General features: G+C 46.8%; 3 protein-coding genes across 7 annotated transcripts; all 3 read left to right on the forward strand.

The window, feature by feature from the left end:
• Positions 1-14,246: 14,246 nt before the first annotated feature.
• On the forward strand, positions 14,247-78,482 carry NACC2 (NACC family member 2). Of its 5 annotated transcripts, none has more exons than XM_083722327.1 (6): positions 14,247-15,415; positions 64,715-65,606; positions 67,713-67,880; positions 68,894-68,999; positions 70,427-70,524; positions 72,123-78,482. In XM_083722327.1, exons 2-6 carry the CDS (start codon positions 64,769-64,771, stop codon positions 72,635-72,637), a joined length of 1,725 nt encoding a protein of 574 aa, XP_083578453.1. In that variant the 5' UTR covers positions 14,247-15,415; positions 64,715-64,768; the 3' UTR covers positions 72,638-78,482. The 5 variants fall into 5 exon arrangements, with proteins under 5 accessions (XP_083578453.1, XP_083578450.1, XP_083578452.1 ...); XM_083722324.1 differs by having other exon boundaries at positions 15,290-15,439; XM_083722326.1 differs by lacking the exon at positions 14,247-15,415 and adding an exon at positions 32,624-32,731.
• TMEM250 (transmembrane protein 250) lies at positions 15,293-19,230 on the forward strand. The gene is made up of 3 exons (XM_083722645.1): positions 15,293-15,439; positions 17,223-17,280; positions 18,620-19,230. Exon 3 carries the CDS (start codon positions 18,761-18,763, stop codon positions 19,178-19,180), a length of 420 nt encoding a protein of 139 aa, XP_083578771.1. The 5' UTR covers positions 15,293-15,439; positions 17,223-17,280; positions 18,620-18,760; the 3' UTR covers positions 19,181-19,230.
• Positions 78,483-92,016: 13,534 nt separating the features above from the next.
• Positions 92,017-107,367, forward strand: UBAC1 (UBA domain containing 1). Its single transcript, XM_083722407.1, has 10 exons — positions 92,017-94,295; positions 94,931-95,051; positions 95,623-95,696; positions 97,112-97,219; positions 101,414-101,516; positions 101,792-101,900; positions 103,514-103,751; positions 104,362-104,448; positions 105,687-105,825; positions 106,516-107,367. The coding sequence occupies exons 1-10, from the start codon at positions 94,158-94,160 to the stop codon at positions 106,629-106,631; spliced, it is 1,233 nt and encodes a 410-aa protein (XP_083578533.1). The 5' UTR covers positions 92,017-94,157; the 3' UTR covers positions 106,632-107,367.
• The last annotated feature ends 15,289 nt before the right edge of the window (positions 107,368-122,656 follow it).

Consider the following 122,656-nt stretch of genomic DNA (forward strand, 5'->3'; position numbering starts at 1 on the left):
AAGTGAACTGTGGTACCCACCAGACTTTGAGGGAGAGGTGTGTGTCCCGTCCCCCCGTCCCTCTCTTTTCTCCTGCCCTCCTCTTCTGGGCACTCCAGCTCATGTTACCTCCTCCACCAGGCCATCTGCTCCGCAGGGCCAGGACTTGTGCATAATTCACTAGTGTTGAGCAGTGAAGTCCTCGTGAGCCATTGTAAGCCAGCTATTCATGAGGAAGTTGCCTCTGAGGCCCAGATCTGGTGACAAGAAATCAGACACCCTCCATGGCTGACTCCTGATCTCTTGTCCTTTTGCCCTCCTGTGCACATTATGCAAGGGAGAGGCTGAAAGGGAAGGAGGTCGATTGGGCATTGGAGAGGGGGAGAGAGAGGTGGGGTGTCTTCTCCATGCAGGAATCAAACACCTGTGCTAAAATCCAGACACGGAGAAGTACTGGTTTTCGTGACAACTGAGTTAGTGTCGCTGCAACTGCGTGGCCATGATGGGTGCAGTTCAGCCTTAGGACAAACTGTGTCATCTCTTTCCAAAACTTTTTGATAGGAATATCCTTCTGAGGGGCCTGCCCTAATGTTAGATGGGGTGAGGAAGCAGCCTCAGGCAGCAGAGGCTGGTATGCAGGGAGGATGTTGAAGTGTCAGAGGCTGAACGTGGTATTCCAGCATTGTGGAGGATGCAGGCCCCTTGCCAGCCTGGAAGGAAGACACTGAACCCAACCCAGCCATACTCTGTGGGTTAAGTCCAGCATTGCCCTAAGGAACATGTTAGTGCAAGCATGCATTGGTGGGTCCTGGGATCATCAGAAGACACCCCCACCCACCCACCCACCCACCCACACTTTGTCTTGCAGGCATTTTTCTCTTTATGTCACTAAAATGCACTCTTGGGGAGCTGTTGGGTGTGTGTTTGTCTGATGCCTCCCAGAGGCTGACACAGCCATGTGGCCCCAGGTAACTTGAGGATCTGCCTTCTTTCTCAGTTTCCGCCAGCATTCATTTTTAAAAGATATCCCAGCATGAATATTTAACAGGCAGTATTAACAAAAGATCTGTAGCTAACATTTGGCAGGCATCATTTTGGACACAATGGGCAGGGGCAAAAGCTGGGCTTCTGGGGGCGGGAAACAAGGCTGAAATGGAAAAGTGACTACTATAAGGCTGCCGGCCCATTAAATAATATTAGCTAATTAATCTCTGAATGGAATAAAACCAACTTATTACCGAAACCTCGGCAAGGGTGTGTTTTTGTGGTATAGGTACCTTATAATTCAATAAAACAGAACGTTTTCACATCCTTTTTTTCATCCCCGGTAAAAGCAACACTCAAGAGTCCAAATAAGCAGTCAATGATCAATTATCAAAAACTTTATTGTTGCCTTTTTTTATGGGGAGGCTTGTGCTGTATGTAAGTGTGTGTGTGTGTGTGTGTGTGTGTGCAGGTGGTGCTTGGAAGCTGGTCCCCAGCTCTGCATCCTCTCCAAAGACACTAAATAAGTAAGATGGGGGAGGCCTTGGAATTTGCACCTTCTTCTTGGTTGAGGGACCAGGGTTCCTATGTTCTCCTTCCATTGTCAGAGGCAGTGATGTTTCTGAATGCCAGTTGCTGGGAACTGCAGGAGGGGAGGGTGCTCTTGTGCTCAGGTCCTGCTTGGGGGCTTCCAGTAATTGGCATCTGGTTGGCCATCGTGAGTACAGAATGCTGCACTTGGTGGGCCATTGACCTGATCCAGTAGGTTCTTCTTATGTTCTTATGCAACCTCCATATCCAGAGGCAGTCTATACTGATTCCTAGGTTTATAGGGGCATTTGGCTATGGTAAGAAGAGGATGCCAGGCAGGATGGGCCCTTTTTGGCCTGATCCTGCAGGTTCTTCTCATGCTCTCATGTTTCAGCACTTAAAATGTCCCAGCAAAAACATTAGAGCTGACCGAACTTAACCCACCCCTGTCCTTTTGCCCCTGTAGTAGAAATGAAAGGACTGAGTGTGAACAGTTCAGATGTTGGCACATTTTCAAGACTGATGCAGTCTAGAAGCAGGTGATCACTTTGCATATTTTCTATCATGACCTTTAAAATAATTAACTTGTAATCATTACAGCGGAAAAAGGGTAAAAAAAAAAAGCAAAGCAGCATTTCCCGCTTTGTCCAACCTTGACCCCAGGAACTCGTTACCAAAACAGTGGCTGGCAGGATTACCCAGTGGAATCGGATTCCCTGACTGAATTGAAACCAGTAGCTCCTTTCCTGCCAAAACTATGTGTGCTAACAAACCCTTAATTGCTCTGCAATCCTACATACAATAGATGGGATTTGGAGGACGGGAAAATTGAAAATTGGAAGGGGGTTAATTTTCAGAACACCTGCAGGACAAGAAGGCAAATTTCCCATTGCTGAAATCTGCTCAAGCTCTCAAATCCAACATCTGCATATTCCATGTTGATTGTGCAGCCATCTCCCATCTGTGCAATTAGGACAGGCAGCCATGACATGGTCAGAAGGCAGGAACAGTCACATCAAAGATCCACTTCTCTGCGGTTTCCACCACCCACCCCTGTTGCAGCTAATATCACCTTGCATAGCCCAGGTTCATAAAGAGGCCACTGCTGGATCAAGCCAAAGGGAGCCCAGCAGTGCCCAACCAGGTGCCCACAAAGGGAAACTCATGAGCAAGCAGAACATGAGTGGAGCAGCTTTATTTCTCATTTATGATCCACAGCAACTGATATTCAGAGGTAGACTGCTTCTGATCCTTCAGGCAGTACATAGCCATCGTGGCTAGTTGCCACAGATAGCCTTCTCTCCATGAATTTGTCCAGTCCTCTTTTAAAGCTGTCTAGGTTGGTGACCAGCACTGCCTTTTGTGGGAGGGAGTTCCACAGTTTAACAATGAATTGGGTGAAGAAGTCCTTCATTATTATTATTTTCTGTCCAGCATTTCTGTCTGACATTCAGCTTCATTGGACAACCTGGTTGTATATTAGTGTTATGAAAGAGGGGGGGAAACTACCTCTCCCCACACCACACTCTATCTTCTTCCCTTCCATCATTATTTTGTCCCTTCCCAGACTACCAGGGAAGAGCAGCCCAATTCCTTGTGGAGCAAAAGGCCTTATAATGGAGCCTCCCAATTGGCTATAATTGTGTAGCCTGAATTTGCTGGATGTGACTGACTCTCTCCAGCAATAGTAAGAGTCTGGAAGCCCACCCCACCTACTCCCTCACCCCCGTGGATGGTGCCCAGCCTTTGGAGACCTTTTGCAAGGAAGGGGTCTTGGGGAAGGCTGTTCTGAGGAGCATCCCATCATCATCATCACCACCACCACCTGTGCCCATTAATCTGAGATAGCTAGCCAGATTAATGCACACAGTAGTTACAAAATCTCATTCCACTGCCTCTTCTGGGTGAGAAGGATTAATGGCAGGGCTGTCATATCTACATATTTACATAATTACAAAGAGGTGGAGAGAGAGGAGCAGCTCCCAAAGGCTCATTCACAGGCCCTTTTTCTGACCCTGTGACATGGGGAAAGTGTCAAATCACTTTTGTTGGCATGCAGGGGGCGGGGCAGAGGGTTGCCTTCAATGATTCTCTATCTGGTTTGCTGCAGGAAGATTCCCTCAAATACCTCCTTTTACTACTGGAAGATCTGTGGGCTGACATCAAGTAGCCACAGGCAGGGGTAGGTGAGACACCCAGAGCTTCGCCTGAGACAGATTTCATGGATGCAACAATAGAGAGCACTCTGGTTGACAGTAAGAGCTGTTCAGTGGTGGAACAGACTCCCTTGGGAGGTTGCAGATGCTCCTTCAGTGTAGGTTTTTGAACAGAGGTTATGAATGCCTTAGTTGAGATTCCTGCATTGCAGGGGGTTGGACTAGATGTCACTTGGGTTCACTGCCAACTCTACAATTCTATGATTCTATGACTCATTTCTACCCTTTCATAGTTTGTTTAACAAATCTGAAGCTAACCACAAGAAAACCATGACTATGTTCCTTAAAATGCGGAATTTCTATCAGTAGCTGTGCTTTTAGATTTATGTCCAGTCAAAACAATTGTCAGCTGAAGGTCCCTTTGTTGCTGCAACACACATGAGCTAACTTTGCCCCAGTGTGAATTCAGGCAGAGATTTACAAGGAGGCTTTTAACAGATGATCTGTGTTGTGCAAGGTGGATCGATTATTGGCAGCTTTCACTCATTTGGGTGTCAAAATCTAGATTTACCTTTGTTTGGTCACTGGGATTGTGTGCTGTTTGTTGCATGTGTGAGAGGGCCTCTGCATAAATATGGTGGCGTGATCTGAATCTGAGCCCCTCCAAAAGTAGTGCTAAGACCAAGTCTCAAAGGTTTCCCTCTTAAGGTGCTGCAACATTCATTTGGCCCTACTTTCTGGGGAGCCCAGATTGTGAGCCAAGGTTATTCATCTCCCTCCCTCTCTGCCTTTATTTGGCTGGTAAGATTGACACCCCCTCCTTTGACATAACCACAACCACATCCTCTTTTCATTCCTAGGCATGACCATAAGGCCCCACGAGCTGGCACCATGATGACCCCTAATGGCACCTTTGAAAAGGTCCCAGCAAAGATTCCCCCCAAACTCCATAATGCAGAGAAAACTGTTTGCTCTTCCTGCTCAGTTCCACTTCACATTGGCTTGCCCATTTAATGGTCCTTAATATAGATGAGGTTTCCTTAGTTCCTGACCCCCACCCCAATCTTAGTGTAAAGCAGGTTGTGGCTTCTCCTCCTACTTGCCCATGAAGCACATGGCCCAGTGCGTCATCCACTCCCCTGCCCTCTACAGGGCTGTGGCAAATTCAGTGCCTCCCTCCACCCCACATAAATCCCACATTCTCCCCATGCCCTGGTGACCCTTCTCCTGCTTTCTGCTCCAGAGCCAAAGGATTCCCATTTCACTGGGCTTTGTGTGGCGCCTCCTCTTGCTCCCATATAATTCCCTTGAAGAATCTGTGGTGTTCTTAGTAGATTCCATAATCACAAAAGGTAATTAAAACTGCCAGAGTCTAATTAAACCACTTAATTAAACACCCCTTTGGCAGCAGCTTGTGACTGCAGAGCCAAATAATCACAACTGCTTGGGTCTCTCCTGCAGAGCCTCCTCCCTCAATTCTTGGGGCAGGAATAGGCCGTAAATCAGAATAAAAGGAATCAATACTCACTCTTTGGGAAAAGATAATCAAGGCCAAGCAATCTGATCACTAAGCATTGCAAGGACCAGCCTTAAACCAGAGTTGGGCAGCCTGCAGCGTGGCTCCATTCCTACCTATACTAGCCCTAGGGGAAGCTGGCATGACTGTGGGATCATGGCTATGGATCATGTGCAGAGTACCTACAGCAGGCCTCTGGTGCTGAGGCAGATGCAGACATGCAGGATGGCCGACCAACATTATTCTGGTGTGAGATGAATGAGGGTGTGGGGCTTGTCAATAAACTCATAAAGACCCACAGCCCCATAATGGCCATTCAGAAGGGAAAGGCCATCTAGGAAGCAAACAATTGTGACCCTCATTGATATTTGCATTGGCTCCCAAAGCTATTGGCACCTCAAATCAGCTGGGCAAGGCAGGGCCCACTGGGAGCAATGACTGAAGGAGCCAGCAGGATCCTTCCAGAGGGAGGATGGAAGCTTGCCCGCTCCTCACACAGGGCCATTTTGCCAAATGAAAATTGACATTTTGGACTGAACTTTGTGACCTCCCATCATTACGCTAATGGCCTCCTCTGAAGCAGAATCTCTGAGGTTGGGCTTGGGAGTCTATATGGATTCTTTGGGTGGGGAAACAGGCAGCAGCGGGCAACAGAGGCTGTCTACACACACAGCTTAATCCAGGCAGGAGGAGGTTGGAGAGAGAAAGGTGCTTCCTCTCATTCTCACATAGGGTGGCCATTGTTGAAAAATAAAGGGCAGAGATCTGCATAAAATTTGTACGGATGCAAAACACCACCACCACTACTGACCTGTGTTTTGGGGTGGATGAATGAGGGGACTCAAACATCCTCGGTTTTTTTAAAAAAAATCACCTTGTGCAAATAACACTACACACACACATATATATTGAGATGCATATAGCTAAATGCACCCCTGCATATACATCACACACATTGTGACACAGTGTTTTGGCTGCAATGTGTAGGTGTGTTGTGCGAGCACTCCCCACGTTCCTCCCAGGACTGGAAAGAGGTTAGTTTAACTTCCAGTTTGCTAGCAAAACTGAATTACTGTGTTGCAAAATGATACGTGTCTAAAAAGTGTGTCACCAACATGGAAAGTCTGGAAAGCTCTAGTCTATAGTGTAGACCAGTGATTCCCAATAGGGGGCCTGGGGACCCCTGGGGTTCCACAGAACATACCCAGGGGGTCCATGACCCCTTTCCTTGCATCCCCTCCAACTATTTTTTTGTCATTTTTGCATGGTAATATCACAGATTTTATTGTCTGATTTAGTGCTGTGTGATTTTTCAATATATTTTGCCAAAATCCGTTTTGAAATCACACTGAGTTGATGATTTTGACCTGGCAATATGCAGCAATACATGGCTCCTGACGCAAAGGATAGCAGGGCAGCCAATTTCAAGGCACCATATCTCACGATGATCTCAGCTGATAACAACACTGATCTACCTTCCCCTCATGCTGAGGGGAAACAGGGCAGCTGATTGCCCTCACTGCAAGGCACCATAGCACTACCTTCCCCTGGCACTGAGGCGGAGCATCTTTTCTCAGTCAGCAGGAAAGCAACAGCAGCCACAGTGGACATGCATCTTTGCTGGCTGCCATCACTGATAGTGGGTTGATTCACCCAACCCCCACTTCCATTATATTTGCCTGATGTTCTGTGATGATTTGGGTGGTAATTCTGCCAGGAGGCCCTCACAAAAGCAAAAGTATAAAATGTCAAACATGCTTTTGTTTAGCTTTCTCTGCTGATTACTCTGTAAGGACCAAGTTACAAATGTAATAAATGGATCAAAGTCTACTGGCTGCTATTGCTTTGGTATTCTTGGTTGTATTGCCTCTGTCTTTTCTCTGACCATCTAGCAATCTCTTTAACAGGCTCCTGCGTCTTCTGTGGTGTGTGGGGATCCCTCAAAGCTCCCTGCCTCATATATATTTTTTCAAAAATCTGGCAACCATGAAGGGGCGACAGCTTCCCCGTTTTGCGAAGTCCACTGGGGTCTGACAGTTTAACCGGCACCAGGCCAATTTGCCGAATCGGGTTCAGACCCAAAGGGAAGTTCTGGGCTCTATCTCTGTCCTGTGTCTGCCCAGTCACACCAGTACTGACTGGGGCTCCTCAGATTGGGCATCCAAAGCAAGGGGGCAGGCTCTGTTTCCATCCTCTATACTATCTCCAGTATAGCCACACCTGTTGCCTGCAATCGATTGTTATGAAGTGACAGGGATGCTTCAGGAAGCAAGGGGACCATTCTTTTCCCTGCACTATCATCGGATTGGCCGCACTGACATTGCTAAGGGAGCAAGCATTCATAGAAGGTGGCCCTTGTTTCCTTAGTTTGTAAGAGGCAGAAGGATTGCCAGGGAAACACTCTTCAGTGAGGACAGTGGGAAGAGAGGGACCGGGACACAAACCACCCTAGAAGGCTATAGGTGCAAATAGGAGGGATGGAATCCAGATGGCATCAGGTGGGAGAGCTGTCATGACAAAGGCCATGGTCCCAAAATGTGCCCACATTCTACCACAACTCACTGGGGAGAGATGAAACTTGCTGAAAGTATAAAGAGCTTCTTCTGGGATTTGACATTTCCCAAGGAAGTTCCCAGCTCCTGCCAGCAGGTCAGGAACATGATGGAGGGTTAAAGATGGGTCAAACACCATTGCCTGAGCCATCACAGTTCACCCTGTGTACAATATTGTGACTTTTGGTTGTTGAGTTACATTCATAAATACACTATTTCATCCATAATTTTGACATTTACATTCATAAAACACAGAGCAAGGTTTGTATATTAATTATTTCTGGAAGGCATGCACTTTTAATTATCAACAGATATGATCAGTTTAGGGCAATGGTTTCCAATCTTTTTGAGTCCACAGCTCCCTTGACCAACCACATCCTTTCTGTGGTTCCTTTGTGGAAACCGCTTACGCTGGGGTTCTGTTACAGTACGAGCTAAGTGGAGATTCCCCCATTCTGCCTTGCCCCTTCTCAGCACGATTTTTGGTGCTCGTGTAAGTGGGAGTGCATGTGTTGATGGGAACCCAAGCAGGGCTGAGCTGACACACTCCACATGGCAGCCCCAGCCTACCTTCCCCAAAATTAATGTGCACATGGTGGGGCAGGGATGGAGAGGGCAAAACAAGATGAAGAACAGAAGCAGGAAATATTTTGTTACTGCAGTGAAGGAAAGCAAGAAACACACAGCAATGGACACACAGGCAGAGATGGTACTTTCCTGCAACACCCTCCTTGTCCCCCTAAAGCTGGGTGACTGTTAAGAGCGAGTTGGGTTGCCTGTGGGGAGAGGAAGAGAAGAAGAGGGATGGGTGGAGTGTTGAGGATAGAAGGAGAGAGAAACACACATGACACACCTCACTTTCAGGGTTATTTGTAAATCCCTCCTTATAGAGCACACACACACAGCAAGGCACACATCATCAAGCTACTTTGCTATTTTCTTGCATTTCTCAAGCCCTCTTTGTAACAATAAGGAACTGTTAGTTACTGGAGCTGGGGAGGATTTTTGTTTGGGGGAGGGAGAGATTTTAAGAAAATAAACAGTCATGGAAAAAGTGTTTCCCCACTTTTTGCCGCTGTTTTATTTTGGGAAGATATTGGCTGTAAGTTAAGGAAAGGACAGTGCCTGCCCGCCCCCCTGAATGCCCCTCAAGTCATCCCAGGGTGCTATGGCCTACTGGCTGAAAACCAATGTGGCTGGCCCATTTGACAGCTAGCACACTGACTTAAAGGCCACTTTTTTGTTTGTGAACTCATGTGTGGGTTTCTGTGTTTGTGGATGGGTATTAATGCACTTATGTACATGCACTTATTTCATGTACATATTTCTTATATCACTCTGATGGAGGCAATGTGTTTTGAGCATTTCTGCAGGATATTAATAAGCAAACCTTTAAAGATCATTCCATCTTATTCTAACCCTATGACTCTATTACTTTATGATCTCACCTTTTTCTCTGAGAAGCACAAGGTGGCATACATGGTTCTATCTCTCTCCTCATTTAATTCCTATGACAACCCTGTGAAGTAGGTTAGGCTGAGAAGCAGTGAGCTTCGTGGCAGAGTGTGTATGTGGGGATTCGAACCTTGGTTTCTTCTAGGTCTTTGTACAATGCTCTAACCATTACTAGCTACCTATATCCCCAAAATACATTTGGATCTTCTAGGTTGGATGTTGTTGTTGTTTTTAAATGTCTCACTTAGAAGGTTAATATTTGCCATTCTTTCCTGCCACTCTCTGGACATATATGTGGTCCCCAAGCCCATACAGATGTTTCTGAAGCCTGTAATCCTGACAAAGGACTTAACTTAGTGTTAAGGAAAAATGGGTTACATAAAGACGCCTGATCTTCTTAAGAAAGCGAGGGTGGCCCCCCCACCCTGCCCTGCGGGCATATTGTACGCCAAACAAGACTAAAAGAGGGGCACGGAGGCACCAAGGCCACTTGGCAGATGTCTCTTCTTGGAAATCCAGTTTTATTTTTTCTGATTTCTTAATGTCTGTTGGAGAAACACCTGCAATATGGACAGGGACTGATTCTCAGAATCACAGCCTTCCTTTTATTTGGAGAGGTCCTTTCCCTTTAAAATGGGAGCCCACATCAGGACTGAGCTCAGATATGTGCCTCTGTCTGTAAAGCCTGAAAAACACACTTCCTGGAGGCTTCCTGTACTAGTGCAGAAAAGGACCCTTCAAGCGCCTGGCACAACCCTTTTCCTTCTCCCATCGTTAAGTGTAGCTGCACATACACTTTGGAACCCCCTGCCAAAGCAGGTGCCTTTGCTGTACTCTTTTTGTCATCTGCTAAAAACATTCCTGTTTAGATAAGCCTATCCAGATACTTGGAAAGCTGGTGCGAGTTTTAACCTGTTTTCTAGTGTTATAACTCCTTTAACTGAGCTGGCCTGTGTAAATTACCCCAAAGAGTCCCACAGTCCCCTGGGGAAGGTGAGGGGTTTGGTTGCTGAAGCAGTCACTCTTGTAGTTTTAATGAAAAGCTTTGATTAAAAACATTGGGAGCATTATTATAGCTGGTAATTGGTCTTACTTTCTGAAGAAATTATATTAAAAGATAATTATTATTTCTCATTTTGAGCTGGGCAACTGCTGGGGTAAGGGTGTGTGTATGTTATGGCACTGGTGCCTCCCTTGCCTTATCGTGGCATCTTCACAGTCCTTAGTGCTCTCAGGAGCAAAGCAGAAAGCACAAGAATAGTTGTGCAAAGACTACAAAAGTGTCTCACAAATCCATCACCATGTCTGAAGCTTTTGTGGACTCCATCTCATCAGGCAAATGTGGAAAGAGAGAGAAATAAACAATAGCAATTTCCTCAGGGTCCCTGGCCACACTGGTGCCACCTAACAGAGAGGAAGGACACTGTGTACCAACAAGGCCACACAGGGAAGGTTCCAATCACCACATGGCACAACCACCAGGAAGAAGTCTTCTGCCAACCAAGTCACACATAAGAACATAATAAGAGCCCCGCAGGATCAGGCAAATAGCTCATTTAGCTGAATATCCACTTCTCACAATGGCTACTCATATGCCCTCAGCTGGAAACCCACCAGCAGGACCTGAGCACAAGGGCACCCCTCAATGGCTTCCAGCAACTGATATTCAGAAAGAATACAGAATCCAACTGTGGAGGCAGATCATAGCCATGGTCATTAGTAGCCATTGCCAGCTCTTTTTCCTCTGTGAATTTGTCTAATCCTCTTTTAAAGCCATCCAGGTTCATGGTCATCACTTCCTCCGGTGGGAGCGAGTTCCACAGTTTAACTATGTGCTGCGTGAATGACTTCGCCCCCTCTGTCCTAAATTTTCCAACATCAAGCTTCATTGGATGTCCATAGATTTTCAGTGTTATGAGAGGAGAAAAACTTCTCTGTCCTTATCATTCATACACTTCTATCTTGTCCCCACTTAAGGATATTTTTTTCTAAATTAAAAAGACCCATTAGGGTATTGCTCCCTAGCTTCTTGATCATTTTTGTTTCCTCTTTCTCTGCACTTTGAGGTGTTCATCGCTTGAGTAATTACAAGTTGGTAAGAATGACCTCACACCATTTAAAAACAATGCGAGGGTAGATCCCCACCTTTGAGGAGCAAATTTAATTATTTCCCTTTTAGCAACCCTATTGGAAGGAGCTATCTTCTTGCTAAGGGCTCCTCCTAATGGCCAAACATCAGAAGCACGCACAACAAAGAATTCCTCCGAGAGAGCTCCAGGGAAGGTTTTATGGGGTTGGCACAATGAATGCACCTTACTGTAAACAGGGGAAGATATACTACGGAACTAATGAAGCTCAAGCTTCTGGGCCCTAATCCTGGAAGGGCCCCAGAAGTGACCTTAGTCTACATTGCTTAAAAAAATTAAGTCTAGTAGACCCAATTTGAATCACATGCCTAAAAAACAATAAGACATAAGAATTTGTTATTTACATTGGTGACTTTGACATGTGACATAATCCGGTAAATTACAGCAATTTTTTTTTTAATGGACATATAGTACTTTTTTAAAAAGTGATCTGTCATGGAACAACCCCACTGAAGAAGATAACAGTGGTTACCCAGACCTTGTTACTGGTTGCAAAGGGCCCCAAAAATGTAGGTCTGTCACTGACTTTTTGAAAATAGTTCTGCTTTGTTCCATAAGGGAGCATAGGCAAATAAAACCTGAGGTCCCAAGTCATATGCTACTCAGGAATAAAGGGCTCCTCAACAGTAAGGGCTCTCAGAATACCAGCAGCTGTGAGCAGGTGTGGGTGTGGAAGGTTATTAGTCCTTATTTTGAGCAGGTGTGGGTGTGGAAAGTTATATTAGTCCTTATTTTCAGCACCCAAGTTGCTAGAACACCATTAGTTTCTAGCTCCCTGTAGGTGGAAGAGGCCTTTTGTTAGACCTTGCTCAGAACAGATCCTCTCTGTGTCTGGACTGCTGTCTTCTGCTGCTGCTCCAGGATCATATTTCGGACTGAGATCGCTTGTGCCTGATTCTGTTTTGCCTCTGACTTTACAGGTTAGACAGTTGTTTTGTAATTTGGTTTGGTACCTCCCCCCACATTGTACCAACTGGAGTAGGACTGACCGTCTCCTGGCCTAACCTACTTCACAGGGCTGTTGTGAGAATAAAGGGAGTGGGAAACCAATTAAACATCATTGAGACTGATGGTAGTCCCTGGGGATTCTTCCTCTCTAACCTCCCCCTCCCCACACATCCAAGTGGCAAATAGGTGTGCATGAGATGTTTGCCTTTTCCTAAGGCCCATGGCAGTGAGGGAAGGGTTAAAAGCTCCCTTCTCAAGTACTACTCTCCCGATTAAATTTAGAGCTCCTGTTTTGAAGATGTAGAGTTGGCATAACTGGTGACAAAATCCTGAGTTATCAGAGGTTCACTTTCTCCTCTCCCACCTCACCCTAGCTTGGGCTCAGGTGTCCAGAAGCCCCTTTCCTGCTATTCTGTGGTTGCTTTGCTAAGCAATGCTGCTCTTATGAATATTCCAGCTGGGTGGATTTTGTTGCTGCTAAGCTGCCACCTTTTGGAAAGGTTTGCTCATGCTGTCCAGCATTTCTCACTGCAAGTTGTTCCCACCTGCTCTTTCCCTTCTGCCTCTTAGTGTTGAACCCTCTTGTAATTCATCACTCCTGTTGATCGAGTTTATTCTTACTGTTGATTAAATTAGTAAATGCAATCACAATCTGAAGTGATTTAATTGAGAGGATTTATTTGAACATGACAGTTTAATGCATGTTTGATAAACTATTATAAGGTTTAATTTTGATTTTGCATAATTTAACTTTTAAATCTGCACAGGAGGGTCCCCCATCAACTATTAATGACCAAAATAAACTCTTTTAAGATGCATATATTTATAATTTATTTTGAAGACCAGGTTTTTGCCTCCTCAGTGTTGTTCTAGTGACAAAGTGACAAATATATTGAAAATAATATTTGGAGCTCTTCAGCGGTGCTATAAATCTTTAGGAATGCATACGATTTATTAAAAGTTTGGAAAAGAAGTACAAGTTAGCATTTATATGGCAACAAGTGACAAACAAATGTGTGTGTTTGTCTTCCCTGGTGACCATCAAACACCCTGTCCCTTGCCAGCGACCCCTGGGGGCACGGCAGCTCCCTTGTCACAGGTAGCAAAAAGCACAGCACTTCTGCTTATATAAATTCAGCATTAACTTCAGTAAAGGTAATTCCATATATAATCCACAATTATTATTTTTTGCAGTGTGGTGGATACTGCTTGAAGAGGTTCCTTGAACATACGAAAGCAATTTCAGGTAACTATTTGGGCTAATTACAGCCTTCATTTCATTTTTTACACACATGAATGCAGGCCAAAACCTCCCTGGTGATGACTTCATGCCACGAGAATGCAGCAGTTGGTGTGTGTGTGTTATCCATTCATGGCAGGGAAAGAAAATTTCATTGATACAGATGATTGGCTCCAGAAGTGGGTGTTTGCCCACCATGACAATTTATTACTAGATGGCCAGGGGCCAGCCCTGGTCTCAATTATTTCATTATGTACATATGTACGGCATATGTACATATGTATTAAACTCAATAATAAACTAACTTCTCTAGCAGGGGTGGGGAATATCAGGCCTGGGGCCAAACAATCTAACCCTTGGCACGCTTGCCAGGACACACATGCCTAGGCCAGAGCACCCCCTATCTCCTGAGTGCCCTGCTCTGCACCTTCCTCAAGTGCTTTTGCCAGGCTTAGGGTGGTTCCCAGGAAATTTGCAGGACAAGCAAAATATCCCGGGCAGTGTGGGAAGCCACATATTACCAGCAACTGAATTTATGTGGTTACAGGTAGGTAGCCATGTTGGTCTGCCATAGTCGAAACAAAATAAAAAAATTCCTTCCAGTAGCACCTTAGAGACCAACTAAGTTTATTATTGGTATGAGCTTTCATGTGCATACCAATAACAAACTTTGTGCATGCACACAAAAACTCATACCAATAACAAACTTAAAGGTAAAGGGACCCCTGACCATTAGGTCTAGTCATGGCTGACTCTGGGGCTGCAGCACTCATCTCTTTATTGGCCGAGGGAGCCGGCGTACAGCTTCCAGGACATGTGGCCAGCATGACTAAGCCGCTTCTGGTGAACCGTAGCAGCACACAGAAACGCAGTTTACCTTCTCGCCAGAGCGGTACCTATTTATCTGCTTGCACTTTGATATGCTTTTGAACTGCTAGGTTGGCAGGAAATAACTTAGTTGGTCTCTAATGTGCTACTGGAAGGATTTTTTTTTTATTTTGAATTTATGTGGGAGATGGAAATAAAAATCCAGTGCCACAGATAACAGCATAACAAAATAATGGTTGATTTCCCAATCCTATAGAAAAGGGCTTCTTTTAAACAATCAACAGGGCAGTGAATTTCCCCAATGTGGGAGTTGTTATCGATGGGATTAGTTGCAAAAATCGAGGAAAAAGTGAAAAAAGGAGAGCTTACAAGGGTGTGGAGATCTGTGCCACTCCAGATGTTGTTTACCCCAGCATAACGGCTGGAAGGCTAGAGACCCCATCCTGCCTTTCATTTTTCCAACTTTTCTTTTCCAGGCAGGAGAAAGTAAATCAATTGTATGTTCACACTATGCACCAAAAGCGCTGAAAGAGCACTTTAAAGAGCCCTGGCTCCCCCCTCCCCGCCCCCGCTCCATGAATCCTGGGATCTGTGAGCTGCAGTTTGCAGAGTGGTTTGGCAATCAATCCCTTTTCGCAAGGAACTCCGGGAATTGTAACTGTAGAGCCTCGTATCCATCTCCAGTACTGTACCTTACACAAACTACATTTCCCAGTATTCTTTTCTTATGGGGGGGGAGGTGCAGAGCCAAGACTGGCTTAAAGCAATATGAAGCCACTTTAATGCATGTCATTGAATGTAGCCCAAGGCCACAGCAAGGCCTTGGACTTTCCTCTCCGTTGCTAGGTAACCGCTTCCCGGTTCGCACTTCCGCCTTGGAGGCCGCGGCGGATTGGCGCCCTGCGATGACGCCATCGGCCCGCGCGGCTCTTTCCTCGCCGCTGCCCCAAAGGAAGGAAGGCAGAAAAGCTGAGGGGACGAGAGAGACAGATCAGTCGTGGTGCCGCCGCTGTCCGTCCGTCCCTTCCTCCCGTCCCTCCCTAGCCATGAATAGTCTCCGCCGCCTCCGCTGTTCCCCGGTGAGTCCACGGAATGCCCCGCGGGTGAGAGTGAGGCGGGAGAGCCCCGATAATGCCTGGAAGGGTTGGGAGTGGCAAAGGGCTTCTGGAAGTCCCGACGGCGATGGGGTTCAGCCCCTTGAGGGAGTTCAGGGCGCTGCATGTGGACCCGGTGCCCTCCTCCCCGTAGTGATTATCCTCACAACAGCCCTGCGGAGTAGGCTGGGCGGATTCGTTGGGGCTCGCCCGGCTTCTGCCTGCCGCGCCCCATTCTCCCCCCCTCACCCCCACGCAGCCAAACAAACGGGTGAATGGATGACTGGCCCTTTGGGCAGCCTGGAAGAATTGAGGCCGCCTGCCTTTTGCACGGCAAAAAATGCCCCTGCCTGGCGACTGCTGATGACTGAGCTGCTCTGTGGGACAGCTTCCCAGCGTACCGTCCATGGGGTCACCAGAGCACCAGCCATGCTCCTGCTGTTGCTGAGTTTCCCTCCTTTGCCTTGTTCGCCCGTGTGAATGTCGGGCTTAAGGAAGGCCCTGCAGAGGGTGGCAGGAAGCATCTCTGGTTTGGTTAGTGGTAGAGCGTGGTCTGCAGGTAGCATCTCCTCCAGGTAGGGCTGGAATCTTGCCTGAAGCCCTGGAGAACTGCTGCCAGTCCATGCGGGTGGGCAAGACGGATCAATGGTCTGACCCTGTATTGGTCACCTTCCTATGTGTGATAGTTGACAGGGAAGCAAGAGACATCTTTTATGTTATACTGTACCGGTAAATTCAGATGGAAGACCTTTGTAGAAATTTGTTGTTGTTGTTTAGTAGTGTCCAACTCTTCGTGACCCCATGGACCAGAGCACGCCAGGCACTCCTGTCTTCCACTGCCTCCCGCAGTTTGGTCAAATATGTAGAAATAGACGGTGCTTTTTTTCCCCTGGGGATACGCAAAGGTATGCAGCACCAGCACTTTTTTTCCTAGAAGAAAAGCATTGGTTAAAAGTGTGGCATTTACTGTAAAAACTTCATGGTGAGTACCAGCACTTTTTTCTCTAGGTGAAAAGCGCTGTTTATCAATAAACCCACACCTGACTGAAAGAAATTGCTACATCATAGCAGAAAAGTTGCCTAGTGAGAAATAAGATGCAGACAAGATTCACTCATTTGTGCATTAATTGTTTATATTCAGACATGCCACTTGAGTAGAGGTCATATTTGCTTCCTGGGATTTACTTGTGTGGAATAAATCACAGCTTGCATGAGTGGGAAATCTGAGCTGGATTCTTGATCTGAAGCTGTAGTGCGCAAGTGGCAAAAGAGGGTTAGTGACCTTCATGAGAGGTCATCGAGCATGATGATAATAAGCTCCCCAAATCCACATCTTGTTCATCTCCACATATAAGGTATAAGCAGAGATTTTAAATTGATGACTGTGTTTCATATTGTAAGTGGCAGGTAGGGACTATGCTGTGGAGACAAAGTAGTTTAAGAAATTGTTGTGCTCAGCTGTGGTATCTGGAAGACAGGATACCCTATGCTTTAAGAACAAAGATGCTATTTCAGTGATTTTTAATAAACTAAGAAGGTTCCCTTGGCTCAGCAGAGGAATAATTCCTTTTCCCTTTATTGGGTCAAGAGTCAAATGCAGATACTTTACAGTGTCCTTGGAGGCAAGGATACTTTTGTAGGAGAGAAGTGCAGTCATAATCTACCACTAACTGGGCTCTTATCTTGTATTTGTATTTGTTGCGTCAGAATGTTTAGGAACATTGTGTGTTTGTCTGGGCAAATTTGTCTCATAGTTAACGTTTTTCAGTTACTTTCCTTTCACTATTGTCAGATTGGAGCTGTGCATGGCAAGTAGGCAGTGGTCTGGACTCATTGCTGCAGTGTGGATAGTGAGTATTAAACTTGTCTTCTGTGATGAATCCTCTGTGCTCTCATCAGCTATCTGGAGATCTAGTGGGTGGGATTCGTTGCAGGGGTGTTAGGCAGGATTGATTGATCACAAAATCAAGCCCTCAAACATCCCCTGGTGTAGCAGTGAAGCCATGGGCTTAAAAAAAACCCTCTCATAAAAAGCCTCATAGCTTGAAGTACTACTGTGTGTTTAAAACATGACAGATGCAGGGAAAATGTTACAGTTAGCCTCTCTGAAAGGGTCCTTCCAGATGCAAATGAATGTACATTTTACATACGTGATGGTGTATTGTATGTGGGCTTTTCCCTGTGCCTGTGACAACATGTCATATGTAAAATGGCCTTTTAGAATTCTCCTATTACAGAAGGAACCATCCAGGTTCTTGACCATCCTGTCTGTCCACCTTCCCTTTTTTATCACCCGGATAGAGCTCTTTCTGGTCATACACTCCCTGGCTTTCCATCATCCAAACCAACCTACTTCCTTACCAAAGCTAAACTGTTTTTTGGCATTTTATTGATGACATTCTAGTCTAGTTGCTGAATTATTATTTTTTTGACTTTGCAGCAACTCAGCCAATGGTTTGGGATTCACCATCCATCAGTTTTTAACCTACTTATATGGTGTGAGAATTTTGCGTAAGCTGTTCATCTGTGATTCTCTTCCTAATGTATTAAGATCTCCATAGACTTCCCACCAATAGTTGTTCTCTTGCACTTGTTCCATTAGTAATTTTCCAGGCTTGGCGATTGGCTAGAAAAATCTTAGAGTGAGTTGATCAGTTAAAATCTGGAAATGTTTTGGAGCATTCATGGGCCAGGCCAGGTTGACTTTACATATAAGAGCGGCCTGCACAATCAGACTAAAGGTGGTCCATCTAATCCAGCATCATACTCTCATAGTGGCCAACCAGATGCCCCAAAGAGAAACCTGCAAGCAGAACTTGAGTGCAACAGCGTTCTCCCCACTTGCAATTCCTAGCAACTGGTACTCAGAGGCATACTGCCTCTGACAGCAGAGGGAGAACATTGCCCTTGTGACCAGTAGCCATTGATAGCCTTGTCCTCCTTCATGACTTTGTCTTGTCTTTATAATTCATCCAGGTTGGCCTCCTGTGGGAGCAAGCTATAGTTTGCACTGTGTGACAGGTGGCTCTGGGTGACTCTGCTTTTGGCTACTGTCTGGGAAGCAGCCTTTTGGCCAGCATGGGTGCAGATGGGCCCTGGTTTGGAGCCAGTCTTCCAGCCCTCCCCATGGTCCTCCTTGCCCTCTCAGGTTTTTTCTCAACCTGACTTTCCTTCTGTTCCTTCCTGCAGGCAGCCTCCATCCCGGCAAGTGCTTGTGCTCCTGGGTCGCCGGTCTTCCCCTCCATCTCCACCTTCACCTTCATGGATGCTGCCTGGGTCCTCCCAAGCAATCCCTGCTCTCTGGCTCTGTAGAAGGTGGGGTGGTGCCTGATGCCTGTCATCCCCATCCCGCGGCGGGTCCGCTCTTTCCATGGCCCCCACACAACATGCCTGCACTCTGCATGTGGGCCGGTCAGGACCACCCACTTGGTGCGCACCAAGTACAACAACTTTGACATCTACCTGAAGTCCCGGTGGATGTATGGCTTCATCCGTTTCTTGCTGTACTTCAGCTGCAGCCTGTTTACCTCCATCCTGTGGGTGGTGCTGTCAGTCTTGTTTTGCCTCCAGTACCTCAGCATCCGGGTCTTTCTCCGTTTCCAGTACAAACTCACCATCTTCCTGCTGTTGCTGGGAAGGAGGCGTGTGGACTTTAGCCTCTTCAACGAACTGCTCATCTATGGCATCCATGTCACCATGCTGCTGGTGGGGGGGCTGGGCTGGTGCTTCATGGTCTTTGTGGATATGTGAATAAATAAAAACCCAGTGCATGTCGGTCAAGGAGGCATGTTGGACTCTAACTTGGGTTAGGTCTTGTATGTGTGAATGCATCCTCTTCTCCCTCACTTTGACCTGCTGCTGAGGTTTATAAATTAATGGGTACTCGCTTAGAAGTAAGGATTGGAAGTTGACTTGGAAATTCATTTCTAATTCTTCATTGCCCTTGGTTGGTAATATGTGGAAAACAAAACGTATTTTTATCTGCTTCATTTTTTACCATAAGCGCCTGCCATATGTGGCCAATGGCCCATCTAGTCCAGTGTCCTGTCCTCACAGTGACCAGCCAGATGCCTCATTGGGAAGCCCACAAGCATTCAAGCACAAGAGCCCTCTCCCCTCCTGTGGTTTCCAGAAAATGGTATTTGGAAGCATTGCTGCCCCCAACTGTGGAGGCAGAGTATAGCCATCATGGTTAGTAGCCTTGTCCTTCATGAATTTGTCTAATCTCTTTTAGATCCATCCATCTCTTTTGGAATCTAATGGTATTTAAGTGGGCCCTGCAACAAATTGTTGCAGTCCATTCCTGCCTCTTAACAGGGACCAGCCAGGATAACCTCCAGGGTACTCCGTTCCATCCTCCCCTTGTTTTCTTTTCCAACTAGTACTAAAAATTAGGTGGCCACTAAGCATGCTGACTCCTCATTCTTTCTTAAAAAGTATTTGATGTACTTCTGCGAACTTTCGGGGGCTCTTTCCTCCTGTTGCTCAGTGGCTGTTCTTCAGTCTTTCCTGAGTTTGCTCTTGGAGGCAGGGATGTGTTGTGTGCTTGCTGCCCCCAATGCCATTCTCAGGGCAGCCCCTCAGGATCTCAACGGCCTGTTGCCATTCCACTGCAGAGTTCTTTTGCTCAGACTATTGAAAAAACATATCCTGTATACGGACAGTTGTGCACTTCCATCCCTGTATCTTGGCTGAGGGATGTAAAATACAGAACTCTGAGGAACTGTTTGTTTCAGCACTATCATTTATCTATTTTATTTCAGAATTTATAAACTCCACTGGTGTACAAAAATACAATATAAAACATAATACAAATCTCAAAACAATGAAAAATGTGAAGCCAACAAGAATTAAAAGGCACAAAAATATAAGTGACCAATTTGGGAAAGCTTGGTGGGAAAAACATTTTTGACAAACATTGGAAACTGAACGGTGTTGGGTCCTGCTTCCCTTCCAGAGGAAGAGAATTCCACAAAGCTAAGAGCATGTGGATTGATGCATTCTTGTCCCTCGTTCTGAGATTTCCTCTCACATTAGCCATCCCCAGTTCCTTTCAGGGTTACAATGATTTCCAGATTAAAGCTGAAGATGGACAGGGCTAGTGTAGCCAAGGTAGGCAAATGGTGGAGATACCAACAAGGGTATCCCAGGTTCAGCTCTTGTCTCTGCCATGGGTTGCCAAGCAGCCTTAGGCTAGCCTCGGCCCCCTACAACACTGGTGTAGTACTTGCCTACCTCACAGGGTTCTTGGTATAAAGTATGGGAAGCACTCTGAAGTGTGTGTTTTTGCCAGTGTTGGGCTGTGTGTGCCTCCATTCTGCAGCAGGAACCAGTTTTGCATTTGCAGAGTGATCCACTGACTCAGAGTCCTGGAGAAGACTAGAAGAAACTTCTGCAGCTCCAGAGAGGGAGAGGGAGGAGGAAGAGAGAGCTTTTCTTTGGTATTCCATTTAAGCAGCAGATAGACTATATGGGACTGGCAGAAATGACTGGCAGAATCCGAGACCAGGGGAGAGAGACAGCGGAAGAAGATTGGAAGAAATTTAAGGACTATCTCAAGAAATACTGTAAAATTAATGTTAGAATGACGTTGGTTCAGAAATTGTGTGGTTTCCAGCCGGATTGGATAAGTAGTAAGAAAGGAAGGGTTAAAAGTTAAACGAAATTAAGGGGAAGGATTTGCTGAATTAATATAACAGAAATTGAAATACAGAGAGGGGAGGTATGGGGAAGTCGGGAAAGTAAGGTAGAAGAAAAAAAGGGAATGAAATTACACTTCTTTTTTTGTCTTGTTTTTCTTTTGTATGTTTTTTTTCTTCATTATTGTTTTGTCTTGTTTTTATATAACTATTGAAAAACTTAATAAAATTCACAATTCATTTAAGCAGCAGAAAGGTGGTGGAAGAGCCTCTGGGAACATGGACTTCTCTTGGAGGAGAGAGTTGTGGAAGGAATCTCTGCCTTGTGAGTTGTTTTTTTGGGGCTTCATCTCCTGTTCGGCTTCCTGCTGCCCATGCATTGGACTTTGGTCATATTTTGGCCTAGCCTTTGCTTCCAGTCATAGTTTCAAATGGACGGGCTTTCCCCAGTGGTGGGTCTGCCAGTGTTGCTGTCTGAAAGTCATTTATGTGCAGCAGGATGCCAGGTAGGGATGGCAGATTCCAAATGCTGGTTTGCCAGCTCCCTGGGGCATCTGGGTGGGCCAAGAACATGAAACCCATTTTATTTTGAAAAGGGAAAGTGAGAGAGACATGTTCCACCTCCTGGGATGTGATTTGTCACTGGGTTTCAGTTCCGGAATCCTGGGCCTTTGCCATCTCTTTCAGCATCTGCCTGTGGTGGCTGTCACTGCCTCCTGTGGGAGTGAGTTCCAGAGTTTAACTATATGTGCCATGTGAAGAAGTCCTTCCTTTTGTCTGTTCTGAAGTGTTTTGCTTCTGTCTTTTGCTTGGTCAAAGAGTTTCTGTAGTTCTTGGACAGGGTGTGAGTGGGAAGGAGAATAAAGATCTCCTTCATTTCTTCGTGTGCCAACCCTGTGACTTTGCTTTCTCTCTCTCTTTCTCTCGCACCAAAGCAAAAGATTCTGCACAGAAAACGACTTACGGACAAAATTATTGCCACAAATTGTATTGCTTTGAATTAATTTCTCTTTGTTTTCTTCCGTGTCTGGGGTCTACCTTGATATATAGTTACATGGCAGTTTTAATCCAGGGTACAAATAAGGATAGGGACGCAGGTGGCGCTGTGGGTTAAAGCCTCAGCGCCTAGGACTTGCCGATCGAAAGGTCGGCGGTTCGAATCCCTGCGGCGGGGTGCGCTCCCGCTGCTCGGTCCCAGCGCCTGCCAACCTAGCAGTTCGAAAGCACCTCCGGGTGCAAGTAGATAAATAGGGACCGCTTACCAGCGGGAAGGTAAACGGCGTTTCCGTGTGCGGCTCTGGCTCGCCAGATGCAGCTTTGTCACGCTGGCCACGTGACCCGGAAGTGTCTCCGGACAGCGCTGGCCCCTGGCCTCAAGTGAGATGGGCGCACAACCCCAGAGTCTGTCAAGACTGGCCCGTACGGGCAGGGGTACCTTTACCTTACCTTTACAAATAAGGATTATTTTCTTTTTTAGAAGGAGGAAGGTGTTGTTTGTATCAGTAGATCTTGCAGGCCCAGGACCATTGTAACCAGAGAGAGGAAGCTTTTCTGTGGTGTGGGATGCCTGATATAGGGCATATAGCTGCTGGGGGTCTTGAGGTCATGGTTGAGGGGCCAAGAGGAGTGGAGAGTAAACTTTTGCACTTTGGATGCCGGTTGCCCTCCAGCTCAGTTTTCTGGAATCTCTTTTATTGAGAGGTTATTTCTGTTGTTGTGAATCAGAACACATTGTAATAAGGAGCGGCTCATTAAAGTGTCCAACACAGAGACTGGATTGAAGCCATCTCCTGAAGCCTTTCCTTGGCCCCAGTCCCTGTCCTGTGACACATCCATGCCCTTCACCCCCACCCTGCTGCTTTGCCCTTTCTATGCTGTCGCTGCAGCACCATAATTCAAGTTATGCAAATGCCATACTGTGCTGCGATGTCCAAGAAGAAACAAATTAAGGCCAGGTGGGGTCAGAAAGAAACTGAGCACTGATTTTCTGTTCCTAGAAATGTGTTCCCTGAAATCTTGAGAGAGGCCAGATAAAAGGGGCCACATGGATGAGTGTTTGGTTTTGGGTTTTTGTGTGTCCGCACAAATTCCTAACCAATTGATTTACTTTAAACAAGAAAGACCCTGTTAATAGCTGGGAGGGCAATCTGGATTACGCTCTAGGAGACATTATCTTACACTTCTCCCTGCCTGTTTCCTGCTGAGCTGGAGAAGGGGCAGGACTCTCAAAGCCCCTGGATTCCAACTCCCATCCTCATCATCTCTGACCATTGGCAGCCCAGCAGACTCCTGGGAGTTGGAGTCCAGCAACACCTGCAGGGTTACAGATGTTCCCCAGCTCTCCTGTACCCCCACTTTCGCTCCCTTGTTCAACTTAGGCTGCCTCCTCAGGAATTTGCCTTATTAATGGCTTAGCCATATTCTTTCCAACCTGTGATTAGTTCTCCCTCAACTTCTGCAGTAGCCAGATTAGCTACACAGATGCAAAGGCTCTGTGTGTGCGTATGCGTGGCTTGCCGTCCCAAATGTCTCAGCTGATATACATATATATATTTAGAGTATATTTTTAGGCTACCCAACCCCAAAACAGTCTCTGGGCAGCTGGCAGTAAATATTAAACACATCAAATATACAAAATGAGTCTTGAAGCATTAAGAATATACTCAGCGCTAGAGAGCAAAATTTGTGCTATAAACTCAGCCTTCTTAGAAGGGTGTGGCCAGAGGATCCCCACATTGTTATAGCCTAAGGAAAATGCCAGTGGGGGTCTCTGGGGACCATTTGGGGTCGGTTCTTCTTACTCACAGCATTGGTTGGCTGCTGAACTTGGATCTGAGAAGGAGGTATTCTCCCCCCTCCCCCCCATGCCAAGCAGGAGTTGCCCAAAGGAGGCATACAAGGCACCATCCAGCCACCTTAGGGACTCCACTTCAGATTTGTGTAGGGTTTACTCCATCCTGGCTAATAAAAGCAAGCCGGGAAGGGCTGGGCAATGGGCTCTGTGGGGCAGTGAATGCTTCCCTCTGTGAGGGAGCCTTCCCAGACCTGCTGAAAGAGGTGGTCATTAAACTGCTTCTTAAAAAAACATATTTAGACTCGGCCAATATGGCCAACTATCGCCCAGTCTCAAATCTTCCATTCTTGGGCAAGGTGATTGAGCGGGTGGTTGCTGAACAACTCCAAGCATGCCTGGAGGATGCGGACCATTTGGATCCCTTCCAGTCAGGATTCAGACCTCATCGTGGGACTGAAACTGCCTTGGTTGCACTGGCTGATGATCTCCAGTGGGCTAGGGACAAAGGTGAAAGCTGTTTCCTAGTTGTGCTGGATCTGTCAGCAGCCTTTGATACCATTGACCATAACATCTAGGGGAGCTGGGGGCACTGTTATACAGTGGTTCCGCTTCTTCCTCCTGGACCATGTCCAGAAAGTGGTGGTGGAGGATGAATGTTCAGGCCCCTGGGCTCTCACTTGTGGGGTGTCTCAGGGTTCCGTCCTTTCCCCCATGTTTTTCAACATCTATATGAAGCCGCTGGGGAGATCATCGGGGTTTGGGCTGGGTGTTAATCCGTATGCGGATGATACCCAGCTCTACATCTCCTGCAAATCAGAACCACTGAAGGTCCTGTGTGAGTGTCTGGAGGTGGTTGGAGGTTAACAGATTGAGGTTGAATCCTGACAAGACAGAAGGACTGTTTTGGGGGGACAGGAGGTGGGCAGGTGTGGAGGACTCCCTGGTCCTGAATGGGGCAACTGTGCCCCTGAAGGAGCAGATGCGCAGCCTGGGAGTCATTTTGGACTCACAGCTGTCTATGGAGGCGCAGGTCAATTCTGTGTCCAGGGCAGCTGTCTTCCAGCTCCATCTGGTAAGCAGGCTGAGACCCTACCTGCCCACAGACTGTCTCACTAGAGTAGTGCATGCTCTAGTTATCTCCTGCTTAGACTACCGCAATGTGCTCTATGTGGGGCTACCCTTGAAAGTGACTCGGAAACTACAATTAATCCAGAAGAAGAAGAAGAGTTTGGATTTGATATCCCCGCCTTTCACTCCCTTTTTAAGGAGTCTCAAAGCGGCTAACATTCTCCTTTCCCTTCCTCCCCCACAACAAACACTCTGTGAGGTGAGTGGGGCTGAGAGACTTCAAGGAAGTGTGACTGGCCCAAGGTCACCCAGCAGCTGCATGTGGAGGAGCGGAGCCGCGAACCCGGTTACCCAGGATTACGAAACTACCGCTCTTAACCACTACACCACACTGGCTCTCCAGAAAGCAGCAGCTAGACTGGTGACTTGGAGTGGCAGCCGAGACCATATAACACCGGTCCTGAGAGATCTGCATTGGCTCTCAGTACGTTTCCGAGCACAATTCAAAGTGTTGGTGCTGACCTTTAAAGCCCTAAGCGGCCTCGGTCCAGTATACCTGAGGGAGCATCTCCACCCCCATCGTCGAACCCGGACACTGAGGTCCATTGCCAAGGGCCTTCTGACGGTTCCCTCACTGCAAGAAGTGAAGTTACAGGGAACCAGGCGGAGGGCCTTCTTGGTAGTGGTGCCCGCCCTGTGGAATGCCCTCCCATCAGATGTCAAAGAGATAAACAACTATATGACATTTAGAAGACATGTGAAGGCAGCCCTGTTTAGGGAAGTTTTTAATGACTGATGTTTTAATGTATTTTTAACCTTCTGTTGGAAGCCGCCTAGAGCGGCTGGGGAAGAAATAAATTATTATTATTATTATTATTATTATTATTATCCTTTTCCCAAAGATGTTCCACAATGCAGCGCGTATAAGGTGGCATATAAATAATAAATTATGATAATTTTTCATTGCACAGAGTTGATAGGTCTATGGGAAGAGACTCTTCTGGGCTTTGTCCCAGAGGCCAGCAGGCAGAAAGATGATTTGCTTTATTCATTGCATCTATTTATATCCTGCTTTCCAAGGCGGCTTCTAAGTTTCCTGGTGCTGTATTTTGGGCCCTTTTCCACTTTGGGTTGATGTTTTGATGACCTTGAGGCTCTCCTGTTCTGCTGGCAGCACATGATCTGTGGGGGCAAGGAGGGGGCTGGCACCAGCTCAGAATGTTTGTACAGCATTTGCTGCAGTGAGGCTGGAGATGCAGCAGTAGGAGCAGACTCTGTTGGCGGTGGAGGCGGCTGTTGTTCAGCTCTCCTGGAGCAGCGCCAGGCTCTGTGCTGGGTGGCTGGGGCTGCTCTTTGCCCAGTTTAGAGTGCCTCTTTGTTCCTGGCTCCCTTATTGCTGTTGTTTGGCCTCAGGACCTGTGGGTCATGCCCAGCCAAACATTTTGCCCGCCCTCTCCTGGGCATTGGAGCCCTCTCTTTCCCTCTACCCAGGGAGAGAATGGCTTTAAGCAGCTGGGTGGAGTTAGGTGGTATGCTTACTAGGGAAGACTGATATGCCCTGACAGTAAAAGTCCAGGCTGAGAGACTGTACTCCCTTCACTCTGACTGTATTGGCTTAATCCACAACCCAGTGTCCTCTGATAATTTTAGACTACAACTCCCATCAGCCCTAACCCACCTCAAAGTAGACCTATCTTACATGGATTTTGCCATTAGTTGTAGGTTTGGGTTTCGGGTCGGGAACCTCCATGTTGTGGCATAGTCTACCTTTGAGTACCAGACCTTGGATGAAGGCTACACCGGAAGGACCACTGCTGCTTTTGCTCCAAGGCCAGATAATAGAAAGACAGCATCAATTATTTGAAAGATTTTGAGATGTTCTCGTCTAATGGCAGGAGCTGTTTGATAGTGAAAAAAGTGACATTGGAAGGTGGTAGACTGTTCTTAGTCGAAAGTTTCTTTAGCAGAGGTTACATGGCCACCCATCAGGGATGCCAAGGGGGTGGGTGGGGTGGACTAGATTTGCTTGGGGGGGCATTCCAACATCATCCTTGGAAACACACTTCTTTCAGCAGGATGAAAGACCATTATCAAACTTTGGGGCAAGAGCTGGAAAACCCAGATACTTAAAATGGCTTGTTGGAGTTGGGCATCATACTTTGGGTGCAAGTTAATGAGGTGGAGGGAGGGGAAGGAATTGCTCATTCAGTATTAGTACCAATAGCTATACCTGAGCCAATAAGGAATGCAAAAGCTTTGGCTCCCCCCCCCCCCAAATTAGATTTCCGCCTTTTCCTTTTCTTTCTTCCTTAATTTTGTTTGTTCTTTTTGTGACATAGACTACCTGCCTACCTCTGCTTCCCCTCTTTTGTTTGTAATAATAGCATCAGACTTGAAATATGGATGCCTTCTGAAATATTTCCTGTCATGCCATCAATCAGATATATATTTACAGTCATTCATTAAACTAGAGTGTACATTTCATCTCTTCCTCCTTGGAATATTAATGCTGCTTCTGGCTGAAATGCTGTGTGAATATTCAGGTGGGGTTGAGGAATCAATCCCTGCACCAGCAATGATGTCACTCTGAGCTACAATCAAGCATTCTGTTAAAAAAAACAAAACCCAATTGGCATTGCAAAGTCCAATGTATATTGATTGCTATAGGGGAAATCTACAAGGAGGAGGGGAGAGAGAGATTTTGGCTTCGCTTTTTGTAGTTTAGGGCTGATGCTCTGGTTAACATTCTGGGGTTTTAAAGTAATATGATAACCTTGTAATAAGGCCATATGCTGTGTGTGTAGATGGTCTGTGACTATCTTCCTGCAACCATGCAGAGCTGAGAGCTGTCTTCAGAGGATTGTCTTTCTACTGAGGAGAGAGCATAGCACAGCAGTCTTTGGCTGCAGTTGGCTTCAATGGCCAAGGCCTACAGTACTTTGCCCCTCCCCACCCAGTAATGGGGCCTCTTCTCCTTCCCCATTTTTTGAATGCTATACAGTGGTACCTCGGGTTACATACGCTTCAGGTTACAGACTCTGCTAACCCAGAAATAGTACCTTGGGTTAAGAACTTTGCTTCAGGATGAGAACAGAAATCGTGCGGCAGCAGCAAGAGGCCCCATTAGGTAAAGTGGTACCTCAGGTTAAGAACAGTTTCAGGTTAAGAACAGACCTCCAGAATGAATTAAGTACGTAACCAAAGGTACCACTGTATTTGCACTCCATGTATGACTCCTGCTGTTGATTGGGAGCCCACCTCAAGTGTTGTTTTCTTCATTTTTTGGCACCCATTGCATCAAATGTTTTGGGATGTGTCAGGGTGCTTGATTACAGATTGGAGGCTTGTTAAGTATAAAGAAATTGAGAGTCTGAAGAAGCTCCAGGTCAAGGCAGCAGACAATCTTATCATTGGAAGACCAAATAGGAATCCAAATGCATCTGGAGATCTGCCCTGGATCCACCAGGACCCCAATGTTGCTGTGTTTATAATTAAAATGTTCCCCTGCATGTGGAAAGTACATTTAGGTACCATATCAATGTGAATCTAGGGCATCCTCTCTCTACATGTAAATACAAAATCTTTTAAAAATATAATTTTACAGTGTATTATTGTGACTCCACACTGTTTCTCTAAACGCTGGGTGTTAATGAAATTCCTCATCCTTTAGCAGTTTTTGAAGCATCACATTATTATTTTTTTTAAAATCCTCTAGCATGGCAAGTAGCTTGAAATGCAGAAATGTCTACACTGTGGAAATTGAGGGAAGAGGCGCTTGGAGGCATCCTCTCCTGAGGAAGACCTTTCAGAGGGGCTGATCTGTACAATTCTTGAAGCAAAACCAGCACTAGATTCAAGCCCCACATTTCATTGTCATTAGAACTAAAGCTGCTTGTCCATAGTTAGCAGCACCAGGCTGAGCTAGTGAGCCACACAGTTCATTGTCTTTCTATTTCCATTCCAGTCATTTTTATTCTTCTTCATCTATTTGATTTAATTAATAAAATAAACCAAAGATAAGGAGCATAAATAAATCCTGTAATGGAAGGCTGAAAGCAGCATAAGTTGTACATGATGCTTGAACTTACTGTTCTAAAACATTACAAAAAATGCCTATTTCCCCAAGAACCTGTTAGGCTGGTTTGCATGTATCCTTTTTTTGATAAGTTAGCTTAGTCATATGAACCAGATTCGGGTTCGCTCAGATTCGGGAAGAAGTAGACTCCACCGTGGGAGCAGGGCCGGGGCGGGAGAGTGCTAGAGTCCTGTCTAGTCAAGTTGTGTGGGATCAGTTCCAATCTGTTACCTCCGGGGATGTGGACAGACTGCTTGGACGAGTGAAGCCAACCACCTGTCTCCTGGATCCTTGCCCATCCTGGCTTATAAAAGCTAGCCGGGAAGGACTGGGCGATGGTCTTCGTGGGGTGGTGAATGCTTCCCTCCGTGAGGGAACCTTCCCAGACCCACTGAAAGAGGCGGTTATTAAACAGCTTCTTAAAAAACCATCTTTAGATGCAGCCACGATGGCCAATTATCGCCCAGTCTCAAACCTTCCATTCTTGGGCAAGGTGATTGAGCGAGTGGTTGCTGAACAAGTCCAGGCACGCCTGGAAGAAGCGGACCATTTGGATCCCTTCCAGTCGGGATTCAGGCCTCATCATGGGACTGAAACTGCCTTGGTCGCACTGGTTGATGATCTCCGGTGGGCTAGGGACAAAGGTGAGAGCTGTTTCCTAGTTCTGCTGGATCTCTCAGCGGCGTTTGATACCATCGACCATAACATCCTTCTGGACCGTCTTGAGGGGCTGGGAGCTGGGGGCACCGTCATACAGTGGTTCCGCTCCTTCCTCCTGGGCCGTGTTCAGAAAGTGGTGGTGGGGGATGAGTGTTCAGACCCCTGGGCTCTCACTTGTGGGGTGCCTCAGGGTTCTGTCCTCTCCCCCATGCTTTTCAACATTTACATGCAGCCACTGGGAGAGATCATCAGGAGGTTTGGGCTGGGTGTTCATCAGTATGCAGATGATACCCAGCTCTACCTCTCTTTTAAATCAGAACCAGTGAAGACGGTGAAGGTCCTGTGTGAGTGTCTGGAAGTGGTTGGAGGATGGATGGCGGCTAACAGATTGAGGTTGAATCCTGAAAAGACAGAAGTACTGTTTTTGGGGGACAGGAGGCGGGCAGGTGTGGAGGATTCCCTGGTCCTGAATGGGGTAACTGTGCCCCTGAAGGACCAGGTGCACAGCCTGGGAGTCATTTTGGACTCACAGCTGTCCATGGAGGCACAGGTCAAATCTGTATCCCGGGCAGCTGTTTACCAGCTCCATCTGGTACGTAGGCTGAGACCCTATCTGCCTGCAGACTGTCTCGCCAGAGTGGTACATGCTCTGGTTATCTCCCGCTTGGACTACTGCAATGCGCTCTACGTGGGGCTACCTTTGAAGGAGACCCGGAAACTACAACTAATCCAGAATGCGGCAGCTAGACTGGTGACTGGGAGCGGCCGCTGAGACCATATAACACCGGTCTTAAAAGACCTACATTGGCTCCCAGTACGTTTCCGAGCACAATTCAAAGTGTTGGTGCTGACCTTTAAAGCCCTAAACGGTCTCGGTCCAGTATATCTGAAGGAGCGTCTCCTCCCCCATCGTTCTGCCCGGACACTGAGGTCCAGCTCCGAGGGCCTTCTGGTGGTTCCCTCACTGCAAGAGGCCAAGTTACAGGGAACCAGGCAGAGGGCCTTCTCGGTAGTGGCTCCTGCCCTGTGGAACGCCCTCCCATCAGATGTCAAAGCGATAAACATCTACCTGACATTCAGAAGACATCTGAAGGCAGCCCTGTTCAGGGAAGTTTTTAATATGTGACATTTTAGTGTATCTTTCATCTTTGTTGGAGGCCGCCCAGAGTGGCTGGGGAGACCCAGCCAGATAGGCGGGGTACAAATAAATAATAATAATAATAATAATAATAATAATAATAATAATAGGTTTTCTCAGTCCATTCAGACATAGTAGGAGATAAGTGTGACCCTCCCGATTTTTAGCTATTATGTTCTTAGCAGTAGTTAAAAGGTTAAACACTATTTATTCATCACTTTCTGAAATAACATATTTTAGATAACCAATCAGAAATATTTTAGGTTCTAAGGGTTTATGATATTGTAATATATCACATATATTATTAGCCTGATCAGATTTCTAGAGTATTTCTATTTGAGAATAATTCCAAAAATGTTTATATAGTCTGCTTTATTTAATCCACATCACCAAAATTTATCTCATTGTAACGTAATTATTTCTGAATTTATATCAAGTCATGTACCGTATTTTTCCGTGTATAAGATGCCCCCATGTATAAGATGCCCCCATGTATAAGAGGCCCCATTTTTTGGGACTCCAAATTAAGAAAAGACCTCTCAGCACTACCTGTGTATAAAACGAGCCCCAATTTTAAACCTTTTCTTGGTATAAAAACTTAGTCTTATACAGTGGTACCTTTGGTTATGAACTTAATTCGTTCCGGAGGTCCGTTCTTAACCTGAAACCATTCTTAACCTGAGGTACCATTTCAGCTAATGGGGCCTCTCGCTGCCGCTGCACGATTTCTGTTCTCATCCTAGGGCAAAGTTCTTGACCAAAGGTACTATTTCCAAGTTAGCAGAGTCTGTAACCCGAAGTGTTTGTAACTGGAGGTGTTTGTAACCTGAGATACCACTGTACACAGAAAAATACAGTAAATTACCATGTGCATGTCTACTTTTCTCATTTCTGGCCCTATGCCCAAGTGACCACCCCTGAAGGTTGCCTGGATGGGGCAGGGGACTACCCAGAGGCAGAAAAGGGACAAAACAATGGGGGGGGGGGCTTACAATTGCTGCCTCTTCCTCCTCTGATTTGGAAGCAAAAGATGGGTGATGGTGGTCATAGGATCCACCCCCCTCCGCAAGGCCTTCCTGGTGCAAATCTTGCTATCTTTTTGATGCCAAGTAAGCACTTTCCTTTGACAGAGTGGTGATGGTAGTTATTTATTTATTGCTTTTCTATTCCACCTTTTCTCCAAAGAAATTTTTCAGCTTTTATTATTTTTATTTTACTGTATGGTTTTATATTGATGTAAATCCATATATTTCCATGACACATCAGTATGTTAACATTTTAATTAATAAATAAAGGTGTTCAAGGGTGCCTATACACGTTTCCCCAATCCTCCATTTTATCCTCACAACAACCTTGTGAGGTAAGCTAGGTGGTGAGTGTGGATTAAATAACTCATTTTATTAATTTCTAGAGGGTCATAAGGTTTTAAGATGATGGAGATAAAGCAACTGCTAAGTTTGGTTTTAAAAGTTGTACCCTGCATGGAAATGTGGCTCTTAATTAATCTGGGATCTGGCTTTGCTCTGAGTAGTACTAGCAATGGGTGCACATGCTGCTGCTTCTTCTTAGGTTGGTAACTCCTTGAGGTCTTTCTAGCCAGGATATCCCCCTCATCCCTCTCTGTTCAGGCAGTTTTGAAACCCCTTTCTCTTCTATGGCCGGGGCGGGGAGGCTCCCTCCCCCCTCGTGAGCCCCCCTACCCCCAGTAACTAACACTGGGTGGGTGTGGGTGGGTGCCGCCTCCCACCCGCCCCCGTCAGTGTTGTGGGGCTGAGCGGGTAGAGGGCTAGGCGCCCCCCCCGCCGCGCCTGCCTCCCCCCTCCTCCTCCACGATCACTTCCTGCCTCCAGCCGGTAGGAGCTGCCGCCGGGGAAGTAGGAAGGAAAGGAGGAGGAGGGGGAGGAGGGCCCCGCTGCTGGCCCCACAGGTAAGCCGTCCGCCTCCAGTCTTACTTTTCCCCAGGAGGGGGTCTCTCTCTCTCCCCCCGCCCCGCTTCAACCCCGCTTGCTCTCGCGCACCGAGTGCGGAGAGGGCGTCAGCTGCCAACCTCCCCGGCACTGCCCTGCGCCCCCTCTTATGTCACCCGAGTCTTCCCCACGCCCTAGAAGAGGACAGGACAGGATAGTAGAGATTCCCCAGCGACGCAGCTGATTTCCTCTTCGCATTCCCCCACATGAAGGGAAATCTGCAAGGGGGGGACCCAAACTCGAGCACAGCTTGTCCTTTTCCCAAAGTGGTCCAGGGCGACTGTGTCTGCTGGGAGCTAGGCTGCTGCTCGCGTGGGGGACTCTGGAGGTTGGGGGCTTTCGTGCCCCATTACGGAGAGGGCGTAGCCTGGGGTGCGGGGTGGGGACACCTGAGTGCTGGTTGTCCAGGTGCTGCTTCTCCCGCCCTCTCCCCTGGCCGCGGGGGCTGCTGGGAGTTGGAGCGCAGCAGCACCTGCTTCCCCACCTCCCCGACAGTCGCCTTCTATCTCGCCCCTGCTTTTGCGCCCCTCCACAACTGCTCTTTGAAGAGAGGCACCGCAAATTCCCTTCTCTTTTTGTAGGGGGATGGGAGGCAATTTAGGACTCCTTTCCCTGACACCTTCACCTGCCTGCTCTGCCAGCTGAGCACCTCCTTGCCAGTTCAGTGTCAAAGTCTGGGAAGGGAGAGCAGCACCCCCTGTCTCAGGACCCCTGAAAGGACAAGCAGCCCCAGACAGCCCACAACTGGTAAGTGTTCCTCTTGGAGACCATCCCTCAATCCTTTTCTTTGCTGGAAGAAGGGGGACGCAGGCAGAAGGAGCAGCCCTCCATACCTGTTGCATCCCTTTCTGGGGTGAGGGAAGTGGTCCTCATTGGTTCAGGAGTTCTGTTCTGCTTCTCTTCACCTGTGCATGCCCCCCTCCCCCCTGTAAGAATTCTTTGGAGGGTTATGACTGGTAGATTCTTCTTTGAATACAATTAGCTCAGTGTGTTAATCAAATTAACAGAGCAGCTGGATAATGGGTGCAAGAGATGGTCAGCAAGCAAAAAATGGCTTATTGGCTGTCACTTTGCAGGACAGCATGGTGTAAGTTTCCAAAGGCTAGAAAGAGCCAGAGGGTTAGTGTATTACACACACACACACACTTCCTCCTCCTTCACTGAGGTGAGCTGCTTGGATATTTCTTACCTCAGCATTTTGATGGACCTTGCACTTTAAATGCTTTTAGAGAAGGAGGAGGATTTTGGCAGGTGTTGCCAGGACACACCTGGCAAATGTACCCTCAAGGGCAAGACATTTGAGGACTTTGCAGAGGGGTCTGTGCATGTTCTTAGTTCCAAAGATGTACAGATAGAAAGATTCTCAGTGTAAGGAACTGGTGTGTTGTTGGAGGTGGACTAGAGAGGAGATGGGGCAACTGGTAGACAGACACTGGTGCTTTTCAAGAAAAGTAACCTTGGTGTTCTGGAAGAATTTGCCTATGTTGCACTGTTTTAAAAGATTGGTTTCTTTATTGGAAATAATTTGACAATTGGAGTATAAATATGTTGTTTTTTCATTTCTTAGTCTTTCTCTCCAAATCTCTTTACACCCTTGGATGGAAGTGGCTTCCTCAGAATTTGCCAATGGGCGGTCTGACTGACCAGCAGGTGTGATTCTGCTCCCCTATGGTCAATGTAGATGCCTCATGGGAAAAGGACTTCTCAGAATTTCTTAAGGCTATTTTGTTTTAATGAATACCTGATTTTAGTTTAGGAGCAGTGGTGCACCATCTGAGAAGATGGTGTGGCACATGTGGAAGTTTGTTTAGGAAGGGCAGGAGGAGAGCTATTAGAATTTGATAGTGTTGTGTATTGTCCCAGTTGATCAAGCATGCACTTCCTGACCTCAGCAGACGTGTGTGTGTTTGTGTGTTTTCTTGGATTCCAAGCCGGATAAGTGCCTTTCCCAGCGCTGGTGTGTTCCTGAACATGCTGTGGTTAAAAATGCATTTGGTGCCCCAGGACTCCTCCAAATGGTTCAGCTTCTGTGAAGAGGAGGGGGGGGCACTGTACTCCAGTACGTGAGTCTCTGTGCTGCGGCAGCAAAGTACAGAAGCACTTAAAAATGACGTGGATCCATTACATGCTGCTCCGTTAATTGGGAAACTGACTTGTGTGTTTCCTCCTCTTTGGGAGGCATTTTGCAGGGCTGTGCGGATTGATGCCCTGGCTGCATGCCCAGGGTTGGTCTTGTGACATGAGGAATTGATGAGCTGGTACACGCTCTTACCTTTTGCTAACTGAAATATTAAAGAGCAGTTGAAGTTGAATTTGGTAAACAGAGTGGAATTTATGGCTGTTCTCTTCCTGTCAAAACTGCTCCTATGAATTAGTATTCTGCTGCCTGAGCGAAATATTTTCCTGTCATGCAGTTTTCTGGGCCTGACTCTTGTGATTTTCACACATTCACAGTTTGTGTTTATAGGATGATTTTACCAATTTCCCAAAGTCCTTAACAATCATACCTGGCCTCAACCTGTACAGAGGAGACACTCCTGAGCCCTGAATTGTTGGTTTCAGGAACAATGTGGAGTTTTCTGGCACAAGTTTATAGTTTTTATGGACTTATGGTAGGTCTCCATTAGGGTCATGAAGTGTTATGCAAAGCTTCAAATAAAGGTACACTTCAAATTTTACTTTAAAGGCTTTTAAAGCAGAAATTGTGCCAAATTGTAGTAATGTTTGTAAAGTGTAGAGTGAGGAGAGTTTTCCCAAGCATGACAACTCTCACTTTTATTACTTTCAACATAGTCATATAGAAATATTTACTGTTAGCTCTGAAGGAAAGAGAAGGTAGTGATTCCTTCACTGGGGGCTGTTTGGATGTGATGTTTTCCTGGGCTTTTGGCTTTAGATTTGTGTCCAAGCTTGGCATCCAAATATGTTTCTTCATTCTGTGGCTTTTGCTTCTAAATGTTTAGGCTCCAGCTGTTGTGTGGTCTCTGGGGAAAATGAAGTTGTACTGCTGGATAAGCATTTAATGGTTATTGTATTTGTATTTGTTTAGAAACCAATAAAATTGTTTTTTCCCAAAAATAAAAAGTTGGAGGGGTAGCTTTGGGGTATTGCTCGCAGTTTCAGATGTGAGGAAAATGTTATCTGTGCAACAGGGCGAGGGTGGTGCTGGTGGTACTACTGGAAGAGATCCCACTCTGGTGCATTTGTTCACTCCTTTGTTCCCTAACCCAGAGTCATCTGAAGCCAGATGAAGTTAAAGAGCAAAGACCTGCACCATTTTTTGCAGGTGCTCAGCCTTCACAATGATGGGTGTAGCTTCAGAACCCCTGCTGTGTGCCCTGACTCTCCTATCATAACCTTAAATAGCAGTCCTCTCCAGGTGGATCTTGGAGGCCTTAACGGGGCCCAGTGGCAGACGTGATCCTATGAAGTATGCTTGGCCCCACTAATCTAGTGGTAGAAATGTGGAGGTGCTAGAAGGAGCATCATTTATGTTCTGGTGCTCCACCCAGTCAAGAGCTAGTGGCTCAGGTCTGCTCCAGTTGTGACTTTGGGGCAGTCATCAAGGGCAGCCTTAAGCAGCACTTGGTGCTGACAGACACCACAAAATATGGGGAATAAAAGGAGGCAGCGATGGGACGCAGTGAAGGAAATGAAGGGCTGTGCTCTTTCCTCCAACCAGTGGCTTGTACCTCTTGTTAATACTTCTTCCCTTGCCTTGTTTAAGTTCTATGCAACAGCAGATGGCTGCAGAGAGAATTGTACATTTTTGCTAATTCCTCTCTTAAACTCTGCTGGGCCTCTGAGGCCAGCTGAGAGCATCTTGTGCAAATTGCTGGCTTAACATTTTCCTTGTTGTGAGTTGACTCTTTCTGTGGGGCTCGATCTTGACAGCCCAGTTTATCTCCTGTTTTAGGGGGGCTTGGCTAACAAGACTTGAATGAAGCAATTTCAAATATGAAAATTAAAACATGATTAGTAATCGAGAGAGTGATTGTTCAGCCAGCTAACAAGAGAGCACAAACCTCCCAGGGTCCTTTCCTTCCCCATCTGACCTGCCATTACATCCTAGTGACAAGGCTTTTGATAATCTCTGTGCCAATTTTTTTGTAGCAAATCCAAGGCCAGCCCAGGTTTTTCTTTCCAATGAGATCATTTGCAAAATATGTTTCTCCCTTGCTGCAGGCATATTTCACTTTGTCACTTGCCAGTGCTCATTTGCTGGGAACTGTGATTCATTAGCCAAGGCTGTCTTCTTCATCTTCATCTTCATTTTGTTTAATTTTTCAAAGGGAAGTCACAAAAATATATACCTTGGGAAGATTCTTCATAGTGATTACTGTATTTATGCGAATCTAATGCACAATGCACCTCCATTTTCAAAACCTTGAAACCAAAAAAGTATTTGTGGTGAATGTAAATGCGCCATCAAACCTAATGTGCACCCTAATTTTCAATACTTAGTTTGGTCAAAAAAAGGTGTGCATTACATTTGAGTAAATACAGTAAATCATGTGTAATGTTTTGTTCAATGACCCAGCTTGCTTGTCAGGGGGGGAACTGCCTCCACTCTTGGAACTGTTGTTCCCTGATGTTTGTTGGGACCTGTGATTTGGCCCAAAGTTGGGGCCAGGCCTTCCTAGGCAAGACCACAAACAAGTGACCTTTCACCTCTTGAGCACATGGCTCACTGCCTGCAAAGCGGGATGGAAGTAAGAGCTGCCCATATAAAACATGATCCTGAGGCTTAGTACAGCTGTGATCCAGGTTGCTGCAGGGCTAGAACAGCTGCCTTTGGCATTCAGGGGGAGCCTGAAAGCTCCATCTCCAAACAGTGAAGCAATTACTCTTGTGTTTCTTATCTCCCTGGTCTCAAAACCCATAAGTCCTGGAAGCTCACAGATCCTTATCAAGTCCCCCCCCCCTTTTTTTTTCAATGCACACATTTACTTCAGCCATTTAAGTTTGCCATGGAAGAGAAATTTCTGAAGGAGGGAGAAATCTGAGCAGTGCCTTTTCTAGGTCAGCCTGCCTTTTATTTATTCATGCATATTTTCTGCTTCATCCAAAGGGTTTGAAGCTTTTCAATAAAATGCATAAATAATACTCCTCCAGTATTATTAGTCTTGCTATTTATTTAATAATAATCATTATTATTAATTTGCTTTTGGGTCACAGAATGAAATCTTCTGAAAATTTCATCCTGTCCCACCTGTCAAGAGCCCCATGAATTGAGAGGAGAGGCAGGCTCCTCCTCCTCCTCCTCCTCCTCCTCCTCCTCCTCCTCTTCATCTTCCTCTTCCTTCTCTGCCTCATGAAGAGAGTCATCGAGGAGGGCAGAGCAGTGTTCAAAATTCACCAGGTGCCAGGTGACCAAGTGAAGATGCCCGGGCGCCAGAATGGCTTACATCTCCACCATCTGGAGGTTCATGCCTGGGGATCCTTCGATCTTGCCTGTTTTCACACATTAACAACTAATCCTGTAGAATTCTATCAGTGATATTTTATCTGCACAATCAGAATGAATTTCAGGAACAAAAAGCCGTATTGAAAAATAGAAGTTTCAAGCCGTCTGGCCCCAACATGGCAACTAGACATTCTGTTTTGGTGTCTATAACCCTGGTTTAAGGAGTTGTTTGGCGCCTAGTTTATATATCTGAGTTTCTAACACTGGTGCAGAGGCCAGATCTCCAGGGATTTCAGGGACAGTTTGCTCCAGTGAATGTCTAAATGGACTTTTTCAGGGTAAGGGATGGGAGCTGCAACCTGCAGAATGGTAGCTTTGCAGTGGCTGTGTTTAGCACTCCGCACATACACACAGGCATAGTCTACATGCTCTAGGCACAGAGATACCGGGGTCCCCTCTTTATGCTTTCTTAAGAAAGAAGCTGGATTACTTCTTGCTTGGTGCCTGTGAAAAGGACTGAAAAAGAACACACAAACCCTTTTGTGTTGGCGGGGATAGGAGAGAGTGGTGTGGTTTCTGGGACTCACAGTAGCCAGTGAAATCACACAAGGCTCTTTGGGCCTGGTTTTGTATTCTCAAAACCTGCCCCACCAAAATAACATGAAACTCTTCCAGGGATCATAGCAGGGAATCTGCTTTGTGAGCTTTGCAAAGATTCAGCCACTGTTTTGCTTCATGGTCTGCCTGGTTGCCACCCAGGTTCATGACATGCCTTAACTGTAGCCCTGCACCTGGTTACGAAAGAAAAAAGAAAAAAAGCAAGGGGGGGAGCTGGGGATTGGAGGATATTTCAGCCCCTCTCCTAAATCTTGCACCTTGTTTTAGAATTAGCATGTGGGACAAATGGAGCATTTCTTTCCTTTTGGGTGTGTAAATTGCTCTTTTGCTGAATATAAGTACACGACATACAGCTTAATGTCTGAATAATATAGCAAAGGAGCCTCTTTGCAGAGCAGCAATGCCCTTTCTTGCTTTTGCATTTTTTATCCTCCTGCCCACCTGTTCACCAGCAGTGCCCCCTATATGATGCCTTCCCAAATATCCCTAGGCGGGCAGAGGAGTCTTCTGTCTGGCAGCTGCTTCTACCCCTTGTTATGAGTGAATTCCTCTGCCTACCTGCCATGTTTGCATGTCTACAAAGGGGTGCAAGGTTTCTCCCTATATTTTCCTTCCCAGCAAGCTTGTGGGGTAGGTCAGCCTGAGAGGCAATGACTAGCCTTGAAATCACCCAGTGAGCTCCATAGTAGAATGGGAATTGATCCTGGGGCCCTACCCCACCCCCACTTGGCCATAGTCCTCCACTTACAGAATACTTGATCTTCTGAAGTGTTGCCTTTTCCAGAATCTTCATATCTGGAAGCACTTTGATGCCCAGTTTTAATGCATCTCTGCAAGAGAGCAGAGTTAAGGTTGCAACCCTAAATTTGAATTTCCTGATGCTTGCAGAAACGTTTTCTGTTTTTAATGCACCATAGATTACTAGGCTTGTTTCAGTTCTCATTACGGACTTAAATTCTGTTAAACGTTGGAGGGGTTCTTTTGTTCTCAGCAGTTTTCCTCTTGTTGTTTTTTTGAAGACTGTAAAATCATTAGTGTGAAGGAAGATTAAAAAGATGCATAACAATTAAAATGTTAATGCTGCCTGCATTTCTGACTTCTGAAGCTGCTCAAGCATCTTGGACCATCTTCTCTTCCTCCCCGTCTCATCTTAACTGCACAATTTTTATTCTGCACTGACCCCCTGCTGAGTCAGTTATCCTGAAATGGGAACATAGAGACACACATTTGGGGAGTGGGGGACTTCAAGGCAACAAGCCCTGGGTCCTGTTGGTCCCCAAGGGACACCTGCCTGCCACCTCCCACTCAGTCCTGCTCTTACAGGTGGCAGTATTGGCTCTCAGGACGCATTGGTGCTGCCACAGGCTGCCTTGCCCACCAGCTGTGACAGGGACCTGCTCCCTTCCTCTCTGCCTTACACTTTGCCCCAATCTCATTAGCAGCTCTCCCATCTGCAGGGCCAGTGGGAAGACACACCAAGTGCCTCTGTCTAAGCACCAGGTCCAACAACTCCCAGAGTTAGCAATTGGGATCTGCAAGGGGGAGGTGTAAGCTGCCCAGCGGGGAAGGAGATTCCCCCCTCCCACCACTGCTGGTTTGTCGTTGGAAGTTGCATTTTTGCCTGAAATGTACTGTCTTCCAGAGCTGATTGACATCTTGGACTCTTGGGATTGCCTTTGAATAACTTGCTTGGATGTTTGAGTTCCTTTATTTTTATGTACAGTATTTAAATTGTTATCCCACTTAACCCCAAAATTGTGTCTCCAGCTGCCTGCCACGTGCAGGGAGACGTTCCCAAAACTGTTTTATGGATGTAGAATGACAACATCTGAAACAGCAATCCAAGAATTTGCCAGTGAATTTGGCCGCAGCCTTTGCTGCTCCTGATTTTATAAATTCCCTCTTTCTCAAATAGTGAAGGAAACAAACTGATCCATCTGTTCTTTGCATTGGTGAAGATCTCATGACAACTGTGCAGCCATTTAGTGGTTATTGCTCAAACCTAGCAGATATTACAGTCATACCTTGGGTTGAAGTAGCTTCGGGTTAAGCATTTTTGGGTTGCACTCCACGGTTTCGCCGCTCGCGCAGGCGCTCAAAATGACATCATGTGCGGAAGCGGCGAATCACGACACGCGCGGACGCGGGTTATGTTCACTTCAGGATGTGAACAGGGCTCCGGAACAGATCCCGTTCACATCCAGAGGTACCACTTTAAAAGGTAAAGGTAAAGGGACCCCTGACCATTAGGTCCAGTCGTGACCGACTCTGGGGTTGCGGCGCTCATCTCGCTTTCTTGGCCGAGGGAGCCCACTGTACTATCTCACAAAGTCCCATACATAATTTGGGGGAGGGACCACTAGACACAGGGGACTAAAAAATCTCTGATGGAATCAGCCAGCCTCTTTTGTCCGAGATGCCAGCAGATCTCACATCATAAGAAACTGGTGGTCCTTATGATGCAACAAGACTTTTTGCTGTTTTCTGCAACAGAATGGCACAATGACCCTTCAGGAAATTGTCTTTTCTGAGTTTGGCATTCCATGTGAGCTGTAATAATATTTTAATGAAACATTAAAAATATACAACAAAAATGGAACAATTCTCATATAAATCACAAGATGTATAACAAGGACAAAAAAAACACACCCCAACAGCAGCGCACACACCCTGCCACAAACTCCCTGAAAACAACCCCACAGCCCAGCTTTAGCAGCTGGAGTCAGTTGGGACCCCACCTCCCAGGCCAGGTGGAAAAGCACCCTGAAGAGATGTGCAGGATAGCAAAAGCTTTTAGGAAACAGTTGAAAAGTTGCATATACAAAAACAGTCTAAACTTTCGTTGCTTATGTGTGTGTGTATACATATATATGCCCTCAGTTTAAAACAGTGGCACATGCATCCAGTCAGCATAACAGCATCCGCAGTGTAGGAGGCCCAAGGCCGAAGCTGACGCTTCTTTTGCTTCAAGCTTTGTTTTCCCAGAACCTACAATAGCACAGTTCAGACAATGCCAAGGCTGGCTGAGGGCCATTTCAGACAAAACAGGGGCAGTGGAGTATGTGTGTCAGATGTAAGGGGCTCAAGGGGCCTCCTAGGAGTGGTGTCCAAAATAGGACTCTGTTTTGTGAGAGATGGAAAACTGTCATAAATGGCAGATTTCTCCCCATGACTTCCCCTGATATTTCTGAGCTTGAATGAAAGCCTGGGCCATCACCAACTCAATCACCTTATTCCTCCCACACTACTTGTTTTTATTATTGCATTAATTAGTGCTCCCCCTTCTCCCTCCCCTTCCCCCCCCTGTGCCCATAGAATGGAATCTGCTAAACAAATGGCTCTGAAGACATCCTCTTCCTTATAAGATGTTTGTGTGGCACCATGAATTAGAGGAGCAAGAGGTTTTAATTCAAACACAGTTGCAAGAAGGGATATTTTTCTCCGCTCAGTTTTCTCCTTACATAAATGTTTTCTTTTATAGTGCAAATTACTATGGAGAATGTTTTGACTAAACTTTCCAGGCTTTTCCTGGCACTCTGGAGAAATGACAACTGATTGTTCAGGCTTTGTCAGGGTTCTTGACAAGCCTTTTGCTTCTCCCTCCTGCTCCCAGGGCTGTAGTCACTTGTCTCTCTGACCCCCCTGTCTGCTCCCTCCAGGTATAATTCTCTACTTGGGCTGTGGGGCTTCCTGAAGGGGCTGAAATCTGCCTCTCCCTCAGTGGCCCAATTCATTCTTGCCTCTTTCCAGATACCTCACATTGCAAGGGGTTGAAATAGATGGCCTTTCTGATCCCTTCCAACTCGGTCTGTGACTCCATGGGGGAGGCAGCTCTGCAGAATTGGCAGAGTTAGTTTACTGCCCTTGCAATAAATGCATCTTTGATCCCCAAACTAGGGAAGAGTTAATCCTTTTCACATCTACAGTGATACAATTTAAATATTTTTTTCTTCCTCTCTCAGCATGAGAGTAACAGCCAAGAATCTCAATTGGTTATGTAAATTCAAAGCAGAGCCATGATTATTCCGACTTGGTTTAATTTGTGAGTGAATATAATAAAAGGTGTTCTGAAAATGAATTATAATGATGCTTGGTTCAGGCTATTCTTGCATAAAATAAGTGTCCGACTTCTGCCTAGCTGCAGGATGCATGTGTGGGGTACCCCCCCTCGTTTGCTCTGCTGTCTCCCCTTCAAAATAAATAAATCAAACTGTGAATTTAATAAATCAAATTGTGAATTGGCATGCAAAAGTCCTAGGTTCAACGCCCAATATCTCTTCCTGAAAACCTGGAAAGTTGTTCCTGCCATTCAGTGTTGACAGTACTGAGCTAGATGGACCAATAAATCTGACTTGGAAGAAGGCAACTTTCAATGCTCCTAAAGGAAGAAGAGCCTTGCAGCTGGACCAAACAAAAGACCATCTAGCCCAATGTCTGACATCTTGCTGTGGAACAGATTGTTCTAAAGGGCATGAGGCTCTGGGTCCTGTCACTGCTAGTGCTAAGTACCAGTGTCCTCTCTTTACCTCCTCCTCCTTTTTATCTTGGTGCTTTGGTCACAGTTTCCACCTCTGTTTGCTTTGGGGTCAGGGGGTTCCACTGGGATGGATGCTGCAGAGAGTCACCTCAGGTTGTAGTGTGGACATGCCACCTGAAGATGGGGGCAGGCTGTTGCTAAACCCCCCCCCCCAGCTGCACCCTCTATTCTTTGGAGCAAATAAATCTACACAAATCCTAATTGCTATAAAAAAAACCCAGTTGTACCCCCAGGCTATTCAATATATAGCAGAGCTTAAAAGCACTTACTGCCTTTCCCCTTCTTGTCGGAAAAAGATGAAACAAACCCATTTGTAGAAAAGCCTCAAATGTAGAAACCAACTATTCTAATTTCCAGCCCATTCCCTTTATTCTTCCCCCTTTCTAAAATGTAAAAGGAGGGGGGCACAATGCACAGAAGAAATGATTTCCATAAGAAGACCATTTTGGCAGCTAATTTTACCACCACTTACATCTGACTTTATGACTAAGATCTCATGCTAACTATATTAATCCTATCAGGTTTTTGGAGCAAGAAAAAAATGAGACTGTATATTTTATGGATGCAGTAACTTCTGAGCCATTAGGCATCTATGCTGACATGAAAGTAATCAAATATTACAGGCCACCAGTTTCCCCTATGAAAACCCTGGGTGTTTGAATGTAGCTTTTCAGATGGGGGTTATGCAGATGACCCCTTGAATATTACTGGTCATAGGTGAGCAGTCTTGCATTTTTCCTTAGTTGTGAAAGAGGCAGGTGTGTCCCACCTTAGTTGCATGATAGCAGAGGCCCTAGGGTCCATTGTAGTGGGAGGGGTGGATTGGTGCTGTTTTAGTTTTAATTTAATATTATCTTGTTTTTTGGTGTAGCAGCCATTTATGTAATGCAGCTGATGGCAAAATGTTTTGTTAAGGGTTTTTCCGTTATGTCTGATTCTGGAGAGAATATAATGGTTCTCAGAAACCCAATTAAGAAGCTAGAACATTAATGGGGGCCATAAATCATCAAGTTAGAGGCTTTGGAGGAGCCAGCAAGAGTGGTTCAACTTGCCCTTTTGGCCAGTTTGCTGTTCCGCTGCTCAGTCATTCTGAGGGACATGCAGGGAGGTTTGGGGATGCATAGGGGCAGGGAACTCAACTGCTGCCCAAGGATGCCACTTGGCGCAAGGGACTCTGGTTCTTAGGCATCTCCTGGCCCTCTTTGGATGGTGTTCTCTGTAAGGAATCACCCATGCCAAGAGGGACATGATGCTGAGCAATGTCATGCTTGCTATTTAACTAATGTGGTGAGTGAGCTTGAAAGCTGTTTCAACAACTGTTTGTTTCTTAAGAAGAATTTTGTGGTTAAAAATAAAATAAAAAGAGGAGGAGGAGAGAAAACAGCAAGGGAGAGCACAGTCTTATTTGAGCTTAACTGCAAAATTTCCTGTATTTCCCAATTTTGAAGGTTGTAACTTCAGCTGTGCAGAACGTGCATTTTTCAGAGCTCTCTCACTGAAGAGACCTGGCTGAAATTCTCTCTTGCTGTGATTCTCATTCTTTCAGCTGGGAAGGGCTCTGTGGGGTCAGTGCATTTACTCCATTGCTGCAACCGTGGACCTGTGTAAAGCATTGTTTTGCTACTTTCCCTGATGACCTAGATGCCTCCTCCCCATTGCCCAGCAATCCATCCTAATCTGGTAGCTGCAAATGGAAAGGTAGGAAGAAATTCCAGTTCATGAACAGGACCTGAGCTCCACAGTAGCGACTCTCTATACTTGCAATTTCCAGCAACTGGATCATCATGGCAGGATGCCTCTGAATACCAGTTGCTGGGGGCGGGGTAGTGGTTACTGGTATACTGATCCTCAGGCATGTCCAAAGTCCGTTTAGGGGGCCTAATCTGGCCTGCCGGTTGATTTAATCTGGCCCCTGTGGCAGTTTATTCTCTGGGGTAAAATCCTAAAAAAACCTTAACAACCTCAATCCTAAAAAAAAGCTCAACACAGCCCCCACAGCCCTTCACTTCATCAAATCTGGCTCTCTTTGAAAAAAATTTGGACACCACTGCTCCAAGAGCTTGCCTAATCCTCTTTGTCCAGGAAACTGAGCTAAAGAAGGGGATGTTTGCTGATGAATGTCCCTGGGTCCTTTTGCCCTTGCTTTGACACTTGTGCATTTTACTGGTTCCTGGAGTGCTGCAAAGGACTAATGGGCCCTCTCAGTTTTGTTCTGTCCTCTTCTCTGGGTCTTCATCCCCAGCTGCTCCACACACAGGAGTCCCCCCCCCCCATAGGCACTGGTGGAGGGCAGTGGTTGAGTAAGGGGAGAATGGCTGGGAAAGCTGTTCCCTATCCCTCAGCAGATGGACAAAACAGCAGCTGAATCAGTCCCTGAGTCAGGTCACTTTCCAGGTTCAGGTCACCTGGTGGTTTATGCAGCCCCTCCTCTTCTGCCTCAGAAGGAAGGCAAAGTATAGGAAAAGGACTTGGCTTCATAGGCTGAGCATTTAAATATTTTCACAGGCAAGCAGAGAAAAGCATATTGATCCAGGGAAGCTTCCCAAAATGCTGGGCTTATTTGCAAACCTTGGAAGCACTTCCAGCTTCTGCATAATTATTTTCTTTCTTTTTTTAAAAAAAGGAAGCATACATGAAATACAGTATAACGTCAGGACGATAGTTGATCGCAAGTCGTAGGTAGAGGTGTGCTGCAAAATGAATGAGTGCCCAGATCCAAGGATGGTGGTATTTTACACCAGGGAGGTTAGGAAAATATCTGCACTGTAGAAACCTTTGTGTGTAACAAGCTTTTAGAAGGTTTTTGCCCAATGTCTGCTTGTGGACCTGGAGTGAAGCCACAAGTTAGTTTGCTTGCTGGGCTGCAGCTACATTGCTTTGCTTACAGTTTACAGAAGAGCCAAGGCTGCCTCAGTTTCCTCTCCATTCTTCCAGTCCACCTATGGGACCCCCTATAAGGCAAGGTGGGCAGGGTCACACAAAGGGCTGCTCCCCAAGGCTGCTTGTTCAGGAAAACCTCTGAATTTGTTGACATACTTGAGGAGTGAATCAGCCCCTAATGAGTGCTTTGTCGTGGGGTGATCTTCTAATGGGGGTGGGAGTGGGGTCTTGCACTTCCTTCTCCTGCAAGATTTCAAAGGGTTCAGGAAGGCAGCGTGGATGTGGAATCCTTGGGCTGTGTGGACACAAGAAGATTGTCCGTTGAGGTGTCTGGTGTGCAGCAGGAGCAGCAGCACATCATGGTTGTGGGAGTAGAGAAGAGCTCCCCCTACTTTTTAGAAAGGCCTTTCTGTGTCTGGGTTGATAACTGCCAATCAAGCTTCCATAGGGAGGTATACCCCTAACCACCCACTTCTGGGGGAAGGGCAGCAGGTACTGTCCTCGGTGCCATAGCCCCAGGTCTTGAGTTTGGGCTGTCCCTTTCCCACCTTGCCTTGTCCAAAGCAACCTCCTCCAGAGCTCCCTCATTGGGGAACTTCAGGTTTTGCTCTGATATGATGTTGGATGGCCACCTGTCAGGGATGCTTTCGTTATGATGCTTTCGCTGTTGGGGGTTGAACCAGATGACCTTTGGGGGCTTTTCCAGCTCCATGATTCTATGAAGAATATGTGGCACTGGGGTGGAGGTGCAAGGGTGGAAACAACTTAAGGTTCAAACACAAGGCTGGAGACTTGTCCTTGTCTCTATGCCGTGGTGTGGGGCAGTGTTGGCCCTCACCAGCTGTGAGTTCTGAGTTCCCCTTCCATTGGAAGGAAAATGGAACATGGGCATTACAGCTTCTTTTGTGGGGGGTGGAGGGTGGTCCAGTGTTTGTGTGTTGCCCCTCTCCCTCTCTCTCCCCACCCCCTGCTGCATCCTCTTGCTTTCTTCCACCTGCTTTTTTCCCTGGTTTAGCCTCTTCCTAGTTGCTCCTTCCAGCCTTTGGCTTAGAGGCTCTTCCAGCCTGGGTGGCTGCTGCCTTGTCTCGCCTGCCCTCCTTCCTTGTAATTCTGTCATGAATCAGAGCAACTTTTAACAAAACAAGATCCTCTCACTGTTGCAAAAGAGCTTTGGGGAAATCTGGCTTTTGTGGTTCAGGGTCTTACTCCGATGCACCAGGAAGGCAGGCAACGTTTAGCTTTTATTTGGCCCAGAGGATTCTTACAACATTATCCACATTTCCTTTAATTTGTGGGATTTCTAGTAAATGGGTTTAAAATTAGGTCCGGGCACAAAGCCAAAGAACATCTGAATGGTGCAAAACTGCAAGGCAACAAATGGCGAATTCTGAACAGTTTGCTTTCATTTCTCTCTGGGTGCTGGCAGGATTAACGGAAGAAAGTGTGTAGGGGTGGGGGTTATATTTTTCTCTAAGCCAGCTGGGGAGAGGCATTGCCCAGTCACCCTACCCCACCTGTACCTTCTTTGGATGTATGAATGGGCTTAATCAATGCACATCAGTTAAAGGAGCACATTAAAAGGCATTAATCAGGACTGGTCCCCTACACCTCTGCCTGGCCACTGGGCTCCTTAGGTTGTGGCCCTGCTGAGGGTGCCACGCCTGAGGAGTATGTTTAGTTTGCACTGGAAACTGGGCTTTTAGTGCTGTGGCTCCAGCCTTCTGGAATTAAATATCTGCCTTGATATTTAGTCACTTTTGCTTAAGGAAGCATGCCTTGAAATGGGACCCAGTCATTTGATGGAATAGTAATGGTATAATTGTATAAGTCAATCTATTGCCTTTATTTTGCTGAGTTTGTCATCTTCACACAGCTTCATTAACATTTTTGTTGTGAAGATGTTTATGAATCTGCAATCACTCCATCCCCCAAAGGGAAATAAGAGGGAAAAGAGGAAGATGGAGTTCACTTGCTGGGGGTGGTAGATGCCCTAAAGAAGAAGTCGCTGCCATGTGGGGGCCGGTGATGGACAGAGGTGGTGGTCTCCTGCAAAATGTCCCCCTTTTCAAACCAGAACTCTGTGAGCAGGCGAAAATGTGAGCAGCTGCTGTTCCACACTCCACGGGGAGGTCTCCTCCGGCCAGCCCCACAATACTTAACCATCCTTACATGTGAAAGGGAACTACCGTAATTACTCCCAGGGAGAGTCTTAACCAGCTTAACCAGAAGGCTAATGATTTTGGGGGCAGGGGGATAGATATTGCAATGAGCGTCCAAGTCTTAAGGAGATTTCTGAAAGAGGTTGCAGGAGGAGGAGGTGGCTGAGTCAGGCTTTTGGTCACTCCCATCAGCCCTGGTTGGCATGGCCAGAGGCTAAGGGTCATGATGAGAGTTGGGAGTTCCCATGCTGTAGTGGCAGCTCTCTAAGACTTGAGGTAGAAAAAAGGACCTTCCCCAGCCCCACCTGGAGGTGTTGTTTGGGGCTGAACCTGGGACCTTCTGCCCCCTCCCTTCCCTCATCCAGCCTGCTGAGTCCTTCTTAACCATCAGCTGTGTCTTCCTTTGCCTCCCCAGGGGTGGCTGTCATCTGTGACTTGTTCTCTCCCTTGGCCTTTAGCAAAGAGTGGGGAAGTAGCAGCAATGCTTAGAACCCCTTTGGGAAAAAAAAACACAGGCAGAGAGAAAGTCAAACTATCTCAATTTTAAGAGTAAAATAACAAATGGGAAGGCCAGGGGAGGTGGGTGGGTGCTGTGGGGCTGCCCACAGGTACCACATTGAGTGTGCGGGTGGGGACCCAGCTTTAAATAACACACATTTGGTTTTTCTGCTGCCTTCTGTGTAGTTTATTATTTTAATGTGATTTTATCTGAAATATTGTGCTTGCTAGCTGCCTTCTGGACCCAAATTGCACGGGGGGGGTGGGGGGTGGGATCCCAAGGACAGCATAGAATTGTAGGGTTGGAAGGGACCCAAAGGGTCATCTACTCCAACTCATCTAGTCCAACCCATAGAACAGAGCAACCTCTGGGGAGGGGCCCTTCTCCCTTCCTGCCACCTGTCCTGAACCTCAGTTCCTCTCCTGGGTGCAGGGTGGGTTCCAACCTTATTGTTGTTTCCCAGACAGTTTTTGCAATACCAGACCTGAATGGCAATACAGCAACTGTAAATCTCTAAGAGAGAAAGGATTACATCTGATTTTAAGCACAATTAGAAATGCAAGTGGAACACTTTGTATTTCACCTCATCGTCTACTATTTATGGCACGATATGCAAATAAACCAAGCTATGAATATTAAACTTGTAAACTCTTTCTCTGCCTCTTTGAAGGGTGCAGCTGGGGGGGGGGCCTTAACCACTGCCTCTGATGGCTCAAGGGGGCCCTGTCCACCCCAGAGCTTCCCTTGTGGCAAGAGGAAGGGAGGGCTGGAAACTACCTAGATGAAATGGGTTCAATCCTTGGGAGATCACAGAATAACAGGATTGTAGGACTGGAAGGGACTCAAGGGTCATCTAGTCCAACCCCTTGCAATGCAAGAATCTCAGCTAAAACATCCCTGACAGATAGCCATTATGAGTCAGTTGAAGAATCAGAGGCAAGAGTAAAGGTAAAAGTAAAGGACCCCTGGACAGTTAAGTCCAGTCAAAGGCGACTATGGGGTTGCGGTGTTCATATGCTTTCAGGCTGAGGGAGCCGGCATTTGTCCACAGCCAGCTTTCTGGGTTATGTGGCCAGCATGACTAAACTGTTTCTGATGCAACGGAACACCGGGACAGAAACCAGAGCACATGGAAATGTCGTTTACCTTCCCGCCGTAGCAGTACCTATTTATCTACTTGCACTGGTGTGCTTTTCAACTGCTAGGTTGGCAGGAGCTGGCACAGAGCAACGAGAGCTCACCCCGTTGCGGGGATTCAAACCTCCAACCTTCTGATCGGCAAGCCCAAGAGGCTCAGTGGTTTAGACCACAGCGCCACCAGCGCTGCCCTTCCAGGAGGTTTTGTAGGACTGGAGATGGTGGAGAACTCTTTGAATAGGGGCTGGACTATATTTTTTTTGGGGGAGAAATGAACGAATTCCTATGCCCCACAAATAAAAAGTCACATTCTTCTCATGTAAAAACATGCTGATTCCCGGACCATCCGTGGGCTGGATTTATAAGGCAATTGGGCTGGATCCAGCCCCCGGGCCTTAGTTTACCTACCCATGCGCTAGAGACCCCCACCCTGCCCTACTGTGTAGGAGGGAGTATGGAGAAATCTGCCATCCAACCTCTTCTTCCCAGGATAAGCTCCTGTGTGGAGGTTCTTGCTCCAGCTCCCTCTGAGAGAGAGAGGGATTCATGGGAAGGGAGGCAGCCTTGTGGGCACACGGCTGCTCTTCCCCAGATTTGTGTTGAGATAAGCACCCAATTTGCTTTCTGTTGGTGCAAGTGAAATGCCCATAGTAGCACCCCTGTTTTGTACCTTCCCATCAGCATGCAGAATAGTGGCCCCCAGTGAGACCCAAGGCAGCGAGACCCACTGCTTGCCTTGGAGGCAGTGAGACCTACACTGCTCTTTGACTATGTTGCTCCAGGGCACCACCTCCAAATCCTGCTCTTTGAAGTCTAGTCTCTCCTTTGCCTGTTTCTGTTTGATTCTCCAATGTGCTTATGTCGGAGCCCCTCAGCCAAGGCTGGTTATTCTTTGGAGCTACTATGTCAAGGTGGCAAATGGCTAATTGTTACATTTCCCCCATTTTGGGGGTGCCGTTTCATGCTTTGTTTTGTGGTCCAGGGCCTCAAGCTGGCTTGGGCCATCTCTGTGCAGCTTTTGTTGCACCGTCTTCCTGAGTCGGGCCCACCTCCCTCTGCTGATATCTGTCCCACAGATGGCATTGTGAAAGGAAATCCCAGATTCTTCCCTATGGAGCAGCAGCACACATGTGCCCCCTGCCCCCAGAAGGCAGGGCTTGTTCCTGGGTAGAGTCTGGCCTTGCTGGTCACAGAAGCAGGCAGAGTACTTCGATGGCTGCGGGCGTGATGTGTGTGTGTGTGTGTGTCAGTGTCACAGTCTCCGTGAAGAACAGACATGGCTCATGAATGCAAATGGAAAATATGCCAATCTCAGCATCGTAGTTGCATGTGATAAATACTATTTGCATATCATTTTCCTGACTTTGATGAGCATCTGAATACAGTTTCGCTTATTCTTCAGCTTCATAGCTAGCAGATTGGGAAGGTATGAATGGGGAATGTGTTTCAGCTCTTACAGCAACATACAGGCCCGAGTCTTTTTTCATGCTGATGTGAAGTTTCAGAACCAAACAAAGAAGGGAGTCATCAGGCTGCCTCCACCTCCAAGCACCTGAAGGACCACTGATTTATTTATTTTTGGCGGGGTGTGTGTGAGCTTATTGTTGGCATCCATCTGTCTCCAGAGACAGTAGAGTGCTCCTTCAGGGATGAAGTTAAACCATTGCAGTAGCAGCACCGAAGTGATTTCGCTGGGGATTAACCAGGGTATATGGAGGTCCAGGCTGTCCATATGGCAAGACCCACCTCTCAGCCTTGCTAATGTGGTTCAAAGAAAAGCAGAGCAATATGTTTGGCATCAGCTTGGCTGCAGGAGTTGTCAGGAGATACTCAAGGCATCTTCCAAGCATCTTAGGGACTCCACTCTGGAATTGTGTAGGGTTTACTCCTTAGCCTTTTCTTCTCCCAAAGAAGGCAGCAGAGGTTTAGGATCTGAGTTTTCCATCTCCTAGTTGGGCTTCCTTCATAGGTTGATGAGCTCCATCTGCCCCTCACTTCCCTCTACAGCATGTTCAGAAACCTCCTTCTTGACCATTGGACCCACTATTAGTCTCTCTTCTCAGTCTGCTGGAGCCTGTCTTCATATGCAGGTGACGTCCCTAACTCACTTAGGTTTTGAGAACCATCGGCTACTCTCACCTGGTTTAGCTAGCCAGTTGAAGCTGTTTCCTGGGGTGTGGCTGCTGTTGCATGTTGACAGCTTCTAGGAGCCACAGGTGAGAGCTGAATGCAGGGTGGGGACCCCAAGGTGGACAGACTACCCCAAAAGGAGCATGATGTCCCCCCACCAGAGGTATTACTCCTCCCCTCACACCCCATACACTCTGGGGAATGAGAAGCCCACATTCATTAATCTTTTTGCATATTTCAATAGGGACTAGAAATGTCTTGTTGCAAAAACCTAGACTCACAGAAACCCAGCATAGGAAAAGAGTTTCAAGGTTGAGGTCATGGGCATCAAACTGAGAGCAGCAGCTGCAGTAGGATCAAAGAGCAACCAAGGATACAGGAACACACCAGGGTGGGCTGAGGAAGACCTTGTGGCTCAAGCAAGGTCCAGCTGAAACAGCAGCCTTTTCAACCCCTTCTTGCCCATGAAGTTCCAGTGGCCAGATTGGGGGGGGGGGCAGAGTGTGTGGCTTGTTGCAGTTCTGTGGGTCACTGCATGGGACAGCTGCATGCAGGCCCAGCAGCTGCTGAGGGAGTCCAGAGGCTGGGGGGGCATCCAATTATCCCCCCTCCCCGAATTTTGAAGGGGGTGCTGCTGCGAAGGTCAGGAGGGGGAGACTGGGGGAATCCCACCTGAATCTGGCCTAAGGCTGCCTTGTAGCCTTCGGCTGCTAATCCAGATGGGCGACACTATGCTCAGGTTCCTGTCCAGTGTCATGGGAGGGAAGGAGAGAGAAGCGCCTCTGCAGACCCTGCTAAAGTGAGTCCCCTAGCTACTTGCCTGCCTGCCAGCCAGCTAGCCAGCCAGATGGAGGAGTGAGCTGCCTTCTGCCTTTTCCCTTTCCCCTGCCTTAAAAAAAGGGGGGAACCCACCCATCCCCATTGCGTCAGAACTAGGCAGCATTCCTGGTGCTCTCATGTCTGTTTCTGCTGACTCACAGAGTAACTTGCTGAAGGGAGAGAAAAAAACAACCACCCAAAGTTCAGGGCTGGACATCCCATCCCACCATACTAGGCAATGAGCTGAAACAAGAAACCGCCTGCTAGAGGAGAGAGAGGGTGTGAATGCAAAGAGGTATATTCCTCTTCTGCTTTGCTGTCCTGGTGCATTGGGGAGGAGGTTTGAGGCCAGCCGGCTAGCCCGGGGGCTTCTCAGCAAATGCTGCCTCGGTGGCTCTGCTCCGCATCTGCTGCTCTTGTCCTTGTGGTGGTTGCCTATAGATTTTGGGCATCCAGCCTCCTCTTCCTTCTTCGGGGTTCCTCTTTTTGAACTGGGACCCTTTGGTACGGCATGCCACTTCCCATCTTCACCTGAAATCTTGAAATGCCAAGGCTTGCCCAGGCACTATCATCACTGTGAACCACCCCCATCCCTTCTTCTGAATGCTTCCGTACTATGAAGGTGGGGGGAACCCCACCCCACCCCACCCCAACTACAGCTCCCCTCCTTGGCCTCAGTATCTTGGTCAGCATTCTCTGTAAAGGTAACATTGCTTTGGGGTTGTTTTTGACACCCTCCAGAAAATGGCTGTGGTTTGGGAGGCATATTAGTTGGGAAAGGTGGTTAGAAGGCAACACTGCCTTGGGTTGCTTTCCTCTTTGTGGAAGCTGTAATCAGTGTGCTGCTCTTTGAGAAGGAGCTGTTGTATGTTTGGACAACTTGCTCTGTTGGTAGCAGTTACTTAGGAAGCCACCTTATACCAGGTTGGAATGTTAGTCCCTGTAGCACAGTGTCGTTTCACTGACAGGAACCAGTGGCTCTCCAGGGTTTCAGGCAGGAGGCAGTCCCAGCCCTTACCTGGAAATGCTGCCAGTAGGGCTTCAACCTGGGACCTTCTGCATACAAAGGAGGTGCTCTGTCACTGAGCTATCTGGCTTCTTCCTCTAATGTTTTGCCTAGATAACATCTTTCCCCAACTTTTCTGGGGCTGATGGGCGGGGGGGGGGGGAGAGACTATAGAGTGCTCTATAGAGTCATAAGAACCCTGCAGGTGGACCTGCCCAGAGGCATTCTGTTCTCACAGAGGGGAGCCAGATGACTAGTGGGAAGCCCATAAGCAGGACCTGTGTGCAACAGCACCCTAGCTGAACCACCCTGTGATCTTCAGATGAAGCGCAGTACAATGGTACCTTGGGTTACATACGCTACAGGTTACAGACTCCGCTAACCCAGAAATAGTACCTCGGGTTAAGAACTTCGCTTCAGGATGAGAATAGAAGTCGTGCTTTGGCGGCGCGGCAGCAGCGGGAGGCCCCATTAGCTAAAGTGGTGCTTCAGGTTAAGAACAGTTTCAGGTTAAGAACAGACCTCCGGAACGAATTAAGAACTTAACCTGAGGTACCACTGTATACAAATTTAATTAATAAATAACAATAAAACTGTCCATTCGACGCTTTGCACAATAGCTAGTAGCTTTTGATAGCCTTTTCCTCTGTTGGAGCCAGTGTTGTCTACTCTGGCTGTCAGTAACTGTTCAAGGTCTCACCCAGCAACTCCTCCCTCTGTTCCTTTTAACTGGAGGTGTCTGCCTTGGGGGATTGAACCCGAGGTCTTCTGCCTGCAGAGCTGCTGCTATGCCACTCAACTGTGGCTCCTTGCCGTGGATGAAAAGTGGCCACTTGTCAGGATTTTGGAGAGCAGTCCTTCAGTGCCTGCAAACCTCATTGATTTCAATAGAACTAGAGCTTCTTAACAGAGTGCAGGATTGCAGTGCATAGGACCCCATATAGAGAGTGTTATGCACCTTTAAGGTGCAGCCACAATTATTTTCCCCAGGAGGTGGTTGGAATCCAGGCTCACAGGTCTGGATCTTGCATTGTGCTAAGTGGTGCATCTTTACAGCCAGCAGTGTGGGGATTTTAAAGGGTTTGGGCAGCTTTCCCCCTTTCAGCTCAAAAGTGCTGAAAGATCGTCTGGTGAAAAAAATGTCTTTTTGCACACAAGTGCCACCTGGGGGGCTCTGTGGATTTCCCCTCATACCTGAAAACTGAAGGTAGGCCATACACGCAATACGGTAGGCTGCTCCTGCTGCTCCTTGAAGTTTACAAGTCCCTGAGCTGCAATCACCACAGCATCCTTCAGTTCATACTACAGTAGAACCTTGACTTACCACCGCCCCTACTCGCGAACAGTTTGACTCGCGACCATAGCAAACCCGGAAGTAAATACCGAGTTTGCCATGATTCACGCACGTGCACAGAACGGTGCTGCCACTGAATGTGCACACACAGAATGGCGCTTCTACCAGTGACCCGGATCAACTCACGAACGGACCTCTTGAATGGATTCCGTACGTGAGTATAGGTTCCACTGTACGTCTGTCTGTCTGTCTATCTTTGTTAAAATCTCTCTGTCTCAGGAGACAATGGAGGAATGCACCTTTGGGGCAAAGTCAAACCATTGGAGAGTTAGTGTCTGCTGTGGCTGTAGAGATTGATGCAGGAGAGACATGTGTTATTGTAGCTAGGGCAGATGAAGGTGTTAGTGATCACTGTTAGAGATGTATCATGGCGTTTCTTCTCTTTGCCCTCCTCCCAGCAATCATTCCTCCTCTGGTCACTGCTATGGATACATGACCTGTCTACAGGCACTGTGGTCATTTGCAAGAGATTATCACACAGCATGGTTGACGTCACTAGCCATCATGTCTTGTTTGCAGACATCTATGTAACACATGGTTGGTCTGCTAACAGGCCTGGTCCCTGTAGCCAGCTCCCTGTAGAGTACGTCCTTGGGGATCCTTCCATCTTCCATTCTGTGGACATGGCCAAGCCAGTGTAGACATATCTGAGACAGGAGTGTGAACATGCTGGGAATTTGGGTTTGGGAGAGCATATCTTTGTTTGAGACTCTGTCCTGCCATGTGATGCCCAAAATCTTCCTGACGCAGTACATGTGGAAGGCTTTGAAGCATCATTCCTGACAGCTGTTAGTTGCCCTCCACTCACTTCCATAAAGCAGCATGCTCTAGATGCAAGCTTGGTAGACCTTCATCTAGGGTATTGGTCATTAGCATCACATTCTCCGATAACCTTTTGGAAAGGTGAGCCATTGCCAGAGCTGCCTTGCCAATACACTTGTCCAGCTGAGCATCAGTGGAGAGGTTGCTGGTTATGGTGGAGCCAGAAGCACAAAATTGTCTATAACCTTAAGCGTTTGGTCACCAATGCTGATGCATGGAGTGCTGGCAATGTCCTGACCCAGGATGTTGGTCTTTGTTAGATTGATGGTAAGGCCGACCTCCCTGCAGGCTTGGGAAGATGGTTGATAGCCTCTGCAGAGCTTCCTTGGAGTGTGCTGTAAAGGCTGCTTCATCTGCAAACATCTCTCTGATAAGCACCCACTGCACTTGTGTCTTGGTGCGGAGACATGATCATTTTGTGAAGCTTTGGTGGGCACCACATCTTGTTGAGCAGTGTGATGAGCCTGTTTTGGCTGATGAGATCAAAGGCCTTTGTCAGGTCTATGAAGTTGATGTACAAGAGGCATCTCTGCTCCTGGCATTTCTCCTGCAGCTGATGCATTGAGAAAATCATGTTGACTGTTGACTTCTGAGCTCTAAAGCCATGTTGTGGCTTGAGATAAACCATGTTGGCGAGTGACTGTAATCTGTTGAGAAGTACACAGGTGAAGGCTTTCCCACAGTACTCAGTGGGGAGATTCCATGTTAGTTGTTACAGCCATGGTGGTCACCTTTGTTTTTGTAGAGGGTCACAATGCTGGAGTCATGCATGTCTTGTGGCATAGATCCTTGTTTCTAACACTGCAAGATAAAGCCATGGAGGTGCATCATGAGGGAGGAATTGAAGCCAGCTTTCAGCACTTCTGTTAGGATTCCATCCTGTCTTGGGGCTTTACCACGTGCTTGAGAGTTGGTGGTATTCTTCAGCTTGTCAAGGAAGGGAGCGACATCCCACTCTTCCAAGGCAGGCAGGCAGGCAGGACACTGTTGACTGCTGTGTCAGAGACCATGTTTTCCCATGAGTACAGTTCTTGGTAGTGCTCTGTCCATCACTTTGTCTGGTTGCTGCAGTCTCTGATGATCTCTCCTGGCAAAAGTTTTTAGTGGTGCAGTTTTCATGACTGTTGGTCCAAAAGCTTTCTTCATGCCATTATACATTTTGCGAGTGTCGCCAGTGTCAGCAATGAATTGAATGCTGTGACACAGCTTTAGCCAGTAGTTATTGGCACATTATCTGGCAGTGTGCTGGGCATCACTCCTTGCCTTTCTCAGTGTAACAGGTGTCTTTTTGCAGCGCTTGTAGTTCAGAAGAGCCTTGCGCTTTACAGTGATAACAGGCTCCATGTCCTTCATGCCAACCTCAAACCAGTCTGGGAACTGTTGGTCTCTTTTGCCAAAGGAGGATATACCGTATTTTTCGCTCTATAAGACACACTTTTTCGCTCCTAAAAAGTAAGGGAAAATGTGTGTGTGTCTTACGGAGCGAATGCAGGCTGCACGGCTAAGCCAGAAGCCAGAACAGGGAGAGGGAGTGTTGTGCAGTGTTCCCTCTCGCTGTTCTAGCTTCTGGTTTAGCTGTGCAAAGCCTCCGCAGGGCAGCGGGATGAAGGCACCCCACTGCCCTGCAGAGGCTTCATGGGCTGTCCCAGAAGCCAGAACAGCGAGACAGAGCGGAAAGCCCCGTGAAGCCTCTTAGGGCAGTGGGACGAAGGCTCCCCACTGCCCTGCGGAGGCTTCGTGCAGCTCTTGCGGGAAGTGGGGGGAAGGACAGAGCGCGTGGCTCTGTCCCTTCCCCCACCTCCCAGAAAAGCCCCCAAGAGCCGCGCTCCCTTTAAAGAGCACGCAGGTCTTGTGGGAGATGGGGGAAGGTACAGAGGCTTCAGTGGCTATCCCAGAAGCCAGAACAGCAAGAGGCTATCCCAGAAGCCAGATCCCTCTTGCTGTTCTGGCTTCTGGGATTCAGAATTTTTTTCTTCTTGTTTTCCTCCCCCCATAACTAGGTGTGTCTTATCATCTGGTGCGTCCTATAGAGCGAAAAATATGGTAGCTGTGTTGTAGGTTGCCTCTTTGATGTGTTTCCACCTTACTTCAACACTTGTTCGGCAGAATCACAGAAGCATTCACAAAGTTCAAGTATGATTTTTCTGCCACTGTTGATTCGAAACCACACTTTGTGCTATGGGTCCTCTTTGGCTGGAGATGGATCTTGCTTGCCACCAGGGAATGATCAGTGTCGCAGTCAGCACTGTGGTAACTTTGTGTGACGCAAACACAGTTCAGTGCCGTTCACCTGGTGATAATCAAGTCCATCTGGTGCTAGTGGCCTGACCTTGGATACTTCCAGGAAATTTGCTGTTTTACCTTGGTAGAGAAGAACAAGTTTGTGATGTGGAGGCTTTGATACAAGCACAGCTCAAGCAGCTTTTGTCTGCTCTCATTATTGCTGCCAGTACCAAAGAGGCGATGGGTAGGAAAACTAAAGCCCAGAGGCCGGATCTGGTCCAATCATCTTCTACATCTGGCCCGCGGGCGGTCCGGGAATCAGTGTGTTTTTACATGAGTAGAATGTGTTATTTTATTTAAAATGCATCTCTGGGTTATTTGTGGGGCATAGGAATTTGTTCATCCCTCCCTCCCCAAAAAATATAGTCCGGCCCCCCACAAGTTCTGAGGGACAGTGGACTGGCCCCCTGCTGAAAAGGTTTGCTGACCCCAGAAAGAGGCCTGTGCAGTTGTCCCATGTGTGATGATCACCCCCTATTCTTGCATTGAAACCTCCCAGCAGAAATAGGTGTTCACAGTCTGGGACCCTCCTGACAGCCTCGTCTAGTTGCTTATAGAACTAGTCCTTGGTTTGTATGTAGGGGAACATAGTGGGAACATAGACACTCAATATGTTAACTGGACCGAAGGTGGTTGAGAGGTGGAGGGAAAGCAAGTGTTCTGAGCCCTCACCTGGTTCTGTCGCAGACAGAAGAGAGTTCCCCACTGTGAATCCTACGCAATGAACACATGGGTCTTCCGAATGACCTCCTTGCCAGAAAATGGTGTAGTTGTTCTGTCAGAGTCTGCCATTCAAAGCGAGTCTGGTTTCCTGTAGAATGGCATGTCAGTGTTTGAATTTTTTCAGATCACAGTCTTCTATGAGTCATTAACTTGCAGCAGTTCAGTGGATGAGCGAGGACACATGGTCTTGACATACCAGCTTGCTAGGTGCAAGAGGATTTGTTTCTTTTATTTTTTACCTGGTATAGTAGTTTGGAGGGACGCAGGTGGCGCTGTGGGTTAAAGCCTCAGTGCCTAGGGCTTGCTGATCGAAAGGTCTGCGGTTCGAATCCCTGCGGCGGGGTGCGCTCCCGCTGCTCGGTCCCAGCGCCTGCCAACCTAGCAGTTCGAAAGCACCTCCGGGTGCAAATAGATAAATAGGGACCGCTTACCAGCGGGAAGGTAAACGGCGTTTCCGTGTGCGGCTCTGGCTCGCCAGAGCAGCGATGTCACGCTGGCCACGTGACCTGGAAGTGTCTCCGGACAGCGCTGGCCCCTGGCCTCTTGAGTGAGATGGGCGCACAACCCCAGAGTCTGTCAAGACTGGCCCGTACGGGCAGGGGTACCTTTACCTTTACCTTTATATAGTAGTTTGGTCTGTTTCTTGATTGATACTCTGAGTTTCAAGCACCCATTGAAGCAGGTGGACAGTGGCAGGCCATCACTTTATTGACCGAGGACTGCCTGGCTTTAGGTGGGCAGTAGCTGACAAGTGAGACATGATGATCTCTCCCACTGACGAAAGCTACCCATTGTGCTCATACCTTACATCAATCAGACTGAGCTTATAACTCATAACTTCTGCTTCCTGCATTTTTACTGCGTTTTGCAGCATTGAAGTGATCAGGGCATAGTCCTGGGCAGTGTGTATGGAGGTCCTGGGCTGCTCAGAAGACAAGACTCTTACTGGCCATACTGATGTGGTGCAAAGGAATGCAGAGAAATATGTTTGGCACCAGCTTGGCTGCAGGAGTTGCCTGACAGAGGTATATAGTTAGAAGCCAACTGGCCAGACATGTACATGGCTACAGAACTGCTTTTTTACTTGCGAATTGTTTTTTAGTTTAAAAATACTTTACCCTTCTCTCCAGCAAAATGATAAATGTGTTTTAGCATCGGGGCAGCTGAAGCAAACCCCACATTCCTGTAGTCATGTTAGTGCTATAATTTAAGTGAGTTTAAAATGTGAAACTGCAATACACAAAGAGTGTTTTGGGTTTTTTTTTTATTAGGGTTGGTAAATCTCTGCATTGTATCTAACCAAGTTTTTACTCAGAAATTAATGGAAATTAATTTTGCTTGGTGTGCCCTGAGCCTGTCTAATGTTGGATGCAACTCTATATTTTGTGCAGAAGCCATCCTGAAGTTTGGGGTGGCAACTGGGGGAGAGGGCAACATGAACTGGGAGATTCTCAACTGCAGCCATCTGAAGAGCCACCCATCTCAAGGCCATTAAGTTCTAGGTCTGAAATTCCCTAGTGCTACGACCACTGAGGCTGGATCTGTCTGGTGCCTATTGCTCCACTTGTGATAAGAAGACAGATCAGGCTCCAGGTCTCTCCCCTTCTGAGGCCTTTAAGTCTCTTTTTAAGGGATAACTAGAATTCAGACAGCTTGTGTGGCAACCATCTGTAATGCAACAAGGCTAAAATCTGAATTAACAGTTGATGAATTAACTGGAGAGAGAAATGGCCCTTTTTTGTGGACATTTTTGAAACTCTAGCATCCCTCTCTTTCAAGGAAAGGAAAAAGGAGTAATTTCCTGCTTCTGTGGTTGCTGAGTAATATAAGCAAACACAGACCTTTGAAAAAAGCAAGTCCCAAATTCATGATTGATTGATTTTTCTTTTATTAGTTACCTACCCTTTGTGGCAAGGTGGGTTACATTTTTAAAAAGTGGTATTTATGTGGGGAGGCTCACCTTAAGAGTGTGTGTGATTTTGGGGGCCCGTGCTTGCATGAGAGCATGGTGTCCAAAAGCGTGCGAGATTGCGGTGCCCCAAAAATATGTGTTTTTTTAGGTTCCATGTCCTTTCATGGGTCATGTGACTTATGCAGGAGTGTGGCCTGGAAGACACGTGTCTTGTTTTGCGCTGGGACATGTTGGAGGGTATGACAGCACCATTCACGTAACAAAAACTGCCACAGATAACAACATTTTCAAAAGTAGGGGGTCCATAACTTGGCTTTTGAAAAACAGGGTCCTCAGTGCTTAGCTACGTAATTGAGAACCACTGATCTAGAGGCTCTCAAGATGATCCTTATAATTTCTGAGCGGGCAGTATATAAATCCTTTTATATGTGTTAGTAAATAAAAAATGGGGTTTGCTAATACTTCCCACCAATTTTTAAGCAGCCCTTCCCCAAAAGCTTCAACAAACAGCAGATTTAGATTATATTGTAGGAATTAGAAGCTGTGTATTTGGGAGGTTATGCATCATTGCAAGTTCAGCCAGCCAGCCCAGGAGGTTCCCTTTTAGCCCCTTGCTAGCCTAAGTGATCTCTAGGGTCAGTTCAGGTTGCCGCAAATTTGGGGGGGGGGAGGGAGAGAACATCAGTGGCAGCTGGACTAGTGAGGCCAAGAGAAACCTTAATGCACACTCCCAGAGGGCCCCCCTCCCCAATTTCCAATTGTTTCAATGGAAAATAAAAGTGTTGTGAGAGGCTTTGAGGGGGGGATATGATAGGATGCTTCCCCCTCCCCTCCCTGGAGTTTCTTTTCTACCTAAACCTTCCCGTCTTTGAGAGAATGTGTCTTTCTGGTTGGGAGTGTCTTGTAAGAAGGGGCTCAGGTCTGAGTAATGATGCAAAGGGAGGAGTGTGGTGTGTGGAGTGGGGGTAGAAAGTGGAAGGCAACTGGCTCTGTGACCTGAAACACTTAGTCTTAATAACTTGCACTGTAGAAGGAAAACAGGTCTCTGTCCCAAGGAGATTCCAGTGGTAATAGACCAGGCTTCCTCCAGCAGTTGCTGGGGGATTGCAAGCAGATTCCAGAGCACATAGTGAAAATGACACAGGGGCATGGGGTGGGGACCATGCTGCAAGGTGGGCTCAGAGCCAGCTCCAGCACTGGTATTGCCCCAGGTCAGGCTCAGGGTTTTGAGGCAGGCTCCAGGGCAGGCCTGTTTTGTGAAGGGTGTGTGTATGTACACCCCCTCCCCAATGTGTACATACACCCCCTCCTTTTGTGACACCCTGGCCATTGACCTTATCAGGCAGAAGGAGGGGATAGTAAAAGGTGGGTGGGGGGTATTTTGCCTTTGCCCTGGTTTCTCCTGTCCTTTGTTCCTTCTCACCCTGAGGAGTTAATGGAGAGCCTCCGCTGCGCCAGCTCTGCAGACTGTTTGGAATACTTTAAATGCTTTGACACTCTGGATGTGCTGGATGGGAGAGGAGGCGGTTTGCAGCTTAATTCATATGCAAAACTGTGCCATAAATCCTGAGCCCTGTCTCAGTTGCTGTGGCACCACTAAGCATTTCATCAGCACCCCATACAGTATTTCTGCCATCTTTGTTTGCATTGCAGTGACTCATCAAAAGTCTGTCTTGTACCAACACCCTGAGCATTCCTCTGGCACTGATACTTCCCCCCCCCCCTTCTCCTCCCTTTCTCTCTCTCTCTCTCTCTCTCTCTCTCTCTCTCTCTCTCTCTCTCCCCTCCTTTTCTTCGGAGCTTCAGTTTGAAACTGGCCTTTGCTTCAGGTCTCTCGTCAAAGGGCTCTATTCATTGCAGAGAATGGCCTGAATGTTAAGCTGCATATCCGGCCCTGTTCATTGAGATGCTGCTTTGCGCTGCTCCTGCTGCTCCTGCTGAGGAGGTTTGACTTAGTCTGAAGCTGAAACTCCTCACAGCAGAAGCAAGGAGGACAGGCAGGAGGGGCTGAGGCGGGAAGGACTGAGGCAGGAGGGGACACCTCCTCATTGTGCCCCCCCCTTCCAAGCAGCCTTTGCTGCTGCACTGGAGAGTTGGGTGCTGAAGAGGGGGGTTGAGGAGACCCTTCCAGAAGCAGGTGCTGTGGATTTCACACCACTTAAGGTATGTTCACATGAGGGGGGCACATCCCTGTGCTGAATGCTTGGGCAATGTGATGCAGCTGCAGAATGGGGCTATCCTAGCTGGCAGCTTTGCAGGGGTGGTTGGAGGTAGTGTGTGTGTTTGTGTGTGTGTGTGTGTGTGTGTGTGTGTGTGAGAGAGAGAGAGAGAGAGAGAGAGAACAGAGCAACCCATTGTGTGGTCACTTTTTTAGGAGCAGTCAGTTTGCAGGGAGGAGAGATCTTTTGGAGTCTAGTTCAACTAGGTGCTGTTGAAGCAACTCAGAATCGGGACCTCCTGTGTGGAGGGGGTGGACTGTGTGTGCGTTTTTTTTTTTGGGGGGGGAGAGGTCTTAATTGTTCCTGTGTGCCAAGGAGATGAAGGGAGGCGCCATTGAAGTCATGGGGAGTTTCTCCCTCCCTGGCTTCAACCAGCTAAAGAGAGGCATAGATCTTGCTGGTTTAAGAGAATTTGTTGGCGTTTCTCCGCATGCTGCCTGTGTTTTGGTGCATGTGGGTGGGGGGAAAGAGGAGGCATCACTGCCATGACATGACGGTTCCCAGAGGATCCTAAAATAGATCCATGGGCTTTGCTGCATTCTTGATGCAAAGGCGAGAGCCCAGGCAGGTGTCTCCTTTGCATGGAGGTCAACATCTCCCCTCCCCCCAAAATTTAGAAAGGGGGTGTCATAGAGGAATGCCTTTAGGAGTCCAACAGTTGAGAAGAGTTTCAGGAACTGGGGAGCCTGTCCGTATCCTGGGCTGCTGCAGTAGACGGCAGCCCCCAGCCCCTCTCCATTCCCTGCATCCAGCACTTTGAATGATGGTGGGGGCGGAGGGGACGGACCGCTGCCTGGCCCTTCCTTGGCTCCTCGGCAGTTCCAATGTGCAGGGAAACTTGAAATAATTATGCGCAGAAGTTGCTGCATTTCTGAAGCGTCCACCCATCTCTCTCTCCCCCCTCCTTTCTCCCAAGTTTCCAGCTGTGTCAGCTTTTTCAGGAGCGTGCGCTGCCTGCCCTGATAGTGCAGGTTTGGGAAATCCCATCCCAATACCTTTTTTGGGGGATCATACCTTTTGTGGCGTGTGTACCCCCACCCCCCAAAAAGGGAAAAATCTTGCAGCAGCAGCAGCAGCAGCCTGGATTCAGGTTGGTGGAGTCAATGGAGGCTGTTCTCAACGCCCACCCCCACCCCAGCTGGAATGGGTAGCCATCTTTGCCTGTGTTTCTCTTGCCCTGGACTGGATGTGTTGCTCTGGTGGTACACTGAGGGCTCTGTGGGTGGGGTGTAGTTTTTTTGAACTCTGTTATATTGAGTTTCTTCCTCCCCTTGTTAGGAATGCTCTTCACAGGAGGGGGATTTTCCAAACACTGGCAGAATCCCTCTCCCTGGTACTTCCTGATTCTTGTGTTTCTGCCAGATATCCTCTCTCTTCCTTTCTCTTTTTCACGTGCCTGTTTCCTCTCCTCCCACCCACTCCCCTGCCCCGCCTACAGATGTGCCCTCTCTCAGAAGCCCTGGCCTTGAGCGCGTGAGGCAGCCGCTGAGCCATGTCGCAGATGCTGCACATAGAAATCCCCAACTTTGGGAGCACCGTCCTGGGCTCCCTGAATGAGCAGCGCCTCCTGGGTCTCTACTGCGATGTCTCCATCCTGGTCAAGGGCCAGGCCTTCAAGGCTCACCGGGCTGTCTTGGCAGCCAGCAGCCTCTACTTCCGAGACCTCTTCAGTGGCAACAGCAAGAGCGCCTTCGAGCTGCCGGGCTCCGTGCCGCCCGCCTGCTTCCAGCAGATCCTCTCCTTCTGCTACACCGGCAAGCTGACCATGGCTGCCAGCGAGCAGCTGGTGGTGATGTACACAGCAGGCTTCCTCCAGATCCAGCACATCGTGGAGAAGGGGACAGACCTGATGTTCAAAGTGAGCTCCCCTCACTGCGACTCCCAGACGGCCATGACGGAGGAGCCCTGCTCGGGGCCCCAGAGCCCCTGCCACCCCCTGCAGCCGCCCTCCCTGCCCTATGCTGTGTCGCCTTCCATGCCCCTTCCACTGCTCACCCGTGTCAAGCATGAGACCTTGGAGCCTGCGAAGCGGTCCTTGGAGTGCAGCCTGCGGGAGGCGGCCGGGGGCAGCTCCTCTGCCAGCGCCCCGCTCAAATTGTCGCGCGTCTCCTACTACGGGGTGCCCAGCCTTGCCACCCTCCTCCCCAGCATCCCGCTGGCTCAGTACTGCCAGGGGGAGCGGACGAGCCCTGGGGCCAACAGCCTCCCCACCACCGACAGTCCCACCTCCTACCACAACGAGGAAGATGAGGACGATGATGAAGCCTATGACACCATGGCGGAGGAGCAGTACGGGCAGATGCACATCAAGTCCACAGGCGGCTATGCAGGTAAAAGCCCCCTTTAGCCTCTGCCACTTTCATTCTCATGGGACTGTAAAATGAGAGGCATCTGTAGTCAGGCAGGTGTTCATTTCCCTGCATTTTAGAAAAGTAGTTCAGTAGGTGGAGTGTCTGATTTGCAAGCAGATGTTTTGATCCCCAGTTGGCATCTCCAGATAGGGCTGGTAGTAAATCCCCTGCTGGAAACCCTGCACAGCCATCACTGCCAGTAAGTGTTGGTAATACCGAGCTGGGCAGACTGATGTCCTCACTTGGAATAAGGAAGCTTCGCACTGATTTAAGACTTGAAAACTTGAATGGGAACAGTGCTGAATGCAGCTTATTTCCATTTTGGGGTGAGGTCTCTTTTTCCCTTCCCTCCTGCCAGATATAGGTCTCCAGGCTCTGTGAATTTGCTGACAGGGAAGGCATTTCTTATTAAGGAGTAGTTCATTTTTCAATAAGATGTTTTCTGGCAGGAGGGACTGGATCTCTACATGTGAATCTGCCGAAGGTGCCACTGTTGTCCCTTTGGTTCCTTGCGGAAAGTAATAAGCTCTTAATTTCTGCAAGCTTATTGATGGTGTCTATTTCCTTATTTGGGGTGTGTGTGTGTGTCTGCATGTTCAGAGTTTCCTCCTCATTTAATGAAACTGGCAATGCAGCATTACTCTATGGATCAGTTTCCTTGATGCCGACAGATTTTAAGGGTTGCATATTGAGCATAGCAAGATTGTTGAGCTCTTTCTCTTGGTCCATTTTCTGTAGCTTAAGGAGCCTGGAAGCCCAACCCAGGCAGATGTCTCCTCTCCTTCCCAGGAGAAAGAGGCAAGATGCCTTCAGGCAGGATTGGGAATGAGGTGCTGGCTTTGGGGCTGTGTTGAGGTGCTGTGTTCTAAAACCAAAGAAGGGGTGACAGTGTGACTCTACAGTCCAGGCCACTTTGGGTCAGTGTGGTACTCTTGGGGTCATGAAAGAGCTTGTAGGGCAAGAGACACTTTATGGCCAGCCTGGATGCCCCCTGCCGACCCACTGGAGAGACACACTTCTAGCTAAGCCAGCAGGATTTTATAGCCAGAGCCCAGCTAGGTTCTATGTCCATTGATCAGCTAAATTTTGTGGGTGGCTGACAGGGTGCTTGGCTGGCAGCATCTCATGTGCCCAAAGTATGTTAGCTCGGGGGTAGGGGGACCTCACTTTGCAGGTGTTTGAAAAAGCTGGGAGTGTCCAAAATGTCAATGTTCTAATTTGACCAGGCTAAAACTTTCCCTGCCTGTACAGATAGTTTTGGTGCTGAGGAGCAGGTGACTCTCCAGGGTCATCTTGTCCAAAGGTGGGCCTCCTTTCCCAGGGAGAAACTGAAATCCATCCTTCAAAGCTCACTCAAAACTTAAAACCCTGAGAGAGTGAAGCCAATCTGGTTCACTCAGAGACAGTGATTCCTTGATGTGAGTCGTATGCCAGGGAAACAACAGCCCACCAGGAGCACCTGGAGCACCTAATCCAGCCCCCCAACAGGTAGCTCAGCGGGAAGGAACTTGTGGGCAAGACCTGCTGCCAGCAGCAGCAGCTCTCCTCACTAGCAGTTCCCAGCCACTGGCATTCAGACATACTACATATTACGCACTTCTTTAAAACATTGATCAGCCAGCCATCTTAAAGTTTTTGCAGTGTTACTTATTTGTTTATTTCGTAACTTTTATATACCGCTTGATTGTCAGAAAAATCCTCAAAGCGGTTTACATAAAGTTTTGCTAGTGTTTTGTGTTCCGTTGCATGCCATGCACCACCCTATCAGTCCCTTAGGAAATGGCGTCATAAATATTTTTACTTATAAATGAACAATAAATTCTGCCTTCTAGAGTGGAGGTAGAACATAACCAGTGTGGCCTGGCGGTAACCATTGGGCCTACTTCCCCAGCCCTCTTGTCAGGATCTATTCACATTTCCCACTGCTGCCTCTGCAGAACAGGGGTCATTTGCAGTAGCTGCTTCTGCTTGGCTTCTTGGCCCAAGAGAAAGCGGGGTTCCTGCAGCCTCGGCTATTTGGGATACCCCGGGGTTTTCCCTTACAATCCTGGGTAGCTCTTTCATGCCTCCCTCCTTCTCCCCAAGGGCCTCAAGAGAAGCCGGAGCCGGTGCCCCTGGAGAGCCGCTCTTGTGTCCTCATCAGGCGGGACTTGGTCGCCCTCCCTGCCAGCCTTATCAGCCAGATTGGGTATCGCTGCCACCCAAAACTCTACTCAGAAGGAGATCCTGGAGAAAAACTTGAACTCGTGGCAGGTAAGGACCACAGGGGCAGGTTTTCCTTTATGCTTATGGACTTGTTGCGGTAACATGGCTTAAAAATTGTAGAACTCTTGCAATTATTTGTTTCATTAACAAGGGATCTTTTAATTTCTGCTTGATTTGGTGGTTTTTTTAATTAAAAAATAAAAATAAAATAAATTTAGAAAAGATAAATTGCAGTGAACCAAAATGTAGAAAATTTTGCTTATAAAATTAATCTGACCTATAATTTATTTTGTTTATAAAATTAGTTCGTTATTTATGGTAATATTGTAAATGCGATATCTATTTAAGTAGAGTGTTCCCCCCCCCTTTCTTGTCTTTCACTTCTGAGAACAAATCTAACTTCCTTGGATTCTTATTTCATTTACTTTACATTGTATCTGTGAAAGCTGTGATGTGGTCTTACATTTTTCTAAGCTTTGTTTATGAAATGGACTGGCCACCTTGGTGTCCACTTTCCCTGAGCAACTTCTCAGTATTTAGGTGTGAAGGGAGTTTTAGATAAGAGACCCCAAGAGCTAATCCAGAGCATTTCCCCCTTGTCAGGCCTTCAGTGGGGGGAAGAAAGGTTGCCTCCCTGAGAGAGCAGGGGCTAGAGGTGGGCAGGGCCAGGGCGCCCTCACCTGGCAGGAAGAGAATGTGCCTTTACTGCTGGCCATTCCAGTAAAAGAGTGAAAAGGCTGGATCTTTTGCTGGGGGTGATGATCCTGAGGGATCTGAGGACCCTCCCTTGGGTTGCCACGCTCAGGTCACAGACAACTCCTTTTCCTGCTGCCCAGGTCACTTCTCTGGGGTATGTCAAAAGTCTTTGATGCTTCAAGATGATCTGAGTCAGTATTAACTGCTTGCATGTTTGTGTCCTGTTGTACACCTTGCAGAGCAGAGCTGGGGGTGTGACTTCTTGACCTCTTACTTGCTCTCTCCTGCATTGCTGGAAGTTGGACATGATGACCCTTGGGGTCCCTTTCAACTCTACAATTTTATGATTCTCTCTCTCCACCCAGGCTCCGGTGTTTACATCACTCGGGGGCAGCTGATGAACTGCCACCTGTGTGCAGGTGTGAAGCACAAAGTTCTCCTGCGGCGCCTGCTGGCCACGTTCTTTGACAGGTAGGACACAAAGGAAGGGCCCGTCCTCCTAGCTCCTCTTGACCCAGCCAGCTTCTGAGCTGCTGCCAGGGAGCCAAGTTTGGAGGGAGCAGGAGCTTTAAGTGATGGAAGGGAGGGAAATTACCCATCACATTTTGCTTAATGGGAATTAAAAGTGTTTTTAATTTGTCTGTCAATGGAGGCCACATGTTTCCTAGCAGAAAACATAAATATGAGGACGTGGGATTGTGTCCAGTGTTAGTCCTGTTCAGAGTAGACCCACTGAAGTTAACAGACATGACTAGCTTAGGTTTGTTCATTTCAGCAGGCCTACTCTGGTTAGAGCCCTTCATGTCTGTCTTTACAAATTATCAGAAATGGCTAAACCCTACCCTGGGGACACTACACTGCAACACAAAGGGAAACCAGATTAAGATTAACAACCATGCTGGGTGGAATTTGTGTGTGTGTGTAGATCCTGTGCATTTGCACATGTAAGAGTCTGAGGTGGCTGTACTCAGCACTGGCATGAAACCTTCAGGAGGTTGGCTAGAGGGGAAAAACAGCCCTCGGGCAGAGAATGTTTTAGCTCCCGCTGGGAGCGGGGAGATCTGGGACCATCAGCATATGGATCCGCAGGTCGAGGGCAGACAGACCACTTTCATTTTGCTGTTCTTTGAAGGAGGTGCAGTGTACACAAATGCTCGTAGGTATAATAAGACATCACAGAGTCTAAATTGGACACTGCATGTCAATACATTTGGAAATACACATGGTGACAGATTTTGTCCCTTATCCTAGAATCGCAGAATGAGATGCAGACGATTCTTCAAATAACTGGTGTGAGCATAAATATGTATGTTTAATAATTCCTTTAAATGGGCTGACGAGTCTACTGGCAAGTGAAAATTCTCTTGCCTCTTCTTAGCAACTAGTATTTGCACCATCTACAAAGAAATAGCTTCCAGAAGTTCTTGACACTGCATGTCTCTGTAGGTCTATAGATTTGGTTAGTCAAAGAAATGGGCATGTAGGTTGATGTCTCCGTTGTGCTTTTCTCCCCCCTGAAAAGCTGAAACTTTGGGGGGTTTATCCAGTGTAAGTAATTTGGAATTGTGTTCAGTATTTATAATACTATGAAATACCTTTTTAAAAAATTTGTTCTTTGGCCATGGTGAAGATTCCTTAATTTCTGCTGATTTGCAGAGTGAGCCTCAACAAGCCACAACTGATTGGTTTGTATTATCTCCTGTATGAGTTTTTTTGGGGGGGGGTATACCTCTTTGGGCTTCTGCTTCTCCCTCTCTTCTCCCCCCACCCACTCCTCCATGGAAGCTCCTTCAAAGTCTGCTGCCTGAAATGGGCTCTTTCCCATGCTTTGGATCCCAGCTGTGGGTTTTCTTTGAATGTGCTCTTGAGATTCTGCTTCCCACTCCTTCCCGGGACAGGAACACACTGGCCAACAGCTGCGGAACTGGGATCCGGTCTTCCACAAGTGATCCCAGCAGGAAGCCACTGGACAGCCGGGTCCTTAATGCTGTGAAACGTAAGTGTGGAGAGGAAGAGGAGAAGGAGCCTCTGAGGGTAGATGGGGAGCTATTCGGTTTATTTTACATCTTCCTTTAGTTGTGACTCCTGCCTTGCAGGAGGTTGGACTAGAAGACCTATGGGTCCTCTACAATACTATAATCTCCAATTATAGATTAAGAGACTTTTGCTCTACCAACTGAGCTACTCTATTATTCTAAGGGGTCTGGATACAAATGCTCCTTCTAAAAAGACACCAAAGCTTTAAAATCCTGCGTTTTGGCGTCAGAACCCTGTTTACTGCCTTTTTGAAAAACTGTTTTTTTAAAAAATAATTTTATTGGGTTACAAAGGTACATACATTATCTCTGTTTTCAGATCATAAAGTCCTTTCTACAGGGCAGTTCTATTCAATGTGAGACAGTAATGTTGTAAACAGTATAAGGTTGGGGGAGAAGAGAGGGGGAAATGTTTACTGCCTTTTGTGTGTGCTGACAAAGTTTGAGGGAAGATCTTTGAGTCGTGGGAAGATCTTTGAGAGGGAAGATCTTTGAGTCTGTGGCCACAGCAGATTTTCTCTCTACTAAGCTATTTTGTGGCAGCCCCAATTGGTTGAGCTCCTCCTGTTTCATGAAATGCTCATTGTCTCATGACAGCAGTGTGGAAAGAAGCCCCAAACAGGGGACCCTCCTTAGAATGTTGTCCCTGGTTGAAAGAGCAGGCAGAAGGGGTGTCAGGGAATGTGGACACTGGCGGAGCCAGGCCAAGCCATGTTGGCTAAAAAAAGACTGCTGAGAGGTCATGAGCCAGAAGGGGCCAATCGGAAAGTCACTTGGGAGGGCGGTGCTGGGAGGGAGAAATTTGCACTTCAACTGTATCCTCAAGGCAACTTGCAAGAATTAAATAGTTCCACTAGCAAATTAAAATGCAGCAGCATAAATCTGATAAGGACAAATGAGACCAGATGCATGCAGAGCCAAAGCAGAGGGTATGCTCTAAAGAGTGTGTGCAGTTTTGCTTTGGAAGGTGAGGAGCCTGCCTGGGCTTCTTTAAAAAGAAGGGGAAATTCTGCCAAATGAAACTTCGACCACTACAGGATTATGTCCTTCTGTGCAGCTCTTGAAGGACTTGGAGGCTCTCTCAAGGTCTGGACTTGGGAAATCAAGGCCTGAAAAGCAGTGTAGGGTTAGGGTTCGTGACTCTGGCAGCTGCATGACTGGGAGAATTGGCTCTGAGAGGGGGATGAGGAGAGGGAGCCTTGAGTTGAGCAATGCCAGAGAGGCTCTCAATAAGTACAAGTTGTTTGTCATCCGCAGAGGCTGGGTCTGATCTTCTCTGTGCTTGCTTGCTAATTTCCTACCAGCCGGGTGAGGTGTGATTCAAGCTGTTGAATGCAAATCTGGAACCATTCAACCTTTCTTTCTTAAAATAGTGAATAATTCACAGTCTTCTATGGGACCTTCCAGCACTGTCTCCTTATCTGTGCTGGATGTTACAAATCTTGTAAAGGCGCCTTTATGCAATCTGTAATTTTATGGCCATTGTTCCTGATGCTGGGGGGGGGGAATGTTAAAACTCTGCCTCTGTTGTGGCTAAAACACCCCCTTGTCTTTGCAGTGTATTGCCAGAATTTTGCCCCAAGTTTCAAGGAGAGTGAGATGAACGTCATCGCAGCCGACATGTGCACTAATGCCCGCCGGGTGCGGAAGCGGTGGCTGCCGAAGATCAAATCCATGTTGCCGGAGGGTATGGAGATGTATCGCTCCGTCATGGGCTCCACTACCAGCAGTATCTCCCTGGACCCTGAATTCCAGCCTTCCGCTGCTCAGATGTTCGAACAGCGGATCTACGCGGAGCGGAGGGGGGATTCTGGAACCATTGTGGCACTGAGAACTAACACGGTCACTATGGATCAGAGCAACAGATCCAGCCAGCTGTTTGAGCCGAATGAGCAGGGGGAAGGAGCCAGTTCTGTCATCCAGGAGTCTGCTGGCCCAGAAGCAATGGCTTTGGAGAGCCACAGCACCACACCGCCTTTCGAACAGGGCCCATCTGGGTCCACTAGCCGGCCGGAGACTCCGGCAAGACGACCGGAAGGCCCCTACGGAGGAGGAGGAGGAGGAACTTTGTGAAAGAGCCAGGATCATGCTGGGCTTGACCAACGAGGGATCTCTAATACTAAAGCTGCTTGCATGCATTATTAATACAGAAAAAAGAGAAATGTGATCAAACCATTTACCTACTGAACTGCTACTGTTGCCTGAGAAAAATGTGATTTTTATTCTGCTTGTGTTTAAGATGGATGAAGGAAATATCACATTCGTTATACTGTAAGCAACTCTAGGCCTAAGGCAACCTACTTAGGGAAAACGGAAATGAAACAAACCCCAGGCTCCTTTAAAATCAAAAATCCTGAGGTTTGTCTAGAAGGCAGTAGGATTTTGTTTCAAAAGAGCTAAGCGATATTCCTCTCCCCCATTCATCCTCCTCCTCCTCCACCACCATCCTCAGCCCTCCTCTTCCTCTTCCTCCTCCTTGTGATGGGGCATGTACAGAGAGGGGAGGGGGCAAGGAGCTGATGGAGGATGAGGAGGAGGCCTTGCTGGGGTTGGCTGCTGTAGGGTGAGGTTTTGGTTTGGTTGCTGCACAATTCCATTGCTTGGACCTTTTGTTTGACTTATGGACAGGGAGGATTTTTTTCAGGCACAATCCACTAGGAATTTATCCTGTGCAGGTACTGTTGGGACGAAGGGACATTTTTGCCTGGAAACTCCACCGGTGGCCAGTGCTCAGGATATTTGCTGGATGGAAAGCCTTAATTGCCCATTTTCTTCCCTTGATGGTGGCCCCTGCCTGGTAGTGGCACCAGGGCACCACACTTTCCTTTGTGTCCCCCTCAGGCAATTGCTTCCCCCAGAGTTTCTTTGTTTTGTTTTGTTTTTGTTTTTTTGGAAGGTGAGCGCAGTGCTCTTTCTGGCACAGCAACACCCTTCGGCTTCTGAAATTATTTGAATCAGGTTGGGCACATGACACCATTTGTGGGTGTCATGGATTTCGTCCTGAGGAGTATTGTGTTTGTGTGGGTGTGTGGCTGCACAAAACATTCCAGAATGACTCCCATGATACTATTTGGCCTGCTCTTAGATACAGGGGCATCTTTGAGCTTCATTTTGTTTAATGCTGAAATTTTCCTGGCAGAGATGGTGAAAGGCAAAAGCTGCTTGGGCTGGGCAGAGGTGCCCCCCAGGGGACTAATACTGAGGGCCTCACTCTATCCTGATGCATCTCATGGGACCGGGAAGGGAGGTTATTGTTAGCACTGAGTGGTGTGTTGATGGAGGTGGAATATGGTAAGGCTCTACTGGGCCTTATATATGTCGGACAGGCGTGGCAGAGGAGAGTGTGGGCTGCAGTTGCTGTTCTTGGCATTTCTGAAGGAGCAGACAGGGAAGAGAAAAGAGATCAGAGGGAGAGGTGAGAAGGGAGTCACTAACTTGAGAGTTTTGTGGCACACTTGGCCAGAATGGATGTCTTTGGTGGCTGTCCAACCCTACCCCAAACCCTATTGTTCCTTTTTAGGATCTGTGTTTTCCTATTTGATCCCACTCTTTTTTTCCCTTTTTTTTTTTTTTTTTGAGAAGGCTCATGTAAAATAGGCAGAACAAGTTTTTCAGTTCTGATGGCTTGAGCTGCTTTGTCTGGTAGGGTGTTTCTTAGAGAGGTAGAGCTCAACTTTCACATCTGAAAGGTGTTGGGTGCAGAGCGAACTTTGGCCAAAGGAGAACCAGCATGTGTGCAAGAGACAGAGCAGGTTGGGGTGGGATGTGGGCTGGGGAAGCAGGCAGGCAGCCTAGCTTGCTTTTGGGGTGGTTGTGTGTCAGGGGAAGAGCACCCTCATTTTTGCTGCACTCAGCACCTCCCCCTAATATATGTCGGACAGGCGTGGCAGAGGAGAGAGTAGGGGGAAGCCACCATGGCCCGACTGGGCTATTTCATAAATGGAAGGGCAAAGAGGCCCCTTCTCTGGTCTCTCGTTGGATGGCCATTGCAGGGGGTTGCCTAGATTACCCTTGGGGGTCCCTTTCCTCTCCACAGTTCTATAAGGGAAAGGTGCTTTTGCTCTGGGATCTGCCCCTTTTCCAACTCCAAAATGGGTCCTTGGCAGCCATCCCCTTAGCCGTTCTAGAATGGTTTATCCCAAGATTCAGTCACCTTGATCGAAACACAGGAGTTACTGGAAGGCCCCCACCTGGTATGTGAGAGGAGATGCTTCACTATGAAGGGTGTGCTGCTTAGGAATCTCTCCCCTTTCCTAGCCCAAACCCTCCTTGATGTAAGGGTTTGTCTCTGCTTTTCTAGGCAGGATCCCTGTGTGGGTTTCTGGGAAGGGACCACAAAGAGCAGACTCTTGAGGGGAGAGGGGAGACAGACTGAGTTTGGGGGGATTTTTCAGGTGCAGAAAGCTCAGGACAGTGGGAGCTTCTGAAAGCTCTGTAATGGGTACTTTCTGAGCTCCAGGTGAGGCTCTGTGCTGGAGCCAATGGCATGAGGTGTTGCGGGGTATACTCTCTTCCTGGGGGTTCCTCCCTTTGCCATGTGACCATGGAGGCTTTGGAGGGAGTCCTTGCCTTTGGCCAATATTTGAAACTTCATTCTGGGCCCTGAATAAAAAAAACTGTGGTCCCTGATCTGTACCAGTGCCACCCCACAAAGGATTAAAACCAGCTGAGCACTGGTGAAGTGGATGGGTGAGGCCTTGAGGAGGGGAAGGAGAAGCACCAGGAGGCTGAGCCAACGTGTCTCCAGGCCTTTTCTGGCCTGGGATGCCTCTGTAGCTGCAGCTCAGTCAGGCCATTGGCCTATATAGTCCATCCTAACCTCACAGTGCTCAACCAGTTTCCTTTTACAGGAAACTCGCAAGCACTGCCTGAGTACAAGAGCAGCCCTTTCCCCTCATGCAGTTTCAAGCAACTAGTAGTTGGCATGGTACTCCCATAGGTCCTTGCTACCCTTGCCCTGTGTGCCATAGGAAAGTAAGGCAAGGCAAGGCTTCATCTGGGATCTGGCATGAAGCCCTGGCAGTTGACTCCACACCTTCAGGGGCCTAATTCTGCATTTGCAGGTGAATGAGAACTTTGTTATCAGAGTGAGCAGTCGAGTAATGATCTGCCCTAGATGGTCCAGTGAGTAGGGGCAGCTCTGTGGGCAGTGACCCCCCCCTTCTGCATCTTTCCCCGAGTCAGTGGTAAAGGGGGATTGGGTCCATAAAATATGATGGCATCAAACTGAAAGGATTACTGCCTTTCTTACCTTGGGTCATTTCCTCTTCCAATTGGATGCCCTACCCAAAATAATGGTTGGTACAAAGTGTATCCAGGAGCTGTTCTACCCGCCCCTGGCCCCATGATGAAATGACCAGAACATAAAGAAAATACTTGAATGGCTTAGAAAAGAATCCGAAGAGAGTGTCGCATTGCACAGTTAAGATATATTTTTATACCGAGCACAATTTCATGTACATTTTTATTTGGGGTTTCTTTGTTTGTTTTTACTTTCTAGTAAAAGAGAGAAAGAGAGAGAGCTTTAGGTAAACTTGAAAAAAATGTGAATGGTTTGTTTTTGGGGAGGGGGGCCTTCCTTGTCTTCTTGATGAGGATGAGCATTTGCACTAAACCAGATCCGCATGTGGAGGCTTAAGGGCAGATTTCCAAGACGTATCTGTGGATCATGATTGTTTCCTCCCTGGTGGGAAGGAAGAATGTCGCAAAATAAAAGAATGTAAAGTGAGAATGAAGCCCAGAATGATCGGGATTTCCTGAGTGCCTTAGCCCTTTTTGGATCACTTGTTTTCCATGCGGAGGGGACAGAGAGGGGGGGAAATGCCAGATCAGAAGGAATGCCCCCCGCCCCGATTTCCCCCTCTTTGTTTACAATAATGCTAGAAATGTCAGGAGAGTGTCTGGGAGTTGCTTTCTGACTGTGATGATGCATAATGTGAAATGGAAACGGCATCCCTCTAGATCTAAAAAAAAATAAAAATGGAAGCAGAAGTATTTATGGTATGTCTGCACCTCTATTCTTAATGCTTGACTGTTAGCAATATTACATGTGTATATTATATATATATATATTAAAAGTTATATCAAGCACCTTTTTAAAGAGAGAGAAAACCGAGTGAATTTAGTAGTTGCCACATCATAGTATCGGAATCGAACCAACATTCCCACCCCCTCCTTTTCTGCAATGGAAACATCCTCAGATTGCAGTTGCTTTGTAAATTAGCCTGGCTTCTCTAAGGTTTCTTTATCTAACCCTTGCTCAGAAGTGTGCAATTCCAGGGTTTTTTTTCACTCTAAACCAAAATTTGGAGCCAAAAACAAGACTTGGAAAAAAAAGATTCCAGAAATCTGATCTCATTGCAAAGGTGAGACCATGTTAAGCCATAAGTCCTGTCCTTTTGTCTGCTCTGAGACTTCCCTGACAGTTATTTTCTTCTTGCTCCAACTGAAATGGCCACTAATTCAACCCTCAAGTTGCCAGAGATGTTTGGCTGTTCCCCACTTTTTCTCACCTGTCCTGGGAATCCAGTTTGGAAATGGGTTTTGCTTAATTGAAGAAATTCTTCTTTCTCATTTTAATTAAGTGCTGGAAAGCATCCTGGCTAGAAAGTTGTGGGTTTTTTTTGTTTTGTTTTTTGTAGGATGCTGATTAGCCAGGGTGGATAAAAGGTTGTGACTGTTTTCTCACCTGGTGTGGCAACCTTTCCTGGTACTTCCCATCACTGAGGAATTGGGACCCTCTTGGTGACTTCTCTTTCCTGCATCTTCTTCCTTGCAGCATTAAATGCAAAGAGGAAAAGCAAATTGGTGCCATCCCCCCCCCCCCCCCCTGACAGGGCAGGAGAAGGGGGGAGTCCTAAAAAGGGCACAGCCGTTTGGGCATGGTGCTCTCCGGGGGAAAGGTGCCCGGGGGAGATGGGCTGCTTTACATGTAATCCTGTTTGCCTGAGAAGAGGCCCTCTCTGTGATGTTGTCTTCCCTGAGCAGCAGAGTTTCCACAGCTGTCCAAATGATGCAGCCTGTGATATGTGCTGTGCATTTTGACCATATCTCCTGTGGCCATTAAGGGATCCCTAACCAGTCTTAAAGGGCCAGGGGTGCAAAGCCCTTTCAGTGTCACTGTTACAGTGCTGCTGTGGCTGCCCATGGAGGGTTGTGGTCAATTCACTGGGTGCCCACCTTGGAGCAAGGCAATCTGTGCCTCTGCCAAAGCTGGCATGAGAGGAAGGAAAGAGGGATCCCATGTGTTGTCCTTGCTGAAGAACTTACAATCTTCTGTTTCTTCCAAACGTCCTTTTTGCACTTTTACGTCTGAGGTGGAGGGGAGGGAGCCCAACCTTGCAATACTATTTTTAAGACTCAAAAATGATAAAGTCATAGCTAAGCAAGAAAATGTATAAATATGTTTAACTTGAACCTTTGGATTGCACTTGATTCAGATTGTGTGCAGATCCTTTTGAACTGCCTGAGAGAAAAGTCTTAAGAGAGCAAAAGGGTTTCTCTTGGAGTCTTTATCAAGAGTACCCAGTAGTACTGTAACTCATGACTGTTAAAAATAAAATAAAAGTTAAAAATCCCAGCGCTAATAGGGGAGATTTTGAAGTGCTTTGGAGTTATTTCAGCCACGCAAAGTTTTGTTTATTCTCTTTGTTATTTATGTGCCATCCCTCAGCTTGAGACTGTTACAGCCATGGCTAACACTATAGATTCAGAACAGTGTCAGGTGGCTGGGCGGGGGCGGGGGTAACGTGGGGGAGTGGCTTCAAGATGTCTCTTCTTCACAAGCCCCCTGCCATGAGTTCAAAGTATGGTTGTAGCGCTTTTCATATAATGAAAAATCCATGGAAAAATGTGATCATTAATGATGAAAATGCTTTGTAAAATTCACATTTACAAAATAATAAAGTAAATAAAACCATCTGTCTCTTGTTTCTGCTGCCCTGCTCCCTTATCCACCATTACTGGAGTACAATGGGGGTAAGAAGGGGCTGAGGTAGGGTGGGGCATACAGTGATCCTGCTTTCCTATAAATCTGGCCCTGTCCCCAACATTTTACTGCAATACGGTGCCTGTGAGTATAAGCCCTCTGAATTGTGTTATGTGCCATTTATTGACAGATAAATAGGTTGTGTTCATATGTAAGAATTGAGGCACAATTGAATCTTCAAAAAAAGGTTATTCCTCATCACTTCTGGGGGTGGCCATGACATTCCTGTTTTGGAGCTCTGTTTGCTTTTAAGACGGGTGAAAGTGCAAGGCAAGTGGAGGAAGAAAGAGTGTTTTGCTTGGATAAAGGGGGACTCATTCTACAGAGGAGTTGTGCGGGTATAGCTGAGACTGCTGAGCCTTTCAGACACCATCTTGGTTGTGAGTCTTGGGGGACCTGCTCCCTGCCTTGCAGATCTTTTCCACCTTGCCTAGGAGGGCTGGGCCCTGACTGACTGCAGCTTTGAAAGCTGAGGCAGCTGAACAGACCTTTAGGTTGGGGTACTGTTTAGTTGGTTTCAGTTCTGTTATTTCCCCATTTGTAAAAAAATGTTTTAAATTGTTATTAATTATTTTACCTTGTATGTTTCTAAATCTGAGCTTTTTATGGGATGTGCCTCAGAAAAGAGGAGCTGGAGAGAGCAGGAGAGGTCCCAATCACAGTGGTTCAGGGTAGGGGGAGGTATGGTGTGGGAGGTGGGGCAGGCCAGGTAAGGGACACCTGGCACAGACAGATGGTGGCTGTGCCTTGTGCCAGTCCCATCTCCAACCTGGGGAATTGGTTTGAAATCAAGCTTCTTGAAGAAAAGTTGAGTGCTTATGCCAGCAAGCCCCACTTTTGACAGGAAGCCACATCTTCCCTTGCCCCACACATGTTAGGAATAGGACAGGTGGGCACTACTGGCAGGGGAACATGGTCTTGTGGGCCAAGTAAGGGGCCCTGACAGACCTAACTCAAGCATCTGCTTTTCCTTTCAAAGGCCCTGAGTTTAGTCTCTGTCATTGCCACTTAAAAATGGTCAAGTAATAAGTTATGGAGTGACAACTCTGCCAGCCAGCCAGTTCTCAACGCTTGGAAAAGCTCAGAGGTGGAGTATCTGTTTTGTTTGCAAAAGGCCCTGCATTTTGTTCCTGGATTTTCCAAATAAGGCCTGGACCAGGCCCCCTTCTGAAGCTTAGAGAGCCCCTGGATATTAGTGCAGGCCATTTGAGAACTTTGGTCTCTGGAGCCCAATGTGTGTTGCTTTACTTATTTCAAAACATGGTATGCTATCCCTGCTGCATGTGGGAATGGTGGAATGGTGTGTGTGTGTGTGGCTTGTATTCTGAATCCTAGAGTTCTGCCCCCGGCATCCAATCCTGATGATATCACTGATACGCAGTCTTATCAATTTGATGTATGCCAGCTAGGATTGTCACTGAGCAGGGCAAAAATGAGCTGTATTGGGGGGGGGGGGGAGTTAGCTCTTACAGCAACTAAGGACCTAAATTGGAGCTTAGGTATCCTGTTGTATCAAAACATAGTAAGAAAGGATGTTTTCATCACAGGTGTTAGTGCATGAGACTATAGCCACGTAAAAGTGCCACCTAAAGGATCCATGGCTGGTTTGAGCTTTTCTCTTGCAGCCCATTTCCGAGGCCAGTGTTCAACATCAAGCATGATAGCTGCAGTAACTGTCAGTTTACTGCCTGTTTACCTAGGCAAATTGACCATTAAAATGCTGCAAAGTTGCATTTTCCTCTAGTTACCTAAAATATATATAAAGCAATTGCTCCCAAACCACAGCCATTTAATTTCTTTCCTATGGATAGGAGGGGCCCCCTAAACCATTGTAATGTAGAATCATAAAACTTCCTACTGTGTTATAGAAGCCATTTCCAAACTGATTTATTCTAAATGAGTCGTTATAATCAGACTTTCCCTTTTCTTGCAGGCATCAGTGTTTTAGGAAAGCCAAAGCCCAGATGCTCCCATACTTCACACTGATTACTTATCAATGCCATTTCCCAAATGAGGTCTTTGGCTTGCAGTATTGTCAGTAGGGGATGGATGGTGGTCGGTTGCAGGAATAAGAAATAGGAATGAATTATTTGCTGCTTCATGACACAGTTCCTAGAGTGAAGGAGCCTTTCCAGAAGGAGGCAGCACCAGAGCAAATGCAAAGCTGGAAAAACGGCCTGAGAACAAGCATGAGGAAGGGGGTGCTGTTTTGGTCTCCCCACCTCAATTGGCAACTTTTGCATTAAAAAAAAACAAACCCAACTGTGTGAATATTTGGTTGCATTTTTTTTTCTTTTGGCACTGTGGAACTGTCCCCCAATTGGTGCTGAACAACTGCAGCTACAACTGCTGGTTTGGTGGATTCATGGAGCTGGTTACTCATCCTGTTTAATGCCAAATGTGTAGGCTGGGAAATGCTGGTTGTTGTTGTTGTTATTATTATTATTATTATTATTATTATTATTATTAAATTAACTCACCTGCATTTTTCCATGTACCTTTCCCTGCTGTTGAAGTGGAGAGAACTCTCTTAAATAAATAAGTGCCCCTACCTTAGAAACACTGCCTAGTGCAGCTCTTCCTAGTAGCCATGGATCTTTATCTTATTTCCTTTACTGCTGGATTTGCCCTGGAGAACTGTGAAATCTAAAATGTGTGGGTCCCTTAAATCATATTCATGAAAATCTGGCATAATACTTTTATCCCTGGCCACCGGCCATACTGGCTGCAGGGTCTGAGAGGAGCTAAGAGTTCATCAACATTTGTAGAACTGCCATAGATATTCCCCAGCCTTGGGTCACAGGGAAACTCAACCTCTTGGTTTCCTAGCACTGAGGATCACTTCTTCCCACCCTGCCATATCATCTGTGGCAATTGCAACAGCAGTGTACAGAATGGTGGCACTCAAGTGTGATGATTTAATGCTTCCCCACATCATTTTCATAGAATCATAGCTGTGGAGTTGGAAGGGACCTCAAGGATCACCTAATGCAGGCACCCCATAACTCAGCCCTCCAGATGTTTTGGGACTACAGTTCCCATCATCGCTGACCACTGGTCCTGTTAGCTAGGGTTGATGGGAGTTGTAGCCCCAAAACATCTGGGGGGGGGGCCGAGTTTGGAGATGCCTGACCTAATGCAACCACCTGCCATACAGGAATCACAGCTAAAGCATCCCTGACAAATGGCCATTCAGCCTCTGTTTAGAAACCACCAATGAAGGGGAGTCCACCCCCTTCCTAGGAAATCCTTTCCATTGTCAAAGAGCTCTTACCATCAGAAAGTTCTTCCTTAATGTTTAATCAGAATCAGTTGTGTGCTGTAAGCTTGGGCTGTACATATATTCTGTTAATTGTAAAAACTGTTCTGGAATAGAGGCAGGGCTTCTCCTTTACTTCTTGTCCTCTTCTTCACGGAAGAGTCCATAAACTGGTTTCTAGGGGAGAGAAGGAGAGGTATTTAAAGCTTGCTGACATATTTGGTAGAATGCAGGAAGTCATAAAAAAGAAGTCGTCGTTTGGGAAGCAGCTCTTGAAAGGTGGTACTAATGAACCACATCTCCCAAATCTCTTTTTGAAAACAAAAAACGGCAAGAAGTGCCCAAAGGAAATTTGTGGGCTTAAGGTGGTTCCCAGGAAATTTGTAGGAGAAGCAAAATATCCTGGGTATTGTGGGAAGCCACATGCTATCAGCAACTGATTTTATCCCATATTGCTTTTATTTCTTTGTGTTAGCTGTCCTTGCAGGCTGAAGGTATGGGGTAAACTTTATGGGGGAAATTGAAATAAAAACCCACTTGCACAGTTAACAGCATAACAAAATAATGGTTGACTTCCCAATCCTAAAGAAAATGCCTTGTTTTACTACAGTTAAACATTCAACAGGGCAATGAATTTGCCCGGTGTGGGAATTGTTGATGGACTCAGTAGGGGCCCCCTGAAAAAAAGGGAGGGGAGCTTTATGACAAGGGTGAGGAGCACCAGCGAGCCTCCAAATGTGGCTGGTCTTTGTAGCCCACATCAGCACTGGCTAGTGTGGCTAGGGGGAAGGGGCGAGGGGATTGGTCAGCCTCCCACAACCACTGGAGGGCCAGAGATCCCATCCTGCCCTCCACTCTTCTAACTTTCCCTTACCAGGCAGGAAAAAGCAAATCAAAGCTACATTCACACTATGCACTGAAAGCGTTATGAGACCACTTTAAAGAGCTATGGCTCCCCCCAAACCAAGATTTCTGGGAACTGTAGTTCGGGAGTTAGGATATCGCCCCCATTCCCCCATCCCAGGGTTGCAAATTGCAGAGTGGTTTAGCAATCAATCCCTTTTCGCAAGGAACTCCGGGAATTGTAGCTGTAGAGCCTCCTAACCATCCTCAGCATCTTAAACAAATTAAAGTTCCTAGTACAGTATTCTTTTCTTTTTGGGGGGAGGGGGGGAGCAGAACCACGATTGGTTTAAACTTTAAAGCAATATGAAAACCAGTTTAACGCATGTCACGGATGTACTCCAAAGGCCCAGCAGGCCTCGGACTTTTCCTCTCCGTTGCTAGGTAACCGCTTCCCGGCTCGCACTTCCGCCTTGGAGGCTGCGGCGGATTGGCGCCCTGCGATGATGCCATCGGCCCGCGCGACTCTTTCCTCGCCGCTGCCCCAAAGGAAGGAAGGCAAGAAGACGGAGCGGACGAGAGTCAGCTAAGTCGTGGAGCCGCCGCCGCCCGTCCCTCCCTCTCCTAAGAGTGTGAGGCGGGAGGATCCCGGTAATGCTTGGAGGCGGGGCGGTCCCGAGGGAGTTCAGGGCGCTGCATGTGGACCCGGTGCCCTCCTCCCCGTAGTGATAATCCCCACAACAGCCCTGCGGAGTAGGCTGGGCGGATTCGTTGGGGCTCGCCCGGCTTCTGCCTGCCGCGCCCCATTCTCACCCCCACGCAGCCAAACAAACGGGTGAATGGATGACCGGCCCTTTGGGCAGCCTGGAAGAATTGAGGCCGCCTGCCTTTTGCACTGCAAAAAATGCCCCTGCCTGGCGACTGCTGATGACTGAGCTGCTCTGTGGTTCAGCTTCCCAGCGCACCGTCCATGGGGTCACCAGAGCATCAGCCATGCTCCTGCTGTTGCTGAGTTTCCCTCCTTTGCCCCTGTGAATGTCGGGCTTAAGGAAGGCCCTGCAGAGGGTGGCAGGAAGGATCTCTGGTTTGGTTAGTGGTAGAGCGTGGTCTGCAGGTAGCATCTCCTCCAGGTAGGGCTGGAATCCTGCCTGAATCCCTGGAGAATTGCTGCCAGTCCATGCGGGTGGGCAAGACGGATCAATGGTCTGACCCTGTATTGGTCACCTTCCTATGTAAATTTTTTAGGTAAATTCAGATGGAAGACCTTTGTAGGATTAGACGGTGCTTTTTTATAGGGGTACTCAAGAGTATGCAGTACTAGCACCATTTTTTTCTAGAAGAAAAGCATTGGTTAAAAGTGTCGCACTCACTGTAACAACATGGTAAGTGCCAGCACCTTTACATAAAAGGTACAAGAGATTTTAGACTGATGTCTGTGTTTCATAGTGGCAGGCAGGGCCTATCCTGTGGAAGCAAAGTAGCTTCAGAAATTGTTGGTGCTCAGCTGTGATGTCTGGAAGAAAGGATGCCCTATGTCTGAAAGTTGTTCTGATTTCATAGAAGCTGTGTGCTCTATCCCAACAGCATTCATTTCACCATTTAAAAATAGGGAAATGCTACCAGTGCTGTGCCATTTCATGTATTCTTTGCTGCTGCCGCTGCTGCTACTGCCTGGGCCCCCTCCTTGGCAGGTGGTGGCTGTATGTTGAACAAGCTACAGCAAGACCCATTTGCAGCAGTTGAGAATTCAAATCAAGTTGTGGCTACATGTGAGACCTAGAGGGACTGACTCCAAAACAGATCTCCCTGTCAACTTTGTGAAGCATCCTATTTCATCCCTGAGCTTGCAGCAAATGCATGCCAATGCTAAGCCACTGTGGCTTTAGCAAGCATCTCTGCCCATGTGAATGGTTAATAATATTGTTAATATTAATATTGTCTGTAGTGTTAGGAAAGCCCCGGGAAGGCCCAGAAGACTTTCTTGGTAGCAGTGGGAGCTGTGCTTACAATTCTCTGAAATGGTGCAAGCATTTTCTAGCACAGCCATCAATAATGGCATGAATATGTATGATGTTGCATTAAAATGATGCCCATGAATAAATTAAGCATAGGCAGATGACTTATGAAGGAAATTGTATCAAACTGTAGCAATTGTTAGGCATATTTCTTCCTTGGAGACACTTGTTTTCTTGGAAGTTCTCAGGTTTCTCTTTGGGAAGAACTTTCCATTACCGCAGGGAGGGGTTCACCACTGAAAAGGTCTTTTCTGCAGGAATCACCCATTGCACCTCACTCAGGTCTCCCTTTGTTTTTAAGGACACCTACATCATAAGACGGGACACGGGTGGCACTGTGGGTTAAACCACAGAGCCTAGGGCTTGCCGATCAGAAGGTCGGCGGTTCAAATCCCCGCAACGGGGTGAGCATCCATTGCTCTGTCCCTGCTCCTGCCAACCTAGCAGTTCGAAATTATGAAGTGCAAGTAGATAAATAGTTACCGCTCCGGTGGGAAGGTAAATGGCATTTCCGTGTGCTGCTCTGGTTCGCCAGAAGCAGCTAAGTCATGCTGGCCACATGACCCGGAAGCTGTATGCCGGCTCCCTCTGCCAATAAAGCGAGATGAGCACTGCAACCCCAGAGTCGTCTGCGACTTTACGTAATGGTCAGGGGTCACTTTACCTTTACCTTTACCTTTACATCATAAGACCAGGCCAGCTTCTCAGACTAGAAGCCACAGTCACAGAGTAGCAAGGACACATGCTCAGCTAGAGGAACCCCAGCAGTCCGGCTGATTTAGCTGTGATTCCTGCATTGCAGGGGGTTGGACTAGATGGCTCTTTGAATCACTTGCAACACTATAGTTCTGATTTTGTGACTCCTAACTGCATGGAGAACATTTTAAGCTACTTGCTGCTATGCAAAGGTTAACTGGTTGCTGCAGCATTTAGAAATATAGTGGTGGAGAGGAGACAAACGGAGTAGACTGTTTGCAGGCTGGAAATGAATAACTGATTCATTGGTGGTAGTAAATGAGCCTTGATCTGATTTTAAGTGCACTGACAGTAGAATTTATTTTGCATTTAATTGCTTTCTTAAGCTGCTGAGGATGAGGTGGTTGTTAACCAAAAAATTACATAGGTTCCCACCAAATCATCTCAAATGGGCAGAAGACTCAATTATATTTATTGGGTTAAAAAAAAGCAAGCAAGCCCATAGAGCACTGTATATAACTGGAATTGGTAGTTTTTTTTGTCATTTTTACCATAGCTTATATCACCTCTTTCTCTTCCCACTTCCCATTTTTCAGCAATGGAAGTACAGTAGATGTGATTCCCATGCCATATAAACCATCTTGATTCATTATTAAATTCTTTTTATTAATCTACAAAGAATTTGAATGGCTAAATCAGGTGCTCAATAGTCATTTCCTCTCTGCTGTAGCGCTATAAATACGAGACTAATTTACGAGCCTGAGATGCCAAGATGAGAAGGGTTCTGTCGGCCTTCATCTTTATGACTTTGTGCTACGACAAAATGGGGAAGAGCCCCCCCCCCCGATAAAACATGCCATAATGCACACTCTCTTTCTAGGTTCTTAAGTAAAATGCAAGCCCCCTCAGAAAGCTCCGTGCCTCCTCGTGGCATTGGGGAAAGCAAAACCTGTCCTTTGTGGGGTTCGGTTGCTGAAAATGGGATCTGGGCAGGAACAGCACAGTCTATTAAGCTGTTTTTAAAATACCTTGAGAGTTAGAGCATCCATGCAGGGACTCCTGAGATTCTGTTCCATACAGAGGGAGAAGAGGCAGTGCAAAATAGATTCCCCTCTAATAGCCAGCTCAGGTGGTTGGAGACCAAGAAGATAGAGCACCAGGTTGAAGAGGAAAGTATCCACATGTAAGCTGCAAGACATGCAACGGAAAAAAGGAGGCATTGAGGATGGGCCAAAATTCCTGTTTGAAATCCTTACACAATGTGCTAGCCACCTGGGGGGAGGCCATAAGGGCCAGGGATGCTGTGCAAGAGCTGAGCTCTTCTCAGGGGATGAGGATATACTGCACCCTTTTTGTTGCAGGTCCCCTTTCTGCTCATAATGACACTGACTTTCTGAGCCCATAGCATTTACCTATTTATTTAAATTTATGCCATTTGATTGCTTTAAACAAAACAAAAAGCAGTTACCGTATTTTTCGTCCCATAGGACGCACCTAGGTTTTTTGGGGGGAAATAAAGGAATTCCCCCCCCCTTTATTTCCCTCCCAAAAGCAGGTCGGGGAAATCGAACCAGGTTGAGGAACAGCGGGATGGCGGCCCTGCGCCTCCTTGCTGTCCCCTGAGCTTGTGGGGCTGGCCGATGTTTGTCCGGCGGGCGGGGCACTCTGCTTCAGGGTGCCTCTCGCGCCAGGCGGCAGGCTGCTATCCGCAGCGTGGGGAGCCCTGCGGGGAACTCCCGCAGGGCTCCAACACGCTGCAGATGTCTGTCCGGCAGATGGGGTGCTCTGCTTCAGGGTGTCCCTCGCCCCGGGCGGCAGGCTGCTATCCACAGCGTGGGGAGCCCTGCAGGGAACTCCCGCAGGGCTCCAACATGCTGCGGATGTCTGCCCGGCGCGAGGGCCGCTCTGCTTCAGGGCGCCCTTCGTGCCGGGTGGCAGACTGCTACCCCCAGCGTAGGAGTTCCCGCAGGGCTCCAACACGCTGCGGATGTTTGCCCGCTGGGCAGAAGGCTGCCATGCGCAGCGTAGGGTGCCCTGCGGGAACTCCAGCAGGGCTCCATCACGCTGTGGATGTCTGCCCGGCGGGCAGGGCACTCTGCCTTAGGGCGCCCTTCACGGCAGGCGGCAGGCTGCTATCAGCAGCGTAGGGTGTCCTGCGGGAATTCTCGCAGGGCTCCAACACGTTGCGGATGTCTGCCCGGCGGACGTGGCGCTCTGCTTCAGGGCGCCACTCACGCTGAGCGGCAGGCTGCTATCCGCAGCGTGGGGAGCCCTGCGGGGAACTCCCGCAGGGCTCCAACACGTTGCGGATGTCTGCCCGGCATGAGGGGCGCTCTGCTTCCGGGCGCCCTTCATGCTGGGCGGCAGGCTGCTATCCGCAGCGTAGGGAGTCCTGCGGGAGTTCCCGCAGGGCTGCCTAGGCTGCGGATGTGTTCCTGAAGCCTGGAGAGCCAGAGGGGTCGGTGCTTCAGCGAAAGCCTGCATTCGCCCCATAGGACGCACCCAGATTTCCCCTTCATTTTTGGAGGGGGAAAAGTGCGTCCTATATGGCGAAAAATACGGTACCAAAAAGATAAAACATTAAAATCCAGGGCAAAAATACAACAATACTTTAAAACATATAAAAGTTACAATATAAAAACAGATTAAAATTTCTAAGCATATGGACAGGTTTATCAAAACAGGAATGCTTTTAGCAGTCACCAAAGGAATACCGGGAAGGCACCTGCTTGATATTAAGAGACAGGGAGTTCCAAAGTACAGGTGCTTCCACACTAAAGGATTGAGTTCTTACAAATGCAGACTGGGTATGGAATTTTGTTCAGGGGTGGGAACCATGAGGGTCCTCTAGTCCAACACGTTTCAATGCAAGGATCTTTTGCCCTATGTAGGCTGAAACCCATCACCTTCAGGTGTCTCAAGTTATCCCAGTGGAACAGACTCCCTTGGAAGGTGATGGTCTCTAGTTCACTGGAGGATTTTAATCAGAGATTGAGTGGCCACCTGTCAGGGATGCTTTAGACAGATTCCTGCATTGCAGGGGGTTGGACTAAATCAGTGTTTCCCAACTCGGGGCCACACGGCCCCCTGGGAGCCCCCAGGATATTCCAAGGGGGCCACAGGTGAAAATCCCGTAAATGGGGGTGGGGCACAGCACAAGGCTAGGGGGCCACAGAGGGAAGTGAGAAGTAAAGGGGGGAAATCATTTTTTTAAAAAAAATCCTGATTGACTGGCTATCTGCTTGGCCAATCACAAGTGGGTAAGGGGGTGGCCAATCAGGTCCTAATGCTCCTTTTTGCCACATGGGTTTTCTTGGAGCAGTCCTGGTTTGTTTCTGGAGGGAGAGGGTGATTGCTGAGCCTCCCATTTTGACCAGTAGAGCCTGCTGTCCAGAACCCCAGGTCAGGTGAGTGCAGTGGTGGGGCAGCAATTGATAGGGCTGGGCAAGCCGGAGCTGCTTGTTGGTGCCTCCAATGTTGGATGCAGTGGTAGCCTGGGCCTGACTCTGCAAGGTGCAGGGTGCAAACCACCCCAGCACCTAGTGGATCAGGGCCTTTGGATGTTGGCAAGGGACGCAAGGCCCGTTGGCCCAGCTCTGCAAAGCACCTGGTGAAATCCACCCCGGTGCCTAGCTGAGTAGGGTTATCTGGTGCTTCTGACTTGCATCTAGTAAATAACTTCTACTCAAAAGAAAGCCGCACTGAGTTCAGTGGGCCTTACTCCCAGGTAAGGGTGTGTGGGGCTATAGTGTTTTATCTAGGCAGCCAGGGCTTCTCTGAATGACAAGATCTTTTTGCACCAAGTCGGCGAGGACCACTTTCTTTTTAAAATTCTCCCATATATACAGAACTCCCTGTGCGCCTTTTGGACTGTATCTGTAGGTTTCCACCTCTGTCAAATAACTAGGGTCAATTAAGTATTGTTTACTTTTTTAATACATGGAAGATGGATCTCCCTCAGGAGGTTCTGGATTCAACTTCCTTGGTGGTTTCTAAGCAGAGGTTGGATGGGCATCTGTCATGGATGCCTTAGCAGAGTTTCCTACATTGCAGGAGGTTGCACTAGAAAGATGATTCTATGTTTTTCTGCTTCAACAATGTTTCATTTTGTTTCTATCATTTTATGTACAGTGGTACCTCGGGTTACATACGCTTCAGGTTACAGACTCCGCTAACCCAGAAATAGTACCTCGGGTTAGGAACTTTGCTTCAGGATGGGAACAGAAATCGCATGGTGGCAGTGTACCGCAGCGGGAGGCCCCATTAGCGAAAGTGGTGCTTCAGGTTAAGAACAGTTTCAGGTTAAGAACAGACCTCCAGAATGAATTAAGTACTTAACCCGAGGTACCACTGTAATTGTACTTTGTATAAATTATAAAAAATATAAATTTAACATGTTCTATTTACAAACAAAACATTTAAATAGCTAACTTTCTACCAGTAGGATGGAAGGAGGCATGGGTGTAGCCAGGACTTTGGTTAGGGGGGGCAGAACCTCAGATTTATATTGATTTGTTACTTAGGGGAGACAGCTGCTCCCACCTGCCCGCTTTAGCCATGCCCATGGGGTGGGCCACAGGAAGGAAACCAGGTTGGAAGGGAGCCATGGTCGGAAGAAGGTTGGGGAACACTGGACTAAATAGCCATCAGGATCTCTTCTAGCTCTACAATTCTGTGATTCTACTATGTTCCTTCCAGAGGCAAAACATCTGTTTATACAACTTTTGTACTAGGACAGTAATGCTTTCTTCAGGTATTTTGCATACATAGACCTTAAGCATCTAAACCCAACTCTACCCAGTTAGGGCACACAGTTAAGCAAAGTAATGGAGTTGGGTCTGTACAATACTGGAAATCAAGGGACGCTAGCCACCCCATCCCTTAAGGAAACCATCAAGGAATAAACGGTACAGCAATAGAGTTTTATGAATATTTGGAAATGACAAAAAAGAATGAATTATCTCAATCCTCAAGATCATTCAAAGCTCAGTGCAGGGATGGCTAGAGGTTTGCCTGATGAATCTGGGAGGGGGGAGGAGGAGGAGGATGAGGAGGAGGAGGGGGAGAAGAAGAAGAAGAAGAAGAAGAAGAAGAAGAAGAAGAAGAAGAAGAAGAAGAAGAAGAAGAAGAAGAAGAATTTATTACTTGTACCCTGCCCATCCAGCTGGGTTTCCCCAGCCACTCTGGGTGGCTTCCAACAAAGATTAAAAATACATTAAAATGTCACACATTAAAAACTTCCCTAAACAGAGCTGCCTTCATATGTTTTCTAAATGTCAGGTAGTTGTTTATCTCTTTGATGGGAGGGCATTCCACAGGGTGGGTGCCACTACCGAGAAGACCCTCTGCCTGGTTCCCTGTAGCTTTGCTTCTCTCAGTGAGGGAACAGCCAGATGGCCCTTGGCGCTGGACCTCAGTGTCCAAGCAGAATGATGGGGGTGGAGATGCTCCTTCAGGTATACTAAGCCGAGGCCGTCGGAGCATGAACCAATCTGGCAGGTTGCATGGGGGAATGGCTTATTCCCAGCAAAAACCCTCACCCCCACAAAAAACCCCTTCTCACTCTAGAAACATGGGGAAAGAAGTGTTGCAATGTTGAGGTCACATAACACTGTTTAGCAGCCACATTGCAGCACAGGTGAAAGTAGCAACACCACATGCATGCCCCAGCCAACAGTTTCCAATGAAGGAAAGTGGTGGAACTGGAGCCCCTTTTCAAACCATCCACAGCATAACTTGTTACCCTCTCCTGTTGCCCCCAAACTTCCTGTGGGGAAAGGGGAGGCCATAAGAATCCCAAGATGAGTTGCCTTCAGGAGTCCGGCTCCAGGTGCTGCCTTGAACTGGCGCTTCTCAACCTGGCAACAAAGTTTTCAGTTCAGATCCCCAAAGCAGAGTGCCAGGAATCAAAATAGAAGTGTCTAGCCGTTCCCATGGCTGCTGATGTCCCTTTGCTTTCATCAGTCTAGGAAAGGAGTTTTATTTGGCTGGGGAAGAGGGGCGGTCCTGGTCAGGAGCTGGTAGGCTAAATTGATATCAGGGGAGTCCAAGGTGTATTCATCTGACTTCTTATTTTCTGCCTGCCTTGGAGTCGTGTGTCTCTTTGTTTGTGCCCACCCTGTACCTTGCATTGCAAGGGAAGTAAAGTATGAATGAAATTCATTGCTTTGATTTGAAGTAAATAGGTAAAATGCAATAAAAGAAGTGTGTGTTGCACTTTCCAGTTAAGTATTGTTGCTAATGGGAATCCATCAATCACAGCAGATGTTCTAAGCGGCTGCTACCCCCAAGACCCTCTCATTGCAAGGAGTTGGACTATATGACCCTTGGGGTCCCTTCCAACTCTAAGGTTCTGCGATTCTATGCGGTGGAGATGATTCAATCTTTTCTGGCTGGTGCTTCCAGCCCTCCTCTGCCCTCTTGTGGGGCTTTGTCATTTCTAGAGCATCACTAATCCATCACAAAGGATGGCTTTGCCTTTGCCTTGCTGTGCCTTCTAAATCAAATTGTCAAAACCTATTGTGAAAAAACATCTTTGAAATGTTTTCTGTTTCTGGGCGAGAACTGAGACTATGACACAAGTGGGACCCAACTTCCCCACACTCACTTTCTGCGGGTGTTCAGGTCAACCCTCATTGGACACACCAGGGAGCAGTGTTAGAAACTCACAGCTAGGTCCCAAATGACTGCTTAAACCAAGGTTGTAGTCACCAAAATGGAATGTTTTGTTGTCATTTTTGGGCAAGATGGCTCTAAAGTCTTATTTTTCAAATGGTGGACTGACTTTGATTGATTCTCAGTTAAACATCTGGCTAGTTTTGATGACAATCTAGAGCTAGTTTAAAAGCTCTGAGAACTTAAAGAAGAAAATTCACTTCATTCAGGGACAGTTCCTGTATATATTGACCTATTCCAAGCTCTTTTTCTTAATGGTGACTGCTCCTGCTCAGGCTGCACAGAAAAAGCAATTTGGTTCCAGAAATTCATTCCAATTATGCAGATAAAATAAAACTGAAAGAATTCTACAGGATGGGATATTAGTGTGTGAAAATAATCCAGATCCAATGAGATATTGAGAGTCATCCTGGCACCCAGGCATCTTCGCTTGGTCGCAAGTGGTCAAAATACAGATGCAAAATGCGACTGGAGCCTGGCTAATTTCGAAAACTGCCAGGGAGTCAGCCTCACTGAGCTTACTCTGGAGTAAACCTGGGTAGATATGTGCAGGGGACATGCAAAACTCTGGAGCAGAAAATGGGAATTCTGTGTTTTGGGGAGCAGCTGGTGTTCTCTCTCTCTCTCTCTCTCTCTCTCCCCACCAAAAGACAGAAAAATACCTTGAGCTTTAGGGGACGTGGTTGCAAAACCAACTTCACCCAGCTCCCACCTCTACCCTGTACAATTTATTACTACTACTGCTACTACTACTACTAATAATAATAATAAAATCAAGAGACCACTGGGCCTTTTACATTTTAAAACATAAAATACATAATATAATTGGGGCTTTTTTCAGCCATAACTCACTGGAACTCAGTTCTGTCACCTCTCAGTTGGATGCCATTACCATTATAAGAAAACAAGGGAAGCATTCATAGTGAGTTCTGGCACCTCTTTTTCTAGAAAAATAGCACTGAATATACTGTAATAGTAAAAGTGGGGGAGACAGCATCCATTCCATGCTACTTTCTCGGATGTCTTTGATGCAGGGATGCTACTGCAGGCAGTGGGAACCCTTAACAAACTACTAAGACTTTTCAGCTGTAATGAAAAACCAGCAAAGCCTTTCTCAGGGAACTATAGGGGTTTGTCTAGGTACAGCCCCCTTCTTCCTCTCTGAACTACACTGCAAGGCTGTGTAAGTTGTTTTCACTGTCCCATCCCACACCTGCAGTGTGGGAACAGAAACCTTGGCCTACACTGTGAGGCTGTAGGTCTCTTCCCCCCACTTTAAGCTGCAATCAACTTTTCAACCTCTTAGCCCTACCAGCACCCCCTCCGTGTAAAATTAAAAAAATCGTCCAGTAGCACGTTAGAGACCAACTAAGTTTGTTCTGTGTATAAGCTTTTGTATGCATGCACACTTTTTCAGATACACTGAAACATAAGTCACTAGACCGTTATATATAGTGGGAGGGTGGGGTGGGAGTTTTTTCAGAAGGGTAGTAGGAGATGGGTGATTGACTCTATGGGTATGGTAAACCTGTTGATGACTGTTAACGACTGCAATTAGTCCTACAGGGAAAAGCAAGGGATAGAATGCAGATGACCAAAAATAGCTTTAGCCTATGTAATGAGCCAAGAATCCAATATCTCTATTCAGGCCAGATCTCTTCATAGTTTTCAGGTTAGTAACTGAATAGAGATATTGGATTCCTGTCTCATTACATAGGCTAAAGCTATTTTTGGTCACCTGCATACTATGAGAGCTGTTCTCTCATGTTTGAAAACTGCGCCTGAAAGAGGAGCCAAGAGCCGGAAAGTTTGCTCTTTCCCCATGGAGTTCCGCGGGAGTCTACTCGGGGCGGAGCTACGGAGTGGGCGGGTTGGAAACGGCCCCCGAGATTGCCCCTGTCAACCAGGCAATGATCCACTCCACAGCTTTCCTATCTCTATGGAAGAGCGTCGGGTAGTTCCGCGGCAGAGGCTGGGACTGCAGGTCCCGGTATCCCACGGGCGACGGGCTTCCTGCCCCTCCCCTCCCTTCTCCCCGCCCACTTCCGGTCTCCTTTCTCGGCCGGCCGTTCGCATCCTTGCGTTATCCCTGGGCGGCTTCCCGGCGGCGATGCGGCGATGTTCGTGCAGGAGGACAAGATCTTCGCGGCGAAGGTGCTGCGGGTCCGCGTCTGCGCCCTGGACGGCACCGAGTGGCTGGAGGAGGTGCCCGAGGACGCGGCCGTGGAGCGACTCAAAGAGCGCTGCCTCAAGCGAGTGAGCGGAGGGGAGCAGAGGAGGGGGCGGAGGGGAACGCTGAATGCTGGCCTGGCCAGGGGTCCTTATGTGCTCGGAGCGGCCCCGATCCTGCTGGGTTCATCAGCGGGAGGGGGGAGGCCTTGCAGAGCCAGCGTTGAAGCGGCGGCTGGTAGAAGCGCCCGCCTCCCCGCTTCATAGCTGTCAATGTTTTCCTTTTTTTAAGGGAAATTCCCTTATTCCGAATAGGATTCCTCGCAAGAAAAGGGAGAAGTTGACAGCTACGCCCCGCTTGCAGTCGCAGTTGTTGCCTCGAGAAGCTGCCAGATCCGACCCGTGGCCCTCTGGGGCTTGGAGTCAGGGGTGCTGCTATGCCCCCTCCTCCGCGAGGCCTTCTGCAGGTGAAGCTGGTGTTCAGCTGCGGAGTTCCAACCTTCTCTACCTTGCGTTCACTTCCTTCTCTCCCAGGGTTTTTCTGACCGTTTGTGATTTTGCAGAACATAGGGGCTGGGTTTTGTTTTGTTTTGTTGTTGCTGCGATGTACCTTGGAAGCGTTTGGCCCAGGTGGAAAAGACTTGCGTGCGCACACACCCCATCCCCGCCCCCAGTTTAGTAGTTTGATTCAGCTTCTGCTTCTTTTTACTTTCCCACCTCAGTGTGCACCCGGCAGCCTGGAGGATCCAAAATGTATAACACACCATAAATTGATACATGCTGCTTCAGAAAAGGTGCTGACCGACACAAAAACGGTCCTGGAGGAAAATATTCAAGACCAAGGTAAGGGAGTGTTGTGATAAGTAACACCCCAAGGAGTATCCAGATACCCAGACTGTGCAATTAGTCTTAAGCAATGGGCAGAAGTGTGCCCACCTGAAATGCTGTCTGGAGGACAACTTTCAGCTTCTTAAGCACTCGGGACACTGAGGGGAATGTGACTGTATTATTTACTGCCATATGCTGTCCTCAGAAATAGTATTAAAGTCATTACTCTGCAGGCAACTCCCCGTTTATGCACATTAAATATGTGCACAATTGTGTGTACGCGCATCATGCTGAAGCCAGAAGTGACCTGGAAGCATAATGAAAAAATTACTGAAGCATCACTAAAAGGGGGAACAGGGTGTTTGCAGGCTTTTTCAATGGGTTTCAATTATATTTCACTGATGTGTGCTGTGCCTCAGAACACCCATGTAAACGGGGGCTGCCTGTATTTCATTTCTCCCTGTGGACTCATCTTCTACTGGTGGGGGCATAACACAGCAGAATACTTTATCTTCCCATACCCCATTTGCAGAAAATGTGCAAGGAAGGCTTGTTCTCTGACTCCAGACAATTCTTCTCTCTCTAGATGTTTTAGTGCTAGTCAAGAAAAGAGCTCCACCTGCCCCTCCAAAAATGGTGGACATCTCTGCAGAGGAAAAAGTGAGTCCAGGGGTCTTGCGGGGTGGCTTCTTCTGGCCTTTGCCTTGACAAGTTGTAGAAAGATACCTGTGGCTCATCTGGCTTGGATTTCAGGAGAGAGTCCATCTTGTCAGCTTGTAGGAGTATTTCTGCTTCTTTCTTTGCATCCTTTAAGGCACAGTCTGCCTGTGTTTACCCTGTGAGTCTCTCTGTGAAAAAACAGACAGCATGGGAGCCCCTAAAGCCAGTGCAGAGCAGATCTCCCAGGGCACTGGGAAAATTTTTAAAAGTGAGGTTTAGGACGTAGGGCTGTGTGTGGCAGATGCAACTGATAGACTATATGGAACTGGCCGAGATGACTGGCAGAATCCGAGACCTGGGAGAAGAGACGGTGGAGGAAGACTGGAAGAAATTTAAGATTTATTTACAAAAATATTGTAAACTGTATGAATGCTAAGAAGGATGCCAGAGTATAAAAAACTTGGCACCATTAAGCTAGGTGAAGTGAAATATGAAGAGAAGCTAAATTTAAGAAAAGGCAAAGTTTGGGAAATTTTAGGTTATATTTTAATTTTTGAGATTTGAATTAAAGTTACCTAAATTAGAGAAACAACATCAGAAAATAGATAATAAGAATAGAAAAAAGGGGATAAATTTGCTGGATAGAAATTTATTGTCAGGAATGCAGGAGCGGGAGATGTGAGGGAGTCCAAGAAGTTGAGAAAATTATGTTAAAAGATGTGTGATATTATATTGTTTCTTTGGTATTGTAATTAAGATAAAAACTATCAATAAATATTATATTTAAAAAAATAGGACGTAGGGCTGTGTGGCTGAGTGTGTGCATGTTGGGCGGCAAAGGCAGATCTGGGCAGCAGGTGGGAAGCAGCTGCTCTCTCCCCCCTACCCCCCCCACCGTCTTTGAGCTCTATGTCCCTGCAGCCTATTTTGGGCGGTGTGTGCTGATCATTCAAGATCTCCTCGGTTCTATTTTTAGCTGCTTGCTGGCAGCCTTCCTATCCTCAATTGATAAGCAGGGTGTTTGTATGTCCCCAAGGGAGCAGTTATCACTGCACACATCTTGTAAGGCATTTTTTTTAAAGGGCCAGGGGATATTTTTTTTCCAACATTTTTGTGGAGGAGATGAAAAGAACTGCAAGGCAAGAGGCATGACTAGCTGGCCAAGAAAATGTGCATATTGGGTGGTTGGAAAAGGGAGGCTGTTGCGTCGTCCCCCCACCTGGTGGGCACCATTGGCAGAGAGTGGGAGGGTGGTTCCCTAAAGGAACTAGAAAGGCTCCTCAAGAAATGAAACCCTCATTATAAGTGGAATGGGCATTTCCTTTCTGGAGGAGCTGGTTCTTGTCTCATTGATGTCTGCTTCTTTGAAGGAGATTGCTGCACTATGCAGACAGCATATTTCACTTCTCTTTTAGCGGAAACAGGAACAGAAGGCACCTGACAAGGAGGCAATTCTGAAGGCAACCACCAGCCTCCCGTCCCACAGTGTGGACCGCAGCGTGGCTCACCACAGTATGAGGGATGTGAGTACTCTGCTCCTCTTCTGGGCTGCTACAGTTTGGGGCCCATCAGCTCTGCTCAGCGATCTTTAGTAGTCACTACTCTGCTGGCTAGGGATGCACGTGGTGCTGTGGTCTATACCACTAAGCCACTTGGGCTTATTGATTGTAAGGTTGGCAGCATGATGGGGTGAGCTGCTGTTGCTCTGTCCCAGCTCCTGCCAACCTAGCAGTTTGAAAGCATACTAGCACAAGTAGATCAGTAGGTACCGCTGTGGCAGGAAGGTATACTCGTCACAGTGTTTCGTGCACCAGAAGTGGTTTAGTCTTGCCACATGATCTGGACAATGCGATTAAAGGAATTAAGGTGGGGAGCAAAGCCTATAAATTGAAATCATTCGCAGTAATCACTGTGGAAGATCCGATAGTTTTGTTATCTGAAGTACAGTGGTACCTTGGGTTACAAACGCTTTGGGTTACAGACACCGCTAACCTGGAAGTAGTGCCTCGGGTTTAGAACTTTACCTCAGGATGAGAACAGAAATCGCGTGGCGGCAGCAGTGGGAGGCCCCATTAGCTAAAGTGGTACCTCAGGTTAAGAACGGTTTCGGGTTAAAAATGGACCTCCGGAACGAATTTAAGTTCATAATCAGAGGTACCACTGTATTGAGGAAAATTTTAAAAATCAACCTAGTATCAGGTTTTAAATTAAGTAAAGCAAAAACAAAACATATAGTTAAAAATGTCTCAGGACAAGAGAAAATGAAGATAGAAGAGAAGGCAGGTATAAATATTCATTAAAAAGTGAATTCTTTAGGAATTTGGCTAACAGCAAAAAATATAAATATAATTAAAGATAACTAAAAAACATGGAAGGAGATAAAGAGGAATTTAGAGATTTGGAGAATAATAAATATGTCATTGATAGGAAGAATATCATTGATAAAAATGAATGTGATAATAGAGTATTGTCAAGAATATGTAGCTTGTTGCTTGAATGGGATACTAAGGATGAAGACGTCAAATACTTGGGACATAATATCCAAATGTCAGATTGGAAAAAATTGTGGGAAAATGATTTGAAATTTACGGCTTGTACATTGTTAAAAGAAAATTATATGAAAATGATATACAGTGGTATCTCGGGTTACATATGCTTCAGGTTACATACGCTTCAGGTTACACACTCCGCTAACCCAGAAATAGTGCTTCAGGTTAAGAACTTTGCTTCAGGATAAGAACAGAAATCGGGCTCTGGCAGCGCGGCAGCAGCGGGAGGCCCCATTAGCTAAAGTGGTGCTTCAGGTTAAGAACAGTTTCAGGTTAAGAATGGAGCTCCGGAACGAATTAAGTACTTAACCTGAGGTACCACTGTCTAGGTGGTATTTAACGCCAGTAAAATGATCACAAATGTACAAATCAGAAGAAATGAAATGTTGGAAATGTAAAGAGGTAGATGGTACATTTTATCATGTGTTGTGGCAATGCAAAGTTATGAAGAATTTTTGGGAAAGGGTATATAATGAATTGGGACGCAGGTGGCGCTGTGGGTTAAAGCCTCAGCGCCTAGGACTTGCCGATCGAAAGGTCGGTGGTTCGAATCCCTGCGGCGGGGTGCGCTCCCGCTGCTCGGTCCCAGCGCCTGCCAACCTAGCAGTTCGAAAGCACCTCCGGGTGAAAGTAGATAAATAGGGACCGCTTACCAGCGGGAAGGTAAACGGCGTTTCCGTGTGCAGCTCTGGCTCGCCAGATGCAGCTTTGTCACGCTGGCCACGTGACCCGGAAGTGTCTCCGGACAGCGCTGGCCCCTGGCCTCTTAAGTGAGATGGGCGCACAACCCCAGAGTCTGTCAAGACTGGCCCATACGGGCAGGGGTACCTTTACCTTTACCTTTTTTTATATAATGAATTGAAAAAAATGCTTAAAATAACTTTTGTTAAAAAGCCAGAAGTCTTTTTATTAAGAATAACAGCAAGGGAAATATCCCAAAAATATAAAAATCTATTTATGTATGCAACCACGGCTGCACGAATATTGATAACCAAATGCTAGAAAGAGGAAAAAATTATCACGAAAAAAGATTGGCAAATTAAGTTGATGGAATATATAGAGATGGCAAAATTAACAGGATGACTCAGAAATCAGGATAATAACAAATTTAACAATGAATGGGATTTTTTTTTCTTTTTGCATATATGTCAAAGCATTGTATACAAGTTGATACATCAGGATTCAAAAAACATTTGCAGTATTATGATGATAGATAAGAATTAGATATATACAGATGGAAAGTATGACCTGGACATGCTTGATATAACCAAAAATAATGGAACCATGGAGAGGGTAGAGGGAAGTCACAGGATGGGGAAATTCCCACATTGCGATATTGTATCAATGTTTATTTTATATGATGTTTGTTATGGAAAAACTACTTTAAAATTTTATTTTTAAAAAAGAGATGAGCACCACACCCCATAGTCGATTTCAACTGGACTTAACTGTCCAGGGGTCCTTTACCTTTACTCTGTTGGCTATGAGCACCCAGGGACAGCTGCTCCCTCCTGCCCTTTAGGAGCCCAGTTTACAAATTATGGTTCTGTTTAGCCATCATTAAACATAAGTGATGGTTCACTGCAAAGTAGTTGCATGCTTCTGTACTAATGAATCCTCGCTGGGTCCCTACACTGCTCCTGCTATTGCCACATCAGAGCATACACAAAGCTGGGTCTGGCTCCCATCTTGCTGGAGTCAGGGAAGCAGAAAAGGTACCCAGTTCAGACAGCTCTGGATTCTAGCTATGGCTGCCCGTCTGTCAGTGTCATGCGTGGAAGGTTGGCTGCTTTTGAATTTCAGACCAAAAGGTATTCTCCACCCCTGTGCTAAGCCATTATTTATTTATTTATTTATTTATTTATTTTTACTATACGCTACAAAAAAAGAATAGAAAAAAAAGAAATAGAAACAATACATAACCATACATAAAAACAATTTGTCTACACAATTTTCCAGAATGCAGATTAGAAAGGAAGAAAGACAAAAGATAAAAGAAAGAAACAAGAAAAAGAATGAAGAGAAAAAATACTTTTCATAATCAATTATTCCAAATTCATACTTCAAACATTACAATATTTAAATCCTAGTTAAAATATTGTAAAAGACTTCCACCGCATTCACCACGCGTCTCTTGGTTATCTAATTCACCTTTACATCTGTTCTTCAGTCCCTTCCTTTCCTTAAATTCTTTCGGAGTCCATCTAATCTTTGTATTCTCTGTATTCTTCACAAGGTTAGTCTAAGCACAATCAAACTTTCGTATTTGATCCCTGTTTGTGTAAATATTCATTTAAGCATTCCCATTGTTTCTGTACCATAGTTTTAGATTTATGCCTTATTATATCCGTCAATTTTGCTAACTCCATAGTTTACTTAACCATTCCTTTTTTTTGTTGGGATGTTATTTACTTTCCAGTAACTGGCCACCAACATTCTCGCTGCTGTTGTTGCGTATAGGAATATGTTAATTTTATCTTTGGGGATATCTTTACTCAAAATTCCTAATAAGTACGTTTCTGCCCTTTTGTTATATGAAACCTTTATTATTTTTTTAATTTCTTCATGGATCGTTTCCCAGAATTTTTTGATCTCTGAACATGTCCACCACATATGGTATAGAGTGCCCTTCATCTTATTGCATCTCCAACATTTATTACTAATCAATCTATTCATTTTTGCTAGTCTGTCTGGTGCCATATACCATCATTTATTTTTAACTATGGTTGAATGTCACTAGCAAATCAGGCCAGTGATTTGGCATCCTCCTTTTCTTGATGGAACTAATAACTTGTGTGTGTTGGAAAGCAATCAGGTTAATAAGATGTTGTGATCTGACTGACTATTTGCAAGATTTCATGGATGGTGCTTTTCTACTATTAGCGTAATATGAGTGTATTCTTAAGCTGCACCTCTTTCCCCGGGCCTTTGACACCTGAGCCCCACAGTGTTTTTCTGATTTGAACATTGTATTGTTGTTTTATTGTAACCTACCTATAAATCTTAGGGTGAAAAAAAGGTGTTTAAGAAACCCCCCATACCTTCCTCACCCCCTTCATTCTGCTCAGTACTCTTTGCCCTCCCTCGCTCCTGGCACAGGAACAAGGGTGGAAGGTGCATGCCTGACAAGTGACCTACAAAATGCTTTGACTGCCTTCCCTCTTTCAGTTCCAGACGGAGCTTCGGAAGATCTTGGTTTCTCTCATAGAAGTTGCCCAGAAGCTGCTAGCTTTGAACCCAGATGCAGTTGAGCTCTTTAAGAAAGCAAATGGTACGATGGGGTGTTTTCTGACCTTCTTCCTAGGACTTACATCCTGAGGTGTGTTTGGTCCACTGGTCATACAGAGGGGCTGACATGGCTCCTTCCATGGACTGCAAGCACTGTTTTGGAGATTGGGAAGGTCTGGGGAAGTTTAAGCATGGAGGGAAGCAAGTGCCCCCCTGCTTTCACGAGTAGCGAAAGATGCCCCAAGCACACATGGACCTGCTTTTCCCCAGCGCTGATAGAGCTGAGGTGTGAACTGACCTTGCCATTCTTGTCCCTAGCCATGCTGGATGAAGATGAGGACGACCGAGTGGATGAGATTGCCTTGCGCCAACTGACAGAAATGGGCTTCCCAGAAAGCAGAGCGGTCAAAGCCCTTCGCTTGAACCAGTAGGTGTCCCTGGCAATTGAGCCTCCCCTTGAGATGGGTCCCTGCCCCCCCCCCCCCCACAGAAGACTGTAAGTGAAGACTCATAGAATTGTAGAGCTGGAAGGAACCCTGAGGGCCATCTTGTCCAACCCCCTGCAATGCAGGAATCTCAACTAAAGCACTGATGGCAGATGCCCATCCAGCCTCTGCTTAAAAACCTCCAAGGAAGGAGAGTCCGCCACCTTCTGAGGGAGTCCATTTCACTGTTGAATAGTTCTTACTGTCAGAAAAGTTATTCCCAGTGTTTAGTTGGAATCTCCTTTCAACTTGAATCCATTAGTTCGGAACATACTCTCCAAAGCAGGAGAAAGCAAGCTTGCCCCATCTTCCATGGGACAGCCTTTGAGATATTTGAAGATAGCTATCATATCTCCTCTCATTGTCCTCTTCTCCTGGCTAAACATACTCAATTCCATCAACTATTAAGACTTGGTTTCCATATCCTTGATTATTTTGGTTGCCCTCCTCTACACACCTTCCAGCTTGTCCATAGCCACAGCACTCATTGAAATTAACCAACATGACAACAGGAGCTATAACCCTTTATATTGAACTTGTGCTTCACTTCTGAGGATGAGCTGTTCCCTTTATTAAGCATTATATATATATTAAGTGATGGTCTGATGACTTGATACCAGTAAATGAATCTGAATTGGAGAGGCTCCTTCTCCCATGATTGCATTGCTATTTGGAATTACTATTGTATAGGTATGCTTATTTTTTTTAAAAAAAAGAAAGGTTCCAGGGAGAGCCACCATGTGATTTCTCTCCCTGTTCCCTTTCCAACATATTCCCCAAGCATATTATAGGTTTTATGAGCCAGGGGGCTGTTGCTGGTAGACAGAAGTGCAAGTGAGTGTGAAGAGGTGGTTGGCTGCCTGTTTTCAAGTGACAGGAGCAAGTAGAGTTGGCCACTTGCTGCCTCTTCAGTTTTGTGAATACACAGAATAAACAGAAGTTGTAGCTTTCTGCTGCTCTTGAGGGCATTGGTGGTGAATGGTGAATGCTGGAGCTTAGAATGGGAGGCGCAGCCAAGTTTCCAGGTTGAATTAGCCAGTTGGCGTTGAGTTCTGTGAGCACTTGCCATAGTTCCTGCCCCTCTATGGCTTGCTAAAGGTCCCCAGCAACACCCAGGTCTCTGTGTTCCAGGTGTGCAGTTCCACAGAGTTTCAGCTGTCCTTCATTTCCTCCAGCTTGTTTCTGGTGCACACGCATAATGCTCTTTCTCTCCCAGGCTCTCTTGTCTCATAGAATCATAAAACTATAGAATTGGAAGGGACCCTGTGGGTCATCCAGCCCAACCCCTTCAGTGCAGGAAGCTCAGCTAAAGCCACCCAACCTCTGCTTAAAAACCTCCAGTGAAGGAGAGCTCACCACTTTGCAAGGGAGTCCGTTCCACTGAAGTACAAAAGTGTGGCTGGTAGTCACTGTGGTTTGCAGGGCCACTGGCAAAAGTGGCAGGAGCCAAAGTCCACTGAGAATCGGCAAAGGGTAAACCCCCACCCCCACCCCAGTTTGTTTCTGCCCCAATGTTGTTGGTGCTGTTTCCTTACTTGTCAACTTTTTCACCCAGCATGTCTGTGACTCAGGCCATGGAGTGGCTGATTGAACACTCGGATGACCCCACCGTTGATGCCCCCCTGCCAGGTCAGTTCTCTCTGGAAAATGCCTCAGTGGAAGGAGTGGCAGGCCCCCCTGCCCAGGCGCTTGAGGGGCCCAACCAAGAAGTCGGGAGAGAAGAGCCAAAAGATGAGCTGACAGAAATATTCAAGAAGATCCGCAGGAAAAGAGAGTTCCGGCCTGATCCGCGGGTATGCTTTCTGTATGTGCACATGTATTCTTTTGGATTTTGGTGTGAGAGTCTGCTGATGCCACTGGAAATGGTCCATAAATTCTCAGTCCACAGTGTGTCAGATTCCCAAAATGGACATTTGATTCTATACAATGGGGGTATTTTGTGGTAACTGCTTTTTTAATCTGAAAGCTGTGGCCGTCTGTTCCCCCCCCCCCCCCAAAAAAGCCAACATGATAAAAATGCTTTTGGGTAGGATGGTAACCATTTAGAAATTCTTCAGCTTCCCACCTTGTCCCCTGGGCTGTTGCAGGCATCTCTAGTGCTGCTGCTGTCAAAACACCCACTTCAAATTTTCCAGCACTGAGACCAAAAGGGCCCAATCTAGCCTGTGATATATTTTTGCATCTCAGAGAGTGGTGACAAGTGGGGCTCATCAAAATCAATGCATACCCTTTTACAGACAGGCTTGTGTTTTACAATCTCCTTGCTCCTAGAAACTTGGCCTCTCTCCTCCTCTTCTGCTACGTACTTGGGTATGGCCGTCACCTCCTGGCCCTTGTATGTTGTAGACCTTTGGAAGGGCTTTGCCCTTGCCCCTGACATAAGCTCTGTGGTTCTGCTTTCAGGCTGTCATCGCCTTGATGGAGATGGGCTTTGATGAGAGAGAGGTGGTGGATGCCCTCCGAGTGAACAACAACCAGCAGAATGCAGCAGTGAGTACCTGTACCATCATGCCTGGGGGCTCTGCCTATTCTCTTTTGCCTCCCAAACCATCACATGCACCTTGGGTGATGAGCCTCATGATGTGGGTGAATTCTTTCAAGGTCCCTTCTATGGGGAACGTTTAGCAGATGGCATGGCTTTTTCCTAGATGCACCAAGAATGGATCCTTGCATTTGAGAATGTGGAGATGCATGTAATTTTCCCTCTTTAAAAAACCCGTGCCACCCCAGTGCAATTGAATTGGCGCAATCCTTGATCCTTGCCATCAAATGCAGTAATTCCTGCTTAGTGGAGAATTTTATAAAGCTGCAGCTTATTTCAGTTCATCCTGTTAGGACTCCTTTGGGCTTGGGAGTTGGAAGCCACATGTGAGGAGCTAGTGTTAAGCGGGATAGCACATGGAAGTTGCAGTGGGTGGCAAATGCCAAGCCTTATACTGGAAAGGACCATTGCTGGGCTGGGGTGGTAGTAGTAGAGAGGGGTTAGAGCAGGTAGCCTGCTTCTGTGTGAAATCTCCATTGGCTTCCTTGGAGCTTGTGTTCGTCTGCCATGCTCTTGTTTCCCTCATCAGAAAACAAATGTTGTTAGAAGATGGGTGCTCTGTAAAAGCAAGCGAGGAGTGAGGCTGTTGCACTGGGGGGCTTTTCTTTAGTTCATCTGGTTGGCCACTGTGAGGACAGGATGCTGGGCTGGGTGGGTCTTCTGCTTCATCTGGCCACCAGATTCTCTAGAAAATGCTTGAAAAGCAGGACCGTGTAGCAGGAGAAATTGTCTCCTTCCTGGGTGAGCTTCTGCTGCTTTCAGTTAATCTCTTAAGAAACTTTGTCTGTGTCTGAATTGTAACCCTTGTTTTTGTGCGGAAACTGTACTAAGACTTCCAAACTAAGCATTAAAAAGCAGAGCCATGCGTGAATTGTGTTTACAGGGAAAGGGAAGCACAGTGGTACCTCAGGTTACATACGCTTCAGGTTACATATGCTTCAGGTTACAGACTCCGCTAACCCAGAAATATTACCTCAGGTTAAGAACTTTGCTTCAGGATGAGAAAAGAAATTGTGTGGCGGCGGCGCAACGGCAGTGGGAGGCCCCTTTAGCTAAAGTGGTGCTTCAGGTTAAGAACAGTTTCAGGTTAAGTACGGACCTCCGGAACGAATTAAGTACTTAACCCAAGGTACCACTGTAAAAGGATTTGCTGCCTTAACATATTTCCTTCTGACTTGCTCTGCAGTGTGAGTGGCTGTTGGGAGACCGGAAGCCCACCCCAGAAGACTTAGACAAGGGGATAGATCCTGCCAGCCCCCTCTTCCAAGCCATCCTAGAAAACCCAGTGGTACAGTTGGGACTCACAAATCCTAAAACGCTGCTCGGTCAGTACTCTTGTGCCATGGGAAATCTGTGTGGGCTGAATTAGTATGACTCTTTGTAAAGGGACCCCTGACCATTAGGTCCAGTCGTGGCTGACTCGGGGGTTGCGGCGCTCATCTTGGTTTATTGGCTGAGGGAGCCGGTGTACAGCTCACTAAGCCGCTTCTGGCGAACCAGAGCAGCGCATGGAAACGCCGTTTACCTTCCTGCCGGAGCGGTACCTATTTATCTACTTGCACTTTGAGGTGCTTTCGAACTGCTAGGTTGGCAGGAACAGAGACCGAGCAACAGGAGCTCACCCCGTCTTGGGGATTCGAACTGCTGACCTTCTGATCGGCAAGTCCTAGGCTCTGTGGTTTAACACACAGCGCCACCCGCATCCCTTTGTGTTAAGCAACCCCAAATCCTGCAGTATCTCAGGAGGCTTACAAAAAATGGTATTGCGTTTCAGATAAGAACTTAAAGACGGCAACAAAATGGAATCTGAAGCAATTAAACTGCAAAAGTAGTTCAGCCTATTGGACCAGTTACTTTTTGTAAGGGAATTTTCAGTCTCTCCAGTTGATGCTTGTTTTGGCTGCTTAACTGAACTCAGAGTCCAGGTTGGAAACTGAGATGGGGAAATGCATAAAATGTTGTAGTTTATCTTGTATCTTATAAATTGAACATCCCCACCCTCCTTTCTTTGGCAGCCTTTGAAGACATGCTTGAAAACCCTTTAAACAGCACTCAGTGGATGAACGATCCGGAAACAGGGCCAGTCATGTTACAGATTTCCCGAATCTTCCAGACGCTGAATCGCACATAGGAGGAAGAGGAGGAGGAAGAAGAACAAGATGAAGAACAAGAAGAAGGGGGGAGGAGTAAACATCCTTGCTTGTATGGTCATTTTGGACTCTTTTTGGCCCCGAGTCTCCAGAAGAACAAAAAGGGCAAATTGTTTACCAGGAGAGAGCAGAAGTAGTGTGTTGGGTGTTCACTCTTTGCATTTTGGGGTTGCTGTGTCACCCACTTTTTTGTTTGCAGTTCTGGCTTACATACTGTGTGATTATTATTATTATTATTCCACACACACACACCCCGTGTTAGTGGAAGATGGTTTGAAGACTTAGGTGTTTGTTTTCTTTCAAGTGTTTCTATAGAAACAGGAAATTATACATCTAAACACATGAAAAGGTGTTCACAGTTATCTCAGAATGTGTTTATTGAAGAAATGAAAAGATAATTCATGTTTTTAATGTTCAGACTGAGTGCAGAGGCCTCTTCCTGACTGGCCCCACAGTGTCAGCTCCAGAATGTTTGTTTCTCCTCATACAGTTACCTCTGCACTGAGATAACAAATGCCATTCTGGCATTCTGTTTTTTGTCATTGTGGAATAGAGAGACCCTGGAAGTAACCTTCCTCACCCCATCTGAAGGAGCTGGCATTAAGAACATAAGAATTGGTCACCTCCAGCTTTTTCTTTCTGTCTGAAGCCCTTCTGAGGCCGGGCCTGGTTTTGGTCAGGGTTCCTTCGCAGAGAATAAAACACATCTTGCATGTGGCTGTCTGTGCTAGTTGTTTCTTGAGGGCAGCATGACCGGGTGGGGGTGAGACCAAGTGCTGTTGGACCTCTGGGAACAGGGTTGGTTTATGCCTACCCTAAGAGCAGATTTGGTGTAACCAAGAAAAGCTGATTTGGTGGCTAGGAACAGGGTAACTGAATCAAGGCCATAACATATCTTCAGGAACATGTCAACGCAAGTGTTCAGGAAGGGTAGCGAAGAAGGATAAATCCTGGCATTAAGCGGCTAATATCATGTACCTTTGGCCCTGTGGGAGAGGGGAGAAGTGTGCCGTTGTGTTAATGTTCCCTCATACTCAACTAGCAGAGAAATATTTAGCTTTGCACTCTCCCTAAGGTGCAACTAAACACCCTAGGCCAAATGAACCTATGAATTGGATATGGAGGAAGCAGAAAAAAACCAGTGTGAATGCACCTATGCATGCAGAGGATTCCTAGTTCAATGCCCAGGTACAGCTAGGAAAGACTCCCTGCTTGAAACTCTTGAAACTCTTGAAACTCTTCCACATTGGGGATGTAAGTTTCCAGGTAGGAGTTGATCACAGCGAGGGTTTGCCAAATGTGCTTTCCTCTTAGCATGTTTCTCCCTTATGTCCTGAGTTCAAGCATCTTCACAGTCCATGACACCTTTGGTAAAGGCTGTTCTCCAACTGGAGCGCTCGCAGGCCAGTGTTTCCCAGTTGTCAGTGTCAGTATATCCTTGAGAGTCTTCGTTGGCAACCAGCATTATGCTTTCCATTTTTAAGAATAGAGTAGTTGCTTTGGAAGATGATAATCAGGAATCCGAATAACATGACCAGTTCAACGAAGTTAATGTTGAAGAATCATTGCTTCAACACTGGTAATCTTTGCTTCTTCCAGTACACTGGCATTAGTTCACCTGTCTTCCCAAGTAATGTGTAAAAATTTTCAGTGACACTGTAGATGGAATTTTTCAAGGTGTTGGAGATGGCGCTTATAAATGGTCGAAGTTTCATAAGGATACAGTAAGGTTGGTAGTACAATAGCTTTGCAAACAAGCATTTTGCTTTCTCTGCAAATGTCCTCAAGCACTCTGCACTTCAATAGGGAGAAAGCTGCATTCACTGAGTTCAGGTGATGCTGGATTTCGGCATCAATGTTGGCCCTTGTGGAAAGATAACTATGCAGGGCGGAGAAGTGATTAACACTTTCCAACATGACACCGTTGAGTTGGATTTGTGGCACTGCAGAGTTGTTGTTTTGTACTTGTTGGTGCAGCACTTTGGTTTTTTTGGATGTTGAGTGATAGGCTAAGCTTTTCATAAGCTTCTATGAAGATATTTAAGATGCTTTGGAGGTCATCCTCTGAGTGTGCACACATTACATTGTCATCAGTATACTGAAGCTCTATAACAGAACTTACAGTAACTACTTTTTGCTTTCAGCCTACTCAGATTGAAGAGCTTTCCATCTGTTCGATACATGATTTCTACTCCAGTGGGCAGTTTCCCTTCGCCAAAGTGTAGGATCATGGCAATGAAAATAATAAACAGAGTTGGGGTTGTTTAACATCTGATCCCATTGTGAATGATTCACTTTGAGAGCCATTGTTATCTGCTGGTTGTTGCTGTCATATTATCATGGAGGAGCTGAATGATGTTTACACATTTATCTGGGCAGCCAATTTTCAGAAGGACAGTCCACAGAGCATTACAATTTACAGTGCCGAAGGCCTTAGGTCAATAAACACCATATACAGGGATTGGCTTTGCTCTCTGCCTTTTTCTTGAAGTTGAGCAGTGAAAATCATGTCCACTGTCCCCCTAGAAGTCCTAAAACCATTTTGGGATTCAGGAAGGGTAGCCTCGGATATTGTTAGGTTTGCTAAGATCCTTGCAATAATTTTGCTGGCTGCAGCTAATAAAGAGATGCCTTGATAGTTTCTGCAATCCGTTCTATCACCTTTTTTAAAGAAACTGATAATTTTGGCATCCCTAAAATCTGCTGGAATCTCCTCTCCCAGATTTTTTCGATGAGCTTGTGAAGTTGTGTAAGTTCAATTCTTCCCACTTTGAAGACTCATCAGGTATCTCATCAGGTCCTCTGGCTTTGTTGTTTTCTCATTTGGTTAATAGCTGTGCACAATTCTCCCAGAATTGGAGATACAAAGCTGATCTCTAATTTGTTTTTGTGGAATTTGTAACCTCAGCAACTATGGGGGAGCTGCAGTTAAGGAGATGCTGGTAATGTTCTTTCCAGTGCTTCTTTGTATTTTAGAAGTGTGGTACCATCTGTTGAGCGTAGGGGGCGTATGCCATGATTTATTGGCCCATAGATGGTCTTTGTGGCAAAGCCTACTCCGTGTATTTAACATTCTTGTTCTGGTAGGCCTTTCCAGAATAATGTGTAGCCTCCTTTTTGTTCCTTCAGTTGTCACTCTCCTGCTCTTGAAACTCATTCTTGAAGCACTGCCATAACAATGTTAAAACGTCGCAATTCTCTTGCTTTTTTTAAATAGGGATATTTCAGTTCTACTTTGGCCAGCAGGGGGTACCAGAGCCTCGAGAACAAAATCTAGTTCCCTTCCCTTCCAGCTGTGGAGTAAGGTGGGATTCTGACTGCTGGGGTAAGGAAACTGATGTGATTCGAGCCTTACCAAACACAGTCATTTGCTCAGGTGCAAGTCCAGGGAAAGTGGAGGGTGTGTGTGGAAAAAGCAAAGGAAGAGCAGTACCTATTGAAACCACTGTGGAGCCAGCCTGGGCACAACTGTGCATTAGGTAGTTCCCTCTTTAGTTTATGTGGGACATGGGTGGCGCTGTGGGTTAAACCACAGAGCCTAGGACTTGCCAGTCAGAAGGTCAGCGGTTTGAATCCCCGCGACAGGGTGAGCTGCCGTTGCTCGGTCCTTGTTCCTGCCAGGGAACCTAGCAGTTCGAAAGCACGTCAAAGTGCAAGTACATAAATAGGTACCACTTCGGCAGGAAGGGAAACGGCGTTTCTGTGCGCTGCTCTGGTTTGCCAGAAGCGGCTTAGTCATGCTGGCCACATGACCCGGAAGCTGTACGCCGGCTCCCTCGGCCAATAAAGCGAGATGAGCACCACAACCCCAGAGTTGTCCATGACTGGACCTAATGGTCAGGGGTCCCTTTACCTTTACCTTTACCTTTACCTTTTATTTAGTTTATACCCCTCTGGGGGGAACAGTCTCTTAAGTGCCAAGACCAACAGAGCCCAGATTGAGACCCACAACTAGTGATGTTAAATTCTCGAGAATAGTCTTTAAATGTACACACCTCATTAATCGAGAATATTCTCGAGAATATTCTCGATTAATGAGGTGTGTACATTTAAAGCAGCTGTGTAGATGACACAGAATTTACAGTTTGTGGATGATATTCTTTGGAGAATTTTCTAGCAGAGAATATTCTCACCCCACCTCACTACCCACAGCTGCCTCTAGGCACAGCAGGATCCTGGATGCTGTGGAAGGGGTTTATCCAGGGGTTTCCCTTACCATTTCACCCCCTGAGGTGAAACGAGAATATGCTGCCCTGTGCATGCACTGCACCCCTACCCCTTTGCCAAAGCCTCACTTACTGGGGTCATGCAGCTGTGGCTTCCAGGTTCTGGAGAGAACTTGCAAGAGCCCTCTGAGATTGTGAGAACCCTGGGAGATTGTCAAGATGCATCTCTACAATCTCGAGGGGCTCTTGCATGATCTCACTGGATTCTGGAAGCTGCAGCAGCCACTTCTCCATGCTTCTCTTCTGGCGGTGGCAGGAAACAACTGTGTAGCAGAGATTGCCAAGTAAAAGCTAGCACACACCATGCACTCACAGTAATTACATTGGCTACAAGTTGTCCACTCTCTGAGCCCAGAGAGAGTTATTTGCTTTCAAAGTCCTTGTTGTGCCAAAGTCCACAAGGTACGTGCTAAGTCTAGCTGCTTTCAAAGTCCTGCAACTTTCAGAGTTCTCTGAGTCCAGACATCTTTTAAGTTGTCCAACTTCTTTCTGGTGAACGCTTCTCTTTACAAAGTTTTCTAAATATTTCCAACAAATTCTCCTACAGGGAAATGCCATAACTTGAGCCCTTTACATATCCAGCTCTATGTGCTTATCTGCACAGCAACACAGTAAAGACAAGAGTTACAAGAGTTTGCAGCTGCACCTGCACCATGTGGGGGGAATCATTTCTGCCCACTCAAGTGAAATTAACATTTTTTCACTTTCCCCCTCCCTCCCTTCTTGAAAGGAGCCTTTCCCCAACTAAACTGCACCTGGTGCGTGTGTGCAGCTCTTCCTTGAAAGTGCTGATGGGGTAACAGGCTTTGCTTAGTGTGCTTTTGGGAATTGCTAGTGATCATGAAGGTGCTCATATCTGCCAACTGCTTCTTTCCCCTGGACCAAATGCAGAGGTTGTACGCTTTGGGCTTTCTTTGACATTGCCTGCATGATCTCTAAACATCCAGAAGTGGAACATTGCTCCAGGATTGGCCAAGTCAGGAGGTGTGCCTGGGGATTCTGCTGTGGTCACTGCTGCCACTACTGCTGAGCATTGGCCCTCAAGCCTGATAATCATGTGATCCTCTAAGCTGATCTGAGGATCATAGGATGGCTTACAATATAAAAACACAAAAATATGTACCATAACAGAGGAGGCACACGAAGAAGGGCCTCAGATGATAATCAACAGCTTAATAACTCTACTTAAAAACTTCCAAGGAGCGAGAATCCACAACGTTCCAAGGGAGTCTATTCCACTGTTGAACAGCTCTTATCATTAGAAAGTTCTTCCTGATGTTTATTCAGAATCTCCTTTCTTGTAATGTGAAGCCATTGCTTTGGTCCTACCCTCCAGATCAGGAGAAAACAGGCTTGCTCAGTCTCCCATTTGACAGATTTAAAATGGATTTCAACCCATCCATTACCACTGATGTCACTGGATTCTTACATTGGGCTGGGGTGAGGCCCTGGGTGGGACCCTCTGGCAGAAAGGAAAGCGTAGCTAGGAGGGGGATTCTAGTCCAGAGCCATTTCTCTTTCCCACCGGAATGTCTCAATGGCTGGAAATAAATTACCATGAACCATGCTGCTTTAATCACCCATCCCTACTCCCAGGGCATTGCTAATCACAAACCAGTGAAATGTTGAACTTCGTTTGGGAAAACAGTAGTGGAGAGATGGAATTGGTCAAACGCTGTAAGTGTAAAGCTGCAGGAAAGGGGAAATCCCCACCTTTCCAGGGCATGCTGATGAGGAGGAGATTGTGGAATCGGGGTGTGCTGCTCCTGTCCCTGCAGTCCTGTTAATCTGGAGCTGGAGAGTGTGTGATCTTTTGACTAAGCGCTGTGCTTGCGAGTTGTGGAATATCTGCTCCTCTGAATGGGGACATTGAGCTGGGTATCTGACTTCTAGCCAGGCAAGGAGAGCTGGGGGTCTCCTTGAGTTGAGCTGTAGATTGGTTACTATGGAAACTGGCTAATGAAGCCCTTGGCAGCAGCTGCCTTTGACGATGAGCGCATCCCCTGATTCAGAAGCAAAAAGCAATTACAGCTGTGTGTGTTTGCACGCGTGTGCGCATGCACGTATGGGCAGGAGGAAGATGAGCTCCAAGCTGATGCAGCTCTTTTGTGGTGGGAGGGGGCAATGCTCAGTGAGTCAGAGGTCTCCCTCAGCATGTCAAAGGGCTTGCCAGGCCCCACCAACAGGCAAAAGAAAATGCAGGATTTTAGGGAGCCTGATAGAGGCTCTCTGATAGAGAGCCGGAGTCGGCTGTAAAGAGATCACAACAATGGAACCATACTTCGCTATGCACATGACTTCCCGAATCCCCCCTGCAATATAAATTTTAAGCCTCTCCTGGCACTCCTGCCAGTACAGAGCTGCTGTTACTGCACACGTTGGCAGCCTCCTCACCACTCTTTCAGAGCTGTGCTTTTGTGCCTTTATTAAATGGGTCACCATAAAACATCCAGGTGCCAAAGGTCCTTGGCTTCTTCAATGCCTGGATGATTTCCTTTACAGGCTGAGAAGAAAAATGACCCGTCAGAACCACTGGCCTTTTGTCTTGTTCCCTTACAACCATATGCTTCTTAAGGGATCCGTGGGGCTGGCCAGCAAGCAAAGGCCACAGTCAGCCGTAGGTAACCATCAGACTTGATTCCAGTGGCGTAGCGTGGGTTGCCAGTGTCCGGGGCCACATGGAGGGATGGGGTAGGTGGGAGGGAGGGAAACAGGTGGAATACTCATACACATTCAACTGCCTAAGGGAATCCATGTGACCTAGGAGATTGCAGCTGCAGAGATACGAAGTCATTCCATGGTCTGAAGAGATCACTTCTTGATTTGCATGGAGAAGCCATTTTCAATGGAGACCAGCAATGGAAACATGCAGCTGTACTGAGGCAGCACCAGGTGTTGAAATTTTGTGCCCCTAACAATTTTACACCTGGGGCAAATGCCCCTGTGGTCCCTTCCCATGATATGCCGCTGCTTGATCCAAAGCTTTGACTTTTGCACAATTGCCCCTTCAGCAATTTCATTTCATTCATTCTGCCAGAAAAGCCAATGGTAAGCAAAAGTGTAATGTAAGAAGAGCCCTGCTGGATCAGGCCAATAACGGATCTAACCCAGCATCCTGGTCTCACAGTGGCCAACTGGATGCCCCAAAGGGAAACACACAAGCAGGAACTAAGCAAAAGAGAACTCCCCCCACCCCTGGTTTCTATGAACTGGTATTCAGAAACATTACTGCCTCTAGAAGTAAGACTTTTCCTTTATTGTTTATTTATTTGATTTCACAAAATCTAGGCACCACTTGATTGTAAATAAAACACACACACACACACACACACACACACACACACACACACACACACACCCCAAAGCAGTTTCCAAAAGCAATAAAACCATCACAAAGAAAAAGGAACAATAATTTAAGACTATTGAAAAGTTAAAATAACAATAGACCGAAAACAGATTAAAACCTTTTTTCCCCTACCACACTTAATTTTATGCACTTCTACCAAGTTGACATATAAAACTCTAGAACTGATTAAGAACGTGCCAGATTCCTCCATAGAATCATGCAGGTGTTTAAGCAACCACATTCATACCTATGATGCCAGGCACATTCATCACTGTGGCTGCTGGGGGGGTGGGGAGAATAGAGCAGCCATGGAAATGTCTCTGGACTCCCTTCTATATGATAGCCCCTCTACACGCATATACAAACATGTGGAGAAATTTGTCAGGGTGACCTGGCTCTGAGGGAGCAAACAGTTCAAGCTGTTTCAAAAAGGAATCCATACAAATAAGAAGGTAAGCCAAGGAAATGCCACGTGGGTGGCCGAAATCAGATGTCAGATGAGCCAGGAGCCTTTGTGTAGCAGAGAACAGCACTGAAGAATGTATCCCAAGTGATGCAGCATTGATGAAAGGGCAAAGGCCTTCTTGTGTGTGGGAGGATGTTCAGCCAAAATCACGAATGCATGATTATTAGTCACAAACAGGGGCAATGGCACCATGGAGTTTCAGAACCTGTATAGAGAAGACCTTTATAGTGGGGATATCATAGTCATACCCCCAAACCTAGTGGTGGGAACAGACAATGGACTAATCCGCACCTCTTCCTTCCTGTCATTACTCACCCTTTTCCTTACCTGCAATGAGATCTGATGTCTGTAAGCTCTCCTCCAGATCTCACATGCCATTTTGAACTGGACTACAGACTTTTATAAAGTTTAAGAATTATTGCCTGCCTGATTTTCATGTTGAATTCTGGCAAGACTTTACTGATATGATGAACCTTTTTGTTTTCTTGTTTTACTTAAAGAGGCTGAGATTGATTGCTTGGTTAAGAGGAAAACCTAAAAAGGGAGAAGATAATCCAAGTCTGCCTAATGCAACATTGGATACCTAGAAGGCTATGCAAATTTGCCCTAATAGTTTCTACAGATAAGCTGAGCATAGGTGGTGATTTTTGTGGGACATTATTGCAGTCAAGCCTGCAATCAGTGGTGTAGCGTGGGTTGTCAGCACCCGGGGCAAGGCAAGTAATTTGTGCCCCCTAACCCGTGGATTTGCGCCCCCTAACCTGTGGATTTGTGCCCCCTAACCCGTGGATTTGCGCCCCTAAACCTAACCCCCAGATGTTGCGCCCGGTGTGGCCGGCCCCCCTGCACCCCCCACACTACGCCACTGCCTGCAATTCATGTTTTGCCAGATGCACACATGAAGAGGCTGAGGCTCATAGAGGTTTTCTGAAAGAACAACAACAACAACAACAAACTGCTGGAGAGAACTCTGTGAGATCACTTCCTTTGTCTGCCTTGGCAAGAAGTTGTGACACTACAGCCTGCCTGCCTGCCTGCCTGCCTACCTACCTGCCTTCCCCTCTCTGTCTCTTTCTTCATCATGCTTCCAAATTGACCAGCTCCAACACTTGAACTTTCATCTTGTTTTCCCTTTTACTTTACAAATTTATTATTGTACTTTGCCAGATCTTAACCTATTACAGTATTTGTAAGAATGGATTCCAAATACAGTGGTACCTCAGGTTAAGAACTTAATTCATTCTGGAGGTCCGTTCTTCACCTGAAACTGTTCTTAACCTGAGGTACCACTTTAGCTAATGGGGCCTCCCACTGCCACCACGCGGTTTCTGTTCTCATCCTGAAGCAAAGTTCTTTTTTTAATAAAAAAAAATCATTTTTATTAGCAATCTCAACATACATAAATAAATTCTTTGTTTTTCTTGGCAGGACTTGTCCTACAATCCCTAACAAAAATGCTTCTGGTTTCTTTACAAATGTCATTTTAAACATTTTTCCAATTCATTATACAGTGGTACCTCTGGTTGCGAATGGGATCCGTTCCAGAGGTCTGTTCGCAACCTGAAAAGAACACAACCCGCGCCTGCACGTCTGCACATGCACGGGTCATGATTCACCACTTCTGTGCATGCGCGTGATGTTATTTTGTCTGTCTGCGCATGCGCAAGTGGTGAAACCCGGAAGTAAGCCGTTCTGGTACTTCCGGGTCGCCGCGGGACGCAACCTGAAAATGCTCAACCTGAAGCAAATGTAACATGAGGTATGACTATATATCATTTCCCGTTTTTAAAAAAATTCTCTGCATTCCCACCACATATGATAAAAGGTCCCTGCTTTTTCTTTACATTTCCCACATATATTTGAGCCGGTTTAATAATTTTTTGCAATCTGTACTGGTGTAATACACTATCTATACATCATTTTCATGTAATTTTCTTTCAAGAGAGAACAATCTGTAAATTTCAAGTTTATTTTCCACAATTTTTCCCAGTCTTCAAATTGTATATTATGTCCTATATCCTGTGCCCATGTGATCATAACCGCTTTGAGCTCCTCATCTTTTATTTCCCATTCTAGCAAAATATTATATGCTTTCTTCAACAGCTTCACTTCTTCTATAACTTCCTTTTGAAATCTAGAAGTTGTATAACTAAACCCTTTCTTATTATCCTCCTTGTACATCTCATGTAGTTGTCTGTAATGTAACCAACTCTGAAAATGATCTTTAATTTCCCAGTAAACTTTTAGCTTCCATCTCTCTTCTTGATCCTTCAGCAAATCTCTGTATGTAGGCCACTTCCCTTTTTTGCCAAGCAGTTTGAGTAATGAAGCTTCAATTGGTGATAACCGCCATGGTGTTTTTTTGTTCTATTAAGTCTTTATATCTCTCCCACACCCTTATTAGTGATCTCCTAATTATATGATTGTAGAATCCTTTGTGGACTTTCACTTTCCCATACCATAAGTATGCATGCCATCCAAATCTGTTATCATGTCCTTCCAAATCTAATGCTTCCTCCTTTCCAGTTTTATCCAGTCCCTAATTCATACCAAACATGCAGCCTCATAGTATAATTTGAGGTCTGGGAGGGCAAACCCACCTCTTTCTTTTATATCTGTAAGTATCTTATGTTTAATCCTTGGTCTTTTGCCCCCTCCCCCCAGACAAACTTTGAAATATCCTTCTGCCATTTTTTGAGGCAATCATCTTTCACCATTACTGGAACTGTCTGGAACAGAAAAAGCATTTTTGGCAATACATTTTTACCGCTGCTATTTTTCCTAAATTTCTAAATTCTTTTTTATCTCAGACCACACTTTTTCATAATTGTCTTTGTAAACATTTATGTTTTTTGCTGTTAACCATATCCCTAAATATTTTACTTTTTTATGAACTTCTATCTCAATGCTTTGCATCAACTCTTTTTTCTTTTCTTCCTTCAAATTTTATACTAATAGCTTAGTATTATTTCTGTTTAATTTAAATCCTGCCACTTCCCCAAATTCTTGAATCTTTTCTATCACTCTACTGAAGCAAAGTTGTTAACCCAAGGTACTATTTCTGGGTTAGTGGAGTCTGTAACCTGAAGTGTCTGTAACCCGAGGTACCACTGTATCATTGAATTTGTCCATTGCAAGTCTGTGTTTATGTGCAAGTTGTTCACATGTTGCAAGTTTGTATAAGTTTCCAATCCAATCATAGAAGTGAGCCGCATTTTTCTTTTTCCAATTCATCAGTATCAGTCTTTTTGCTGTGGTAGGTGCACAGAGTCCACTCATATTGTCCTTTTGTAAGGTTCTACCTTGTACTTTTGTAACTTAGATGGTAGATTTAAACTTTCCTTCATTCTGCTACTGTAACTACTGCTTCATGACCTACATTAAGTAAGTGAACACTACTTTTATTCATAAAACAATGTGTGTGTGATTATTGTTTTTAAGGGGGAGAAAAGGGGTAATACCAGGAAAATCCAGTCTGCCTTACAGCATCCTGGATTATTGTTTGCAGAAGGTTAAATCAACCTTGTCTTAGCTTCCAGGTTTAAGCAGCAAAGGATGGTATTCTGCTGATCTCACAAACATGAGCAAGGAAGGATAATAACTAAGCAATATAACCTCTCCTAGTGTCAAAACCCATTCCTACAGTTTTTATTCTGCTTAAATAGGTATTTGCATTCTCACACATGTGAGAAGAGGAAGGATAATTAATAAATAAAATATCTTCTCCTACTCAACCAAATCCATTCAACAAAGTGCAAGGCAGAGAGGCAGGGAGAAGCTAGAAGAAGAGGGAAAAGCGGGAGTGTGGACTTTGGTGGTAAAAGGAAAGTTAAGTCCGGTCAAAGGCAACTTTGGGGTGGGCACTCATCTCACTTCAGGCCAAGGGAGTTTGTCCACAGACAGCTTTCTGGGTCATGTGGCCAGCATGACAAAACCACTTCTGGTGCAATGGAACACGGTGACAGAACTCAGAATGCACGGAAACACCGTTTACCTTCCTGCCACAGTGATACCTATTTCTCTTGCACTGGTGTGCTTTCAAATTGATAGGTTGGCAGAAGCTGGGACAGAGCAATGGGAGCTCACCCTGTCACAGGGATTCGAACCACCGACCTTCTGTTTAGCAAGCTCAAGAGACTCAGTGGTTTCTCTGAACTTCAGGTGGTGCTAGAATCAGAGATGGAAGGAAGGATCCCCAAGAAGAGCTTGCCCAGCAACTCTCCTTATCCACCAAGATAAAACTATGCAGAACAGAAAACAAAGGAGAGATCTATCTATGGCTACTAGACATGATGACTACGCTCTGCTCTCCACAGTTGGAAGCAGCAGGCAGCAATGCTTCTGAACAGCAGTTGCCTTAAACCACAGGACAAGTGAGTGCTCTTGTGCCCAGGTCCTGATTGCTGGTTTCCCACAGGTATCTGGCTGGGCACGGTGAGAACAGAATGCTGGACTAGATAGGCCATTGGCCTGATCCAGCAGGCTCTTCTTATGGTTGCCTCAAACCAAGGGCAAGCTGGTGGCTGAGGTTTACAGGATGCCCCATGAGAGAGGAGCCAGGACCACCTTTGTGGCCTCCTTGCCAGGGAAAAGTCAAACATGCTCTCCTGTGTTCTAACCAAACTACAAGTCTCTGAACTGACCCAAATTTCCAGCACTTGGGTGTGAATGTTCTGAGAGGTTATTTTTAAAACAATCTGCTAATTAGTTGCTGAATGCTGCTTAAGAAAAAGTAGTGAAAACAAGTCCAGACTGTGTGTCATATTGAGACCTGCTTGTCTAAAAAAGGTGTTGGTGACACAAAGGCAAGAGGCACCTGCTGTGTCACATATGAGTTTGCTCTTTTCTGTAGCGGTCCCAGTGCCAGCCCAGCCCCTGCTATGATCGTGTGATGGCAGACAGAACCACTATGGGGAGGACCCTGTCCCAGATGATGCAGCCACAAGCAAGCCCATGGATTTCACTGGGAAGGGCCCCATAGCACTATCTGGGGTTCTGACATTATTTCATGGGTGGCTCTCACATGGTTTACAAATCTAAGATTTGCCTTCCCCATGTATGTGGAACATTGTCCTTGACTCCATTGTGGCAGCCAGCCAGCCAGCCAGCCAGCCAGCTGTGGAGTTCTGAGGAGCTGCTCCACCCAGAAGAAATCTCCATTGCCCACAACCCAGCCATGGCCCACAATCCAAAGGGGTGCAAAGAGCAGGAAAGTCACTGGCACATTCCTGGGCCAAGGGGAACTAGGAGCACAGTTTGGATCATCTACTGGCCTGGGACACTGTCTTGTTTCCTCTCAATGGAAGCAGAAAATCTAAAGCAGTTTTGTTGGATGATTTGGACAAGGTGCTTTACCTGTAGGCTCAAGCCTTTCCACCACCATTGCTAATTTTATCTAGCAGAGAAGGAATGTCAATCTGGGTCTAGGTGGCTCTCTGTAAATGCTTCTCTGAGAGAGTGGGGGTGTCCCACTGCCTGTAAGTAAAAAAAAAAGAAAAAGACCACTCCTGAAAAAAATGAGACCTGTCCCTGGAAAAAAATGGAAAGCTATAGGCTTTTTATGATCCCTGAAAGGAAATAGGATCCCCACCCACCCCTACCCTGAACCCCACAGACCTTTAGGGAAAGGGTTGGGGGGGGAGTTAATCTGCTCCTTGGGACAAATCTATCCTTTGCCCCATGGGTACACTTATGGGAACTGATAATGTGGAACAGGATATATGCAATATAATTCAAATGGAGGGATTTCCTTGCAATTCCCCACCCCGATTTTTTCCAGTCCCAGCTTAGGCATAGCTATGGGGCTCAGTTTGGTGCCTTTGGCTGCACTGCATGATTTGGGCCAGGTGCTTCTTCCCCCTGCCACCACTGCTGCTTTCAGAGGAGCCCTGCATTGTGTGTGCGCACGCTGCTATTTTCCCTTATGGGCCCTGCTCAGTTTCTCATGGCCCATGGTAACCCCAGGAGACTGTTATCCTGCAGAAACCTGCACATGGCAAAGCTGACCTCAGAGGCTGTTGCCTCCAAGAGGTTTTCCAGTGCTTCTGTGCTCAACTTCAGTAGCATCTATCTCTGGGCCCAGGGGAGAGCTTGACCCTTGCATCTGCACTGCTGGCCCCTTGGGGACTGGCACAGATGCTGTGATGAGTCTCCTGTGCCTTGCATCTGCCAAGGAAAGGCAATTATTTTGCAGTTGATTGGAGAGCATTTCAGGGCAGGCAGCAGGAGTGCACCTAGGGACCATCTGTGGCATAGACTACATTCAGCCAAGAGAGGGGTGTGCACGGCCAAGCATATTTAAAGTCCCCACTTCCCACACCTGGCAGAAAAGCAGGATGGGTGGCTGACAAAAGCCTTTGCTGCTTTTTTTCATTCTCATGCGTGGAGGGCTTTCCATACCCCAAGATCCAAATACATTCCTACATGGGGTGGAGAAGGACATACTTCTACCCAAGCAGAGGACACTGGATGACAGACAGATAGAGGAATCTGGGGCTGGACAGTGAGGCCCATTTAACATTTTGGGATCCCTAAACCGACTCTGATCTCTTTTTTGCCATTAGGTAGAGAAGTTGCAGTTTCTGTTTCTGTTCAATCTGACACTTAATCTGTTGTGGATGGATGAAAATCAACAAGGTGCTCAAGGGACACAGGAGGTGGCCAGGCTAAAAAGTACCCCCTCCCAAAGAGGTCACTGAGCACCATTCATTGCTCCCCTCTGTGACCATATTTATGTTCAGGCTGGTTACCCCAATGCTGTCATCAAACCAAACACCCTGGGAAGACTATTGATTATCCTCCAGGAACCCAAGATAGTGTCTGGTTTTAATGTCGCACTGGATATTTTTATGACTGTGGGATTTCACATTTGAGTTCTTTAAGGGCTCAACTCTTGAACAAATGTCAGTGATCCAGGCACCCAACTTGGCCTAGTTTGCTGATGCCTTGTTCTTTGCCATCTCCCTGCTTTGGTTCTGCTGAGGTGGGAAACCCATGTAGAAATGACTGAGGTGTGGCTCAGCTCCTTCTGTGGAGAAGGAGCTGAGGCGGGAGAGGGGAACCTTCCTTTCCCATAGGTATCAGCATTAATATAAGTCCACTTTCATCATTCCCCCAACATCTTCTGTGTCTGATATGGTTAAGATATTTTTAGTTGTTGCTCTTTACAGCAAAGTCATTTGAAATTTCTTTCTTAGGCTGCCTTATTTCAGGTCCCATTAAGTTTTGCTGATTTCAGGAAAGAGCAATTAGGGTGGATGAAGCCTTAGTGCATGTCATGGTCGACTTGGTGCTGCTGTGAGCCCCTATGGGCAGCCTTTTTATGTTTTTCCTTCTGCTTCTGCTCTGTTTTTACATTCAGCAGCCTCTCTCTTGCAAGTCTACTGTTTGGAGTTAAACATGGCTGATGGGGCCATCTTCCCACCCATGTAAACATTGGCATCTAACAATGTGCTGACTGTTGCCAAGCTTTGCCTATGATAAGCTCTGAAGATTCTCCTTTGGTTGGCTCTCACAACTCCTTAAGAACACAAGAAGAGCCATAAGTCAGATCAAAGGGGGTCCATTTAGTCCAGCACCCAGTCCTCACACTAGCCAGCCATGTGTCCCAGTGTGAAGCCCATGAGGATATGAGTACAATTCTCCACTCCTGCTCTTGATCTTGCTCCCAGGCAACTGATATTGGGTGGCTACTATTGTTGACTTTACCCTCCTCTGTTGGTTGTCCATGTTCCAGTGTTTGGAGAGAAGCAAGCTCTAAAATGCTGTTTTTGAGATTAGGCAACAAAGCACTGTATACCATCTTGCTCTGTTTGATTTGCATGAAGGCCTTGGCCTTTCCTTTCATTGTATCCTCCTGTCAGCTCAGCCTTTCCAGTGGAAGCTGCTGCTTTTGCTCTAGCTTGGATCTTGGGGAGAGAGTGGCTGCTGCCCTCAGATCTAGTTTGTGGACCTCCCTTGGGGGCATCT

This window comes from Podarcis gaigeae, assembly GCF_964106915.1.
Source record: "Podarcis gaigeae genome assembly, chromosome: Z".
Taxonomy (NCBI): domain Eukaryota; kingdom Metazoa; phylum Chordata; class Lepidosauria; order Squamata; family Lacertidae; genus Podarcis; species Podarcis gaigeae.

Bases quoted from the DNA above. Each gene is read 5' to 3' on its own strand.
- UBAC1 (XM_083722407.1), top strand. From the start codon at position 94,158: ATGTTCGTGCAGGAGGACAAGATCTTCGCGGCGAAGGTGCTGCGGGTC. The intron at 95,697-97,111 runs GTGAGTCCAGGG...CTTCTCTTTTAG, and splicing joins ACATCTCTGCAGAGGAAAAA to CGGAAACAGGAACAGAAGGC. The intron at 97,220-101,413 runs GTGAGTACTCTG...TCCCTCTTTCAG, and splicing joins CTCACCACAGTATGAGGGAT to TTCCAGACGGAGCTTCGGAA.
- TMEM250 (XM_083722645.1), top strand. From the start codon at position 18,761: ATGCCTGTCATCCCCATCCCGCGGCGGGTCCGCTCTTTCCATGGCCCC.
- NACC2 (XM_083722327.1), top strand. From the start codon at position 64,769: ATGTCGCAGATGCTGCACATAGAAATCCCCAACTTTGGGAGCACCGTC. The intron at 69,000-70,426 runs GTAGGACACAAA...TTCCCGGGACAG, and splicing joins CTGGCCACGTTCTTTGACAG to GAACACACTGGCCAACAGCT. The intron at 70,525-72,122 runs GTAAGTGTGGAG...TTGTCTTTGCAG, and splicing joins GGTCCTTAATGCTGTGAAAC to TGTATTGCCAGAATTTTGCC.